Below are 130715 nucleotides of genomic sequence, written 5' to 3'. Positions count from 1 at the left end.
TTGATAGTGTTGATCAGCAACAGGAGAGTGAGTGTTTCTCAAAGAGTGCTGTCAGGAGGAGCGATGGGAAATGCGTCGGCTTGATGGATTGATTTCTAAGTGGCTTAATCACACTTTGTTCACATATTCCGATACCAGCGATCAGAGACTGAGCTCCTCCAGGCTGCATGAACCATCTCTGCAAAGCAAGTCAGAAAACTCTTACAAGGGAAATGGATATGATCTTCTCAGCCATCACATATCAGCAAACGCCATGTTCTAGTTTGTCCTGTATTGAGCAACATAGGCTGATTTTCCTGTTCGGTCACATCCTGAATTACTAATAAATGGAAGTTGGGCTAAGCAGGGGAACAGACTTCTAGATGAGATAAATATAGATTAACAGTCCTCCAAGGAAAACCTTCCATCTCCCACACTATCTCTCCAGCTAACATAAGTTCATATAAACCCTTACCCTATTTGCTAATGCTTGCTTAAAGTGAGAGCTTATGGTTGAATGCACGTGTGTGTTTTTAACCCTCTTGCTTAGATTACTTGTTGGGATATCTCACGACCATAAGAGGCATTAGCCTATCAACACAGTTTATCCACTCTGTTCCATACTCATAATGCACCGCCACGCTGACAGTTGTGAAAAAAACTGAGATGAACCCTAACTTGTAAACACTTCTTCAGATTAGTTAAGGTTGGCATTTTAATTAGAGGATGTAATGCATTCAGTCGCTGCTGTGTTTGCCAAAGAGTGCGACACAGGGGGAACAGAAATCAGTTTGTTCTGTTGTCCACTGAGCTTCCTGAGTATATTGTTCCATTGGTGATTTTACTTGCATTGCAGTTAATGCCATGTGTCCTCCAGGCATGCGATAGAGCTGTCACACAGGGGTAATATGGGGGGGGGGGGGGGGGGGGGCAGAGGACGCGTCTTTGAGTAACACACTGAATCCCTACCAGCTCCAGGGAGGCTGTTCTGTAGCTGAACCTGACCTTTGACCTCTGTGGAGTGTGTGTGTGTGTGTGTGTGTGTGTGGGGGGGGGGGGGGGGGGGGGGGTGAAAACACTCATTTTCTATGGGAATCACATTAAATTGTTATATGCACAGTAAGCCTTAATATGGGTTACAACTGGTTAAGACAACACACTTTGCATTTGGTCAGTTTTGTTTCTTTTTTTACACACTGCTTTTTTTTCCTGTCATGCAGCTGTTATATGAATATATCAGTGCAAACAGAAACCACTGGTCTCCAGTTGGTAATTCAACAGCTTTAAACTAAAATGATAAATAAATAAATAAAATTAAGTAAAAACCTGACAGGTAAAGGCCTTAGAAAAGCTGTCAGCCATGCTCTCTTGTCTGAATTCTGATATCACTGCAGGTGAAGGAAAAGGCCTGATTTTCAGATGATTGCATTGTGATTTTCAGCTGTACAGATGTGTGGGAGAAACAGAAAGTGGTGCAATGGTTATGGTTCTCTGACAACAACCAAGTGAAGGATCTCTTACTATTTATAGTGAGTCCAAATTCGAAAATGCTGGTTCCCACAGTCTCCCAGCTGTGTCCATGTCTAGACTCTGTTGTGTGTGTGTGTGTGTGTGTCTGTCTCTGCTCGTGCCCGCGTGGTCCCATCTGAACTCATAGTTTTCCAGAGGGTCAAGGACTTCCCACTGTGCTTCTTGTTTGACGAGACCCTTCCTAAAATAGACCCAAACTGCGCCTGCTGTCTGCTTCCCTCCTATGGAATTCAGAGCCGGCACACAAACACACAGCCACACTACCATCGAGCTGCAATAATGAATGTTTGAGGTGTTTCTATTCCTGGCCCATCTGAGTGAAGCTGTCTCTCCTGTCCTGCCCTGGCCCTCCTCTCTGGTCATGTCTTTTTTCCTCTGTTCGCCGTTCTACATATACTTATGTGTTGCCGTTCTCACTTGAAAACCTTCTAACTGTGTATTTTGTATTTTTCTTTCTTTTTTTCAAATTTCAGTTTTAAGTTTGCATGATGCTCCAATTCGTTGAGTACGTTTCCCATGGGCTGATGAAAGCCATTAAAAATCCCTTTCAGAATTTGAGCATAAGCCCTTTTTTATTCCTGAAAAGTGTGTTTTTTGGAAATAGACAAAATTTTGATCCGTCAAGAGTGATCTCTCTCTCCCTCTCTCTCTCTCTCTCTTTCTCTCTCTCACACTGTCTCTCTCTCACTCTGTCTCTCACTGTCTCTGTGTGTATCTCTCTCTCGCACTGTCTCTCTCTCTCTCTCTCCCTCTCTCTGTCTGTCTGTCTCTTTCACTCTCTCTCTCTCTCTCTGTCGTCCTTCTCTCATACCTGTAGGGCTCCATTAGGAAACATCATGAGAAGAACACAAAGTCCTGACAAACACCAAAAGTCTGCATGGATCCCATGTCAAAACTAACTAAATTAAAAATATAAATAAACAAATAAATGAACTGCATAAGCTTACTCTGGCGATGGTTCTCAGTGTTCGTTTGGTCAAGGAAAGGGGACAGCAGCTGGTACACAAGCTATTTTCTTATCACATGCCCTGTCATAGTCTGTGCCCAGTTCGTTCCTATACTCATCTATCTATCCCTTTCTCTCCCTCTCCCTCTCTCTCTCTCTCTTTCTCTCTCTCTCTCTCTTTCTTGCTTCTCTGCTCTTTCCGTCTCTCTGCTGGGGATGTTTGTTCAGCTTGTCACTGTGCCATCACTGGAGTGGGATGTCTGTTGCTGAGTGGTCTTCTGTACTATCCTCCCGCTCTGTTAATCCCCTTTTCAGATGCAGAGAGCAGAACAAAAAAAAATAAAAACATGCCATGGCCTTTTTCTATTTTCTTGCAAAGCGTTTAGGCTGGTCTGGTTTCTGCCCTCTCTGACCCCTCTATTCCTGACAGATCCCTTTCTAATCAATGCATTACAGGACACTTACAAGGTACAGTATTGTTATAACAAACTGTTATATCAACTACTTTGTATGAACCAAAAAAATGGCTATCCTCATACTCACATTCACAAATAAGAATACATTTAGCCTGTTTGACCTAGTTTTCAACTCTTATGTAAAGACAGAAGAGAGGTCAAAGCCTGCGCTTGAATAAGAATGTTAGACAGTACTAACTTTAACTCGTCGTTCCTCTGTTCCTCTCTGTACCACGTTGCAGTAAACACGCATGTAAGATGATTCATACAGCAAAGCGCCCACACCCCTAAGCATGTAATTTCTGCTTTATTTTTCTGTCCTTACCTTCCTGTGTCCCTTCACTCTCCTACGCTACTGTAAATGTAGAGACTTTGCCCCAGCGTTCATACCCACTGAACCCAATGTCCTCCTTTCTTTATCTGTATGGGCTCTCCATTACAATGTAGATTTTCAACCATATCTGAATGTATGTACTTGTTATTTCATAGTTAAGAGGCTTTATCAAAACTTCACATGAATTTGAAACTCAGTGGTAGATAACACCAGGATATATCTAACAATTTGAAAAAGGGGCTGAACAGTACATTTCCTCAGATAGCTTGACGCACAAGGTCATCAACTAACAATCCACTCATCCTCTCCACTGTTTACTAATGCGCTCAGGACAGCAGTCATGACCTATCTTCAGCCCAGGTGGGAGGGATGACAATCTGTTAGTCTCTCAGCCCGGCTCTGTGTCAGTTCCTGCTGCCGATGCGCCGGGCTTAAATAGATAAGGCACATCTGCTTTCCCCCACCGGCTAGCTGATTAGCATTAGCATGCTCACAATTCACCCATGGGGCATCCTACCAGCATTAGCATTAACATTAGCATCATTAGCATGATCGCCACTCAGAGCCGTCTCTGCCAGACAGCCCTTCTTCCCAGCTAAGCTGCGGAGCGGGGCTGGAGTGGACATCACACTGTTGAAAACCCTCTATTCATCAACCCAGCTCATTTACACCCGCTTTATTATTCATCATTCATTCATAGTATTCACCGATTTGGCTTAGTACTCATTTAACATGCTTCAGTGGTGTTTCTACCCCGCCTCAATGACAACCTTTGATAGGTCAGAGATGAGGCTGATTTGAGCAATTATTTGGCCAATACATCAAATCTGTCTTTATTTCCCTGGAGGCTGTGACTGGGCTGAATTTAGGGCAGACCCAGGTCAACTCATCTCCATCACTGGCTCCTTTCCAGTAGAGGTCACTTCATGGCAAAGCTATAGTATCCTACACTGCATCGGTGTATCATATTGTCTGATATTTAGTTCAGTAACTCAGAATATTTTGTAGTTTAAAAAGGAACCAATTATCATTCCTGACTTAAAAGACAGTACAGGTGTAATTGAGGTTTTTGTTCATCTCAAGTTATTCATTTCATGGGAACTTCTTCCGTTTATTGTAAGGGAAAGACCAGAAGAAGACAGAGAGCTCAAAAAATGAAAAAAAAACAAAAAACAAAACACACTGATGAAGGGGCAATGGCATGTGAATAAATAGATGGAGAGAGTGCAGTGAGATGTGAATGGGGTCGTGAGATGAGTGGATTAATGAGGATGTTTGCTTGACAGTTGCTCTGAACTTCTTGCAGGAAGGCCTGTTGCTGCTCCCTCTATGGGCCACAGGCTCTTCTCTCTCTCTCTCTCTCTCTCTCTCTTTTCTCTCTCTTTTTTCCTCCTCCTTACAAGTGGAAAAGAGCTGGAAATCAGGGGGTCCCCTTTTTATTTGGTCTGTTCTCTTTCTTCTCTCTTCCCCCATCTCCCCTCTGTGATTCTCCCTTTCCCCTCTTTCCCCTTGCGCCTTCCCAGCGGTGGGGTCGTAGGGCTTGTCCTCTCTACTGGAGCCAGTTGGAGTGACAAATGGCAACAGGGCACTGCCAGCAGCCCAAAGCACAAACAGTAAACAGAGGGAGGGTGGAGGAGGGGACCAGAGGGGTGTGATAAGAAAGAGAAATGAAGAGCAAGAGTAAATGAGAAAGAAGGATGGAGGGCTCGATGCAAAGGACAGACACCAAAGGTCAAGGGATGTGCGGGCGATCTCCAGGCTTATGTATCTATGTTTGCGGAGCTGGATGAAATAGCCAATTGCTGAGATCACATCTGTGTTCACATGAGTGTCATTTTTCAATTTATTCCACAATTTATACCACAGGAAGCCTATGTCGACCCTGAAGGAGAGCAGTTTCCCTCTAGCTGACTCTGCGTTGCTCCTGATGTGTGCCCATCCTGTTGATCCCTCCCTTTGCTATCAGCTGGAAATGGATATAGAGAGCCGGTTCACCTCATCAAGGAGACCAGACACAGATTAACAGAGCGGCAACATTTTTCAACATGCAAAGTGCATTCATGTCTGTCAGCATGCAAGTGTGTTGACGCACTTTGGCTGGAGTCAGCACCGCACTCACTCTCAATTATCCTTATCTTGGTGTCGTGTGAGGTATTAAAAATGCATTAGGCTCCAGCGCAATTATGATAGCTCTGCCAGTTGTGAATAATACATATTTAATGGAGAGTAATACAGATTATTGCAAACTCTTTAATTGCATTTTAATTCCCTGAGATCTCGCCTGAAGAGAGAGGGCGGCGAGGAAATCATTAACTACATTGAAGATCCACTTTACCATTCCATGTGTTTACCTGTCTATCACAAATTCCTCCATTTGTCTGACTACTAACTTCTAAATAACATGTGACCATAGAGTACTAATAGTATTATAGAGTTTTGGCACTAGTGCAAACCTCTGACTTTAGTGATACTTTTGTGATATTTACTGAGCTTCCTTTGCATCATTTTTTTTTTTCCATCATTGGATACTTATGCAAGACTCTCTCCCTTTCCCTCCCTCTCTCTCTCTCTCCTTCTCCCCGTCTCAGTAAATCGGCTCCCTAAGGCCAGTCATTAGCATCATCTGAAGTTGCCACGTCTAACATCACTTTTCTGATGTGCTGATCTGAAAAGACAGTATCGCTTTGAGAATCTCACAAGTTCTAGCGGAGAGGAGAGATAGCGCGGGGGAAACAATTTCTCTGTGTTTATAGTGTGTGGTTGACATTGCAGGGGTTCTGGGTTGGGTGCTGGAGCAGGTGATAGTGGTGCTGCGCCACACACACATACACACACACACACACACACACACACACACATATACACACCCTGCCTTGCCGCCACCTCAGCCATCACTCTGAATGATGTCAGTCAAATTAATTGCTGTTCCCTTCCTGTGGCACGCTTGAGGAGGTTTCGCGGAGGCAAGGACAGTCCGGAGCCCCGAGAAAATGGGCTTTAAAGGACAACTCTGTGTTTGTGTATGTGTGCGTGTATGTGTGTGTGTGTGTGTGTGTCAGAGAGCGAGCGAGAGAGGGAGAGTAAGAGTGTGATCATCTCAGTATTTCACATTTGTAATGAGCATGAATTTGATTTGATTAAGAGATCTGTCCTCTAAATGTTTTGAGACTTGCTGGTTAATGAGAGCCTCTCACGACTCTGTAATCATGCTTTTTAATGCTCATTTGATAAGACATCGGAACAATTTTAGACTAGAATTCATTTCATTCAGATTTTTATGAAAAGCTGGCAGACCATGCCCATCTACAGACGCTCATTGCCTTTCTTGATTTTAGCTTAATAAACGATCACTATCAATTATGATCTGCCTGCGCCTTTCCTACACACCTGTCACTGTAGGTGTGTAAAAGCTTTTCAAGCAAGTTTTGAGCTTAACAAATGAAAAATAAACCCCAAATCAACTTAGATTTTGAATTACTTTATTATCAGTTGAAACTGAGAAAATCGCTAGCATATTGAGGCAGTTTCCACAGATTGGGTGGTGTGAGAAGAGAAGTCAAAAAGCACCCCATGATACAAGTCAAGAGTCTGTGCCTTTGGTGACTCCGCCTTTTCAACATGGCAAGGAGAGATCTAGGAGGGAAGTTCAACTGATTCCCACTGCACAATCCATCACATGTCGCTGTGACTGCTTCACACTTCAAGTACCTCTGTTTCCCTTCACTCCCCATTCAAGTATCTGAATAGATCAGGACCTGCAGGTTCTCGTGACAGGTGCCTCCTCAATATACAAAGTCACTGAACGACTGAAAACCGAGACTGGCCATCAACTCAACCTCTTCTGATCGCAGTTGTGGCCCAAAACTCATGTTTAGCTGTCAAGTGTTGTCAGTTTTGTTTTAAGAGTACAGTCAGTCATTTGAGAATGAAAAATGTCTTCAGTGCAATGAATGAAAGAAACAAGACCAGTAGTGGGGTAAAAGTGGTGCTACAGTGGGCGCTGCACTTTACTTTATTCCAGGCTATACTCGACTCCAGATTGGGCCTTTCACTTTGCTAATGACGACAATACATCACCAGACTGAACACACACACGCACACGCACCGCACACACATGCTAGGGTGAAATTTTCGATGTGAGACACAGCTGGTCTAGTTGGCCTTAACCCTCTGTTGTTTGGTGTTAAAAGAGCTTCAGGGAGATTGAGTTTGATCTGTGGAGGTCAAAGCTGTACAGCCAATCACAAATATACCACACAGATGATTTCCTGAAGTGAACAAACACACTTTTTATTAAGCTGTGTATTGGGATATTTCCACATGAGTGAAGCAGACACTGCACAACTGTTTCAACTGGTGGGTCATACTGTTGGAAATGCAGTATAACAATATGTATTCATTGGTCGATCTGTATAACAGCTACATCTTCTAAAGAGATTGTGTTTAGCAAGGTACACACGCCTAAAGCTTTTGTTTGTATCATGACTGCTCACTGTAGCTAACTGATGAAGCAAGTTAGTGTAGGAATACGGTACAACAAATTTGAGGTAATCATAGATGATGATGATGATGATGATGATGATGATGATGATGATGAAAACACGTCCAATTCTTTATATTCTCTGCTACAATGGTACAAATATCATATTTGGAAGTTACACTTAAAAGAGCAATTTGAAACCGTGATTTACTCATACAACATAATTCCATCAATTACGTTAGTTATGTCCCATAACAATCACAACAGTCAAAAACATCACAAGTCAAGGAAAGCTTTTATGTAGGTCTCTCCCTTTTCCTTAGATGAGGCCATCTGCTGTTGTTTTGGAACAAACACAGGACACACAATGTAACATGAGACGCTCATTCATAAAACTACTTTTCAGTGTACTAATGAAGCAGATATTTCTCATGGAATTATTTATGAGGTGTCTGTTGAGTAAATTTGGTTTAAAAATCTGACGGTTTAACATTTGGAATGGATCAAAATGATTAATATGAACCAATATCTGCAGTAAAACACACTTTGAATCAGCCTGTAGTTTGACAGAGACGACAGTGTCAAAGCATTTTTTCTTGTACGTGACGTGTTCACCTTTACTTTCAAAAGAAATTCACATCACATTTTCACAAGTGTCCGCTTTTCAGCACATTCTTTTGAAATCACAACATTAATGCATTATGCCAGATGTAAAATCAAATCTATTTTCATTCTAGCTTTAAATTTAAGCCACTTGCGGATGTACATCACCTACGTGTTCATCTATGTAGAAATATGATTTGGTTTGACGCTTTAACGCTGGGTTCCTCGCAGAGCAGGGTATGTTGTACTTAATGAATGACAGTGTTTTTGTGTGCTGTCGTGTAATTTGTTGTCATGTGTGTATGTTGTGTGCTGCAGTTATATTTGGAGGATGCATGCTCTGACAGTGTTTGTGTTTGTGTGTGTGTGTGTGTGTTTGTGTGACGGTATTGAAGAGAGCGGTGTCTGACAGCATTAGAGTGTGTGCTGCCCAGTCATGGGATTATCTATCCCAGGGGCGTGTCAGCACCGCTGCTCTCCCAGTTCCCTGGCACAACAGAGGCGAGTCTTAATCTCAAACCCCAAATCCCCTCTCCTCTCTTTGGAGCTTCTTCCAGCTGATGACAGCATAGTGACCGGGTTTAGGATAGCGCGCTCGCTCTAACAGTCCGTACACAGGAAGACCACTAGCTCAATGCAAACACAGGTACATACAGGGTCACTGAATCCTGCAAGCACACGGAGGTTAACACACAGCAGTGTCCCCTTTCCAAGTCGATCAGACTGGCCTCTGCAGGAACGATGGACTCTTAGCACTGAGCGTGAGTCAGTGCTGTGAGAGCGTCATGAGTCAGTTCTTGTTTAGACTGACCGTCTCTATGCCGTGGCCTCCTGGATGCAGTCTGTGGCAGCCCAGCAGGATGGAGAAGGCCTTGCGGAAATCTGCGTTGAAGGCATAGATGATGGGGTTGAGCGAGGAGTTCGCCCAGCCGAACCACACAAACACATCAAAGGTGGTGGGGCTGATGCAGGGGAACGCTTCCCCTCCGCTCGACTGCTCACAGAAAGGCACCATGCAGTTGAGGATGAAGAATGGGAGCCAGCAGCACACGAACACCCCCATGATCACTGACAACGTCTTCAGGACCTTGGTCTCTCGCTTGAATGTCATTTTAAAGGAGCTCTCCGACTCGCCGATGCTGGAGCCGCCCCCCATGCTGTCATGTCTGTTCTTGGCACTTTCGGCCGCTCGCTCCAGGGCAGAGATCCTCCTGATCTGCCTGTGGGCAATGCGGTAGATCTGGGTGTAGGTGGCCACCATGATGACCACTGGGATGTAGAAACTTATGAGAGAGGTGGAGATGGCGTAGGTCCTGTTCAGGCTTGAGTCGCAGTTCTCTGGGCCGCGGTAAGCCCCGGCTGTGGTGTTGGATGCCAGAGAGCCGGAGGAGCCGGTGAGAGAGGATTTTATCTGGGCCTTGTGCCAGTTGAGCTGCACCGGGATGAAGGAAATGAGGACAGACAGGGTCCAGGCCACGCTGATCATCACATACGCCACTCTGGGTGTCATCTTCCTCTCATAGCGAAAGGGGCTGGAGATGGCCCAGTAGCGGTCCACGCTTATCACACACAGGTTCAAGATGGATGCGGTGGAGCACATGATGTCAAAGGCCACCCAGGTGTCGCAGAAGGAGCCGAACGGCCAGAAGCCGGCGATCTCTGTCACCGCCTTCCACGGCATCACCAGGATGGCAACCAAGAGGTCCGACACAGCCAGCGAGATCACAAAGAAGTTGGTGACTTTAGAGCGCAGATGGCGGAACTTGGTGACGGCAGCGCAAACTAGGGTGTTTCCCAGCAAGGTGGTGAGGATGAGCAGCGAGAGGAAGCAGCCGGTTAGGACGCGGCTCGATGGTGCCTCGTCCAATAACCCATTGTCGATGACAGTTGTAAAGTTCATCACATCCATCCCTGAACGTGTGTGGGTGGAGGGAGTGTTCAGTCAAGTCATATTGTAGGGTGATGCTACATCAAAGCCATAGGTAACTGGTAATCTATGAGGCTTCTGAACTCCATCCATGCATGCAATTCCCATGATGTGTCTTTGTGTCTTTTGATAAATGATGAAGCATGAGATGTTCGAGGCAAACCCTCTCTGGGCAGGGCTTTTCCCCCCTGACTTTGTGTATGAGATTTGACATCCTTTGAGATGCAGTGCACAGGTGATAGTGGTACTTATTCCCTCAGGGAAATGACTGGATATGAGATCTTCTCTACCCACTTTACAGGACCCAAATGTCCATTATTTCAGCAATCCACTGTCTGCTTACAGAAGTCATCAGCAGCACTGGGGATTAAAAAATGAAGTACATTACATTGACTATATGTGCATTAATTTAGGTGATAATTGTGAAATTTCTCTCATAAAAATTTAACCATGTTTCAAAGATTTTCATCTTTATTTTGACTTCTTCTCTTGTTTATGTTAGCTCTGATTACATCTATGCATTTATAGATCTATAGCCTATATTATTGTCTAGTGCCAGTAATCGGATTTGAAATAGTCTACTAGATCCACAAGTACAACTGTTAAAGCAGGTTTTTCCCGCTCACACCATTAAAGTGCGTCTTGTGTAACAGACTGTGTGGTTTCTGAATAATGTACAGTAGTCAAATTAAGAGTCACGCCTTTCGATCTACATACCCGAAAGGCTTTTAAAAATGATTTTAATCTTTCATCATACTCACCTCTTACTCACAGACATGCAGTCAGCAGCAGCCAGATTTTGGCTAAAGATTAAAAAAAAAAATGTCCCATCGCTTCCATAAGAACTTCGCAGCGCAAAGTCCATCCATTTGCCACCCAGACTGTCCATCACCGAGAAAAACAAAAATAATCCGATCGCTTCTTTTTTGGTACCTGCATCCTAGACTGTTGTTCACTGATAAAGAATACACACAACATGATGCAAATGTCACTCTGCCGTCACCGCTCTCGCTGCGTCCCCCTGCCGCCTCACTGCGCGTCTGCGCCCAAATCACAGCGACTGTGCGCTCCGGCAGCTCAGTTTCACACCAGAGCTGTGACGCTGTCCCATTCAAGAGAAAGTGAAGTAGGAATGAAACCATGTGACTGTGGCCTTTGGAAATCGACCCTGTAATAATAGTCGTCTACTTATGCAGATTCCTCTTGTAGTCCTGCTGTGCTGTAATTATATGATTAAACGTTTGACCAACCTCTTGTTCCAACACAGTACTTTCCTCCAAATGGACATCATTAAATCTGCAATGTAGTGTAGTTTGGTTAATTAAAGGGGGGGGGGGGTTATGAAACTGAATAATGACATGGGTCCCATCTCATGTCTTGTGCAGGGCAGCGGGCTGCTGAGGCCACCTAATGGAGGAAGAGAACAGTTGCTTCTAGAGGCATAAACCCTCTGTGAAGGATTTTATGCCTGTTAAGGATTTTAATGAATGAAATAGAGATTCTATGAAAGACAGGTTTATAACCAGACAGAAGATTAGATCAGAAACTCATATTCTTCATCTATCCTTGCCAGAGTTTCATGTCCGGACCAATGTCACCTTCAGTCGCAGCCATCATTTCTGCAATGTTCTGCTTTGGACGATAAATCGTGCACAATATCTGTCAGCATTCAGTTCAAGCTGCTATCTTGCATGCTGAGCATGGTGGCATGCAGAAACTCAGCTAGTGACATGCCAAGTGTCACCTTACAGTGACTTAACTCATTTTGACAGGAGGAAGAATAAACAGCTTTTAACCTTCTCACCCACAAACATCTACATCTATAAAGTAGTATAATAGATGGGTTAACGCCTTAAGACCCAAGGACAGATCCAAATGAGTGAAAAAATAAAATACTTGTTTGTGTTTGCTGTTTGCTGCTACCATTCTCTAAATTACATAGCAATAAGCAAGTCTAAGGTGAACGTAAAGACCCAATTTGTAAGGGTAATATTAGATATGAATTCATGGCAAATAATGCTTGAAAGGTTCTGATTTCATGGTATGGCTATAGTATTTATAAGTTAAATAACTACCTTGTTCCTTTATTTTCTTACATGGGTTGCAATGGAATGGATGATGCATTCATTTGTTGTTGAAAAAGTGACAAATCTCCCACTAAAAACCTGAGGGAATGTTTCAAATATCTATTCAGGAATGAGAGGGGCTCTCAAATAAAATTCTTTTTTTTTGTTCAAAACCTTATTGAATGCCAGCGCTGTCAGGCTTGTTTTGAGTACCTGTCTCAGACAGAAGAAAACTGAGGCTGCTTCCTCTTCTCCCCACAGCATCATAAATATGAACCCATCCAACATCACCAGGGAAGACTTTAATGTCCCGCTGTCCAAACTGATAATATTATAGATTCCTAATACAGCTACTAAAGAGGCCAGGGAGTATGCACTGAAAAATGTTCACTTCAAATCGACTCAATCATTCAATTTAATATTTAATATATCAACTAATCTTGTCTACTTGCCACACCCACCACCCCCCTTCCACTGTCCACTCGTCTAAAAATAGCAGAAGGGACTGTTACATCATATTCTGTGTATTGGGAAAATATCAGTGTGTTTTGTGTTTTTTCCACTGTGCATTTTTTTATTACGATTACCCTTGTTGCTATCAATCCCCGTGACATGCTGCAGGCTTTCATCATACTCAGGAAGGGATGGTATGCTCTTCACCCACCCCCCCACCCCGTCCACCCCCCCCCGTCCACCCCCCCCCACCCCGTCCCTCCCGGCCCTTTCTTGTGACTCAACCTCTGAGTGCTGCATGCTGTCAGGGCATCAAAGGCTCTGCGGCCGGTCCGGGTCAGGAGGTCAGAGGTCGTAGGTGAGGCCGTGGATAGACAGGCGAGCCGAAGCACACTGTGGGTCTGTCCTATACTTCAGAGCGTCTCTCTCTCCAGCTGCCTCCTGCCCAGAAACGGCTCTTGGTAGGCTTCCGTGTTCAAAGGTGCAGCTGCTGCTCCTCTAAACTCGTGGCCTTCGCAGTTCAAAGGCTCTTGTTGGTGCACAGTGGCTACTGCTGCTACACAGGACCGTGCCACTCCCAAACACATATGCTGATCGTCAAATGTTCCGAATCATACTTTGTTAACGGTGTGAAAGGGTCTCTGAGCAACTTGCTTTCTTTAGAAAGCGAGGTGTGATTCTATGTGGTGAAAAGGAAGTAACAAGAGGCGTATGAGAGATCGAGCCGACAGAGTGAGGCTGTAAGAGCAGATAAGGCAAACCTCATCTTGTGGACACTTGTGCACAAAGCCTGTCAGTCATCTTCTGCTCTTCTGGAGACTTGGGCCGATATGGTTTTAAATTTTCTAAGATCTCCTGTGCAACCATTCAAGTCATGACAAAACTCCTGAGTGCTTTTCGCCTGATGTGGGTTGACAGGTACCCAGCCACCCGCAAAACGCACGAGCGCTATGAGTAAGATCGCTGAAAGCAAAATGGGGCTGTTTTAGGAATCAAAATGTAAGTAAATCTCAGCTTTCTCTCTACACTTGCTGTGTGTGTGTGTGTGTGTGTGTGTGTGCGTGTGTGTGCATCTGGATACATAGCCCTGCATATTTATAAGTTATGCATATTTATGCAGGTTCAAGTGAGTGCATGAGTGTTTGTGTGCGCAGGCATGCAAACATGTCAACTCTCACTGCTCTCCAGATGGATAGAATAGATAAAAGAACCAGTGAATCACCACAGCTCTTTGTCTTCTCTCTCTCTCTCTCTCTCTCTCTCTCTCTCTCTGTCTGTCTGTCTGTCTCTCTCTCTCTCTCTCTCTCTCCATATTGCAAGTATTCTCGCTTGTAATGACACTGCTCTCTTGTCCTCGCCGTGTTCCTCAGTTTTGGGTCAAACAGAAGGTGGGGAACTTTGATGAATGCAGCCACACTGTCACATCTTATCTGACTGTTCTGTTTCATCCCACCTCTTCTAGCTGTGTCCTCTCCTCCTTCACCACTTCCTCCTCCTCCTCACCAGCCATGGCATAACTGAATATTCACTGACATAAAGAGAAACTGTTCTATTATTTGTATATACTGTGCACAGCATGAAGCATTTGAGTTAATGGTTAAGGCATAAGGGGTAAATTCTTAAGTGCTTTTTCATTTTGGTATCTGAACAGTGTACATTTCTGTTCAGCAGTTCAATAAAGTGTTTACAAACAAATATGAAAATAGTTGATTTATTTGAAGACAGCAGCACAATATTTCTGAACTGAAATAAACTCTTCCAATTTGGGGATATTATTTCTGTACAACATACAGTACATGCAACCCAATCAACTGGATAGATCATCTGCATGAGATGATAAATAAATAAATAAGGAGTCTTCCCCAAGAAGACTAGCTGTCCTTAATTTGGCAGCTAATGGGGATCCTAATAAAACAACAAGAAAACAATAAATAAAATAAATAAATAAATACACAGATAAATAGACTGATAAATAGACTAATAAATATATAAATTCCCTGATTGCAATTTTAAATTCTAAATAGAAAATATATGTATCGAATATATCATTTCATGACTTGGAGTAAAAACATTACATGAAAATAGTACTCTAACCATTAACAATATAAGCTGCCTGGCACAAAACTGAAAAAAGGGTATACTTCAAAATACTTTGGTGGGTAAGATGGAAACTAAAAGCTTGTTATAAAAATGTGTAAACATTGCCAAACTATACAATGTGTTCTATAAATGTGTACTTGTCATACTTGTCACAAGCCGTGAGATTCTGAGCAGCACATTCAAAGCAGGGCTTTCCTCTAGCAGTCGTTTTGGTTTAGCATCTGGAGGAAAAAGATGTACTGCTTAAGCCAGTGTGAAGATCTCCTTTCCGTTCTCATTGGGCAGGTTTTGTTGAGCTGGAAGAGAAACACAGCACACTTAGGATTATGTCTAGTCTGAATACCCAGAGCCGGTACAACGTTGTTCATACTGTCCAACATCTGTCAAAAAAACGCACTGAATCATAGTTTTGATCACTAACCTCTTGATATGTTGGCAGAAGTTCAGCATTTGCCTGAAGTTCTGTGAGAAGATCCTTGCCCTCTTGATTATTTGACGTCACAGATTTGAGAAACGTCTTCAGCTCCTCGGCAAAGACGCCTTTACAGTCACACTGCAATGGGACAAGTGACAGGGTCTGGTCAGGCGTTGTTATCAACTGAAACGAATAAATCTATCATCATAAGAACATAAGAAGAGCCTCAAAACAAGATGAGATGGAGAAACATGGGAGCATGGCCATTCAAAGTGCAAATGGTTAAAAGAAACAATACTTACTGCATTTTTACGCATTTGCTCTAATGGCACTGTCATGTTCAGTGGCTATAGGAACAGAAAATTTAATTAATGCACTGCAGGATTATTACAAGAGGCAGATGATTACATTTACATTCCTGGAGATTATATCTGTTTGACTAGCAGGAGGTCCTGAGAACAGCCTCAAGAGCCATCCAGAGAGTAGAGTATGATGCAGTCCATAACACAGAGTTTCAAGTGTTAGTGTAAATGAAGAGGGATAATCAATATTAATGCACTATACTTACAAATTTGAAGTTCTTTAGGTTGAGTTTCTTCAAGCCGACTATGAGCTCCTCCCTCAAGTTATCATCCTCAGCCTGACAGAGATGCAGCAGGACAACAAGGACAAACACGTTCTTCATCATATTAGAACAAATTCTTTCTCTCTCCTTACAGCTTCTCTTTGCAATCTTGAGTGTGTGTAGTGATGTGATTAGCATCTGCACATTCTTTTTATGGCCTAAATAAGAGGAAGTCATGATGTCATCAACATACGCCTACTTGGAAATGCTACGAATCATTTGAATTTCATGCAAAATCTGCATTAGAAAGAGGGGTGTCTCAATTAACAAAGTTGATGACATTTGTATAAAGTAGGCCCTTTGACTCTGTGGTCTTATTACTGTCTATCATCCACTGTAGAAGAAAAAAACAATGTGGGCTTTACATCTGATGCGTGGCGAGTGAAATCTGGTTTTACTGCATTCTGTAAGAAGGTGATTTTGATGAGATAACACTTTGTGTACAGTGGCATGCCTCCATTTGAAACCTCCCTTGCTTTGCCTGTCTGGATAAAAAGAAAATGCAAGATATAGAAATTGTGTCTATGAATACCAAACATCAGAGGCCCCAATCATTCTTCTAATATGAGATGTCATACATGCTTTGTACATGGTCGCACAAGGTCCAGATGCACCAAATCTTCATGAATATACAGTTGCAAGTTGCAACACACTTTCAGCAGTTCAAATTTCCATGAAACCTTAACAAATGAGTAGGCAAACAAAATTTCCTTTATGTTGTTAATATAGATTGTGGTTCTCAGCTGATGAGTGAGTCGTACTCTAAAAAAGCCAGTGAGCTCATTATATTTATGAAGTCACCATGCGTGTTTCTCACACCTCTGAAATGGACTGTAGTAAAAGCTTTTTACTACAGTCCAAGCCCCCAGTCCCATTCACTCCTTTCTGCTGTAGGTGCTCCCATTATTTCAGTGTTGTCAACTCTCACTGCATACGTTGAAGTGTGATCATTGCTTATCACGTATGCAATCATGGTGTAGCTGAAAGTACATCTGACCTAATTTAAAGTCTATACACAGCAGGAAAGGAAGTGTTTGCCATCACTACAGTTGTATAATGGGCCATTTAGTGATTCTCTTTGACCAGAGGAAGTATCAAAAACAAGATGTGACATGTTCATAGAGAGTAACAGGAACCATGAACTCTAAACTAATGCAATGTACCCTGCTTCTCCTTTTTTGGTCTCTCTTACACACATCTCAGCATAGTGACTGCTAATGATAGGCAACTATGGCTGATATCATAGTTTCAGTGGTACTATCAACCACTATATTAATACACAAAAGTGTCCATCAAAGTGATGAGCCATCAATGATGCCAGTGGTGCTGGTACTTTCACATGGTGATTTTCTGCCTTTTCAAAGGAGGGGGAGGAGGAAGGGATTTCCCCACACATAGTGTTGTTTAATTAATAGTGGTTGTTGTTGGCTTGCCACTGGAGAGCTGATGCCTAACAACAAGAATAAAAGGCCGAATGTCTCATCAGTGTTATTTACCTCAGTAAATTGAATATATTTAGATGCATGCATTGACACCTCCTGTACATATGTCTGGCCTTTTGTAGGCCTTTAATGTGAACGTTATCAGTGTTGGGGTCGTTAATGGAAAAAAAAGTAATAAATTACACATTACTCTTTCTTAAAAGTAATTAATTATTTTACTCCCCGAGAAAAGTAATTATTTACACTACTTGTTATATTACTTTTGTGTTACACCCTAAAACGAGCATCTCAGGCAAGCAAAATCATCTTTAAATCACTTCTTAAAACTCACTTTTATACGACGGCCTTCTCATAGTTTTATTGATTTATTGATTATTCTTTTATCTACTCCCTTTTACTTGTGTTTTATCTTTGTTTTTATGGTTTTATTGGTTTTAACTATTATCTTTTATTCTATTCTTCTTGTCTCTTATTTTTATGTAAGGTACTTTGACTAAAACTTTGTTTAGAAAAGCGCTATATAAATAAAGTTATTATTATTATTATTATTACTTGCATTCATTGGGCCAATAAATATTGTAGACCTAACCCCACATTACCAGCAGAAGTAGTCTAAATAATGAAAGACACAAAATCTTCAAGGTTTTTAATAAAGCCTCCAGCATTAAATTCCAACTTTCCGAGTTGTATTTACCACTTTCATGGCTCATTCATGTGCGTTTTACTCGTAATTCCTATATTTCCATCATGACTTGAAGGCAGACTAGAATCTTTCGATAGATATTACACCAAGAAAGAGGTTAAAGAGGCTGAGGAATGTAACACAAGTAACAATCTATCTGTTAGATCAGTAACTGTAATGTGATTACTGAAACTGGAGCAGTAATGCCTCACTTTACTATCATCGTTACAAGAAAAAGTAATGTGATTACAGTAACGCATTACTGTGTGATACATTACCCCCAACACTGAACATTATACACATTTACACATCTTGTACACATGCTGAAATACATACTGTTTTCTTCATATCCTCACATCCTTCTGTTATACATTGCATATACCTTACAGTTTGGTTTCTGCAATGCTGAGGAGGCCGTTTCAAGCCAGCAGGGTCAGCCGCCCCGTTCGTCTGTTGTTGTGGAGACCAATAGCAAGTTTAGAAACCACTAGAGAAAGAACTATGAAGGTGAAGGACCAGAAACACTTGGAGCTCCAAGTTAGTTTATATGTATGTGTGTGTGTGTATGTATATATATATGTGTATGTGTATGTATGTGTGTATATATGTATGTGTGTGTGTATGTATGTATGTATGTATGTATGTATGTATGTATGTATGTATGTATGTATATGTATATGTATGGGTATATGTCTGTATATATGTATATGTATATTTGTATTTTATTTTTGGTGTTTCTTGTTTTTGTATCTTTTGTTGCTTGGTTTGTGTTTTTTATTGGTTCTTTTTATGTCTGGACTCTTAAAGAAAAGGGCAGAAAACCATTGGGTTGTAGTTCTATTTTTCATAATGTCATTCCTAAATTTCCACTAAAAACTTTCTATTGTTGAACTCAGATGTTCCCTATATTCTAACTTGTATTATTTTTTCTTCTACTGTGCCCTTATTGTATTATTGGAAACTAGGCTAAGCAAGTTCTACCTTATACAGTAGGGATAGAAAACACAGAGGGAATTTAGTTGTTGACAGTTGTCTGTGATGTCCATTATAATTTAATGAAATGGCAACTTTCACTACAAAGGCCAGTAGATTTTGGGCGTCTAAGTCATGGAGAGACATTTTGAAAGGTGTGATATTTCATTTCTAGTATTCAAAACTGCTGTCAGTTGACTGCAGATTGGCCTTTGTAGTGTTAAACAAGCACTGCTGACTGAATACTCTCTAATCTCTGAAGTCAGCATTATAACATATCAGAGAAATGTTGCCGGCAGCTTTCTTATCACCCCACTTCCAAAATGTGCGATAAATCATCTGGTAACTGAATTTCCATGAAATGTTACTATTAATATTTTTTAGTTCATCGTGTAGTGGCAGGTTCATGACTCATAGGTGATGTGGGGATGAAGCTGTGGGGTTTAGCAGCTGTCATCATGGAGGTTGGTGTGCTTCCTTTGTCTTGACACCATCAGTAGAGGAGGAATCAGATGAGTATGCAGGTGTCAGCGTGAGGAAGATTGAGGGGAACATCGCTTCTCTTCTGTGCAAGGCAGGGGAATCTTTGCACTGAGGGAAAGTTCAACGGACCAGGCGGAAACAAATCTATAGGTGTATTAGGTGTGCATGTGGTCACTGAGCTATATCAGGGATTTACAGTCACACTCCCCAGACCAAGTCCAACATCTTGTACTATAATGTATTTGAGCAGGTCTCAAGCTCCTGGTACACAGCAAACTTCCCAGCGTTATTAAGTGTTCATTTTTCAGTGACAGTTATTTGGAGTTGACAAGTGTTGATTGGAGACTTGTTTGTCCAGTCATAGAGCTGATATGGCTCCTGGGCGGCTGGTCGAAACTAAGCGTTAAATTAACTCTGATGGGTGTGGACTTACAGTATCTACACACTGGCATAGTGTTGATTTTTACACTCTGATGATTTTGCTGTGCTGAGCTAAGACGGGTGTTAACACCAGGTTACAGCAAATATACATACACTGCCCGTCAAAAGTTTGGGGAAACATGATTGACTGTACTATCTTTTTCATTATCTTATAGCCATTTTGATCTAAAGGCTTATGCTTAAATGCTTGAAATGTGTTTCTTAGACAAATATAAATAGTGAAGTTGATGCCCATGTATGAATTTCTTTCCAAAGCCTTTGCCTTTCCATCAAGGCAAAGGGCGGCTACTTTAAAGAATCTAAAATATAAGATAGTTTTGATTTGTTTAACACTTTTTTGGTCACTGCATCATCCCATTTGTGTTACTTCATAATTTTGATGTCTTTACTATTATTCTAAAATGTGGAACATAGTAAAAATGAAGAAAAATGTGGCGTCCCCAAACTTTTGATGGGCAGTGTACATGCACAACCTGTACAGCTGTCCACCTCCATGGCTGGTGACCAGGGACAGGTTGATCCTTTCTGTTCATCAGGGAAACATTTTACTCATTTTCCCATGTGTGTGACAGTGAATCACATGGGAAAACCAGCATACCTTTGCAGTGGGTTTCTGTGGCCGTGAGCTGATGGAGACATAAATGTGCGCCTTTTATCTGTGAGAGAGGGAGCGTTGTGCGTGCATGTAGGTACTGTACTGCTAGCAAATGTGAGTGGGTGAGTGTGGGCAAGTGAGACTGCAGAGCATGTGCGGGGAAATCTTTGGTCAACTCATGAAAGATTGTGTGTTGATAAGACATGAATCGTGCATTTCCGTTGAGACAACTTCTAATCCTGAACCTATCACACTCTCAGATCTATTGCTCACTCACTTCATAGAGAAAACTTTAAGCTGTCACCATGATACAGCGCTTTGGGGGTATATAGGTGTAGACGATATTTTGACTCACATCATGAAAAACATGATTCCTGTACACTTCACCTCTTTTCTGTTTCCCACTGACAGTGCACTGACTGAACAGGCAGAGTGTGTGTCTGTGTGTGTGTGTGTGTGTGTGTGTGTGTGTGTGTGTGTGTGAACAAACTGAAATGAATTGAAATTGACAAAAGTTGACAAAAACCCAAAGACATTATATATATATACAGACATGTATACGTATACATACATACATATATACACAAAATAAATGGATAAATAAATAAGAGTAAATATGAAAGCTAAAGTAAAATCAAGCAGCAACATAAAACACTTTCAAGTTGACTGTCTATTCTCACCTTCAAGAAATTAAAGGATTCCATATTTCTGTAAATTCTTTTGCCTTTCCTCTGGCTTTATATGTCAGTCTCTCTAATAATAGGCATTAATATTCTCGATTTCAACTGTTGAATGTGGGTCCTTCCGGTCATAAAACGCCCAATACCATTAGTAAATGACTCGCCTCCACCCGCAACACCACTTAATCATTAAAAAGTATGTCATCATTACTAAGTATTCTTGGTAATAATAATAATAATAACAAACTCTATTTATATAGCAATTTCTTAAACAGAGTACACAGTGCTTTACAGAATAAAAAACTGAATACAATAGTAAAACAAACATACAATAGAATACAATACAAGAGTAAAAGTAGGGTGGTATTTCTTAAAGTTATACTGATAAAAGTTCAGATAAGGTATTTTGCATAATTTGCAACAGGTATTGTGTAATACAAACAATAAATTAAATTCTGTTAAATTTAGTTGCATTAATGTTTCAGTACACCTAACTGTGTCAAGTTGGGACCTCTTGTTTTCAAACTGCACAAATGAAAAGCACTAGCAGCCTTAACAGCAACCTGAATTCAGACCATTTAGGACAGAACAACAATCCACACAATGCAGACAAACAAATCTAAAAATCTGTGTGTGGAAGTGACACTAAGAGAGATAAGTGTGTGATTAGCGTTATATTTAGTCACCAGGTTCTCACACTCACTTGGTTACAATATAAGACAGGACGTTGGTTAAAATTAGACTTTACACAGGCCTTGTTTTTACTTGTCAAGTCAAGAAATCATGGTCAAATCCTTCACTTTTAAACTGAACACTACGGCAACAGCAACACAAATCTCCATCATAAGGTTTCATCTCAGGATGTGAAGTGTTCATGCCAGAATGGAGAGAGCTACAGAGAGCCGAGGCATGCTGATGAATTTGGGTGCTATACATTATAATAAAAATCAAGTACTTTGAAGGCCATTCTGTCATTTTCAAAAACTTTCAAGGACTTATTTTATTCTTCTGAAATCCACAAACTTTCAAGGATTTTTAAGGCCCATGGGAATCCTGTGAAACGTTTTGTTTTTTCCACAAACTCATTTTTATTTCATTTTTTTCAGTTTACGACACCTAGTTTTCATCTTAATTTTAGCTTTAGTTTCCGTTAATAACCTTGGTGGGCTGGATATAAATGGACACACCCCACCAGATTTCCTGTAAATGCATGTATGATTATGATTTATCTCTAATGATTATGCAGATAAGATAAAACCTGGTATTTCTAATATTGCGCAACAATGTGGGGGACCAACTTTTTGTACAAAGCTCTAAAACAAATGTGGTTAAACCTAGTCAATACTTTAAGAGAAGGTTCAAAGTGCATATAATAGAATAAGAACCATTAAGGAAGGTGAATAAAAGGTAAAAAATATGCAGGTAACCTATGCGGATATACAGCTGGTGACGTTCAGGGGTTTAAAGTCATGATTATGGTTGTAATATACAATGCAATAAAGCCTTGCTATTAGAAACAGCAACAAATGATTAATTTTATTCATAGCACATACCCTCATCTCATACCCAGAGCGTTAAATAATTACAGTTTCACATGCAAGATGTGCTATGTGCTAGGATAAACAATACATAGAATATACAATACACTTTTTATATTATTAGATCCATGTATCTGAATGAATCTATATGTAAGCTTGTGCAGAATACAGATTTTATTGACATGAATTCCAATTTTAAAAGATTCCAGTGACCCATGTTCCCCTAATCATTACCACCTCTCCTTAGGACACTGATCAGAAACATAATTCAGGAATATTGGTTTCACTGAGCAACAGCACGAACAGCACAGACTAAACAGGACTTGGTTGAATCTCTCTAGCTCCACCAAGTGTTTTGATTGTTGACTATCATCTAGCAGTAAGTTACCAAGCACTTCCAGTCCTATGATGTCTCTTGGTCAGTAGTAAATATGAGGTAGCAGGTTTCCAGATGCTCTGCTCCTACTCTGTGCTCAAACCGCGGCAGTAAGTCTTTTGGACCAAGACCTCTCTCAAATTGTCCTCTAATCTCCTCGAAGAGAGAAGGCCCAATGTCATCTGCAATGATAAACATACAGAATCACTCAATGACCTAGACGCCAGACCTATATATTGCTGTTCCAACTATTAAACTCCCTTTATTTCACACCACTATGCAGCGCAATGCAAGGTTCTTACCCACGATGCACTTTTCCCTCAACGCTTTCAGTGTGATGGTGACTCCTCCAGCATCGCACAGGTGAAACTCCTCCTCCAGTACATCGTCGTTTCTGTCAGCCGGCAGCTGAAGAGCAGCATGGGCAGTGTGGACAAAGGCTGCCACATCCCCATAATCTTCTTCCTCCTCATCTTCCTCAAAGTCATCTGGATACTCCCCTTGCTCTGAAACCTCAGCAGCCACTGCAGATAAAGGGCAAAGGTGTGCTGAGTGTTATGCCACTGAGGTAAAGGAAAAGTTCATGCTAGATTGCAGACTTTTGTTTTAGTGAAACCTGTATGAAAACATCCGCTCAGGCTATTCTTTGAGTGCTCCTATGTGTACCTACTAGAGTGCACAAAAAACTGTGCACGAAAGAAAGAAAGAAAAAATGAATACAAAAAATAAAACCGCTGACTTATCCTACGCCAATGGGCACCTGGGGGGAACTTAAACTACAACTTGGTACACCTGATTCCTTCTTGTCTGACAGCCACCAGAGTCAACAAAGGTTGTATTGAATGGGGTTCAGATTGGCCTGAATTCTAACCAATGAAAATTATACTGATGAACTGTCCAGAACTGTATCTGATTATACAAACTTCTGTATTGAGAATCTTGTATTGTAAAACCGCTACATGCTTCTCAAAAGACAAACTATGGATTAGTAAAGAAATTGAAAAAGCTATCAACACAATAAATAATAATATTAATTCTAAAGTGGCTAAATAGTCTAAGATCCAATGATTGTTTGCAATTGTCAATCCCCAAGGCCCGCACTGAGATAGGCAAGAAATCCTATATAGTGTCGGCCCCTACTACTCAATCGGACTTCTTGCTTTTTTTAGGTTGTTTCCTCACTGCTCCTTGTCTCTGTGACCGTCTCTCTGCTGGGTCAGAAGTGTTACGTGTTTTAACTCACTGTTTTATTATTTTTCAAAAGTATTTAACTGTTTTGTTTTGTTTTATTGTCTTTTATAATGTTTAATTGCTCTGTTACTCATTGTTATTTGCTGCTGTCTTGGCCAGGTCTCCCTTGCAAAAGAGATTATGTATCTCAAGCGGACTTCTTGGTTAAATACAGGTTAAATAAATAAAAAATGGTGGACGCAAGACCAAACATCTTTTTGGAATTGATTCAGAAGCAACAATTAATTCTGAAATTTGCTCTCAGGTTGCCAACATTTTCTTGAATTAAAAAAAATGCATTTGGTAGTGCAAATATGACAACCTCTGTTTTATTATAATTAATATGATCATATATCATCACTGGAGTACCTTTTGAGACATCAGACATTCAATGACTGATCTTTGAGAGTATCATGTACTACCTACAACAATTGGGTTTCACATGCATATAGAGCTGTTTATCAGCACAGTATTTACATGAAATATGCTGTCTATGAATTACACGGCCAGTAGAACATCAAGAGATCTATTCTACTGTCCAAAATTCATGTCAACCTGTTACACTTCAAACAAGATAAGGATAACCAATGAATGTTATATCAGTGGCACTGGCACCACTGAACAGCAGGGTTTAATCCAGGATCAGTCTGAAAAACACTCCTGTAGAAAATAAGCCATTACCGAAATGCTCAGTAGAAACCTCCCTTATTGGCGACCTCACAGGACTAGAGCGTCCTTGCTCACTGTCCTCCCCTACAGAGGACAAACTTTCATCGTCGTCAAAGTCCTCGGGGTAGTCGCTCTGTCCACCAACACTGAATGTGTCTTCCTCCTCTGCGTCACTGGAACAGGCCTCCATGCCGCGGTCTCCCTCCTCCCCTGAGTGGGACGGTCTGGTAAGATCTGGCCCGAGTGTTGTGCCAATGCCTGTGTTTTTATCTTCTGTAATCACATCACAGCTCACCCCTGCAGGTCGCATCACAGAAACACAGTCACCATCATGGTTTGAAATGCGTAGCTTTGTCTCTTCGTGCCGGACATATTCTCGAAGGTGATCTTGCACATAGGCAATGCCAAGTATACAGGCAGCGCTTGGCCTGTTTTCTGGGTTGAGGCAGAGCATTGTCTGGATCAGAGAGGAGATGTCGTCTGAGTATGTGTCGGGTACAGAACTGTATTCTCCTTTGGTGATCTTGTAGAAGAGACTCAGGAGGTTCGTGGCTGCGAATGGTGGCTGCAGGGAACAGATCTCATACAGCAGGCAGCCAAGAGCCCAGATATCAGACTTTGAGCTGTATGGGACATCCTGGCACAGCTCGGGACTAAGGTAGCTGGGTGTCCCAACACACGTGGAAGCCATGTCCACCGTGTTGGTCATGACTCTGGATATCCCAAAGTCCCCCAACTTCACCACACCTCTTTTTGTGAGGAGTACATTTGAGGTTTTGATGTCCCTGTGAAGTATTTTTGCCACGTGTATGTAATTCACTGCCGTAGTGACCTGTACAAACCACTCCATTACAGTATTCTCTGCAAAATACTCCTCTGTTTTCCTCTCTTTAACTTTGTCATCTAATGTTCCACCGTCACAGTAATTCATTACAATGTAAATGAATCCATTGTCACCGTTCACAAAGGCATCACTGCATTTTACTATGTGAGGGTGCTCCAATCTCCTTATGATTTCGGCCTCTTGAAGAATAGCCCTCTGTGTTTTTGTTTTACTGGAATCGTCTGCTTTTATCCTCTTCACTGCATGCAGGGTCTTGGTCTCCGCGTGCCTCATCAGGAACACCTCTGCTGCTCCTCCCCTGCCCAAACACAGAACCTTCTCGTACTTCTCCATAATCCAACGAATAAGATATTTTAATCAATGAATCAGCGTCGAGGTAACGAGCACTAAAAGACCAGCTGTCATCCAAAACAAATGATACGTCATCTCCCTCTTGTGTTTAGCCTCGTTGCCATAGTAACACTCTTGCTCAGACCCAGACTTCAAATAGTCAAGACCTAATAATAGTTAGCTATATATAGTTTTTAAACAGTCGCTAAAAATGGTTGCAAAGCGACACGCACCGGTATGAATGGTGATTTAATGTTTAAACAATATAATATAGTCTACCTATTCCTACCAGCTGAGGGCAGCAATGCTGGAGATGCGTGAAAAAAAAACTGTGGGGTCGTTGAAGAATATCTAAACTTAGCGGCTACTGGCTGCTGCGCAGTTTCCTCGGAGAAGGAAGCAGGAGAAGCGAAGCCCTCCTTGGGAAAGCCGCAGTCATTTCCGTATGTACTAGGTCAATGATGCAAACCACACCAGATGTTTCGGAGTGTCAATAGGCTCGTTTGACATGAGGAAGTCCTGCGCAGTTTTGACCAGCGACTTGCTTGGTCCGCCGACCCGACTGCGGGAGCCACGGCAATCTCGCGGGACCCAGGCGACTGCAGTTTTTGGAGCGAGGCGCTGCAGCTGCTCTCCACCGACTGCACAGCTCCGAGGATGATGGGAAACGCCTGGAGTTGAGCGTTGATTGGTTCATCACAGGTGTATCACACACCCACAGTGAAATGAAGAGACTTACGTTTTTATATCTATTCCAAGATGTTTCCATGAGCAGTCCATATACCATTTTATTAGAACGCTACAGACATGTAATATTTCCGTTAATGCCACCTGTAATGCCTACATCAAAATAAAAATAAGTAACGTGAAGGTCTGGGTCGTGTGAGAAGTGTGTGTGGGTGGCGGTAATGCACCTTTTAAGTTGTTTATCAATCGCCGTTAAGCAAAACTGAAGAAGAAGAAAAGGAGCAGCGAATGTGTGTGTGTGTGTTGGGCTTGTTGACTCCTCGCCTGACTGTACTTTCTAATGCTAACTCATTCTAGCACTGGGAACTAGAAATGTCTCCCTGTGTGAAAAAACAACTTTGTTTTATAGATGCTCCCATTTCTCGCACAAAGTGACAATGTCTGATACTGTTCACTGTTCAATTACTTAAAGACTTTAAAACGAACAGAGAGACGCCTAAAATACACTTGATATCCATTGTGATATAGGCCTATATGTTTTTATCATACAGAAAGGAGGCGATCTGTCTGTACCAGAGTCTGTACCACTGTGGTCCGTGTCGTGCGCACGCGCGAGCTCTTCCTGTTTGGCTGGAAGTTGTAGTTCACTGGCGCTCTCTGCGCAGGTTACCGCATGTTTATCACAACATAGCATGGACGCATACTACTGCAGTTTTGCCTTTTTCAGTATTGCTTGAAATTCACTATACGTTCCTCTATAATGCCACCAAAAGGGAAAGGTGGCAAGGGTGGAAAAGGTTAGTGTTTTTAATATTAGTGTGTTCATGTGTTCTGCTAATCTGCCTGTCTAGATTATCGTTAGCTAACGTTAGCTAAAAGACAGCCACATTACTAGATTAGTAGCATACAGCTACAATACATGCTTTCATACGACATGTAGGTGCCTGGTAACCTTATCTAACGTTGAGTATTGGTTTAACGGCGGTTGTAGTAGTCTAAATGTATTGTCATGGTATTGAATTTCACAAACCTTGTTATTGTGCAGCAGCTGCCTCAGGAGGTGGAGACACTGACAAGAAAGAAAAGGCACAAAAAGGAGGCACTTCTGTGAAGGTAACACAACCTGGGTGTATACATTTTGGCAGAATTTTAATGCAAAGTCCAAAGGTGAAATTACTGATGAATTTTGAACAAACCTCTTGGATTGTGCCTCCCAAAGCTCTTCAGTACCACCACTCCTTTCCTCTCCTCCATCACCACAGTCTCCTACCACAACATGACTTGGAGGAGTTAAGAGGAGAGAGGGAGGTGAAGAAAGTAGATATTTAAATTCAAGTTAATTAATCTGGAGGGTTTTATTCTCTATCACTATATATCATTAAAGAAGTTGCCTTTTTCTTTTAATTGATGGTCCAGTCCTGTCACATCTGAGAAGCAGGGTATTTCATTTGGCAATGATGGACACAAGTCAAACATGATGTAATTTCATTCCTAGTGAGGATTAGAGCTGCAACGATTAATCAATTAATCGATTAGTTGTCAACTATTAAATTAATCGCCAACTATTTTGATAATCGATTTATCGGTTTGAGTAATTTTTTAAGAAAGTTAAGTCAAAATTCTCTGATTCCAGCTTCTTAAATGTGAATATTTTCTGGTTTCTTTACTCCTCTATGACAGTCAACTGAATATCTTTGGGTTGTGGACAAAACAAGACATTTGAGGATGTCATCTTGGGCTTTGGGAAACACTGATTGATTCACCATTGACTGACTTTTCACCATTTTCTGACATTTTATAGACCAAACAACTAATCGATTAATCGAGAAAATAATCAACAGATTAATCAACAATGAAAATAATCGTTAATTGCAGCCCTAGTGAGAATACACCAGTGTATCTTGTACCTAAGGAGACCTCAGGAGATGTTTCAAGCAGCTTGTCTTATCTTCATTACTGGGAAAATACGTGTCACAGCTGCATAAACATTGGTTTTTGGGTCACAGCCTGGTATACAGAGGATGTATTGTGGGAAAGCAGGAGTGGATTTTGGAGCTTTGGCATGTATACTGGTATACATGATCTAGGATGTTTTATGTACATTAACTAAGCATAAACTCTAGAATGATTTGAAACAGTTATTCTACATCTCAACTACAGCCTTTCCCCGAGATGTCTGACCCACATATGTTGTTCACAAGTCATGAGTCATGCTTTTGTGACTTTTGTGATTTTTCCCCAGGTTCGGCATATCCTGTGTGAAAAACATGGCAAATGTATGGAGGCAATGGAGAAGTTGAAGGCCGGAGTCCGTTTCAGCGAAGTAGCGTCACAGTATAGCGAAGACAAAGCCAGACAAGGAGTAAGAACATGCAGTCATGATCACAACTACTTCACACAATAAAATCTCCACTTTTTCTTTTAGTTCCATTATCGCTGCTGTTGCTTCTTGATTCAAGCTACCCTCTGTGCTTCACCTCTGACAGTGTAATATAGCAACTGAAAACCTCTGTTACTAGGTAATTATTTGCTTGGTCACCCTTTATGATATGGCAAGCCATGTCCAGCCTAGCTGGCTCACCGACCTTGTGTCAAGCTTGGGTGGTGTGGTCATTGGTACAACCTAAATTGAATTCAGAAAGTCAAGTCAGCACAATAAAACTTGTATCTTAAATAGCTGGATATTGTAAAAATGTATTCAAATTTACAATTCCAATTTAGCCGTTCAGCAGACACCCCTATCCAGAGTGACTTGCAATGAATAAATATTTAGGGGTGAAATGTGTCACTCCAGGAGACTTTCACAGGACACATGGCTGTTAATGGACACAGCATTGGCTGTTGTAGGGATCAATCATGGGACCCTTTTATGTTGTTTGTTTTTTTGTCCTCCTTGTACCTTGCTGCAAAAACAAGTTCTCAATTTTGGGACAAATACATTTTACCCTTGAATCTTGTACCTTCAGGATGGTCTTTGTAACCACCTGGCCACCATGCTGCCTGTGGTAGTATGTGATATTTGTCCAGACACAATAACTTTTTTACGTTGCAAGACTTTGGCAGCACAACGCAAGCTTTTCCTCGTATTGAGGAGTTGTTGACAAATTTGGCAGCAGGGTGAAGTGTCTATGAGCAAGACACTGAATAACTCTGATTTGTTTCTGATTTGTTTCCTGCTAAACAAGCATATTAGATGCACATTATGAGCTTTGTTTTGAGATCTGTTTGCATCATGACTGTTTTGTTTTGGTCATGACAGGGTGATCTGGGTTGGATGACACGGGGATCGATGGTTGGACCCTTTCAGGATGCAGCATTTGCCTTGGCTGTCAGTTCCATGGATAAACCTGTTTACACAGACCCTCCTGTCAAGACCAAGTTTGGGTACCACATCATTATGGTGGAGGGAAAGAAGTGACCAGAGGGGCCTCATTGCTTGGAAATTAGGACATGCAAATTGATATTGTGGAACTGATTATTTCTTGATCTCATCCATTTTGTGTCATTGCATTGTTTGCTTAATATTTTGCATTATGTTTCTCTTTCTCATGAGAAGTTGATAGAGCAAGAAAATTAAAAGATGAAGGTGTGGGAATAGTGTCAACTTTGTTTTTTATGTACGCTACCACACTGACAGAAAGGTTGAAACTGGGTGAATATTTTTTTTTACCAACTTTTTCATTTTAGACATTCACATAAATCACTAGAATTTCCTTTTTAATCTGAGAAGATTCATGGAACTCAGACCAAAAATGTCTAAATAAATGCATTTTCACTTAACAAGTACAAAATGTGTAAATGGTCACTGTGAGTTTGTGTGTGAGAGTTATGTTATTCTAGTTTAATAGTTTTAAATGTGTTAAATGTGTGCTACCCTAAGGAAAGAAGCTAAGGGAGGTCGAATAACTAATTTGTTAATCCCGAAAGCACACAAAGGCGTTACTGCTTGAAAGTATTTAGGAAAGGGAGGCATAGCCAGTTTGATACATGTAAGTATTATATTATCGGTTTGATACTCACTGCTATGATGTAATGAGATGATACATTATGAGTAAATCCGTAAATCCCCAAATACACACACAAACACACTACAATCCCTGGTTACAGTTAGTAGTCACTAGTCACTCATGTGTAGCATCTTCCGAGCACTGATCCTCCTGGTCACATCCTGGAAGATAGGCGGCAGTAGCCAGCAGTGGTCTTGACAACAGAGGCAGCACCAGGAAAGAAAGTTGACGTCGGTAACGTTACGCCTTGCTAGATGATTGGCGAGGTAAGATGGCGGCGCCAGAGGAGCAAGAATTATCTCAGGCGCAGACCGAAAAACTCCTCCAATTTCAGGTAGACAGCCTAAATTCAACACTAACATGTTTCTGATTTAAACATCATGTGTTAATAAATTATCGCGTATACTAAATTATTGTATACAATTAAAGCCATGTCTTTTAAAACGCTTTTTTTCACAGTCAACTTCGATACCCCAGCCCCCTAACGATACCCGTCAACTTGAACCACAGCTCTGCTAACGCTAGCAGAGCTAGCTAGTAGCTAATCCAGCTAACGAGTTAGCGGGCCAGAATAACACATATACTTTTTACTGTTAGAGAGAAAATGATCGAACTTTGTGAACCACTATTAACCAGACTGCGTATTTAACGTCGACATTAACTTTACCCCTGACGCTAACGTTAGCTATCAAACACTTGCTAAGTTAACATTAGCTTGGAAATCATGAACTGACAGTTGAGTTTGTCAGCGACACACAACTGTTGTGCTGTTATCAGCTATAACACTAAATTGTCAAAGTTTTCCAAGTAGATTTTTGTAACGTTATATGTGCTACCTATAACTTTTCTTCCCCTTCCGTCTTTCGCTTGCTAACTATCCTAGTGGACAGTTGGCTAACCATTAAAATCGCTCGATTACTCAGAAAGCCATCGTCACCTATGCTACTTGGGGTTAACGAATTTTGTTTCTACAAAATGACGTTAGCTGCCAGGTTAGCTAGCTATATGGCTAAATAGTTAAACAACTCAATTCCCTTGTGTGTTTAATTTTGTTAACCGAGCTAGATTTATACTATTCTTGCTGATCATAGGGAGAACTTGACAGCAAACCAGTTGCTAGTAAGCCATCAAATATCTGACTCCATATCAGATTCAATCACTTTCAAGCGTAAAGGCCTGCAGTCTGATTTTCTTTTCTTATCCGACAGGACCTGACTGGTTTGGAATCAATGGACCAATGTCGTCGTACATTAGAACAGCATAATTGGAATATAGAGGTAAGATCACATATGACAGGTTAAAGCATGGTGTTAAAATCACTGAGAATATACAAATACATTGTCATGGGTCTGTTTGTCATGTAGCCTATACAGACAGTGTGAAGTGTGTTGCCTTGCTTGGCTTCATTCTCATTTTTTTTCTGGTTTGTTGAAGTAGTTAATGTAGGCCTGATGGGCTAACACAGTGATCCTTTGTGTTTCAGGCTGCAGTACAAGACAGACTCAATGAACAGGAAGGAGTTCCCAGTGTGTTTAACCCTCCACCATCCAGACCCTTACAGGTCAATACAGCAGACCATAGAGTATATAGTTACATCGTCTCGAGGCCACAACCCAGGGTAGGTCTACAGGCTTTCATGTATGTGCATTAGAATGAAATTGACTGTTGTCATATGGGGGTGTAACAATATTTTTACTCCACAATAGAAGATATGGGATTCTTGATACAATATTGTGTAAAAATATTCTTCCGGCTTGCCACAAAACCACATTGTAAAGGAGATACTTGATCTTGATCAATCCATATTTTTCTGGACAATGTTGTCACTCAGACATTATTTTGACATAATAAATAGGCTACAGTGACTAGATGCTACGTTAAAGCCAGGGTTGTTCAGCTTTGGACCATAGTTTAAGAAATCAATCTTTAAAAGAAATTTCAGTCCAAGTGATGTCGTGGCTTCATTTTTAATTGCATTTTGTTGTTTCTCCCCAATGTTTTTTCAGGGATTACTAGGATGGAGTTACTACTTGATAATGCTACCTTTCAGATTTACATATTACACACTTCTGGACATATTCAGGTAATTCATGCACTTTGAATGACACTTAGAACCTCTGGATAGATGAGGATAATTGATTACACAATGTCTTTTTTTTCCCCGAAGGTTTGCCCTGCGGTTCATCAGGCCAGATCCTCGTGGTCGTGTCACAGACCCTGTCGGAGATGTTGTGTCCTTTATTCATAGCTTTGAGGAGAAGTATGGTCGGTCACATCCTGTATTTTACCAGGGAACATACAGCCAGGTGAGTTCACAAGCTTGTGAAGTGTTGTCATCATTTCCCATGGAAAAAATTCATGGGATTTTTAGATCCCGTTTGCCAGTCGTTCTGTTCTTAAAACGGGTGAATTAATGTGAGCAGAAATGACATGACGAAGTTATTACCTATCTCAACACGTTACAGAATTAAAAAAATATATATTTTGCTAACAACCATGATATGGATGTTGCGTTATCCTTGCTTCACAAACCACAAAATGCTGAGCAAGGTGAAATTCCAATATGTTGCATTGCTTTTGTTTACCCTTAAACACGTAGGCACTGAATGATGCCAAACGCGAGCTCCGCTACTTGTTAGTGTACCTTCATGGGGAGGATCACCAAGACACTGACGAATTCTGCCGGTATGTTATTTGTTTTGATGCCCGAACATCAGACATTGTGATTTGTTACGTAGCACCAGGCTATCAGAACAGTCTCTGTGCCGCATGTTGGGAAGGCACATAAGCTTCAGTTTAATATGAAAGCATAATATTTTTTTATTTATCTAACCATGTGCACATAAAAACATTGTGCTCTGTTGAATAATTTATTTTGTTCTACTGATTTCTCACTTTCTAGCTCGACGTTATGTACAGAAGAGGTCATAGCCTTCCTCAATACGCGAATGCTCTTTTGGGCATGCTCCACCAGCAAGCCAGAGGGATACAGAGGTAGATACATTTACTACTGTGTACCAATCTTTTGTTTCCTGGCAGCTATAATTATAACATGTCCTATGATTATAAAGGCAGGAGTCAAAATGCATAATGGATTAAATTTACCCAACTCCTTACCAGCAGCTGTATGGGGAAGGGATGTTCTGATCAATATGAATATCAATAATGTCAGTGTATACTAATCAGTTTAGTCTCAGCTTCCTTTTTTCCAAATTAAAAAAAAAAAAAATTCTGATCAAACGTGATTCGGATTGTTGTTGAGGCTTGAAGCAAGCAACCTTTGGGTATTTATGTTTTATAGACTTAACAAAGTAATTTTGTGGTTCAGCAAAATTGCTGAAAACCCATACTGTATGTAGGGCTGCTGGTGTAGCACCTGGGTACAATTGTTTATGTGGGCCTAAGCAGACATGAAACTTAAGTGAAGCGAAAGTGAAACAAGCTCACCTCCTAATTTCCAACCAAGTGTATGCCAACAGAACAATGAAGACATTGTCTATAAAAGGGGGGCGTCTTTAATGACGTGGCCATAATTTGGTTATAAAAAGTCAGACTTTGAGCAGGAAATTATCATCAAATGTTGTACGAATATTGTAAGCTTCTTTTGTTTCAGTTTTACCCAAAAGTGTTCCAAATACAAAAGGCAGAATACTTAATTAATACCTTACCTTAAATTAACAAAAAGTTAAAGTAACTGCGCTGTTGAACCCTCAGCAAAATACAGGCATTCCCTCAGGGTATAAATTACCAGGAAAAAAAACTATACTGTGATATATACGGTTACAAATATTGCCCACAGTGATAATAATAATAATACATTTTATTTGATCAGAGGAGGACCATGTTTGATTAAGAAGTTATGTAATGGGTCCTGTTTGTTGGGTATGTTTCAGTGTCCCAGGCATTGCGGGAGAACACTTACCCGTTCCTGGCCATGATCATGCTGAAGGACCGTAAGATGACAGTGGTCGGCAGACTTGAGGGCCTCATCCAGCCAGAGGACCTAATCAACCAGCTCACCTTCATCATGGATGCCAACCAAACATATCTGATGTCGGAGCGCCTTGAACGGTAGGGAGGCTCATTAAACTCAATGGATTGCTTGATTGCAGACACCTGACCACCCATTTACATAGGGGAATCATAGGGGAAGTTACACATCATGATTGTTTTGGGGTTGGCAACTGAAGCTCTCAATGTGACACCCTAGGATTGGCAACTGAGTTCAGTCCATCCTTCCTTGAGGCAGAAGTGGGTTCTTCAGAGAGCTCAGGTGTGCTGAGAGATTTTTCAAAGATATTATATCAGCGTACATAAATTTGACATAAATGCCACTGCAATTTAATTTGATAAACTGTTAACCTTAACTTCGAACTTTACATGACGCGGGCCCATTCCAGTTGTTCACTGTGTTCATTAGCTCTCCTGTGGTTATCATGATCTGCGTTGTGACATTTGCAAGGTTTGAGAAATTTGGTGTATCAGAAATGGTCTCACCAAAGTATGTCTTTGCAACAAAAAGGTTGACTTTTTTTTGTTGATGTTTTTTTAGACTGTTTTTAAAGGTCCAGTGCAAGGAGAATTGCATTTCTGATTTTCATTTAACAAAGGACCTGTTAAAGTTACCCAATAGGGTAATTTTACAAACTGTCAGCATTGTGGAAATTTGATTAACACCTTTTGGATAAACCCTCCTTCTGGTTTCAATAGAATCAAACAGATGATGTCACCTACACCCACACACCTACAATCAACATCAAATGTTTCTTGACTGAGTTGAAATCATTGCACTGGATCTTTAAAATGTACTTTAAGATAACCTGGGGCATTGGTAGTATTGGTAGTTTATTGTTCATGATCCTGTCTGGACATGTGTGCTAGTCAAGTTTATATACTGTAGCCCTTCATCACAAAGCATTTTACACAGGACTTTACAGAGAATGAGCCTACCTACATATCACAAAGTGATACAGGATGCAAACAAAAGCCAGTCCATCGCTGGGCTAACAGATATAGAGCAATTTAGTCTTCAATTCACCTGACTTGCATGTCTTTGGACTGTGGGAGGAAGCCTACACAAACACAGGGAGAACATGCAAACTCCACACACAAAGGACCAGGGCCGAAATTCGAACCCAGGACCTTCTAGCTGTGAGGCAGCAGTGCTAACAGACTAAACCTTCAACCAAAGTGAAATAATGCTGAGGCAAGAAATAAACAACTTTATTGGGTCAACATTATTTAAGGATTCTAATGCCTCAGTTAATCCAGAGCCATCATCCACAAGGGCTAGTGGATGCTCAAATTCTATCAGCCACTCATTTTTTGTTTTGCCAGGGACATTTAAAAAAAATAGTTACATTTAGAAAATTAGTGTGTTGTAATATTGAAACTGGTTGTTTTTCATGTGTTCAATTTTGATAGTGAAGAATGCAGTACTATAATATTCTGGCTATATTCTGAGTTACAAACATTACAAACATATTTAGCCCTAAATGTAAAAGTTTCAAAAGCGTTCACCATACTGCAGTTACAGTTTGGGCTTGATTAATCACATTACTTTATATCTGTATAGGGAAAAGGTAAGCTACCTTTAAGCAAAAGTTAAATTCACTGGAACTGAAGCAAAACAACACTAAATCATCCTTAGTTTGATGCCCGAGATTGTTTGTGTACCAGCATAGGTTGTTGGTGTACAAGTACAGATTCATGTGTTTGTTTCAGGGAGGAGAGGAACCAGACCCAAGTGCTGAGGCAGCAGCAGGACGAAGCCTATCTGGCCTCCCTCCGTGCCGACCAGGAGAAGGACCGAAAGAAGAGGGAGGAAGAGGAGCAGCTGAGGCAAGAGGAGGAGAAGGTCCGACAGAGCGCTCTGGCTGAGGAGAGGAGACGACGGGTGAGACATTTTACCTTTTGTGTTCTATTTACCCACCTGCACACCGAGATTTAAACTAATCAGTGTTCTTTTTGGGACTGACGACTCAATGTAGTGATGTACTTTTTTTTTTTTTTTTTACCAATTTCATTCATGTTGTGACGATTTCTGTTGTATGGCTGTAGACGCTGGAGGAGGAGAAGGAGAGGAAGTCAGAGTGTCTTCCTCCAGAGCCGCCTGCAGATGATCCAGACAGTGTCAAAATAGTGTTTAAGTTGCCCAATGACACACGAGTAGAGAGACGATTCCTCTTCGGGCAGTCTCTGACGGTGAGGACCAAAGTCATCAAGGCCATGCATACAGTGCCATGGATGGATAATTAAAATTAATTTTAATAAGCTTCTAATCAAACCGTTAAGCGTTTTTAGCCAAATCCAGTAGTTTGTTAAAGTAATCTGTTATTTGAGATGCATATCATCACATCATTATGGACAAATGTTACATTTTCTTATGTCATTGAACACCATATCAGAGTGCTCACTTACATATTTCTTTCCTTCCCAGGTAATATATGACTTCCTCTTCTCTTTGAAAGAAACCCCAGAGAAGTTTCAGATAGTCACAAACTTCCCCCGCCGAGTCTTGCCCTGCCTTCCGACCGAGGAGCAGCCGAACCCTCCCACACTGAAAGAGGCGGGACTTAGCCGCTCCGAGGTCCTTTTTGTTCAGGACCTTACGGACGATTAACAGATTGCATACCTCCTCTACGTGGAAAACGCATTTTTCTCCACCCCCACCCATCCCCCCTTTTTTTCCCCCTTTTTCTTCTTTTGTTAAATGGCCATTATGCACAAGGGATCATTGAGATAAAATCCTAACCTGGAAAAATTTAAACCACCCTGCATCCAGTCCTTATTTGGTTGTGTTTACAGGGTTCCCAATAGCCTGGAAAGTCTTGAATTTTATCGAATAAATATTGCTTCTTGAAGTCTTTCCTTGAACTCATCATCTTTGTATTTGTGAAGGCGAAGGAGTTTGTTTTCCATTATCTGTATCTAGCTACCTGTTTACTCTTCTCAAAGCCAGTTGTCCTTCCTTTCCCGTAACTGTTGCACCAAAGGATTACTTATGTGCTGAAATGTACTGAAACAGTAGCTTAGCTTATGTGCAAAACCGGAATCGGATTCCAAATTAATTCATGTCTGGGCAACTGAGGGAAGCTGCTTGTACAGTAAGTGATACATGTAGGATTCAGCATGGATATTGGATATGTATGGATTCTTGCGATGGTGTGAATTCCAAGGCTATTTCTTTGTGCTATCGTTAAAGCCAGACAAACTAAAGACATGATGTTTGATCCATTTGTCCCAATTCAACACCCTTTTTGCCTTAAGTTTGCACGTGTGCTTTCTCCACAGTGACTGAGAAGCATAGAACTGGTGTAACTTGGGTTTGGCACTGCTGTGATTATTAATCCATGTTCTGTGGAGAGCAAATGTAATACTTCAGGGAGCAGGTTGGTGGATTTGGACATAAAGGAAATGTGGGAACCCTGTTTCAAATGAGCCATGCCCTGTATATAGGTTAGATATTTAAGAACAAACCTGAGATTCACCGTACTTAACATTTGTTTTTGTTCTTTTTTTATGCAAACAAGTTGACTCTTCTGTGTCATAAAATGACCAAATGCAGGTTGGTTGCTATGTAAGAGGCGGACTGCCTCAAGCTCATAACGAAGTTTAAAAATACAATATTGAAAGGAAGCCACAGCTTTTACATGTGGCTGTATCTAGTATAGTACGAGTCCGCCCATAGTGTGCCTGTGGTTATTCATAGATGCCTATTTTGCCTGTCTAACATCTGAATGGGCTCGTCATGTAAAGATGTAATTTTCCAACTATAAATTAAAACATTTTAAAAATGTGGATTCATTGAGAATGTACAGCACTTGCACTCAAGCTTGTGGTAATGAGGCGTACCAGCACCTTTTCTCTCCTCACCTGCGTGTAAATGTTAATGACTGATTTGATAGCTGCCTATGAATGGAAGAAATGCTGAGCCTAAGCTATAATTTTGATAGGAGTGACATGAGTAGAGGTGGTAATTTTGAGAATGACTTAAGCGTTTCATTTTTGTTTAACCTTTGAATATCTTAAGTCAAATAAGATACTGACACAAGTGTGATATTGGTATACATCATACATTTATTAGTGAACAACCCTCTCAAATCAGCCACAACAATTAAAAAAAAAAATATGATTGCACTACTTGGTAAAGCATAACTAGCAACTTTCATTTAAAAAAAGTACAAATCTTAAAAATTTCAAACAGTATACAGATGTATATATAATACACTATAACTAGTTATGTTAAATGCTACAAACAATATGATTCCAATGGAATGAAAAATTATAACATTAAGAACCATTTCCTATATATAATATATATTAGTTGTTTTCTCACCCCACCCCCCCCAATACAAACATGGAAAAAATGAGGTAACTGTAAATGTGCAAGTACCAAAGCAAAATATCTGCCTAACACAGAACACATGCCCCTGGCTCTGTTGGCGGGTGGGTAGTCTGGTGTTCAGGCAAGGACCCCTAGAGCCCAGGGGGAGTAAGAACAGTAAACCACTATCCCACCACAGCAAAAATCATTGGTAAACAATAAATGGCATCTACGGAGCAATCAATCACAAATCCTAAATAAATTTTAGCTGCTTATTGGAACACATTTTTGCACCACACAAGCTGTGAGATTATTCAATAATTCTTTTTAACAGAAAGACTACAAGACTCTATTCTCAGTTGTCTTCTTAAAAGTTTGTGATTACTTAGGCCTTAATGGGAGGTTCTCTTTTCATTTTATGTAATAGGGTAGCTGGATATTGTCAATTAAATACTTACTCCCAAAAATAATAGTGCTAAAATTTAAGTGAATTAAGGTATCTAGATGTGAACAATACATTTTAAGATATTGATACACTGAGAGCAAGAGCCCGATAGGCAGATACAGTACTACACTGAAATAAGTATGACAACATTTTATTTTTTTATTCCTTAAACTATATTGATTTTCACTGACATTGTTTAGGGGTATTAGTATAACATGCTTTAAGAATACATGGGATCCATGACAAACTATTGCATTCACGCAAGTGAGAGTTATCATACCTAAAGCAGAACATCTAGCACCTTTTCACTATGGCTTTTGATAAACTACAGTAGTTTCAGAGCATGTAATTTTCAGTCATTAGGGCAATAACATTAACACAATGTATTCAAGAATTTTCAAATCCTGGGTTCAAGACCAGTTTTTTTTTTTCTTTCAGTGTTTTTTTTTCTCCTATAAAATGAAGTTAGCGCAATAAAATCTTGTAGTCATTCAGTTCTATTACAAATGTGTGCAGTACAATGCATGGCAGTTATCAGCTGAGCATTAAGATCCAAACCCCCAGAACCCAAAGCCAACTAGAGCTAAAAATCAGTTGGGATCTGGTCGACAAGCATGCATATTGTGCACCATTAAATAGGTCCCCACCAGATTTCTAGATATCCTCCACTTATAACACGCTTGTTTAACGTTTTTTTTTTTTTTTGTTAAGTCATGCAAACACCTTTGAAGTAGTTTTGGAAGTGACTTAGGTAGGATAGTGTGCACCATGGCACATTTAGAAATGGGATCACAACCGCTATGTTTGACCATGTGGTTCGAGTACAAGAACAAAAGTTAAACAGGTTTGAATAATACACTTGTAATGAGTTGCAGTGTATACATTGCCTCTTTTCTGTGAATATTCATAACATCTTTACTGATCTTTTTTCTTGCATGCCTGTCTTTAAATGATGTTTCTACTACTCCTGACAAAACAGAATATTAGAATTGATTACATTAAATTATTCATGGTCTGAGGAAAACGACCAACTAAATTCAAATATACCCCTTTCATGGCATCCTTTCCATTTGAAATGGACTGTTTTCCTTTATTTTTATATACCGAGAGGCCCTGAGTGATTTTTTTTAAACTTACAATATATGCCAGCGAATAGATATGTACACATAGGTTAATTCTCAAAGCTGTGGGTTTAACTCATTAAATGGCTTTTTTTTTTTTTTTTTCTTGAAGGTGGCACACACGTCAAAGACTCACATTCGCTTTAAAAAAAAAACAAAAAAAAAGTAAAGAAAAGGCAAGATCCCTTTACACATGAAAGCAAGGGTTACAACTGCCTATTAGTGCTTACTGGGGCAGTTATAGACAGGAGTGAATCCAGAGCAAAAATTCATTTGTTTCTCTTTACCCCCTGCCCTAAATATATCCTGTTTTTTTTTTGTGTGAACACAAGCAGGGAACTAGAAGTCTAACAGTGTATCTACACTACTGAACACTCCGGCTCTGAGCGTGTCATTTGAATCCCTTCCTGATCACCGTGGGATACAGACAGCCGGCACACGGTGGAGTGTCACCAGTGACTTCTACAAGGGTTTTCAACATTCTTCTGTCTTCAAACGTTTATCTAAAAGCATTCACACTGAAGCTATACATACAATTTCTCACCATTACCATGGCCTAAGACAATGACCTGACCAAGTTGCCAGAATATATCACATACCATACACAAACAATGTTAGTGCTCCGACTGTTTCCTTCAATGTATTTTCTCTAGAGGATAAAACCAATAAATAAACACCTTTTAAAAACAGCATACTTTTAAAACAAGTGGAAATGACAAAGGATTTTTTTTTTTTAAGATTAGTAATAGGTTTGTGCTTGTCAAGGTCATAAGAAGGCAGATCTGAAATCTTGAACAGTAAGCTATATCTGTATATTGGATATTTGGCTCACAAACAAAGAAATAAAAAGCCCAGTCTTCCTAAAAGGGGAAGAAAATGTTCATTTAAAACTCGCCACTCACTGCACATATTGCTTTCTGCACAGGCCTCCAGAACTCTCCGGCATCAGCGTAGCCGTCAGATGAGGACTCCCATCCTTAACTGCTGTCAAGGTGGAACCACATGCTAGCCTTCCCTCATGGCGCTCTCTGAATAAGCAAGCAGTTCTTTTAGTATGCTTCTTTGTCTTTTCTTTTTCTTGAATTTGATAAATTTGGTGGCAATGCTTGATTAAAATATTGCTAGTCTGAATCAACAGTCCATGCAAATCCTAGCATGCTGCCCTGTATCCAGTGGTTACACAATGCATCGGCTCTGTGAACAGGACACACATACACACAAAATATGCACACGCGCGTACACACTTGCCAGAGGGACAATGCTGACGTGGAGGATGGGTGTAGCACTTGTGCAGTTATGCCAGATGACCTCGAAAAGAAGCAGTCCTCTGTGCCCTCCGCTCACTTTGCTGAGCAAGTGAGCGCCCTCCTCAAAGAAACCTCTACCTCACCGCCTCGTCGTCTCCTTTCCGTCCATTAATCCATGACTGCTCTCGTCCAGATCTGTGTTTCAGAGTGGATTATCTGGGGTAGGAGATACCCCACAGGTGCATGTCCCATCATTTGCAGTCCATAACCTCAGGCTTAACAGAATCGGTATTTAACCACAGCAAGTCACACTTTCACAATAGCATTGGCAAATCTAAAACGAAAAAGGGGTAAAACTATTGAAATGATCAATACATTATTGCAGAACATACATTATTAACAAGTCACTTTGCCCAACACCTACACAAACATGCATCTATGATGGTCAGGCGTTGCCTCCAAACACAGATACCCATGTTGAAGTATTCCTATTATTTTTCTGCTAATTGCACAAGGTGTCCAGCCTATCATCCTCCAGGCCCCCGAATCACCTCTATCCTCTCCCAATGCATGACTCCTGCTATCCATGAATACCACAACCAAAACCGCTAGATAAAAATGAAACCCTGTAAACAAAAGCAGCAAACAATGCATTGTAGGGAAAATCTTTGGAATCTGCAACAAGGGGGCAGAGAAAGAAGTGGCTGGCGATCCCAGAACTCTGGCTATAGGCTGCAGTAGGCAGTGGGTTTCATGAGACTCAGACAATGAAGCACAGCAGAGGTACGACAGGCTCCAGAAACAATCCTGGATTGCTTATTATTTAGGTAGGGGCGGGAGTAGTGGGTTGGTAAGCTATATTTACTGGAGGACGTAGGTTAGGTGGCAGGTGTCCCCAGCTTTGGGACAGACTCTGATGTGCGCAGCTTTCCAGTCAAGCACTCACAGACAGTTCTCACTCCGCCTCCCGGTGTACATCTGACGCATCGGCTCGGCAGATAGGACAAGTGCGATTGGTCTGGAAGTCAAGTGCAACCAAGTTGAAGTATAAACACATGAAGTATTGAATATTGACTTATTAATGCAAAGTACTGAGAATAATGGGGCGTGGTTTAAACGATAACACTGGCATCAACTTACCTTTAACCATTTGTCCACACACTTGGCGTGGAATTCGTGGTTACAAGGTAATACCCGAAGTAGCTGCCTACACTCAAAGTCACTAAAACACACAACACACCTGAGGGGAGGAGAGAAAAGAGAGGATGTAGAAGAGCATGAATGATTCAAATTAAACATAAACTGAATGCAAACAGGTTTTGCGAAGGCTTGAGGGAAAGCTTACAGCGTTTGTTCGGATAGATGATTCTCTGAGTTGAATCTGTAGGACGGAAGTTGCTCTATATCTGCCTTAGTGAGTCCACGTGGTTTTGCTTCGCCCAACCTCTCTGCCAGATTTAGCAATGCCTGAGAGAGAAGACAATGCAAATGATGTTTTGGCTCAATATGCTTAATACTTTGGATGTGAAATAACACAGTGACACTGAGGTGTGCTCCATGCAGCCTCCAAATAATTTTGAGCAAAGTGTCACACATTAAACCTTAACGGATACAATGAAGTGCAAAAAGGCTGGAAAAAAGAACCTTGCCTTAAAATAGAGTCTGACGATATTTACGGACTGCAGACTTTTACAAATCATTGATAAATAAGAATATCTGACCACATAGAAACATGACTACTTTATTATTTATGCTTTATTTATTAATCTGTACAAATACTGTCAGTACCCTGAAAGAGCAGAACCCACATACAATGAGAGTTGTAGTTCTTAAGCTTTGACCTCATATTCACTGTGTCATTTCATATATTAAGTAATGACTTATAACATGAAACTTATGGGGCTCACAGTACGTGACAAGATTAACGACACATCATAACCATTATTCAGACACTGTTCTGTTTTCAGTTGTGGACTGGCACCACACTAACCTCATAGTTCTCCATCTCCACGTCATCCACATCTAAGTCTAGACTGATGGCTGGGCCCACGGCTGTTGGAGGCACAGGAAGCATTGACCTAAGCACAGAGAGAGAGAGAGAGAGAGAGAGAGAGAGAGAGAGAGAGAGAGAGAGAGAGAACAGGTTGAGCAAGCATTAACACAATCATTGCAGCCACACTGTGATTGCCAGCAGCAACTATACTGTGATTGCCAGCAATATGTGTTAACTAGAGTTGATTATCCATTCTGTCCTGCTCCTTCATTCCATTAATTTTTGAGAAGTAGAGAGGCAAAAGCCAGAAGGCAGCATAACACAAGCCTGGTTTTAAACCCCACCCACAGTGTTTTCTGGCAAGCATACTGGAACACTCAACGACTGTGTGACTTAGTAGTATTATTAATTTTACATCCAAGCAATCAATGGCACCATAAAGACTGCTAAAAGTGCAAAGCCATGTTTAGGACTAATGTGTGTGTTCATACAGGAGGTACTCACAGGAAATAAGGGAGGAAGCCTGGGTAGTAGGATGGAGGGGGTGGGGGAGGGGGTAGAGGTTGCTGTAACCGGTATCTCTGTCCACTTACTCGCCGGGGCAGCATGTGGGGATATGGCTGAGAAGAACCACACACAAGTTAATGGAATTATATCAAACAGAAGTCTGTCATGCAGGCGAATTATTTTATTTCACTGAACTGTATAATGCTGGCAAGCAGCGGAAAACTTGACAGTAAATAAGTGACCAGAAGGTTGTTGGTTTGAAAACCAGGACCAGCTGGGAAAATCTAGGTGGGGAGAGTGAATGAGAAACACTCCCCCCCCAACAACTACTGCCAAGGTGCCTTTGAGCAAGGCAGTTAGCCCCCAACTGCTCCAGTGAAGCTGCTCAGTGGCCAACAGTAGAAGACTGTGGTTGTAGTGGTGTGAATGTGTGAAGCTGTATTAAGGTGAAGCAGGCCATTGCTGAAAAAGATTGCATATGCGCTGTAAATTTCCCAGGGAAAATAAAGGTTTGAAAAATATCTTAGAGGTTGCCTTACCACTCCAAAGGGCAGCTCCTGATGCAGAGGCTCTTGAGGAAGATACTGTAGGGGCAGAGAAGGAGGCATCGCTGGTGGGTGATGAGAGGGAGGGTAAGAGAAGGTCCCTAATGGGTGCTGGTCCCCTCTAAGGTCCACTTCATTCTCTACCCTCTGTAGAGGCTGGGGGGGGAGGAGATGCACCAAGGAAAACACTGCCATGAGACTGAACATTTGTATGGAACCTGGCAAACTAAAAGTGATTACACTGCATCCACTGGGACTGCGATTCTATTGATGAACCTGTGTGTAGTGTGGACTACTCACCATGCGTGGGTGCTGAGGCTGTAAAGGGACAAACTGGCTCAGTGGAGTAAGGTGCGGCGGCTGGTGAGGGGGCACAGAGGGGGTTGGGTGCAATATAAAATGCTCGCTGGAGATCAGGGGTGGAAAGGCTTGGTAAGACACTGGCATATGCTGCATGGTACATGCCTGGATGAGCTGAAGAGAGAGAGCAAGGAAGACACAAGAACAGACGTTAGTTTATGTAACTTAAGGAAAATATTTAAAGCAAACACACCTGTTTATCAATCATTAAATCAACACTTCATAGCATCATCATCAACACTTTGTAGCAGCCTGTGCCTAACCAAAGAAAGGTTGATCTCTGGCTCTTAATATTCACATTGAGGCAGTTATAATGAAAGCATGTTTTAAGCATGTGTACAAGCAATGCATTAAATAAAAACTATAGCACAGACAATGCTATCCCAATCCCAGGCACAGACAATATCACTAAAACACTAGACTACTCAATAACACAATCGTCAGATCATTCTGACATCTATTTTTCCCCCAATAAAAATGAACCGAACTTATTACAAAATTATGTTTTATGGAGCTGAATAATTCTGTTGTGCTAAAATCAAGTAGGAACCACAAATCATGTACAGTAGCAGCAGCAGCTTATTGGTTAGTCATGAACGGTGACAGATTGCATGGCTGGTATGGTGTGCTACATGGATGCCACTGACATTCGGGCTCTTCCTTTTCAAACTCACAGGAGGAGGAAGGCAGCAGAGCAGAGAGAGCTGTCCGCTGAACATTACCGAGCATGCTGGGAGCTGCTGAGTGTTGCACCCTGGTAGGGGCTGCCCGGTGTGGATGGGAAATCCATGGGTCGTCACCGTCGTAACTGTGTATGATATTGGAACGGATCCCTGGTGCATCTTTAAAAAAAAGGAAAAAAAAGGGGAAGATGGGGTGACTTCAGAATCTGCCTAAAAGAAGTTATTTTGCCAAATGTACTCATCACACACTGTTAAACAACAACTCACATATATTTGAATTTTGTGTGTTACTGAATAACATTTGGTCAGACATGGCAGCAAATCATATTTAATAGATACATGACTAACACAAAGTTAAAGCCAGTTTTTCTTCTGTTACCTGGTCATGTAGATCCACCATAATGGGGCTCTGCTGAGGCAGGTGAGCAGCAGCAGGGTGAAGCATGCGTGGCGGTGTGCTGGTGTGGCTGTATTGTCTGGACTCATCTAAAGGAACCTGTTGCTGATGCTGGAAGAAAAGCAGATGATGGAAGTTCTCATCCTGGACTAGGGAAGTGTGCAGTACAGGTCTGTCTCGTCTGCCCCACTGGCGTCTCACTGGTGGGCTGCGAGATCAAATAGAAAAAACAATGATTAACACAGACGGTTCAAGACGTTCCATTTAGCATTTATAATGGATCTTTATTAAGGGGATGCACAGTGTCACATAATCTAAATGTGTTTTAATACAATTGTTGTATCTATTTAAAAGTGAATGGGTATGAAAGGATAGATAACCCCACATAAAACTTTGTATAAAAAGGCTATGTTTAGTCAATTTCCACTGCAAACTAGCTAGAAGCACCATAGTAGGATCAATAGTGTCAGCTAAAAACACACTGAAAATGTGAGAATATCAATCAAAATATATGTCAAAGATGGTTGTAATTTGTGACAAAAGTATCTTGGATATAACAGTACATGCATCAAACACAAAGGAGGTTGTATATGTGTTATTTGCATAATAACAACAACAACAACAATAATCATACTAATAATAATAATAATGCACTAGCATGTTAGTTACATACTGTATCAGTCACTGATTACTAGTGTTTTGATAGCCAGCTTGCGTCAGTTCCTACTTGATGGTTTTTATTGACCGCAAAAGCAGCAAATAGGGCTAACATTTTTGTCTATAATCCAAACAGAGCTGTGATCATAATGCGAGTCTTCACACAGGGGAGTCTGATACCAATATGAAGCACAGTATCTGGTCTCTGGTTTTTATAAAAGAATCACTGGTGTGTGTGTTTAAGTGTGTTGGGGTGGGAGTGTATGGTGCTAGAAAATCTCCCTTATTTTCAGGAGTCAATGTTGGCAGGTGTTGCCACAGTGCAGGTGTTGCACTGTGGCAACATGTCAGATTCTACTGAAAAAGACTCTACTGGAAAGCCTTAAACATGCCATTATAGATGGAAACTTGAGGCTGTCATAGAGCCAAAGCTGTAAAGTTAGAGCCAACATAAATTTGTCAGCATTTATGAAACAGTCTTTGCTATTGTTTAATACATTGCCCTGTCAATAGTCTAGATAAATCAATCTAGGTAAATCTACAATAAACGTGTGGTGTTCTATTAGGCTGCGTTCACACAGCGTTTTTTGACGTGGAAAAGGCGCTGCCTGGAGCGCTTTTTGTGAGGAGAAATAAAAAGCGGATCACGGCAACATCACCTGACGTCAGCTGAGCAGCTGCTAGCTCACTAACCAGCTGGTTAGCTCTTCTAGCAGACAAAACAGTGTTGTGCAACAAGCAAAGGCTTACCAGATATTCCCAATACATGTCCACTATAATCCATACTGCCTTTAAGATCGCTGTTGCGGTAACGGAAATTCACTTATTGCATTAAGTCCAATTTCTCCACCGGCACTCCACATTTGTTGTTGCTATGGGAAACGGTCAGCGTCTCTGTGATCGCGATTGGTCGACTGGAAAAAAAGCGGTTCACGTCCACCGGCGCTTTTCTGAAAAGTTGAACATTTCTCAACTTTTGAAAGCGCTCCGCTCCGACGAAAAAAAAACGGCCGCCTTTTGTGCGCTTCCCATTGCTTTTAATGAGAAAAGGGCGAAGGAGGTTGGGGAAAAAACGCTGTGTGAACGCAGCCTTTCTGTCAAATTATTAAAATGACATATGCTGCATTTACATAGCCTATTTGTTTATGAGTAGCAGAGGTAAGCAGGAAAACTTCTGTTGTGAATACATTGGACGGCTAAACAACAGATTGTTTTTGTCTTGGGCTCTAAAAACTGTTTCCAATTTTAGTTTTAGCATTTAAAAAAAGATGCCTCTGCTTTTTTTCTTTGTGTATGGGTAATGCAACTTGAGCCGCACCCCAAGAGAAAGTTTGGTTGGTGTCAAGATTCAAGAACAATTCCACCTCTCATTTTTACACTTCTACATTGGATACTGCAATATAAAGATCAACATCTAAAGTAAAAGGTATTAAGGAAAGATGGGGAGAGTTTTTACCTTCTCCTGAGATGCACTGGGGTGTTACAGGGCTCTCCAAGGAACCTCCTCGGGTTTAAGGGGGCTGTTGGTGGCAGCCTATTTACTGCTATTTCCCATGGTCGCATTGGTGACGTCGTGCAGACGAGTCACGCTCTGGGAAAGGAAACCGTATAGTGGAGGCACTTGTATGTTGCCTCTGATTGTCTTAACCCTGTAAAAAAACACCAATACACAAATCAACAACACTGCCTCTTGTGCTACGGAACCGCTTGCTAACCATACATCCATCAAACAAGGCACGGTCTAGGTGTTACAGAATGAAGTGAGGTAAAAAATAATAATAATAATAACAGTAATGTTACAGTACTGATTTTAATCACTCAATGCGATTATGGATATAAAAACCATCAAGGGTGAAACATAAAGCTTTAACTAATGAGGTAGAATCGGGGTGACAGAATGACATTTTTACCTAATAGGGGTCGCTGTAGCCTGCATGAACAAAAACATGGAAAGCCATGTGCTCAAGAGACAAAGCAACAACAAAAGATGTGGTGGTAGGCTAACAAGACCGCTTGCAACAATGCAACTTAGCGGCCACGGTTACACAGTTTTAAGACACAAGCACGAGGCTTGTACACATAATTACAAAACATTTAGAAACATTAACGTCATCGCGACCGTTAGTTCGCTATCATAAGGATAAATTCGACGTCCCTTCTTGAAGAAGAGCTAACTTTAGCCAGGCTAGGCTAGCTAATGCTTTGTCCAACAGCTGCAGTTACTGTTAGCAAGATATTTAGCTAGCCAGCTAGCACAGGGTTAGGACAATTTGTTCAAGCATCATTGCATATTCGATCCACGTATTTAGGTTACATCACAGCCAGACACACACATTGAATATGTGACTTAGCTAACAGCACACAGCCCAAAGCTTACTTTATTGGCTAGTTTGCTTGTTCGGTGAGAAGGGGAGATGGCAGGTGTTTCAGCTTCGGAAATGTCGTGTCCCATCAAGTTATCCTTGCATGCAGCTGCTTCTAGCTGACTAACGTCATCGGTTAGAAAGTAACGTTAACGGTTTGGTTAACTGTTGACTCTTATTCGGCTGCTGTTTCCTCTTACAGGATTTCAACGACTTTCTGAAACGCTGAGCTGGTAGTAGCTTGCTAACGTTAGCTTGACGTTGGCTATTTTGTACTTAGCCAGCTAAAAATTGTTCTCAACGGCATGGGGAATCCGCTCTCTACAAAAAAAACGCAAAATCGACAGCTGATTGGCGTCAATGCTAGAGTTAACCTCAGCAGGTTATACCGTTAAACCTCGACGACACTAACGATAGCTAGCCAGCAAGATTCAAAGTTTATGTTTAATTGAAAACATTCCTTGGCGCGTGTATGTTGCTTGAACTGCATTGTTATGACGAAGCCACGCCTTCTTTCCTTTCGGACCAATAAACACGCACCAATCACATACAGCAGACATCCAGACAGTCTTTGATACAATGTATCAAAATAAGCAGCTCATGTTGTTATTGTGGCTTTTTCATAACAGGGTCCCAGAGAGGATTCCTGGGGTCTCCAGCAAAATGAGTAACTGATTAATTTCACTATTATTGCAGTGCTAGAAGTTAGCCTACTGAGTGAACGATTAAGAATGACCACTCTGACCTTAGGTTTGTCTGTCTCCACTGTGGATATCACACCACCTACAGTATAGTTATTCAATTCTATTCTAAATAATAACTAAGTACAAAATCATCTCAGATGAGATTTCCATAGGATACAACCTTATCAAATGAGGGCCGCGGTCTAATATTTATCCATTTGGGGATCACTGACATGAAAAGTTTGGGAACCCCTCAACTTAAGCATCTTTGTTATGGTAAATCGGCGCACTCCCCCCTTAACAAAACATCAGCTCTCCGATTTTCAGCCTTAGTCCAAAGCATAGAGGCTTAATTTTTGCTTTTATAGCGAGGGTTACGAGTTTTAAGACTTAAGTGTCTCAGTTAAGTCAGCAGTGTCTACAACATCTCAAACTTAGCAAGTAGTAGGCTAGACATACAGACACCTGCCTGTGAAACTTAACTCATTTACAATAATAAGACACACACACACACACACACACACACACTGCAAACAGGTTTATGAAAACATATAAGCGGGGTTTGGGAGGACATGACTTCGACTAACTTGGTTTCAGTTCATTAAACACAATTAGTAAATTCCTACAACACAATGGCCATGTGTCACACTCCACTGTAGCCCATAGTCTGTTTTGACTCGCACTGGAGGCCACAATGTCCTACTATAGACTACCCAGCCGGTTATGTAATATTGCACTTGCATGATCAAGTGAGCAAAACCTCCTCCATCAGTTATTATACGAAAACGCTTCAGTTATGTTTTTCATATGTTTCTGCAGGGCCAGCGATTGCCGCTGCAAACATTTTTTTTTTTTTTTTTGTGTGATAAACGTTACACTACAGGATCATCAGACATAGGCCTATACCTATCAGGCCCAAATGTGTCCAGTAAGAGTTAATAAATAATTTCTTCGCCTGTTCCGATTACCTCACTACAATGCGTTACAGTAGCTCTAGTCTTAGCATTGCACCCTAAACTGTGGGCCTAATGAAAAGCTGACTAAGGACAGGAGCAGTGGTTTGCAGCCATAGACTAAATGTAAACATTACAACATCGCACTCGGTAGCAACAAAACAAGGAGGGGCTGGAGGTTGAGCTGGATGACAGCCCTAATAACCCGTCTAACCATCTGCCATAAACACGCACCGTAAATCTTCAAAATTCTGCCGAGACAAAGCAAAAACAAGAGCACGACTATAGTTACCTGATTGTTAATATGCAAGTATCTGATCACTGATATATTTCCTTGTAATTCTCACATCTCGTTAGGCTAAGTGCGGCATCCTATGGTCAGCTGTTCCCGTATGGAACATTCCGTGGATTTCACCACTGTTGTAAAAAAAGGTGTTAAACGTTAGATCCTCTTGTTATAAAAGCACAACCTACTGGTAGATTACGTGGTGTTATGGCTTTGCTATCCCCCAAATTATTCCTGCAATCTCCACTTTTTCGTTTCATAAATGGCAATCCAGCCCCATGGTTGTTTAGGGTTTCTGCAGTTCCCTGTTACACCCCCATTTCTGCGTATTTCCAGAGCACACGCCAGCCTGCCATTTTTACCGTAATGGACAGATAAAGTGTGACAATCTGCCTCAAAAGTCAAGAGTCGGTTATCAAGAGCATTCATTTGTATTCTGTGAATATTTGCGAGCAGGCCTCCTGGACAGGAACAAGTCATGGCAGGAAGATCCATACTGAGTAATATCTAGACTATGTTAGGGTTAGAGATTAGGGATTTATAGGAGCAGAATATTTGTAGTTTCCCCTAGGAAAAACTACTACAGTAATCCTAAAATACATTTTAGAAGGATGCTATACAAATATCACTAAACTATATATACTATCCTAGGAATATTATACTAATATGAAATAACCCTAGTGATACCAAAAAATACCATAAAGTAGGATAAGATCACTATAAACTAATGAGGTCCACAGACACACTGTAAGTCCCTGTTGACATATTATAGGGACCATATGATTATTTATCCATTTAATTATTTATTTATTTGCACCATATACCACTGAGGATGGTTTTGGAACAGGACTTGGCTTGTGCCTTTATTTTCCACACATGGAGTCAGCAGAGTTGGCAGTCAGACAAACCGGCCTGTAGTATTATTTTAACTTTCTTTGTGTGCTTTTGTCTTCCTCTAGCTGTGTGATTGCATATTGAATAATAAAAGTCCATATAAGAAATTAGCCTACAGACTTATAATATGTCATAAGTCAGTTATGTAGTGTACAGTTGATGTACAGTTGATAGCTAATATCACTGACATAATAACAACTGTCAACGTTTATGTGAGACTACAATATTTTACCACTACAATAGACAGTATTTTCAACAAGCTGATATTATGTTGAGTAATGGGCACAAGTCATAGCCCAACTATAGGGTTGATTTATTCAGTTTTAAATCACATTCTTATCTCATTCTCATTACATGCAGGGGTGGGTAAGTAATGCGTTACAAGTAACGCACATGAGTAAAAAAAAAAATTTTTTTTTAAGGAACGAGTACTTTTAGTTCCTTTTTTTAAACTGTACTTCTACTCTTTACTCGAGTATATTTTTGAGCCAGTAATCTACTTTTTACTTCACTACATTTGCCATTTATACCTTCGTTACAACTAGTCTGCTCTAAATGCGGGGGGGAGAGCGCGCGAGGAGCACCTCTACTGCAGATGCCAAGTTGCCAGATGCGTGGAAGAAAAATAAGCACCACCTGTCTTTTGACCATGATGCGATGATGACGGAGCAAAAACCCAGAACAAGAGGCAGCTTCCAACAAATGGGTATCCCCAAATGAAAAATGTGAATGGAGAGAAGTTTTCATTCTCTAGTTGATTGACTGAGGTCTTGGTACAGGGAGTAATACTACAGAACAGAAAATCTGAGTTTTAATTAATTGTATTCGGTATCTACTGCATTTTGGGGCTGTAATAGGTTTGGTTACTTTGATAATGTCTGTAAATAGTTAAACAGACTTATATTCTGTTTTATAAAGGGCTAAGAAAGTTTTATCAACAAGTGCTGTTTTTTCATTATTTTGCACTGGCCCGCACACCCTAAAAAACATTAAAATGGAAAGTAAATTATACTTTGCGTAATTTATTAACCAGGTACTTTTTTACTTTTACTTGAGTAGGTTTCTCAAATGCTAATTTTCACTTTTACTTGAGTCATTTTTTATGGGAGTAATTGTACTTTTACTTGAGTATAGATTATCAGTACTCTACCCACCACTGATTACATGATTATATTCCATGATGCACGATCCACCCAGGGTGTGTCATTAATTATCAGGATTTGTTTTATTATGCAGGGGATCTTTGACCTGTGAAATGGCTTTTCTGCTGTCACTGCTATCACCACAACAAGCACTGTCTCCTATGAAGGTGCTTTTGTTTCTGGGTCATTTAGTTTAATTTTTGTTGTTGATCTCACTCTCAGTCAAATTTTTGTCATTATGTAACAGTTATTCAGCTCACATTTTATGATCAAAACCTGAAGCATTTGTTTCTGTTTACTGGAATTGCTTTGGTAGTGTTTTATTACCATGTTCCCACCCATTTCTGCATTTCCCTTCCTGCGTCAGTTGTGTTCGATAAGTCATAAACCAAAGTCTACAGGATAAGATTAGAAGAGCAGATTCCTGGCAGGTCCTGGCCATTGATGTGTCCTCATTTTATTTAAGTGAACAAGCTTGCCAGTGTGAGAGGTCGATATTAATATGTGGTAGTTGGTTGTTTTTTATTCCTGATCATGCCTATTAGTAAGAGCCATGTCACAGAAAGGTTATCTCTCCTTGTGAACGCAGGAATAAACAAAAGGCCACTGTATGAGCTTCATCCTCTGAGGTGAACAAAGCCTCCCCTTTACCCAACTGGCCCACTTATGACAGAATTATCTTACTGATGACTGACATTAAAACAAGTTTTCAGAAGTTTGACATATAAATCAAGCCATCAAAGTGGCATCATAATGGCTTTCATGCTGTTTTTTTTTTTTTTGTCTTTTTAGGCATAAAAGAGATACTGCTATTTGGTTGTTTTTAGGTGTTTTTTTTTCTTTTCCAGTATTATTGGTTCTGTGAACAATTACAGTTTTAAAAGATTTAAAAGATTTAAAAGCATTTAAATCCCTAAATAGTTCTTACCTGCTGTTTGAAGAACCATTAGTGGGTCTGTAGGCTTGCATCATTTGCAGGTTACAGAACCAAATTAATTACTCAGCAGTTTTTAAACTCCAAAAGACCTTCCCAGGATCTCACTGAGCGGTGGTCTAGTGGTCTCCTGTGGAATCTTGGTGGCTCAGTGGGCCAGGATGTGTGTCTTGTGCTAGAGACGTCACAAGTTTTGGCCCCGATTGTGGCCTGTACTGCATGTTATCTGCTTCTCTCTTTTCCATCTCTTCTGTCCCTCTCAACTCTATTCTCTCTATTGAACCAAAAATTCCATAAAAAAATAATCTTTAAAATACAAAAAACGACTTCCGTCAGCCCTGGGCTTGTATCCCTCATGAATTTTCACTTCTCTCTCTTCAATACAGTTTGTGAATAACAGCTGTATGATGATCTGTATAATGATTATGTGTAAGACTCCATTCCAAAGCATGGGAATGGAAACATGTATTGTTGTACGTTTTCTGTCAGAGTAAAGAGGTGTAATGCCGTGCTTTTGTTTTGAGGCAAATGTCTGATTATGAATGAAGCCAGTGGATACTAGAGGAGATAATCCTTTGTGTGGTGCCCTTTAATTATGAGGAGAGGCCAAAGGGGGAGGGGGGCTTATTGGGAAGAGCTCATTAGGGAGGTGGATGGATCTGTGCTTGCTGAGAAAGGCATCGGTCCACTGCTTGGTTCTGATGAGACGTGTATTAGAATCAGGTCACGTCACGTTTTCCCAGTGGAAGCACAGTGACTGCTGTTAATGCCGTGACAACAGAAGCACCCCTTCAAACAAAAGATGCTCCTGGGGCGCTGGTATGTGTCTTCCCCTTCCCCAGGCGGGACACTGGTCACCCCAGTGTGGCACACTGCCATGCGGTGCTGGTGAAGGGGCCGGACAGCCAATGATGGGGTGAGAAAGTTTGCTGGGGCCTGCCTTTCATTACTCACCAGGCGGACACAGCCATAACTTCCTCCATGTACAGGGAACTGGTGGTGCGCGTGTGGTATGAGAGCAAATCAGAACAGTTGGATGATATTTGTAGATTTTATTGATTTGACTTATGTCCCTAGCTGTGTCATGCACCAGGACATTTTGTTAGATAGCATAACTGTCATCCACCTGGCTTTAGGAGCACAGATCCCGTGCCGTAATCAGTAAGCAGCTTTGGTGTGGCTTTTTGCTAACACACATACACAGGGAGGAGGTTTTAGTGCTGTGTTATTGGCTGTGCGTTTCTTGTGCTTGTTAATCATTCATATTTACAGCTGGGAAACGACAATCACCAGGCAGAAGGAAGAGGCAAAGGTCTCATCCAGACATCACTTAGGGAGAGGGCACCTGTCTGAATGTCGTCTGGTAAGTCTAACTGTGCTGCATTTTATATCAGATTTACCTACTTCACAAGTTTACTCAGAGTTTTGCTGACCTTTTTAGTGTGTGTGTTAGTGTGAATCAGACGTAAAGTTTGATGTTTCAGTTACCATATAGCCTATGGACTATCATGTAAAAGGCAACTGCAGTTCCTCTAAATATATGTACTAACAACAATATAGAATAGATTCATATATGAAATATAGAAATTGTGCTACTGTCTTGGATGTAACAAGGGGAAGCATTGTGTATTGTATAACTGGTGGCTACAGTTTTATTTGTCTTGTGATAATCACAGATCAAAGTTGATCTGCTTTTTGCGGAAGTAGGGAAATACCAAGTTGTATAAGAGAAATGCTCCACACGATGTTCAGTCATTTCATATAAGTTTCATTCAAGTAATCACTGAAAAAAAATGATTTACCTAGATTTTTGACAGTGGCAATATGTAAAAAAATCAATACTTGTTAAATATCGGTTCACATAATGCAGGTTCAACTGCCTTTACTTATGTAATATTGGCTAAACTACTAAAAAACTAAATATCATCAAGTACTTGATTGATAATACTTCTGTTTTACACAGTGGAATTATTTTATAGGCTACATGTTGCATTGGATATCAGTGTCTGTATCTGTAGCCAATAATTGTCTAGAAAGGTGTGACAGATGAAAAATTAAATGTTACAATTTTCTTGGAAATGTCATAGCCAATTTAATTGATTTTTTTTTTCCATTGTTATGTTTTAGTGTCAGTGGCAGACATGGGGAGGATTGCAGGAAGCATACTACTGTTGTGCCTTATTAGCTTCACTAATGGTGAGTATAGTCAGTTAATTTTGTCATTGTGTCTCCATGTCTTTACCACACTATGTAAGATTTAAACTCTGGTTTTTCTACAGCCTTTACCATGCCCGAGATCCACAATACTGTTGAACGTTTGCGCGAAGACATCCCCAAAGGTATGTATGTATTATTTGTGGTTGCTGGTTGGTTTGAAAGACTGGACACAGTCCAAGTAATTATTTCACAGCTTTTATTTCACCTATGTGATATCGTGCATCAGTATATATGTTTTGCATTGACTGCTGACATTTTTTGTCCCCCTGCTATTGCTGTCATAGGTGGTTATGCATTTACTATAGAAGCAAGTGATGCAGATAACAACCCATTGACTTATGCACTCAGCGGGACGACTGCCAGCTTCTTTAGAGTTGACCCAGCCACTGGGATTGTAACAGTTCACATGACGCTAGATAGAGAGGTATGGTTGTTTTTGCTTTGAATTTTCCCAGACTATGCTGTCAATAGTTTAAATAGGCCACAGCAGTCGAAAACTTTAAATTGTCATCGACTTCATTTTGTTTTGTTTTTTTAGGTTCAGACTGTATTGACACTCACAGTTACTGTCTCCGATCTTCAATATGCAGTAAGTGAAATGTAAGTGAGTGTTCATCAACAATTTCAATTTCATTTTGTTCTGTTGTATTCATAGAAGTTTTGGTCTTCATGCATTTTCTTTCAGGCTTCAAAAGACTTAACACTAATATTACTCGATGCCAACGACAACAGGCCCATATTTGAGCCGTCCACATATGAGGATGAGGTCCCAGAAGTAAGTTGAACATCTTACTACTGAACACTTTCCTTATCCATCTGCACATCAGCTTTGTTACGCTGGTCTTTGTTATTTTATTGTTATTCTGCAGCTTAACAATTCAATAACAAAGAATGATCCCCTTTTAGCTTTGATAATGTCTGTAGTGAGTAGCAATTTCCTGTGATGAATCACATGTGATGAACATTATGTTATGAATGAAGTGGCATTTCACAGAATATGAGATCATTTTAGTGCAGGGCTTTTCAATAAAACAGAGTACAATGTGACTGTTCCTAAGTATCTTTACATTTCTGTAAAAATGTGCTGTTTTAGTGTAGGTAGTGTTCAGGAGGAGGTTAATGTGAGCAGCAAATCCTATGTATGCATGATCTGCGTTTCATCTTGTGCTCTACATTTCTGTAAGAGAAAAGCACCCCTCATGAAGTCAGAATTTGCTAGTTATTGGCAACAATGAGAGGCATTATTGTTTTTGATTTTGTGCTTCTACTTCTTCTTTTTTTCCCCTTCCAATTCATCAGAATGCCACCATAGGTACGTCTCTGTTCAAGGTCCATGCCACGGATGCTGACACTGGAGTTGCTTCTCTCGTAAAATACAACATTGATGAAGTAAGTGTTCTTAATAAACCCTGTATCTCATTAGTATTTTATTGTGATATTCCATGAAATTTATTTAAGGCTCATTTACACTGTCATTTCTAGGTTCTTCCGAGCGATGGGTTCAGTCTATTTAGCATCATGGAGAGTACCGGTGAAGTCAAACTAAATGGAAGACTAAATTTTACTTCTCTGAGCACTTTCTATCGGCTAAAGATAAATGCGTCTGTAAGTATGTTTCTTATACAATGATGATACTATATATTTTCCCTTTACTGACTGTCTACAATAATACGTGATTTGTGTTTGCCAACTAACTGGCTACCAAATATATGGCAAAACCACTGTGGGTTAGCCATATATTTATATATATACATATACATACATAGCCATGTCACAGTACTGGTGATCTCTGCAAAGTGCAAAAACCCCACAGCAATGACCACTTATCACCAAACATGTTGCCAAATTAAACAAATCAAAACATCTTGGAGATTACCACTTTGATTTAACTATGATTTTAATTGTTTTATGTAGACTTTTATCAATTGGGTCAAAACGCAGATTTATGAATCACTTCATAAATTGTATTTTAATTGATCTATTATTTAATCAATAGTGATGAATCACTTAACCAGTCTATGGCGCATTAAAAACATCCATAGCATGTTACATAACACTTTTGAATTGCAATGACATTGTGTGTCCCATGACAGGATGGTGGAGGTGAGTACATGGGTGTAACCTTGAACCAGTCAAGCATTGCTTTTGCCTTCATTACTGTGTTGGACGTCCCGGACCTTGATCCACAGTTCATCAGTCTTCCTTACATAGTCAGAGTTCAAGAAGGCTCTCCTCCGGTAAGTGCTGCTAACTCGATGCAAAGGAGAGGATAATACAAAAAAAGATAATAAACTGGATTGATGTTTATTTTCAAATGGTGATTGAAAAGGAAGTGAAAGGGATTAACTGTTAATATATGATGTAATATGTTCCACCATGCATTGAAATGTTTAGAAAATAACAGTTCTAGGTCTAACAGTGATGTTCAAATCTGCAATGAGATGCGAATGAGATGATGACTTTGAAAAGTGGAGAACTGCTGTGTATGGCATATTATAGTAAAGCATATGTCCAGACATCACACAAGCCCACTGTTGTTGTTTTTTTTTGGATCTTCACATTCATTTTGTGTGTCAAAGTAGCTGTTAACTCTGACCTGACACATTACATTGTATGAGCCCAGTTTTTAAAAACATTTTCACACCCATTATGTGTGACCAAGCTGCTGCAAATTCTGGTGTGATGTGACATTGCCGAATCTAGGTGCAGTAAGCCTGCCCTGCATTTAGTAGCCATATGCGTGTAAATTAATAGAGTTTCAGTTGGTTCTAGTTTCAGAAATCTAATATACATATTTTTTTTCTTCTTTCCCAGGGCCTGTCTGTGTTTAAAGTGACTGCCATAGACCAAGACAGAGGAATCAATGATGATATGATCTATAGCATTGAAAGTGAGCCTCAACAATTTGAAGAACACAACTAGAACAATTTGAAGTTGTTTGCAGTGAGTGAGTGAGTGAGTGAGTGAGTGAGTGAGTGAGTTAGTTTCTTATATGGAAATGGAAATTTTGCTATTGACAGTGTTTCCCTGACAGATTCCACAGCAGATGGCCTGTTCAACATCTCACAAAATGGTGTCATATCCGTAAATTCAGACATTGACCGAGAAGCCATTGGTGATAGTGTTACCCTGACTGTCAAGGTAGAGTTTTCTCAAGTAATACTACAACCAATAAGAATAAGGAGGAGAATAAGGAAGAAACAAGTTTATACAAGAATACATAGAATCAGTGTTGACGGTGGGAGTGGGGTTGGGAGTGCTGTGCCTATTGATGTCAATAGGTACAGTTTGTAACTTATGAATGCGTAACAGTTTTTGCTGTCCTTATAATTTTTTTCAAAGCTTTTAAAGCTGTAGTGAACATGGCCTATTGCATAATTCAAGTATAGAGTGTTTAAAGGTTTGGAACACTGAGCTATTCTATTCTATTCTATTCTATTCTATTTCTAGGCCACTGAGGCCCATCCAAACATCCACGGGGCTGAAGCCAGCACCACTGCAGATGTAGAGATCACCATCATCGACATAAATGACAACAAGCCCGAGTTTTACATGTGTGCAGATACGGAAGAGTGTGTAAGGCAGAGTAACTTCGTTGGAGAGACCTTTGAGAACTCTTTGGCCAGTATTGACATCAACATGACGGTCAAAGATCTGGATAAGGTCAGATAAACCACACAAACGGGACACTCCTCAACTTAGGTTTTCGTAGAGTGTGTGTGCCAAGAATAAGATAAATGACGAGATGATTGATGCTAATGACCAAGCATGAATCATCTTCTTTTGGCTTGTATAGAGTGCAAGAATCCAACTAACCCTGGAGGGAGCTGACAAGGAGGTGTTTTCTGTGGATCCTCAATCTGCCACTTCAGAAAGCCAAGTTCGTCTTGTGGTCATGAAGCCCCAGCAACTGGATTTTGAAAAAAACAACAGATGGATGTGTGGGTAAGAAGAGGCAGAAAAGGCACAAGTGCTGTATCAAGCCAGTGCAAAGGCCAATACCACAATTATCCCAGCTTATGTGAGCCAGGTTTTACAGCGATAAGACGGGGAAAAGCTTTTAAGATCTGTTACACCAAGGGTGATTACGGGCGTTAAGAAGGAAACATTGGCACGCATCACAAAGGTGGTGGGATCGTGTGTAGACTGTGTGTAGACTGTTTCTACCCAGATAATGTGGGACATCAGTTATGGTCAGATAACGTTCAGCAGTGTGTGTAATAAATTGCCAGTTACATGAATAACATTATGAATTAATGAATGAATCTGCTTGAAATTGATATTATTATATTGGCGATGTGTAAAATGCTTGACAAATCTGATGTATTTTGTTTGCTTGTTTTATGGTGCAGGTGATTGCCACTGATGAAGAGAACACCAGCTTCCACTCTACTGCCACAGTTACTATTAACATCAAGGACACCAACGACAACAGCCCCAAATTCCCCAACGACACCTATGCGCTGCAGCTGCCTGAGCACTCTCCTGATGGCACAATAATTGCCAACATTTCTGTAAGTCCTTTACACACTTGATTCACACGTGAACAATTTGAACTTACGTGTAACTAACCCTTTGATTGTATTGCACTAACTAATTTGACATTACTGAGGGCTACTTGGTACTCACAGGAACATCCTTTGCCTGTTTTCCCAGGCAGAGGATCCTGACACAATGGATCAAGGCAAAATCACCTACAGACTTCTTCCAGAGAGCATGTATGTTTCCCTTGAGTAAAATCATGGTAATTGTAAATGCAGCCAGTCCATACTTGGAACAATCTTTTATCCTTGCTTTGTCTTTGCAACTGACACATACTACTGCACAGTTGATCATTTGTGTTTCTGTTTTCATATAAATGGGTTTCAGACTAAGGTATTTTGATGTGGAGCCAAATTCGGGCACAATTTATGTGAAAGACAGCTCTTTGATTGACCGGGAGGTCAGATCTCTGTATTCAGCGACACTGCAAGCCATGGACACAAGCAGCATCCCCGGCACAGCAGTACTGGAGATCACACTGACTGACATCAACGACAAGACACCAGTCATCAACAGAGACTCTTACCTGGGGTTTGTTGACGAGGGTGAAAAACTTCATCTTCAAATACAGGTAATTATCCATGTCCACAGATGGATTTCAAGTAATAGCACAATTCAGTAAAATGTAAATATTTTGGTAATGCTTTATTTGGATAGTCCATTGTTGATACTCAACTATCAGGTGACAAAAAGTAGATATTCAACAAAGTGCCACTTGCCTATTTGGTGCATCTCCACAGACTGTAACCCTAAAACTGACCTTAGCCTAACCCTGACCCCATTTTTAAACCTAAACCCAGTCCTTCACCTGACCCTATTTTTCACATTAACTCCAACCCTAACATTAACCCTAGCCCAGACATTGAATATCTATAGACTACTTTCCACACAATTATGAGTATCACTTGAAACTCAGTAGACTTTAGACTTTTTAGTGACACATCATAGTCGCTTGATAGGAAGTCAAGTATCGACATTGTACTATCCAAACAAAGTGTGACCAATATTTCTGTCTCATAGGTATTTTCAAGTTTTTATGCTATGTTAAGTCAGCATGCAATTTCTGATTTCCTGATTCCCCAGCAATTTCACTATAAAGCCATGAACCCAAATTGACCCAGAGGTTTCATGTCAAAGGAATAGGCTAACCACAAGAAAATTACTTCATCAATGCATTTATCTTCGTGTAAGGTTATGAAGACCATACTAGCTGGTCCTCATAATCTGCTATGCAAATTATACAATTGTTTTCGTTGTTATTTTATGGATGGAATAAACCCTGTAATTGAAATAAGAAGGAAGAACTTCGTTTTTTGTTTTTTTTACTGTTTCTTCAAATGCCCCCTCATTTTGGCAGGCTACTGATGCAGATGACCCAGATACGGAAAACAACCAAATTGTGTATGGAATTGTGCCAAGCAGGTACAGTGATAACTTTACCATTGACCCTAACACCGGTGTATTGACAAACAACGGCGAGCTGGACTGCGAGGCCTTGGACCCTGACCTGAACGGGAAGATTGAGCTGAACGTAACCGCTACTGACAAGGGCACCCCGGCCTTGTCCAGCATGGTCAAAGTTATCATCGATGTAAAGGTGAGTCTTGAGCAATTTCCACCAGATTACAGGTACTATGCTGCTACCAATGCTGATAATTGCCTTGTTTCTTGTTGATTCATCCCAGGATGTCAATGACAATACTCCAGAGTTTAAAGCAGCGTCTTACAAATTCTCTGTTAAAGAAGGGGTGAAAGGTAAGTGTTTCATGTGGCAAAGGATTTTCAATTGTACACAACTGTGTGTCATGCACTGTGTGTACACAGCTGGATTCAAAAATGTGTTTTTGTTTTTTCTTCAACCCAACAGGTGCATATGTTGGCTCTGTCTATGCTGAGGATTTGGACCAAACCATAGACTTTAACCGCATTTCTTTCACTATCATCAACGGAAGCATTGGCAGTTTCATCATCCGCACCTTCGCAGAGAAACGGGGTTACAGGGGCAACATCACCGTGGACCCGGACGTCGAACTGGACTACGAGAGCGCACGCAAGAGCTTCACGCTGTGGGTGGAGGCGGAGGATCTGGGACAGAAGACAGCTGTTGTGACGGTGGAGGTGGAGGTGCTGGATGTGAACGACGAGAGGCCCGAGTTCAAGCCTGCAGAGACCCTGACAGTGAAAGAGAACACCACCATCACCGGAGCTGTTGGGAAATTTACGGCCCTGGACAGGGACGGAAACCACTCGCTGATCTACGAGTTGGAGTCCACTACATGCCGATGCAAAGGCACAGAGGAACCCTGCGACTGGTTTCTACTGGAGCCCACGGGGGAAATCATAGTCAACCCAGAGAACACCATGGATTATGAACTGTGCGACCAGGTGATAATGGAGGCTCAGGTGGTGGACAAGTACACAGAGAAAGGAGAGAACAACAGCATCAAATCAGGTCAGTGCTGGATCTATGATAGATCAAATACACACACACACACACACACACACATAAACATGCACACACACAAGTATAGTCCCACTGTATCCTTCTTGCAGAATCAGAGTCCAACTTGGCTGCTGAGGGATTTTATTTATTTATTTATTTTTACTGAATTTCAATGTATTTGTGAATATTCCCCCCCCAAAATAATCTTTAAATAATTTCAGGCATAATGGTGATCAATATTGAGGACATCAATGACAATGTTCCAGAATTCATTGCCTCAAATTCTGTATTTGGTGAGTGTATTTGTGAAGTCATTTAATCAAGTGCTGAGTCTTACAACCTTATATTTCTTAAAACAAGTGGAAACATCTGACAATTGAGTGAGATAATTTCACAGTTTTCCAATGCAAATGAACTGATTTTAAGTAATTTTGTTGAATCAAGTGTAATTTCCTTGGTACTGGTGGAGTATTCTGGCTGAAGATACTCACACTGGAAACAAGTGGAATTATTTCCAGCCATTGGAAAATACGATTTTAAAACAGAATATGAGACTACTTGTTAAGATGGATGTGTTTTGCAGTGTATGTGTAAACTTAACCTTCACTTTTGTCTTTTCTGTGGAAAAAATGCCACAGTATTATAATCATCTACTGGTGTAACTGTGCAGATAGTAGGTCATACTAGTTCAGCAGTGCAACTTCAATACCGATTTCCTTCTTTGGTCTTTAGTTGTGGTGCCAGAAACTGCAAGTAAGGATACATCAGTTGCAGCGGTCACTGTGAGTATGAATGAAAAATAAACCAACAACATTATTTTGATGTGTTAGTGAGATATGTGATATGTTATCTTGGTATTCTCTAAATGTGTTTTATGTATCACTCGCTACATTTAGGCTACGGACCGCGATTCTGGAAAAAATAAGGAAATTGATTTTGAAGTAACAGCAGTGCATTTCCGTCACGACGACAATCGCACGAGTCCCGAGAGGACACTCTTCCGGGTTGTCGCCACACAGCAACAGGACCTTTATGTAGGAATGATTCAGTGAGTAGACAATGTCATCCATCAGCATCAGATTGGAACATGCAGTATCACTCCACCCTACACGTTTGCAGTTGGTTTTCTCAAGTGCATCTTTAAATCATAGCTTTGATGTTTATTGTTTGTCTCGAGTAATTTCTCCAACTTTCAACAGATCGATTGAAGAGCTTAATGCCAAACTGAGAGGAAAATATTTGGTAACAGTATCCGCAACTGACAAAGGTGGCCTCTCCGCAAGCACTGTAGTGGAAGTGAGTGACTGAAATCATGCAACTGGATGTTCATTCATTACCAAGCAGTCTCCCATCTGAGTGTGTAGACAGACATATGACTGCACTCTGTTGTTGTTCTTTTTATGTTGCAGATTTTCACGGTTGACGAATCATTTAAAATGGAACTTCGATTTGCATCTCCATTTCTACAAGTTACAGCAAAACTCGATGACATCAAAGTGTATGTTTTTTTGGACATGATATACTGTAATTTAATTTAATTTACTGTAACTAATTAGTTACTGTAGTGTCGTGTTTATGTGAGAGGATGGGTATATACTGAGTCTGATGGCAGAGGATTATTTAAGAATCACTTTTTCATTTGAGAAACACTTGACCTGACACATTTGTCACTGGGTCTGATGTTTGCTATGTCATTTATCTGGTCTTTCCATTCCCAGAGCGCTTACTGCTGCTACCAACGCTGCTGTTGAAGTTGTTGATATCAGGTCTATCAATGCAGAATCCAGGTGAGTAAATGATCAAACATCTTCATGTTCGTATCAAACTAACACCAAATCATCCAACATCAAACTAAATTCCCTGGCTTTAGTTTTACAGTTTGTGAATATAACTACTGGTCTAGCGTTTTTGGCTGGTGTGATATTTTATGGCCTAATGCCAATGAAAGTCAAGATGTTGTTGAATAGAAATGTAAAATATTGACACTGCAGCCTAAAACATGTAGTTAATTTTATGTTCACTGATTTTAATTGTGGTGATGCGGTTGCAACTGTAAACTCTAAAACTGACATACTGCTTTGAAAAAAGATGTCCGTTTTTCATTTCATTTGATTTTTAGACATCAGTATCATCATTTTTAATGGTATGTAATAAAAATAACAAAAACAGTATTAAACTTTGAATATGTATTTGCTGTTTTGCAAAGTAAAGCAGAGTTTTGTTGTTTGTGTCAGTTGTTCCTAAAATCTGCACTGTTGTTTCTACAAATGCATTTGAACAATTAAGAGAAACTGGAACAGGAAAATCTTCAGCTTTTCACTTGCATATATTAAGTTTTTCCACTAGGTGGTGCCAACCTCCCTGTAACAATGAGACTATAATGTCCACACTGTATTTACTTTCTGATGGTAGATGATAACTGTAATGGTTCTCTGTCTTGGAACTTGCCACAGCTCACATTATCTCCTTAGGTCTGCACTTTCTCTCTTTCACCTGGCATTGATTGGATTGAGTTGTATCATTCTCTCAGGGATTCAGGTGAAACTATATTGGAGGTGTATTTCATCTACTCCAATGGGAGTGCCATTACTTATGATGCTGTGGAAAAGATGCTCTCAGATCCTGCACATTTTCTCACACTGAGCCAGTTTGGCCTCTCATTAATTGTAAGTATGGCAGTTTTAGATCTTATTTTCTTCTCTTATTTTCTGATAGCATGTGTCTTTTTCTCTGTCATGATATACTTACAGGTAACCCTAGCAGCACTTTCTCTATATCTATCTTTAACAAATTAATGGTAAAAATGCAGCATTGCATGACCTTTGTGAATTGCTTTCTTTTATCATTTCCATGATTTCTTCTCCTGCTGTGTTTGATGCATAATTTTTAAGTCTGCTGGAAGAGATTTTTTACGGGACAGCGCGTCTGAGAACTCCAAAGTTTGACTTAATTAAAGCAAGAAGCAGATCAGTGAGGCTACTGTTGACAGCAACAGTCACTGTGTTTTGTTTGTTTTTGTCTTTTTTTCTAGTATCAGAATTTGTCGTCACACCTAATTTAACAGCAAATCATTGAGGAGAAAACCCTGTGTGTAGTGAGCGCTGATCCAAATGAGTAAAAAAAACCAAAACTGAAACACCCATTAGAAATATTTGCTTTAGTGCACTAATGAGGAAAATCTGTTTCTTTGAAAGCTTTCTGCAAATGTGCAACATATTGAGCAAAACTGCAACATATTGAGCCATTGGTAGCAGAAAATGAAAAACATATAATTCCATAAATTGATTAAATATTCCTTCAAAACAATTCTGATTCAAACATTTATAATACATGTAATACATACATTTGTTGTGCCTGAGAACACTTAAATGAAGACCTATTTTGTTAATTATCACAACACTGATTATACGTTATTTTGCTTCCAAGGCACAGATCTTTTCTGTTGAGTCCAATCTTCACTTAACGATTGTCCTAAACTGAAGTATTTCTGTGCCCTTTCATACATTACATAGAGAGAAATGGTCCTAAATACACATACAACTCCTAGACAAATAGGTTTCCATGGCATGCCTTGACAACAAATAACATACCTTTCAAATCAGTGTGATTTTATTTGTCATGAGGGGAGTCAAAACTTACTCCTGGAGCCTTTGGTTGTTTGTTTTTGTGTAGTTTGGAAGGAATACGGCTCATTTAACTGGCTACCAAAGTCTGACTGCAATACAATAGTTCAGATTAGCAATGTTTGATTTTGGCAACATTCACAAAACTGTCGAAAATTTGGTCTGTAAAAATTATTTAACATTACAAAAGACATGAAATGAAATGTCCTCCACACATTTCCATTACACAACTGTACATTTTATTTCAATAATCTGATTTTCATAATTTCTTCACTGAAGGATTTAGTGGAGAATAGCAAAGTGTCAAATTAGCAGTTTCTTCATGTTTGAAATACGATCGATTGATCATACACAAATGATGCCAAAATCTATTTGTTTGTATTATTAGACACAAATATGTTTTTGTTTTACTTTGAGCGTTTTGTTGTGAGGAATGCTTCCAAATTTGTCACTATTACAACAGGGACAACACAACTAACCATTTCATAAAAAGACAAATATGATGGTGTAAAATGTAAATGAAAGAAGTTCTACAGACACCAGTGTGATGAGGAGAGGCGTATGGTCTTTTATTCGGAGATCCGTCTTCTTCTCTGTTTGTGTTTCAGGGAGCTGTCACTGTGGAGGATCCAGAACAAGACCCTGTTATATACGGCCTGCTGGGTGTGGTGGCGGGCCTCATCATCGTCTTGGCTGTCCTCACCACTTCCCTGTTGTGCACCCGGAGAACGTAAGACAGGACTTGAGGAGGAAGTGGAGGGATTTGGATTCTCAAAATAGAAAGATGGACAGGACACGACAGGGCAAGACATCACAGGGCAAGACATCACAGGACAGGGCATCACAGGACGTGATGGGACGGGACGGGATGAGACATCACAGGACAGGACGGGACATGATGGGACATTATGGGACAGGGCAGGAAAGGATGGGACATGATGGGGCATGATGGGACAGGATAGGACAGGACATGATGGGACATGATGGGACAGGACAGGACAGGACAGGACATGATGGGACATGATGGGACAGGGCAGGACAGGATGGGACGGGACATGATGGGACATTATGGGACAGGACAGGACATGACATAACAGGACGGGAGAGGACGGGACACTGTTAACCATATTTCCCATCTCCGTTATGTCAAAAAGTGTCCCAACTGTCATCAATCTAATCAAAAGACTGCGATAGGCACTGTGTCCGTTTCACTAATGCACTCCCTTGACCCTGCAGCTACAGGACGAAGCTGAAGGCAGCCAAAGCCATGAACACTGCAGCCACGGTGGCGTCTGAGAACCAGAAAAGTGGCCCTGTGGTCCCTGGAACCAACAAGTACACCATGGAGGGGTGAGGGCAACCACATCATCTGCATTAATAAGGAATCAGTCAACCTTTTCCAGGACACCGACAGGAAAATCGTCATCACAGCATGTTCAACATACTGATGTGGAATGTGATTTGTTTTTGACTCTGTGTGTGTTTGTGTGTGTGTGTGTCACTGTTTGCTGACAGAGCTAATCCTGTGCTCAACCTCAACATCGACACAGCCACGGACCTGGGCTTTGACGAGGAAAGCTCGAATGCAGACAGAATCAGGTATAAAACCCCCCCCCCCAAAAAAACTCTTGTCTTGACTGTTTCCACTGTCTATAGATAGCTCTCTCTCCACAGTGGCTTGCAGTGACATGGAAACCTTGCTCTCCACTACGCAGCAATAAACTGGGATTGATTCCAGTTGAACATTTTGTCACAGTGTGCTCACTACAGCATGAGTCCCGTGTTGTGATGGAGAACTGGCTTGTAATTCCCCGCATGACACGTGGCCTCCATGCTAATCAGAAATCTAAACACTAATTTGAGGTAGATCAGAGGAAAACCTCCTGCATGTTCTCTTCTCTCTTTCTCAAGTGATGTAAGAGTTTCGCAGAACTTGCATCATGGTTATCTGTCTATATTGACACTGCTCTTCATTGCGCATATGGAGGTCACATTAAAAACTCTTTGTTCTTTTCCACCCAAGCCTCAATTCTCTGGACTACAACGTTGACATGACCATGTCTGACAAGGATACAAGGCCTATGATGGTGAGGTTACATTATAAAATCCATCTTCGTCATTGTTGCACATGCATATTAGAATCGGTCCTATTTTGAATGATTATTACAGTCTTTTTTTGTGCATTGAATTGGCTGAACAATGCTTTGCTGAATATAATTGGTGGTTTACGAGTGCGTCTGCTCCTCCTCACCAGATGATCCAAGAGGAGGACGAGGACAACGGGGAACCGGTGTACATCGAGCCTCTGGGGGCTGCACTCGCCCAGCGGGGCAGGAAGAAAGGCCCTGACAGCGCTAATCTAGCGTTTGATAACCCCGCGCTCAGCACCACAGACCTGTGAGGGCCGAGGTGGAGGGAGAGACGCCGACCAGAGGCCTCAGGTGGACAAAAGTGCTGCTGGATGAAGACCTTGTGTCGTCAAATAGCCTTATTTTCAGATTGAATGCATTTTTGAAATTCTGGTATGGATTATGCATGGGATTTATGGGACCTAAGGCCATGAAAGTTGCTTAGCCTATAGGACCACATCAGCTTTCAATTCAGGTAAAAAAAAATCTCAATCAAAATGGGAGTTTTTCCTACAACAGCAGCAGTATTTATTTTCATCTGTTTTTTAGTGTATAGTGTGAATCATGGCCTGTTTGTTTTGGCCAGAAATTTCTAGCATACTGTTGTTTTCATATAACCCAACATCTAGACACTGAAAAATGAATAAAAGCTTGAACATCTGTGGGAAAACAAACAGAACAAATCTTTGTTGTTGCACATGTTGAATCACTTTATTTTTCTTAATATAGTATGCAATGGTTTAAAAAATGTTTGGTTTGCTTTGAAATAGATTTGAATTTCCTGTTTATGCCTTGCATTTTGTCAACACACAATAGGGGGGTTGTTGCAATTGATACACTTCTTAAAAAGACAAATATGGAATATCATCATTGGAGAAAAAAGAATATTGCATACTGTCAATGTGTGAATGAAATCACTCATTTTATCGACCAAAAAGTTGAACTTTCTGCATGATTCATTGATCTCTCTTTGCTTTGCGCTTGAGATATTAGTTGCTGAAATAAAACTTGACGCAATGTGACTTATAGCTTTCATACAGTTGTGTGGAGGCAGATTGAAAGTTCAATTGAGTGTTTCAGTGTATTGGTGTATAAATGAATGTAACACAAGTGCAATCTTTGAATAAAACAAATTTCTGCCTAATTTATGAGGTTAATGTATAAACACCAACATCAATGACACTGTAACTACTGGCTAAAAGACCTCTGAATTGAAATACATTTAAAATCATTTTCACCACACAATTTACAACAGGATCACTAATCATGATAATGAACTTAAGTAGTAATGATTGAATACCCTCATATTGGGAATTATTACTTTTCTCAGTGGTTATGATTGTACAATTGTCATAAGCACATCTTTATAATTTTCACAATACAAAGTACACATATCTTAAGTCAAAATATTGCGCCAAAATTATATGCAGAATAAAAGACATCCAAAAGACTGCACTAATGGTAGAGATTCCTCTCATACACAGATCAAGGTGATTGACACTTAGATCAATTTAGATTGCTATTTCATCCTAAACAAGACGACCTCCAGCTATCAGTCCTTAAAGAGAAAGATTGTACTGTATAACTATAGGGCCATAAATCAAACTATTAAACCTGTCACTCTACCATTATCTATATCAGTCAAAGCTATGCTAAGCATGTTAGCAACCAGAAAAAGGATTGTTGGTTGCCATGGCTTTATATTGTCTGAGGTGCATAAAACAAAAAAGCATTCACAGTTCAAAATGATTCAGCGGACAGTTAGATGGTTCGTTTGAAACACATTAAAGGAGAAGAGATAAAGATGACACTGACTTATCACCCCCATTTTTCTAAATATGGAAGCCATTTATCTGTCTCTCTCATTGTCTGTGCAGTGATCACATTTGAAAAGTCACAGGAAATTTGTGAAAAAGAGTTATCCAAAAAAACAACAAAAAGAAATCCATCTAGTATGGCTCATTTTCTCTGATTACTGTTGTTCTATGTTACAAAGTTGTATATGAAATGCTCTTGTGCTTTTTTTTTTGTCTGAGAAGGCAATTTGTTTCTCACCCTTTACAAAGACACATTGAAATAAATCAGAGTAAATGCACTGTATCGCTGTCATGTAGATCAGATGTAGATGTCATGTGATTTTACAGTACATCAAATTTTTTTTTTCCAAGACTGTGGTACAGCCAATTGTTGCCTGTGGAGAGTGAAGTGACTGCTCGCCTTGAGACTCCTCTGCTACTCAGTGGTGTGGGCTCTGGAGCAGCAATGTGGCTGCTGCATGTTCTGCAACAGCAAGCGGAAGGGGTTTCGTCTGCGTCGGCTCACCTTCCCGTCCCGCTCTCCTCTCTTGCCCGCCCGGCTCTTGCCTGAACACCCTTGGGCCGAGGCGGAGGCGAGGGGCATGGCCGAGGGGTTGAGCGGAGGAGGGGGAGGCAAGGAGGCCTGCTTCCTGTGCTTCTTCACCTGCTTCTCCAGGTGTTTCTGGATGGCTGAGCCCAGCACGGCCACCTCCACCACTGCCCCGTACACCTCCCATGTCATCCCTTTCTCATCCCAGCTCACCTCCTGCACTGGCTCCTCGCTTTTCTCCTCGCATTCCTCCTCAGATGTCTCCTTGCTAATTTCTTTTTCTTCCTTTTTTTCCGTCGCAGCCTCATCAGCCTTTTCCTCTTTGATTAATTTCTCTTGCTCTATTAATACCTCCTCTTTGTCTTCAGGTCTCTCTGTAGTCACCGACTCCTTTTTGTCTTTATCTTCTTCCTCCTCCTCCTCCACTGTCTTCTCCTCTATGCTCTCTTCCTTCCTGATCTCTGGAAAAGCTGTGATGGTGGGCGTTTTGGGGGTCATGGGTGCTGTAGCAACGGAGCGGAACTCGACCTGCTGACCCACCTGCAGCTCAGCGTCTTTGGTCTCTGCCCCCACGGCTCCAGACCTCCCGAGGGAGTTTGGGAAGTAGAAGGCATGGTCCCCCTCAGGAGGGGTCATGGGGCTGGTGGCCACCGAGTGACACTGGACCACCTCCAGGCTCACCTGGGTGCGGATGTGGTGGCAGCCGGAGGGAGCTGGGGAACTTGGGACCAGAGGCTTTGTCAGGGAGCATTCTGTTTGGGAGACTTCTTTCAGCTCCTCACTAAAACATGCATCTTCTTTATTTTCTTTGCCCCCTGAATTTTGAGATGTCTTACTTTGGTCCAAAGGGTCATTATCTGTTTGAGAGGGCTCTTCAATTTTGATTTTGTTCTGTGGAGGGTTTGCGCTTGTTAATGGGGCATCCTGTACTTGACCAGGGTCGACATTAGTCCCATTGTTGCTGATTTCTGTGGAGATCTTTTTCATGGTTTCTTCCTTTATGTCGATGGTTTTCTCCTCAGCCTCACTGCTGTTTGCGCTGAGGTCGACATATTCATCTATCTTCACCAACTCCACCCCAATGGGATAAATGGACGACTCGATCTTCACTCCTCCATCATCATCCTCTGCCTCTGTGCTGTCATGATGGGTCACCAGGATTGTGATGTCTTGATCCATACTTCCCATCCTCTGTGCTTGCTGCTTACACTGTTGATTACTATCCTCCAGTGTTACTGTTAACCCAACAGCAGGGCAGCTGATGGAGCTCTGTGGAGAGGCAGTGGAGTTGGAGCCTGTCCCTTCAGTCAGCTGCTTTGGTGTGGTAAATTTCAAAGCTGGGATTAACTCTGACTCAGCGTCAGCTGGACTCTTCGTCACAGGGAAACTCTGTTTTTGCACATGGTCAGTTTGGCCCTGCTCCACACTCTTCATCATTTTCTCCTCCATCTGCCCCGTCTCTCTCCCGCTGAGCTCTGGAAAAGCTGTGGTGGAGGGTGTTTTTGGGGTCATGGGTGATGTGGCAACAGAGCAAAACTCGACCTGCTGACCCACCTGCAGCTCAGCGTCTTTGGTCTCTGTCCCCACGGCCCCGGACCTCCCGAAGGAGTTTGGGAAGTAGAAGGCATGGTCCCCGTCAGGAGGGGTCATGGGGCTGGTGGCCACTGAGTGACACTGGACCACCTCCAGGCTCACCTGGGTGCGCATGTGGTGCTGGCCGAAAGGAGCTGGGGTGAGTGGGACAGAGGGGTCTGGAGCAGATGACACAGGCAGCCTTTCATTCTTGTTCTCTGCTTCTTTCTCTATGCTCTGATCCGTGTTTTTGTCCACAGACCTTTCCCCCTGAAGTTCAGCGCCTCCATCAGTCGGTGAAAGATCACTGGCGAACTTGTTAGGAGTCGATTGGGTCGAGATTGTCTCTTCATTCTGTACAGCTGATGGGCTCGCTGTTGATGTTTGATCAGCTTCAGGTTGTTGTGTCAGAGGGACGGCGTCAGTCTGGGTACAGTCCTTTACATGTGTAGAGTCTGGATGATTAGCGCAAACCCCTGCTGAGACAGCCGGGTCTTTGGATGTTGGTTCCCTGTCGCTCTTCTCAACACAGCTGGTATTCATATGGAGCTTTGGCTGATCGTCCTCTTGAGCTGTTGACTCTGGACTGGTGTTTATCTGGGGGGTAGAGCTGCTGTCTGAGCTGCCTCTGTCCTCTGTCATCTCACAAGGCTGGCGGTCCTGTGTGAGACCTCTCATCTCATCCTTAAGACTTCCCATTCTCTCACTGCATTAAAGTTGTGCAGGTACCTGCAGGGCATATAGCACAACACTGACACTCTGTTTATCTCTGTTTATTCAGTGTTTAATGACTAACTATCAAAACAGCCCCAGCATGAATAGAGGTTAAACATCTGCTTGTTTTCATAATAATAATAATAACAAAAACATGCAATCCTATCTATCATAAGATATCATGATGTCAGTGTCAAGTATCAATCAAGTATCAGTTTCTTTAGCTGCTTCATACACTGACATGTACTCAAGTTACGTCACTGCTACCCCGTAATAGACATTATTCACATGGTTATTTTTATAGTTATTATAGTGCGTATTGTACATTGCAAACTGAGATATTTACAATGGTTATACACTTGATCAAATTGCCTTTGAAATGTAAATTCAGAGATTCTTAGAATAGCTTAGTGTTTGATTGTATCTCAGATGGCAATTATCTCATTTCGCTCTTTACCCTAAAAATATTCCCACGTAGTCCACATTCAAGTGCTGCTGTGGTCCATAATCATGTGAAACCATAAGCATGCATAGGAATTCAGAGTAGTACTCAAATCTTAACTGTGCAAACAAACACACACACAAAACAGATTGTAGGATATTAAGAATCACAGACATACCTCAACAGTCCAAGTCAGACTGAAGTCTCTCCATTAGCCACTCTCTGATTTAGGTCAAACATTGTAAATCTCACTGTTCATCAAGACACACAGCTGTCCGTATATCTCCCCTGTTGATTGATAGTGATTGCAGTGGCTACAGGTTTGTCTCTAGAAGAATCTATCTTAGGCAATCCTCGCTCTTTAGCTGTGGCTGTGTCTATTGAAAAGCTTCAGATTTCCAGTTTCCCTGGAAACCACGGTGGGGTTCTGGCAGTGAGTGGTAATGTAATGACAAAATCTCTGTTCAGCTCTCTAATCATCGGTAAATCATAGTAATTAAGTCCAGGTTCTCATAGCAACACAATGGCAACTGTATGCAGAGAGATAAACCTGTGAATTCATGTGCTGGTCTTACAGAAATAATTTAAGAAGAGGCATAAATCATGGTGATGAAAGCCTTCATGTCACTACAGGTGCTTGGTGTGAGAGTTTCCCAGGGGGGAGGAAAGTATGCAGAGGAGAGATTTCTCCCATTAATAGTCAATCACTGTCTTTCAGTCAGACATACAGTGTCTTTGTGAAGGCCACATTCTTTTGACCAATAAGTACAAAGAAAACCAATGACAAATGTAAGACAGATTACTAATAAGAATATAAAAGGCACTCCCACCACACCAAATTTGGTTTAATTTTTGCGGAGGCAGAACACTGATGCAGACTCGTGTCTTGGGGAGGAAATTTGTTAAATATTACTGCATTTTTTTATTTATTTTTTTTATTGTGTTATATACTCTGCGTTCTGCTGAAAATGTGAAAGCACATGAAAGACCAGAGATCACATAAGAGGACCACTGACGTAGCCTGGAGGAAGCAGATATGTTACTCCCACACAAACAAACACTTGTAAACCTCCATATCTTCCATACTCTTTCCTCCCATCCCCTCTCTGTGCATTAAGATACATACCGTTTTTTTTTTTTTGAGAGCCTCACTAATTCCACTAGCCTGGAGTAATTGTGTGGGACTGAGGCGTTTATTCCTCTTTTTTTTTTTTTGAATCTTCTCTTTCTTTCTATAGTAGTGTAGCAGTGGGCTGCAGCTTGGCCAGAACACTGTGTACTGACAGCAGAATTCTCACCATTAATTCAAAGGCTTCCACCAATCCCTGGCCGCCACAGAGTTCTGTTGCCTAGCAACCCGTAGTGTGATGTAGGGAGGTGTGCTGGTGAGGGCCAAGGTAAACAGCTCTGATCACATTCTCATCAGGAGCCAGCAGGCTGCCAAAGGTCCTCTTCTCGGCAATGTGTTAATAATAATGACCGTGGTGATTCATTGATAAGCGCTCTCCGGAGCACAAAACAGGATGCGATGCTGTAATCACGCTTTTTCAGCCAGCAATATGCAGTGATAATAGATATGGTCTTCAGTAACAGTCATGTACACATGCTTCTACATCTATATATACAGTATATATATGTGGAATATATATTTCTCTATGTTGCATGACGTAATTTCATACACTTGAGAAACAAGTTAATATCTGTCTTTATTTCCCAAAATAGTCACATATAATGAAATCTTTCATAATTCAACAACTGAAAAATAAAGCAAGTAACACAAGTGGGAAATGGTGGGGGGGGGAAGGAAAAAAGACCATTTATAAAGTTTTCCCTGTGGAATGTTTGCTTCGTGTATGTGTGGGAATATTTCTCTCTCTTTTTTTTACTTTCTTTCAGGTCTTCGGATGCCAACATATTTCCCCTCCAACATTGTTACTAGACTATAATACATATGGGTGATCAGACTAGTTGGCTCCAGTTTCAACTAGGATTGTTCAGATTATAGGGATCATTTGGTCTCCATTTTCTGCCCAAAGTCCTTGATGGTGTCTGTGGTCTTGTCCGCGGCTTTTCCTATGGCTGCTTGAGTCTGTCTGTTGGCTTCTTGAGCAGCTTCAAAGAGTCAGAGTGAAGCAAAAGAGAAATATTCAGGTAGATAAGAACTACTACTATATAATAACTATAATAACTACTGGGCTGAAAGGCCTAGACGGTTTGATAAAGGCTATCAAACTGATGTTATCAACTCAATTACACCTCTGGATATGAACAGCTCATTTCCAAAACACTATATATTAATTTTGGAGAAAAAAAATAGCTGAGGTTCATCATTCTATATCTGTAAAATATAGAGGATTGAATCTCTAAAACTACTTTCAACTAAAAGTCTTGTCAACCAAGGCTTCAAGCCCTATTTCTCTTTTTAAAAAATTTGTAATTTCTGCAAGTTTTTACTAGCATTTTTTAAGTGTGTATCTTTTTCAAACATCTAATTTTGGAACAAAGCTCTCTACATCTTTCTCTGACTGCCCCGTGTCTGCAATCCAGTACTTTGTCTACTTAAAATACTGTATTAGTTCACTAAATCGATAAACCCTGAGAAGCTTCAAAGACAGAGTGTGCACTGTACCTATGTTGGCTGTTTCTTTGGAGGACTCTGCCACCTGCTGCACAGCTTCCTGAGCTGCCTGGACTGAAAACACATCACAGGGACTTGTAGTCACTTACCTCAGCAGCCAAAAACCTCTAACCAAACTACTGCACTTCACCCTTTTTGCTTCTGAAGATTATACCTCTCATAACGTTACATACTTAGCAATGCCTTTAACTACTGTGAAAAGATTGACCATTTGAAATCTTGAAGAATCAATCTCCAGAGATAAAGTAAAGAAAAATTACAATGGTATAAATTGTTTAATATATCATTTTTTCTTTACCACCAACAAACTGAAAGCTTGTTCTCTGTTCAGTAGATCTTAGTTTTAGTCCTGTTAGATTCTACCACTCAGTGTAATCCTACAGCGTACCTGCAGTATCTGTGACTCCTTTAGCTGCGGAGTGGCTCGTGCCTTTCAGGCTCTCAAAGGACTTCTTGAATGAGGCCATGGCTCCTATCTTTGTCCCCGTCCCCTGGAGTGTCCACACATCGGTCTGAGCAGACAGCGGCGGGAGTGGCTGTTTAATACCCCGTTTGGGCCCGACACCACCGAGCCGGCACGTTCCAGCCGGATTACCCGAACAAAACCCGGCCAAAGTGGCCTGATCAGACTGGCATCCCAACTATGGCAGCATCCTGCCAAGGGCCGGACCCGCTCAGACCACCTCAGCAGTTTCTACACATCCTGTCATCCTCACCAAGGCACAAACCCCCAGACAGGGCGACTGAAAAGAGAAACAGGCAAGCAGGATGGATAATAGACACTCATGTAGAGGAATAGGCAGAAAAAAACAGAATGAAGTAGAGCAGGTTCTTTGAAAATCTAAGTATCATCTGTATATTGTGGGTCACACCCTCATTTAGTCAATGCCTCCTGCTAAAGGTGATTGTTATCGAAGAAAACTAACAAGAGGTTTCTTTTTTCTCACTTTTTTTTTATTTACAGAGGATTTGTTTGTCTGGCTTGACACATAAACCTTTATATTGACAAGTCCTGCAATTTAAAGCACATATTGATATGACAACCATTATGATTTCAAGACATAGTATATTGACTTTAACTTGTTAAAATCTTCAGTACACACAAACACACACGCACACACAAACATGTATACTTTGTCCATTTCTAACAGATAATTTTACTGGAATGATTTCACAAGCAACTATAAAGATACAATGTATAAAACTCTTACTTCAAAAACGTTAAATAAATAACTTGCTTTCAAAATAAATGCAAAAGAGAAACCCACAAACAGGCATTGTAGACACTTAGAGGATATTATTGTAGTCATATCTGTTTGCAACCGGACTTACGTATTTTTTCCACTCCCAATGTCTCATTGGAAGATGATGAACATCTATCGCACATTTCTAAATACAGATACACACAAGTACAAAGTCACGAGTCCTGGCTCTGGTCTCATTTCGTTGGGAGGGATTCAAAGAAATGAGACCGAGAGGACGGTCCTACATCTCAATAAATACCTACACCCAACACATTACATTAATAACATGACATTTACAATATATAATAATAAAAGATTTGTCTTGAAGGAAGAACATTTTTCAGTGGGAATGCTTTGTCTTTTTTTTTGTAGTTTTTTGCAACGGGGGTAATAATTGTGATAGTTTCAGCATTTGTCCTTCTTATTGTTAGAAATATTATTGTGCTGCTGGTTGGATGGTGGCTCGGACTGATGCTTTTATGCTTCCGGTTCGTAGTCCTGGCTCCCCTGGGGAAAAGAACAACAAGATCTAAGAGATGGGAAGCTCACATCTGCAGCAGAGAGAAGGCTCAGGAGTCAAAGTCAGGGATTCAGCGGTAGACTCTGAAATGTAATCCACACGTAATTCAGCATAATTCATCTTAAGTAAGACTATACTGGCAGAGGGCTTATGATAACACACAATAGCCCTCTGCTGTAGGTGATGATGTCACTGTGTTATCTGTGCTCCTCTGCTGGGTCAGTGTCTCTCTCCCTCCTGCAGAGGGCAGCACAAGCTTTCGGCAGCCTCAAGGACGTGTCGTGAGCACATTCCCAGCATCCTTGTAACCCTGCACAAGCCTCCTCCACACACATGATCATAAAAAACACAGCCTCTGGTAATCGTGTGTGGAATGCACTTAGGTCATCTGCTACAGTCACAAAAATAAATGTGATACTGGATGGGATTGTTTTTTTTTTTATCTCCACTCCCTTCCAGTCAGAAGGCTTAGTGTTACAGAAAGAGAGTGTTCACCCTGCAGGTTGAGAACAGCAGTGAGACTCCATATTTACAGCAATGCAGGGAGACCCTGACATTACCCACAATGCACGGTGTCTGCGAGCGTCATCGCCACACCCATTCAGACGGAGCGCGCACATTGCTGGTGGACGGGATGGGGGAGGGGGAGAGATGCGGAGGAGGAAGGGAGAGAGATGGAGGAGGAAGGACATGGACGGAACAAGCTACTGACTCTGAGAAATTCACTTTTAATTTGCATCTCAAGGCACAGCTCCAATTATTATTATTATTATTTTTTGCCTTAACTGATAAAAACATTAATCCATTAATGGAGGCTGTAACAGGGAATGAAAAGAAATCCCACCTAATGCACTGAATAAAATGAAAATTATTACAGGTCATGAAAAATCTTCACTAAGCTTTTCCAACTGGAGCTGATTGTGGACATTTTAATATGCAACTATCAGCAAAATATACCATTGAAGAGAATAAAATGGCGTTTCGGCCAACAACCAGTTCAGTAGCTAAATCATTTTACATCCTAGCAAAACCATTCATTCAACATTATGAGATATGTGTGTATGAGTGTGATTTTTGATCTACTACCACTACATTATTTGGCTGTTTAAGATCTGTTTTGGAAGCAATGGGCTCGGTACAGTTTGTCTCAACCCTGAGAGCCAAATTCCAAAAATAACCATCTGTCTCAGATTCACATCCTTACACAACACACACCAACACACACCCAATGCTAAATGCAGGCGGTGCTATATTCAATGTACTCTATGTGGCAACTGGCTTGTTAACTCGAGACGACTTTTTTCACTTCAAGAGAAAAGAAGTATTTCAGTGTATGACATAGACGTGCGGGGGTGAATGTCCCTGCCCTTTTGTCCTAGCTGCCCTTTTCAGATTGCAACACCAAGATAGAGTTTCTGAACAGGCATTACTAACACTGATCACCTGAGCAGCCGCAAGCTAAGATAACCAGTCTGAAGGCCGTTTATACTGCAGTATGTATGTAGGCTATTCAACCCTGGCACAAATGCCTTGCCTCTCCTCAACAGCTTACACTGGTCAGCAGTGAGCATTTAAGGCCTCGTGAATGTTTTCATCCTCTCCATAAAATAGCATGAATGTTTTCATCCTCTCCATAAAATAGCATGAATGTTTTCATCCTCTCCATAAAATAGCATGCCAAACTATCTATCAGGTGATTCTCAAAATGCACGTTCACTTTCAGCAAGTCAGTGCAGTTTCACCTGGAAATCTCAGGGGCCTCTGAATCCCAAAAAGAGTTGAGCATTGACTCTTATTGACGGAAAAGTGCAACTTGTGGATGACAGTGGAAATTTCAATTACTGAATACCAACACTAGATAGAGAGGAAGCTATTTTACTAAACAATGAAACTACTTCGGTAGGGTCCTAGTTGTTCAATTTCATACTGTAAATAATTTTAAACCTGTAATTTTTAGATTCGATTACATATTAATCTTAGTGAGAATGCAGAAATGCAAGCGTATTGCATTTTCTCCCATGAAAGGGTATGTATGTTTTTAAAACCAGATTATGATTCCCCAGAAACCCCTTGCATTTCTGGGGTAGTGCCCATTTAAAGATTATTTTTATGGCATTTCTGCTTTATTAGACAGTTCACAGTGAAAGGAGACAGTACAGAGGCGAGAGAGGGGGATGTAACAAAGCAACAAAGGCCAATTTCAATCCATAGACGTTGGATTTACATGATATGTGCTTCAGCCAAGAGAGTTTTGCCCCTCTCAGAGTCTGTGCACACTGCTGCTGTATGCTGTAGTGTTTGTGTGGGACAGAAGCAGAGGGCAAGTGTGGAATGCTATTGAAATGCAATACAGCTAAAATGTGTAACCATGCAGAGCTGGTGAATATTAATGAGCCTCGCTGTGTTTCTAAGTGAATGGACTCATCCCTCCCTCCGATCCAAAGCATTACAGTTAGAGTGTTTAGCTCTTTCAATTGACTAGTAATGTGAGTAGCAATTTATAATAACCGTATAAAGCATATAATATAAAACACCAAAATGTAATGTAGAGCTGGTGCTAACACTGGAGAGATACAAACACTTTGTGAGAGTGATGTGTAGGCTGCTTACCTGCTGGGTCTCATCATATGTCTCCCCTTCTGGCTCCAGCATCGCCTCTCCCTGGCCCTCCATGGCCTCCTGTCCATATTCCTCAGGCTGTGGAGAGAGAGAGAGAGAGAGAGAGAGAGAGAGAGTGAGAGAGAGAGAGAGAAGGAGGACGTGTAAACAACAGAACAGAGACATAATATAAAGAACCCTCAGACATTTTCAGTCTTGTACCTGATACTTGAGGTAACACTGAAAATCTAATAAGTGGATGGCGCATGATTGATGTGAGCCTTAATCATGGTAGGTATTAACGTATCTCTGACTAAGAGGTTTATGAATTAGAAAGTGCCGATCATTACTGTACCTACTACTACGAGCCTTGAAAATAAAGCTAGTGGGTCGCCACGTTTATTTTTAAACACTGCACTAATCAAGTCAATTAGGTCAGAGAAGAACAGGCCATAATCCTGTGTGCTGTTATCAAGCTGGTGTTATTCCTGTAAACCCACCAACACGATTAGCATGGCCATAACTCTTTACAATGCAAAACCGCCACAAAGACACGGCTAATCAGATGGACCACTGCCTGAGAGAAGCTGTACATGAGAAAAAGTGTTTAAAATTATGTTGAATAATAGGTCACACAGTGAAGGCTCAGGCCCGAGGGAAGCCTCCCTCTTAGAGAGTATAGTGTCTATCTAAAACAATGGTAATCGGGTATTAATAGTATGAAGGGCTGTGGATGTATATGTACAGTTTTGTTGACTAGAAAAATAAAGCAGTGCATTTACTTCTTTAAAAATCATGTGCTAGATTTGGTTAAAAAGAGTGGATCTACAATCAAACAGAAGCTACAACTGAATAAAAAGTACTGATGCCCGTACAATTATGATGATTTCAGCAGTTTAGCAGCATTTTATCAGGGTGTAGACCTGAGAAGTACTTTTATCTCAGAGACAGGCCCGTCAAGAAGCCTCTTAGAGCAGCCTGTCAGATTTACTAGATTAGTGAGTGAGGGTCCTAGTCTGAGGATGAAGGCTTAGGACAGGAGGACCTTCCTGCTTCACTGACACCCACACAGAGAACCAGGCTGCTTTCTTGTTTCTGTTAGAGAGATAGCACTACAATGGCAATGTAGCAGCCGCTTAGAAGCACTGGTAAAAAACTTACGGTAACACTTTAACTATTATGGGTTTTCCCTCAATAGCTTAATAATTTCTCTCAATATTATGTGATAGTAGCACCTTATAAGCCACATACTGAGCAAAGCATATTAAAAGCCCAATTCATGTGCAACAATTTCCTTCCAACTTCCTGACTACTGTAAGCACTAATTAAGAGGGAAAACTCCATAATTGTAGAATACAATAGTGCAGAATAAGGTGTTAATAAGTAGTATGTCATGACTACTACTAATATGCATATTAATAAGCAACTTATTAATAGTTAATATGTATTCCCTAATCTTAAGTGTTACCAAACTTCCAATTCCAATAAAAGGGATCACAATTAGAGATAGTTGGCTTTTTTGAACTCAGAATAATAGTGACTCTAATTTCCATGTTACATGTTGATTTTCCGTGTTCTATCTGTGTGGAAAACAGCCAAAGCCTCATCCTCCTCTGCTCTCCTCAAACCTCAGAAGATCCCAGTGTGTATTAATTGAAAGGGAGCGGGGACAGAGAGTGGTGACATTAGCTAAGGTCACCAGGGGCGCAGGGTGTAATAATGGAAGTGTTGTGGGTGGAAGAGAGCTGATAGTCCCACAGAGACATGGGTTAGGTCATTACAAGGCACCTGGACACCGATACTGGCTGAACAAACGGGCTCTGGACTGGAGGAACAGCTGCCTTGACTCTCTAGGAGGACAGCAACCTTGTTTTGCCTTAGGGCTCCTCCAGCTTACCACAATATAATCTGCATTGTGGTTGATGTAAAACAAAGTCTTAGTGCAATTTCCCTCAAGGGGAAAAGCAGATTTTTTCTCCGCATCCTGACTATCAATCAGCAGTTTACACAATCTACATCCATTTTTAGTCAAAGTTGAGGGGAGTAGAACCATGATTGGTGGATTGTTTGAGGGTAAATAAGCTCTCTGCTCTCCTTTTTTTGGCAGTGCAGACCAATTTATTTGTTGCTTAAATATATAAATACAATTTAGTAAAATCTTGCTGTCCAAGATAGACATGCAAAAATAAAAAAAAAAGTCAGTACGCCCAATCCGGAATAAGAGCAAACTGTTGCACTGTTGTCACCCTTATACTGGTCTCTTTAATGTATAGTCATTTCACTGTATGGAGGTAATTGAAAAAAATAATGTTTTATTATCAAATTGAAGCATAAAACAAGTTTTTAAAACCATTTAAGTTGTAATTAAGTGGTTTGCACCTCTATTATCCCTGAACATTGAATAAAAATGGATCTGGGTTTGAAGTTATGCTAGGGTATGACAGTTGTAAAACCATTATTCTACACTGGCAAGTCCTACCCTCTGACAAATGTTGTATATATTCAAATATATTCAAATATATTCAAATATATCATCAAAGAAACGCTACAATGAGCATTGATTTATGCTACAGTCCCTGTGAGCTGCTTTCTGAGTGGAGACTTTATTTTCTCCCCTTTCTGTTGTCTACTGGTCTAACAGAGATTAAGACTTGAAAAGTTCAACTTTAAACTACGCAAGTGAAAACAACAAAGTGAAAACAACAAGCAGACGATTGGGATTAATGGTTGTAATTAATACAGCGTTTAAATAGGCACTGCAATTTTTTCAGTCTGTGTGTATTTCAGGACAACGCCACAGCTACAGCTAGAACGAATCTAAAGTGGATTTCACTTCATTCATTAGGGGTGACTCAACTCCTTTAAGTCTATGTAAAGATTTTGCACCAGCTAGTCTATGGACAATGAGGACTTACAGGAACACACTTTAGAAAATGGAGTGGTGTGTATCAGCACAGTGTGTGTGTGAACTAGAGGAAAGCTGGCGGTGGCTGTAATGATGTACGTACGTTCATGTCAGTAGGGAACTCGTCCTTCTTCACCAGGCCAGTGGCAGCAGCAATGTTCCCCATGGCTCCAGTGGTCTTCTCAGCCACTACAGGAACACACACACACACACACACACACACACATTTACCATCGTCTTATCACATTTTGCAGACTCTTATTAAAAGCATGCAAAATAGGTTAGTCCTTTTCAATTGATTATTGTATATAATGACCACTAGCACATGCTCCCCTCTCCACACACACACAAATAGTCTCGTAGTGTCCTAATAATAATAACAAAACTTTATTTGTATAGCACCTTTCATACATAAAATGCAGCTCAAGTGCTTTACATTCGAAGCACTAAAACAAAAACGAATAAATATGGCAAGAACAAATGAATACAACAGCATAAATGAAAATAAATTGAATCCAATTAGTAGAAATAAAATTAATAAAATAAAAACTTGTGTAGGGGATAAAGCACAAGATAAAAATGAGTTAGCTAAAAGCCTTCCAGTAATGATAAGTTTTAAGCTCTTTTTTTTAAAAATGTCCACAGAGCTTGCCTGTTTGATATACTTGGGAATACTTAATTTTGGTGCATAATACATAAAAGCAGCTTCCCCGCTTTGTTTGTGGAGCACTTTGGGCACGATTAAAAGACCAGCATTGGAGGATCTAAGGGCTTTTTGTGGTTGAAAGGATATTAAAAAGTCAGAGATGTATGAAGGTGCTATGCCATTAAGAGCTTTGTAGGTAATTAAAGTCTCATAGTCTCGTCCTGTTGTCCTTAAAACCATTAAACAAACGTCTGATCTCATGTCACATGGCTTCACACCAAACTCATTTTCCAATCAGGAGTAAGTGTCTTGTCACTGTAAAGAAACTAAGCCTCTTACTCCTCTAACAGTAATGGTGTCATGGTCTGGTCAGCAGAGGGAAAACTCACCTGTGCCGACGCTGTCTTTGGCCTTGGTGCCTGAGTTAAGAAAAAAAGAAATGAGTTAGAACAGATTTCCTGCAACCAAAACAAACAAACAAAAAAAAAAAAAAATCAAAATTTTTTTCAAGATTGAAATCATAAAGCCTGCTTTCAAAGGTGTAGGTTCTGTCGTTTAGCTGTGGTTTGTAAAACTGAAACCTGCTTTCCTACTGACTTGAGAATTTACAGGTCAAATGTCATCTACCTGGGAGCACGATAGATGACACACTGAGGCTATGCCATCATGATGTAGGGCCTTATTAAATCCCAGATACAGCATCCCAGCCTCCTGCTCCTATCTGCTCTCATGATTAACTGTGAGCTGTCATTACCAACCAGAAATGCATTATTTTTCATACAAGTAATAAAAGAGTAGTGTCCAACAGAATGAGCTGAACAAGTACATGTAGGAGTGAAAGTCTTGACAACTCCCCCCCCGGTGGGGTTCTGTAATCTCATTGTAAGCTGCCACTGCAGTCTTGGTAAAGGACGTTTCCCCATTCATTTATTGATTGATCCTTGGTTTACCGTGCCGACAATTCTGTGGATTGTTCTCAGCTTGCTAAAGCTACTGAGGCACAAGAGACTGGGGTTGTATAGTACCTTTATAGTGAGGAGTTATTAAACTTTCTGGTTAGCTGAAACCACAACCGCTACATTGTTCACATCTCTGACCTTTGACAGATCTCATTTATCTACACTGTACTCCAGCCAGCTATTTGGCCAATCTGCTATGTGCCCACTGGTCCTGATCACTCAAGCCTTGCCATCCTCTCTACTGTGCGGCAGTCACATCCCTTATTGGTCCCTTGGGGCCTCTAAAAGCCAACCGTGAGGGAGAGGAAAAGATGATGAAGTGCAGAATTGTCTCTACAGAAGACGAGCCTCAAAGCAAAACATACATCTAAGAGATGCATCCATTTAAGCGCCGGCTTTGGTGAAGTGTGGCAAACACACCGCATCTACAGCAATGCTTTCCAAGAGGCAAAGGGACGATGGATGTGGAACTACAACGGTCACAATATAGGCTCTCTACATCTAAATTGTATATAAAAAGAAATGGGTAGCATAAATATCACCACAATTTGGCGATATATGACTATATATACTATGAGATTATATAATTCAGTGTTAAAAGGGAATTTCTTCAGAACCTTTCCCTAGAGAAAGAAAATTTAGCCTGAGAAAGAAAATTTTACAGACAGCTCCATTCTTGTACACAAGTTAAACAAATAGAACTATGAAAAAGAAAATGCAGATGTTTGATATAGTATGGAAACATTACTGTCCTTTTTTTTATCTTGAGAATTAGCTCAAAGCTCAAAAAGTCTTGGGAAATTTTCAGAAAGTTTATGCTTTTGTAGAAAAAAAAGAAGCTAAAAGTCACTTTCAGTAACATCCCCTTTTAAATGGGGAAGAAAAGGCTCAAAATGAAGTTACTTTTACATTGAATTATTCCTAAGAGAATTAATAATAATCAACTACACATTGATAATATATATTAGCATAATAGTAACAATATCATTAACATAGCTTACTAACAATGTTATTGATTAGTTATTAGTTAATGTGATTTCAGGCTGTAATTATTGTTTTGCAAATGTTAGTAACAGCGCTTATTCCAGTTGTGTAAACTAAACTGCAGAATGGAGCTGCTTATTGCTGAGGGTGACATGGAGCGACTACAAGGTTTTACTATAGCAACACCTAATAAGAGTGGCATTGCATTAATATTGAAGAGCAAGTGAAATAAACAATAACATGCTCTATGAGACTATTGTGTGACATTAAATGGTGTCTTGTACAGCGGGGTTTTCTCATTTCCCTTTCCCCTCGCCCTCCTCAGGCTGACTGCTCAGCTCAGCTGGGTGGGCGGTCTGCAGCAGCAGCAGCTGTCAAAAGGTGGGCCACAGACCTATCAGATCACTCTCGCCCCTCCTCCACGAGGGGCCTTCAAGCGAATCATACGCAGCTTTCTAGGGCACCACCATGCTCAACAAGCAGGACGCAGAAGCACAGAGATGCTACAGATACGCTGCTTTCCTTCCCCGGGTACCACAGGCAGAAGCCAAGATGAGACGCGGCATGGAGAAGACAAAAAAAAAAGAGTCTGCACATGTTTAGACTGCAGCCTGACATGTTGTGGTGGGTTGTGGTGATGAGTGAAAGGGACACGGTGCTAAATATCTAGGGTAATTGGATCCCATCTCACTCCAGAGACATCTGTGCCTGGAATAGTCCACACCTCTCAATTCACTGAAAAAACCCCCAAAACACCAAACAAATGACAGAACAGAAAATAATAAAAATGAAACAGGATATTAAAGGGCAGATGTAAGCTGTGATTGGGTCTACATCACCGAGGGAGCTACTTAACTATGTAGAACGTGCTGTACTCCTTTCTGTACAGACTGTGCTTGAGCATAATTTATTTTGTCATAAATTTTTCGGTGGTGGTAGTGGTAGTAGTGGTGTTGTGTGTGCGTGTGTGTGTGTGTGTGTGTGTGTGTGTGTGTGTGTGTGTGTGTGCGTGTGTGTTAGTGATGGGGTGGAGGGTAGGGAGTGGTTAAATGCGATCGGCCTCGAACATTACTCGTTGTTAGGCCGACCAGACCAACTGTATGGTAGCAAGAATACTTAAATTATGCATAGCCTTGCCTTTATAAGTGAAGCACATTACAAAGTGAATTGGGTGATGAACACTGTGAATGTTGGGCTCTTTTAATGTCGTAAGCACACAATTAGTAAAGATATTGTGAGTGTGTCTATCAGTTTCCATTGTACCTTTGCCCAACTATAGCACACCTTGTCAACCTTTTTTAGGCGTCATCTACCTTAGTTTTCCTTAATACTTACTGAGAAGCTTTATCAAATGTGTTTTTTCACAATGTTGTAAAGAAAGTGAAACATAATACCACATAATTCAGCTGCTAATTTTTAAGTTTCATATGTATTTGTAAGGTAAGCTAGTATCTGTAGTGGCGGCTGTTGCCAATCAGACTGCACTGAAGAAGACAAATGCAAAAGCCTGTGGCCTTTTTATCTCCAGGAGATGAGAACGCACTGAGACTCCGCTTTGCAATCTGCTGCCGTCCAATTCACAGACATGTGGCAAGAACTGCTACCTCCCACAAGCTCCCTCCATCCCACTGCCCTGCCCCCATCCCTGCTCCCATCTCCTGCCAGTAGCCCAGCCAAGTCAAGCGAGAGGGGCATAAGGACATCCAGGGCCTTACAGCACATCAGCTAACTCAGAATAACCGCCTGCACCAATGTCTTCTTTTTAAAACTACTGATAATTATAGTTATAATTGGTGTGTCTGTTATTGTTGAGACTGTGGGGGAGCTGCTGATTAATAAAATAGTGCATTGACCTAAGTAAAACAAAGATATTGATCAACTGACTTGCTGACTGACTGGCTGATTAATTGGATTACCCGCTGCTGTCATAAAGCACATAGCATTTACCGAAGGAGAGCATTCAGTCACATTTTATGAGGCTCTATATTGTGAAATATCAGTTATTTTAACTCACACCTTACAGATGGTCTAATAAAATAACTGTTATACTAAGCAAACCATGCAGTCATAATTATATGTCACCTAATTGCATGATACTAAATTAAACGTCATTATGATAGTGAACAAAGAGGTTTTAGAACTAATGGAAGCAACACATTTAGCCTGCTGGTTGCCTTCATGTATAAAGGGATCAAAACCACACCCCTTATCCAGCCAATCAACAAAATGTACAATTGCCTCAGGACATACGAGTGCTGGGTAAGCTAGAGCATAGAATATTCTCACTGCTGATTTGTCGCCTCCTACATGAAGCAGACAGAGATTGGCAATGTGCATGTGTATGCTGTGCATGGACATAACCTGCAAATGAGATTTTTAACCATCTTACCTACGAACATTACTCCTTCTTTAGTCTTTTCAGCCGCAACAGCAACGCCTTCCTTGGTCTTCTCTGCGGCCACAGCCATCCCCTCTTTCGCTTTAGACAAACCCTTCATAAACACATCCATCTTGGCCGAGCTTCTGTGGAGAGATGGACCATATGTGCAGTCAGTCATCACCATTGTCACTGTATCCATGTGTAGTTTTGGCCTAGATTGCATGACATAGCTTTTATTATTCATAAGTAGCTGTCACTCTTTAATTTCCACCCATTTCTACAAACCTCTATGGCTCTCTGTCATAAGGCCATAGGTTAGAGATGAAGGAAGGAAGCAACGCCTCCTTTGGTAGATCCTATGGCTGCAGTCCAGCCATCAGACTATAGTAAAAACCCGCTATTCACTCACGCGTTAAACCCTCTTTTCACATCTTCGTCAATGCATGAAATATTCAAAGGCAAAAAGATTTCAATGAAATGGTTAATTGTGGGCGCGCTCATTAATTATTGCTCGCTTGTAATGCTACTCTCAATGGCAGCGAGATGACAGGTCTGTGCCTGGGAAATAGCGCAGGCCTTTTTCAGGGACTAGATGCCACATACTATAAGGTGGATTTTATTGCAAGAGCTCGACAGCATTACTGGGGGAAGGGAAACATGATCTACACTATACTATCCGCCACGCATCACGGTTTCAGCGTGGAATAAACCAACTTGTATTAATATGAGATGTTGATGTAATCAGAGGTCATACTTCCAGCACAAGCAGGAAAACGTTTTATTAAAAAATAGCCTGATTTCATGTCTTTGATAGCTAGAAAGGTGTTTGTGAATTAGATATCGAGACTTGAGAGTCCCATCCTGGATATAGTAGGTCTAGCCTTCAATTACTAAATGCAACAATTTACGATGTCGACCGTGTGTCTCACGGTTGCACCTGTCGCCACTGAATAATGCCTTTGCATTATCTTTAAGTCACTATTTGATAATAAACTGGAACAAAACGCGGGAGTATTTTTGATATGTATTTAGGTTAACAGCTTGAAGTTAGGCTATTTTAGGCACGGTCCAAACCAGTTCCTTCCCACGACGACGCTTACATGTATCAAATGGTGATGACCATATATGCTTCACAAAATATTAAAATAAACGAATGCAAGAAAAATAGAGTTCTTACCTATTTACAAATAGCCTTCGACTTGTCCCCTTATGGTTCAATCGCGCAGTCGATTCAAAATATCGTCTAAATGAGAGATATCTCCAAACGATCACTAGGTGGGCCTTCCTCTGCCTGATCTCCACCAATAGGGACGGCCCCCTTCACAGTGCGGCTGAGACAATCACGTAGCCCCCCACCATTCATCACCCCAACATGTCAGCTGGTGTATGGAGGAAAACCACGTCATCTTGTCTTTCTTTCTTTTCTACTACAGCAACTGGACCCAGAATCCATAACGAAAAATCACTATAACGTCGGTGTAATATTACTATAGGGATATTATAGGAGATATTATAGGAGATTATACCATAGGGGATAAAATAAAAGCCATTAGGTAGGCTACAATACTATTGACTGAGTAACACAGAGACAGTGGAAGTCCCTATAGGAATATTATAAGAATATTTTAGTGAATTTTGTCATGGTCTGAGCCTACTCTTTCTCTCGTACAGGGATATAAGAATGGACAAAGGGAAAGAGAAAGGGAAGAGCCACAATTAGGCCACACTGTGTATTCTGATATTTGTGAACTTCTAGTAAATGAAATAATACTAGAATAAACCTTTTCTTTACTTGACCGAGGGACCTCTGGGAGCCCGGAGGGGTTCCTGGACCCCATTTTGAAAACAATTTGGCAAAATGGCCATACATTGGCCAAAACTGGTGTCACTTAGAGACTATCATTAAGAAATAGCCTAGTGATGTATTATCCACCGTTACATCTTTAATCTTAACTGTCCCTCTCAGCCAGTAGCTCCTAAACACTGCAGTCATTATGACTTGATGCTCCCATGAAATGGAAGACATTCAAAGCCAGTCATCTATTCCGTGTGTAATATAGTAGTGTGCCAGTACTGACATGCTAAAACCTGCACTGACCAAATAAGGGGGGAATCCAAGGGTGATACCATTATGAGAGAGAGGGGGGGGGGGGGCTGATTTAAGTAATAGCCTAAACCACGAGAGGCCGTTTTTTCCATTGATTTTTGACCAGCTGATTTTTGACCAACAAGGGGCGTTGATGCTTTTTATAAAGCACGCAAATGATAAATTATTATTTTATTTTTTAATCTTTCAAAAAACATAATAACAAGAATTAAATGTTATTCTTCCGACAAGCAATATAGTTCTTGAACAGTATGTCTTGCTACAGGTGATTTTTTTTCGGTTTGTAAGTTTAATATTTAAATTAACGGTTATGCTGTCACGAGTGTGAGTTTATCGGTTATTTTACAACGGTTTCGAATGTGACTCAGCCAATCAGAACTGAGGATAAAGATGGAACCATGGTTTCCCCTTGAGTACTGAACACTCGTCCGCGTCGTGATTCCGGGGGACGGATTGCTTTTATTCGTGTTAAATTACGTTTCCACTATTATCGCTGGGATGCACGCTTTCCCACGTTTGCTTCAGATGATTTACAGAATCGGGGGAGAGTTGAATGAACAGCACCCACTCCCCCCCCCCGCCGCCCCGTGTGACGTGCGTGAAGTGACGCCATGCTTGATGTGGTAGTGGGCGAGTGAGTGCGAAACCCCCCTTCTTCCCCCAACTCCCTCCTCCAGATTGAAGGAAATCCCAGATACCGAGCTCTCCTTGAATTACTTCGTCCTTTCTCATCTCTTCTTCGCTGGGATGAGACGGTAGGCCAATACCCCCCAACTCCCACCCACCTGCAAGCTTTGGCCAAGGTTAGCATCCAACACGCTGTGCCGTGCTAAATCATACATTGACCTGTTTATTTTCTTTCTAATAATCAGGTAAAACCTACTTTGATATAAATCCTTGTGCCGTGATATGACATCTATTAATCCCATGCCATAGTTAATTGCCTTATTGATTTTTGTTGCCTTTGTGTACCATTGAAGACACTCCATTTGTGTCCCCCTGTGTTCCTGTACAAGGTTAGACTATTCAAATCCATCATATAGGATGAATCTTCTACTGACCACAAACCAATACTCCAGGCTCCCTATAAAAAGAATGGAAAGATGACAGTAAAACTTAAAACCTCAGACTGAAACTACTGTATCAAAACCCTCTGACCATGCGTTAACTTGTCAAGACCAGCGATATAGTGCTGAATAAAAAGGTGGGTCAAGTATGACCTAGTCAAGTGCAAACCACCACCAATGTAAACAAAAATCAACCGAGACGCTATCCTCATATAACTTTAATCAGTTTGATACCACTTAGTATGATTTAGGGGTTTATGTCAGCCTAGTAACTGACTGGTGTCCCGGTCGGAGCTGTCCGGGGTGCTGAACAGCAGAGGACTAGCTGCTGTCCCACTGCCTCTATCCATGGTGCTGATCTGCCTCAACTTCTCATTACACTTCCCCGAAGGCTCCCTAGGGTGCCAGATGAAGGGGCCATTTGGGTCTTTTTAACTTTAGACACAGCTGAGCCGTGTTTCCTTTAAAAACTACTATCAGCTCAAAGCTAGGAGATGAACTTCACATTCCCTTGGTTGGGCTCCTGCTTGAAATACCTGCGACTTGTAAGGTACAACTGCCCTCTTGTGGTCTTTTATAAGAATGGCATAATTACTATTGGCTATATTTAGCCTTTACTGAGATTGTATGCTAAAGAATATTGAATGTAAAAACAGTCTAGTAATGGATACCATCTTAGATAAATTGCAGAGAAAAATATAGTCCTAGTGCTTGCATCTGAACATCTTGTGTTAAAATGAAGCATAATCCTGCTGCATTATGAACAAATTTGTCTCATTAAAAAAATGCAGGCAACATGAATTTCAATTTTACTCCATCCAGTAAGATCTCTTGGTCAAAATTAGACTTTTCCATTACCAGCTCAGCTTAGACCTAAGGCAAATATTTCACCAAACTGTACCACTACTGTCATGCATCAGACTTTACGAATACACAGCACTTTTTTCTTTCTTTATTAATCCCTGAAGTAGCCTACTACTGCATTAGCCACAGGTATACGATATGCTCCCATGTAGTAAACCCTACATTCACTCTATCCTGTGCCCTAACAATGTCTGGCCAGATTAGGATGTATGGTCAACTTTTTAACGCAATTTAGATTGAAAATATCTATTACAGTTGGTTATAAGTTTTGGAAAACTGTCATTAAGATTGCCCAAATGTGTTACCCATCATTTGTCTTCATTTTCAATAATTATAATCAAAACCAATATTTTAGTTTCTTCTCTGGATTCTATACTAAGTTCCTTTAGTAAAAATACTGGAACAAAATTAAGGCTAAAATTACAATACTGATATTATATTGGTAATGGTAAAGTGTTTTCCCACATTGCCTATTACTATGTCAATCCTATCCCATTTTTCCTAGTTTTCGACTATTCCCTTACTTACCCTTGTTGGGCGGTGGTAGCCTGAGAGGAGGGCTGGCTTGAATCCCCAGACTGGCTGGGAAAGTCTAGAGGAGGGAAGTGAATGAGTCACGCTGTCCCCTCCCTCAACAACAACAAGCTCACTGAGGTGCCCTTGAGCAAGGGCCTTGAGGGTGTCTGATTAAAGCTATTTGCGGAAGACACTGCATTTTGAAAACAATCCATCCGTTTACACAGGCAGTTTCAGACTAACTCCAGTAAACACATCACAACTGGATTTGGATCTTGATTGTCTCCCTTCACAAAGGAATTACTGAAATCCTTCCCATTCAAGCAAGTGTGCAGCATTTGAACTGACACCCCCTCGTAAAGCCTCCTCTCAGCAGGTTTATCTTATTAGAATTAGAGAAATTGCTGTTGTCTGCCAATCGGGGGCCAGTGTTCTGCCTGTGAGGCCTTAGTCTTCCAATTCATTCGTCAATAGATTCTTATTTTGAGCTACTGAAAACAAATCATGAAAACTGAATGATATGGGATTTTTAACCCCCAAGTGCTGCTCAGCGGCTCACAGCAGAAGATAGTGGTTGTGCAGGATAGAGCCCAGGTGTGAATATATGAATGAGTAGCAGGGCATAACTGAAATAGAGCAAGCGTGCTCCACAAAACCTTCACAGGAAAAATAAAGGTTATCCACCGTGTGTTATATTCTGTGAAATGAACATTATGGTAGAGCAGCAATGGCTGTTTTATTATTTTTATCCATCTTCTCTGTGTTCCCTGTGTGCAATTCCAATATCGCCAACACAGACAGAATCCTCACCCTCAATCTGCAGCCATCATTTCAGCCCCCAGTAAGCCCACCTTTATCTATCATGGGGTGGTTTACGATCTCAGCTCCTGGAAGATGCTTTTTCTTTTTACAGATCCATTGAGTGGAGTCAGTCAGTCACGGCGGGCATTATATAATTCCAATCAATCTGAGTTATAAAATCTTGACATAGGCTGAGGCTGCGCTACAGCTGAAATTTACAGCTGTTTAGATTGCGAGTCGTTTCCCAGTGGCATGTGCATACACATCGCCTCTGCCTTCTCCTGGAGCTATAATACGATCTCGCCTATGATTGCTTTCAAATCTGAATTTTAGCCCCTTTTTGAAGCAATCACTCCCATGAATGATTGGGCTACATTTACTGTGTTGAATTGCATTAAAATGTGCAAAGTACTGAATATTCTTTAGTCTTCCATAACTTCAAGAAAAGGAGAGGGGTAGATAATTGCAAGTCTTTCAGTAGGATTATAAACATACTCCTAAAACAGTGATGAGTGACCCAGTGAAGTACCTCTCAACACCACTAGGTGGAAGCAGAGACTGTTCATCCTCTCAAAGGGTGTGATTACTAGTCTCAGCAATGTCCAGGGAACATATCAAAACAAGATATACATGTATTGATTCAGTTTAATGCATATCCACGCTTGCACAGCATGAAATATATACCCGTATATGACATTTCTCCGGAGTGTGTGTGTGTGTGTGTTTGTGTGGTCGTTTTAGACTGAGCAGAATGCTGTTGAGAACGCTCCACGTCCTGCAATGATGTCATAGCGTCGAAGACAAAAAGGACAAGTTGCTATGTTTTTCACGTTTGTTCTCTGTGTCTATTTGCATATGTATTACCTACACCTTTAGTGTCTAAACCCATATCCAAAATGACCCAGATGAGCTCTGACATAAAATCAGAATGCTGATGGTAATGTAAACTTTAAAGGGCTATGGATTCTTTTACAGGAAAAGCTCGGGTTCATCACATATAAAAAGATCTCGCTGTGACTGTCACTTGCCTGGATGGGCCTTTTTAACAGCTCTGGCAAATGATTTGTGCCTGGTGTTTTCCCATGTGTCAGCACTGTCATTATTCATAAAAAAAATGTAGTTATGACCATGAAGTTGTATAGTGCTCCTGTGTAGGAACCTTTCCATACCAGTCCTATGAATTCACCCACACATTTGATAATATGTGCAAATTTATGTAACATTTGTTAACATATTTGTTTAAGAGATCTTATATCCACTGTATGCATTATACATATTGTGGGCATGTCTATAGTCTGCTGTATCCTTTGGGTATAATAAAGGATGTACTAAAATTAAAGGCATTATGCAGATTGTACATACAAAGTGCTTAAAGCTATTCTCCATCTTCTTTATGCATGCAGGCTTAATTCATTGAATCTATGTGAGAGCACTCTCACCAGTGATTGAACTCAATATACAGCACCTGAATGGAAGCCAAGCCGTACCAATGAACGACGTGATATACTGGAAGCAATATTACAATTATGTCATAGCAATTTGTTAAACTCTGTCTCGAGACTTACCACATGAACAGAATGATAACTTACAATCTTTGTGTGTGTGTGTCTGTGTGCATGTGTGTGTGTGTGTGTGTGTGTGTAGGTGTGTGTGTGTGTGTGTGTGTATTTCCTCCTTAGAGGAAAGGTTGCCTTTTTTATTTCTGTCGAATTTTGGCAGTTATATAAACTCATTCCAGCTGGCTGGTTGCCTGCACAATTGCCTGCTATTAATGTTGATGCATAATTGCATTACATAATGTGTTCTGCTGTCTTTTAGAGAAGTCAAACAGCTGTGGCTATTGGCTGTCTCTGCTGTGCAGAGTCAAGTACTCTCCACTAGTGCACTGGCAGACAGCAGCCTAATCATAAAGGGAAGCTGTCACAGTTCAAAGCCAATTTTAAACCATATCAATGGTGCTTTTGTAACTGCTACAGCACTTCAACATATTGTGTCAATGAATTCTAAGATTTTGAGTCCAGAGGGATTTGATTCATTTATATTCTTTTATCGGAGTGCCGCTGATTAAACAGAAGTCATACAATGTCATCGATGACAGAGAGAAATCAATCTTTGTTAAAGAGAGAGGCGGAGAAAGAGAGTTTAACATTTGATATGACTGACTATGTGTGTTGGTTCCCCAGCAGATGGTAGTGCAGCATCGCAGAGGAGCATCTCTCGGAACACCATGATAATGGTGCAAGAGACAAGCTGTCTGAAAATGAACGCTGCGGATTCTGAGGTACAAACCTTAATGGGATGATAGGCTAATATCTTACGTACACCATCATTGCAGAAGGCAGCACATTTCAAAAAGTGACTTACAAATGACGGCACTACATCTTTCAATATCTCCCATATGGTGTACCCAGGGGGACGATTAAAAGTGGAACACATTGATAGCTGGGGTGCAATGGATGTATGTATGGATGGCTGCAGCGGTGAATCTAATCACTTAGGTGAATGAATGCAAGATTGAGTGTAATAATAATTTTCTACCTACAGATTAAACACCCGGTATGGCAGGAATAAATATATCAAGTTGGGTTTACAAAATCAGACAGGGAGGAGAGTAAAGAACAAATGTGTTTCAATGTGATAAGTCAAAACTGAATTTGCTTACAAGGGTTTCATTTGCATAACAAAGAACATATTTTGTTGGAGGATTTGTGGAATTCAGGTAATCACACTTTGCTTTGTTGTGCATTGTCCTAGCATGTCGTGTTATAGGCATTCTGTTGTCAAAAGTGAAGCGCTCTTTACTTCTTACCAGGCTGAAAAGCTTTGCCTTTTCAGATTTGGCCTTTTTAAATTTGGCACACAGTAAGTGCATATTGAAGTGAGATTAAACTGCCTGATTCATCCAAGCTTCCAATTGCCTCTGCCCCTAAACACAAAGTCAAGTATTGTTTCTGCGGCAATATCACATGCCATTTGGGAAATATCTTGGCTGTCTTTTAGCTCTATATTGGATGGCCACAGATAGATTCACACTCTCAAAAGAGTTTGGAGGAAGTGTGGTGAAGGAACTTTGTCACACAATAGCACAAAATAGCCTGCAAACAGCAGAAGTGGCTATACATATTAATGCATCGTTTTGTGTGCTTACCAAAATAGAAATAGCAGGCAGAATGCCATGCGCTGGTGATGGAAGTTTGGGGCAAATTCATTAACTGGAACAGAAGATTTTTTTAAGGTACAAAAAAAATATCTTGCCATATATGTTCTGACAAAATATATCCGTCCTGGCAACATCAGCTGCAAGTTCTAAGGCAGAACTGAATCCTTTGAAGTCGTGCAAAATGGCTCTCATCAGATGAGAGCTGTGCAGACTGAGACATCCAGCATATAAAAAATGCTCTGATTGGAAACCTGGTAAGCTAATGAGTTTGCACTTCTATCTTCTGCAATTTGTAGAGGCTTTTGTGCCAAGGCCTTTGAGGGTTTTCTGTGCCAAGTCTTGTAATGGTGTTCTCATTGTTCGCCTGTGAATCTTACACTTTTTCATGGAACTTGGGGAATCCGTCTCCAAAATTTTTCACATGGGAAAGACAATGAGGCCAGGAAAATCACTGTGAATTAGGGATATTGCTGCAGTGAAATTAAGATGACAAAGAAATGGCAGGGAGAAAAAAAATCCTGTCTTAAGGGGCTCCAAAGGGTGGTAATTTCAAAACTGCAACTGAGCTGCAATGCGGTGTAACAAGTCATAAGTAGTTCTTGTAAAGGACTTTCAAAACCATATTGCTCATTCCTCCTTCCCTCTCTCCTTGACTGTCTTATTGGTATGTGTCAGCCTGAAAAACTGGGTCCCGGCAGTCTTTTGGGCCATAACCATCTGTAACTATTAGCTATTGACTCCCAGAATAATGTGTGTATTAGAATCTCCTTTTTCTTCTCACAGTTGTTGCTGCACCATCTAAAAGTGAGATTATTTAAGGCTGGATGTGGTTTAGTCATATCTCTCTCTCTCTCTCTCTCACTCTCCCTCTCTCTCCCGGTTTCTTTCTGTCTTGGCAAGCTGCATAACTATCTGATAAATGTGCTACAAATGAGATAGGGTCTTACACTTGGGAGTTATTTAAATTATTGGGAGGGCAGTGAGCACAGTGCTTATTTGAGCTTAAGATGCAGACTGTTGAGATTTGCTAGGAGCGAATCTAGAGGCTGGTTGAGTCTCCAGGCTTGTCCAATCCTATTCATTCAACCATTAATGCCTGGGAGTAGACCGCGGGAAACATTACAACCCTCAGATCAACTCTGAGGCAGGGAGACCAGTGTCCCTTTCCTTCTAGAATGCACCGCTTCCCTTGCCCAGCCTTGGTACAAATCCAACAATTTTTACACATGACAAGACATTACAGAGCACTCTCCATATCCCCCTCACTATTTTAAACTACTGTACATTCAGCAGTTCAGCTTACCGTTATAGCTCCTTGTGACCCAATAAACAAATCAACTCTAGGCAGTTTGGGGTACACTTTCAACACTGAACTTTCAGTGATGCAAAGCGCACATTATGCACTGTGTCATGTATGTAAATAGCTGTTTATTCACAAATATTTTGTAGGTCAAGTGACGACATACAACCTGAAAACGAGTAAATGAGATACTTAAGAGAAAATTAAAATAAATGCTTACAGTATAAAAGCATGAATCCCTCCGGTAATGTTCTGTACAGTACAGGAGTACAGTACAAGCACCCACCCACCTCTCGCTCTAATTCTCTCTCTCTCACACACACACACATTCAAACACACACACACACAGTAATTCCGCGGGGCTCAAGGTTGTCGTGCTTATTGAATATATCAACTTAACCACTGATGTCATTGATCAAAAAGCCAATTCCAGTTCTATTATTGTGTTAGAGGGGAAAACAATTGCCAAATGACTTTGTAAGGTGCACTCACTTGGTAAACAGATCTGAGATCCATTAAAGCTTGGAGATTATCAAGCCTCAGTCCAACAATTTGTGGAGATTGCTCTAAACACCTTGCTGGTGACCTTCCTCGCCCAGTTGAAAGTCAATGGGAAACGTGGCAAGGAGCCCGCTAGCGGCACTAGCACCCGCTGCACTTTAATTACACTGCACCTCAATGGCCGCCTATTTCCCTCTGCCCCCTCGTCTCCCTTATATAACCATGTATCCCTATCAATACTGTGGATCCATTTACACAGTCCAGATGTGCTGTAAGCTTAATAGCCCCCACGGTACTTCTGGCCACACTTAATCAGGGTATCTTTGGTCCATGATAGATATGTCATAGCATGAACTCCAACTCATCAATATTAATGCCAGGAATCTGCTCCACGCTGTTCTTTGTGGTTTACTGTAGCTGCCTCACTCTGACCTCTGAGTGGGCACCCGTGGATGTTTTCCATGTGCTTAATCATAATGCACAGTGCCTGCTGCATTGATAGGTTAATGTACCCCAGAGGATCAATGGAGTCTTGAGGACGTCTAGTACAGCAGGCATTTAGAGGTTCGGGGAAGGCTTTAACAATGAATGCAGTCTGTCTACGCTAAGATCTCAATCTAGCTTAATTAAATGGGGTTATGCGAGGTCTGGTGACTGGTGTGATGAGTTACTGTAGATAATTGGCTAAAGCAACTGTTCTGAAGAATGCAAATTTAACCAAGAGCTCATTAAGGGCACATAAACAATATTTTCTACTGATTTTTGAACCGTGAGTACTAAAGATCAGTCCCAATTCAATTGTTTCTGAAAAACATTCAATATTATGAATGTTTGCCAACCTACGGGGTGCGAAATCTGAAGGAATTCAAAACAGTCTTGATGTGGTATCCATTACAGTTATATAATACTTTAGTGATATTCTGGATATTTGAAGATATCTGAGCCCACTCCCTGACAATAACAGTGATTGGCAAGGGATCAACAGTCAAAGCACTTTTGTACTGGTAATCTCCATAAAACTTTATGCAAATCTGTGGGAAAAAGGGTAGGCTTTCTGCCTCACTTACAAAACTCAGCAATAATTGAAAAACAAGTCCAAACTATTTTTACCCCTCTATGTCAAGATAATGTTTTAAATCTGGTGCGTGTAGGGAGGGTATCCCGAGTATCAACATGAAGAAGCAATTCTTTATGCCTATTTCTTTTTTAATAATAACACCTCGGTTGCTGTATCTTTGTCCTCTGAACTAGCTTGGGAGGGGAACAAACCTCTGCATGAAAACAGAGAAAAAACATTTGCTCCCAATGAATAAATAATGAAAGGAAAAGAGGTGTTTGCATTAATTTGCAAAGCATAAAATGCAGGAAATTTCACAGAGTTTCGAGCCAAGTTTTTTTGGGGATCATTTACCTCGCGGCAGGGTGTTACAATATGCAGCCAAATATAGCAGCACTTTGGTGAGGAAACTTTAAAAATGCAGTGTACTTGTCACTAAAGGCCTTGGAAAACTATCTACTATCTTTTTACCCTTGGTTAAAGGCCTAGTCCTGAATACCAGTGTGAACTAAAAGGAACAGCTGAACATAAGCTGATAATAATTGAAGCTGAAGGATACAAGCTTTAAAAGAGTGAAAGAAAGACATATATCTTGACAAATTATAGAAACTTCATTCTCCATCTACAGATCTTGTGCCTCAAGAATCCATGTGTATATGCCCATATCAAAATATGTATCTTGTTAAAATAATATACGTATTTGTAATTGTAAAAACATATTCTTTTACATATGAACACATATATACTGTATGTATCCTATGTATCGTATTTATATATGATTATATATTATGATAATTATGCTAAAACTCCAACACTGCACTACACTATAGCAGCACTGTAGTTCCTTTGCTGCTGCAGAGCTGATGAAGAGAGAACTGACTCAATTTACAGTAGACCGCTGAGCGTCTGTACACCAATTGTCTCTTTTATTTCCCAGTGTCTGGCAAGCCATAGCAGAGCTTTACGGTCCAAGAACTGGAAAGCTGCTGTCTTTTCTTGTAGGAGACCTGAAAGCAAACATAATTGTGTGCCAGTGACTGGTGAGACATGGTCATTTATCTCTAGAGGACAAGCTATATTGTAAATAGGACTATGAAGACGTTGAACTAGATCCCACACTAAACGACCATGCAGAATAATAATTAATATATACTGTAGTTGTCTCGGCAGGAGCCCCCACCTATGGTGCTACCGCAGAAATGCCCCCAGCGGGCCTGAGCTCATATCCCACTTCATTTACCCCTCGCACTGCATTATCTTGCTCTCAGCAACCAACTCCACTACCTCCAAGTTGAAGAATATCTTTCTTAGCACTGTGCAGGATCCGTAGAGGAAATTCTGATAATGTAGGTAAACATTTGAACATCCTCTTCTTGGCAAGGATCTCAGTTAGCAGAATAAATAATGAGAGCAATGATGTGTCCCACATGGAAAATTATTTGTGACTATGAAGTATTACATCACTTAACGGTAAGACCTAGAAAAAAAACTTAATTAGCGCCTCCAGAGAGCAGAGGCAGATCCAAGTTTTCAAGGGTAACACTCAGCCAAAATCTCAGCCAATATATTATCTCTCACATTATTGGTACCCTGCTGGAAGAAAGCGCCTTTTCATTTAGAGATATACAATATGGCAGGTGTTGATGAATAAATGTAAGCCCTTGTCGTAAACCAAAATATTCCCTGTGTTTAATTAACAGCATTGCAATCAAGCCACTCATACTCTACTTTAACCTTAGTCTAAGATTGTATTGCAGACCTGTCATACTGCTGCATTTAATATCAGAGCTAGGCCAGAAACCAGTGGAAGAAAGCAAACAAACATTTTTTCAATTGTTATTTTCATGTGCCATTATTTTCAAAGAGAAGAAATGGTGCGGTACATGTTAGCCTCTCAGAGAGGGAAAGCTCTGACGCATTCAAGCGTTTAGATGTGTTACGAACACGTGAAACATGATTGAGCCATACGGTCCTGGTTGGAGCCCAATGTCTTAATTGGCATGTGATTGCCTGTCATGAGTCATCACAGGAATGCTGGATGTTTTTCAATGTCACCCACTGTGTACAAACACATGGATCCAACAGATGGCAACATTGTTCCTTGTTCACCAGAAACAGGTTACTTGGCTATCTGCCAATCAGGTATGGGTGCATCGACAAACCCTCCAAAATAAAAACAGTCATCAAACACAAGTGTGGGCGATGACGATGTGACTAATTGTTGCCATGGTGATCCTGTCTTTGAGATAACGTCTAACGGTGAGGAAAAGAAGAGAACTGAATAGAAGAGACAAGAGGAGAGGAGAGGAGAGGAGGGGAGAAAAGAAGATAGGCAAGAAGAGGAGAGGAGAGGAGAGGAAACAAGTGCAAATTTTTCTTGTGAGAAAAGAGAAAGGGGGAGAGAAGTGACCCTATAATGTAGGGTCAATTCAATGTCCTCCAGTCAATACAATGCTGTAAATACCTTTTGATTAATTTATTTAAAAATCTACCTTCATCCTCTGAGCCTATCAGTTCTCATTCCACAGTTATTGGTGTTGTGGAATGGATTTTAACCTAACCAGGTCACCAGCACCAAGGTTAATGCTAGTCAGGGTTTCGCCTTTGTCTCTCTGTGTCCCTTAGGGACTCTTTGTCTTTGCGTATTGAAGGTGTCACAAAATGTTCGTATAAAGAAGCCTGGGGGTTCTCCTACCCAAGTATCTTCAATTTCATTAAGTTTATAAAATGCCTGTCACAGTAAGGCAAAATGTATCCAAAATGATTATATTTTTGGGGCGAAAAGCCCTCTGGCACAAGTCTTCCAAAAGTCAAAAATTACATGCTCAGGTCTTTCTGTCTGAGGAAAATGGATTTCACCTGCCATGAGCTGCAGTTTGCAGGATATACTTATCCTTTCAATCTTTTCCAGGATCCTTTGATCAGGCTTTGTCTCTGACCAAGGTTGCATGGCAGATGTGTGTCTGTGTGTGTGTGCGTGTTGTTAGCTCGAGCAGCGCACACAGCCAGTGCCGAGTCAATTTAGTCTGTGTTTGTGTTGTGCCAAAGAGACTCCTGGCCACAGACTGTTGCATCAGCCCTTCCTTTTGTTTTGCAGGACAATGCGCTGGATGGACACTGTATACTAGTAACGGCAAGATAACGAAAGACAGACAGAGAAAAAGAGTGAGACAGAGAATGAGAGAGAAAAAGAGAGTGAGAAAAGGAGCAAGAGGCTCTTCATTTCAACAACATAACATCATCCCTCCTCTTTGTTAAAAATCACAGACTAATCCCATTTTCCCCATGGTCAAGGTCAGCTCTTTAATAAGGCAGATATAAATCACCACTGGGTTTATATTTCCCCTCGGTGCTATCTGAGACTCTGCAGCACTGTTGTGTCATGCATTATCACATGGGAATTGCCAGTGGTGTGGCAAACTATGCTGAGCCGCGGCGTGTCACTGCGCTGTGTGTCATATGACAACCTGCTACCTGGCAATAGTTTCCACTGGGGCTGAGCGATAAGAGGGGTGCTGCAGATAAGATGTCTCCTATACTGGATGTGCCAGAAGCCCATGCCATTTACAAGGGAGGAACTGAAATTTTTTTAAGCAATGCTGTGACTGCCGTGACTCTGTCTGTTTCACTGATCCACACGACACAAGCTGGAATTTCTTCACAGAACAGAAAAAAACAATATTTGTGGCATGAACCGAAAATGTCATGACCAGCAGACTTTTAGACTTGCTATCACTAGCATCTTTTTTAGTTATGACTGGTGAATAGCACTAACTACTGTACGTGACTAATTATTACTCATGCCACCGACTGCAGTGTGCCCGATAATAATGCAGCAAAGTGGAGTTTTCTGCACTCCCACACAGGCTGTTGGTAAATGACAGTGAAGTGACAAGTCTTGACGATTCTGACATGATACATGTAGTCTTTCACTGAGCAAAACCCGTCAGTAACGATCGTCACCATGACACTTGTCACACCCACGGTCATGCCAAATATTACCTCCTCATGTTCTATATAGTAAAATAAATGTCAAATTTTGCACATTTTGTACACGGTGAATCAGGGGTGATTCACCTCCAGAATCATCACACGTTCCTAGTTCGTATGTTTGACAGATAAAACTGTTTCTGGGTTGTCTGTCTATCTGATATCTTTTTAGACAGAGGGATAGTTGGAATATTTTCCAGCTGTGAATGTGTGTTTGTCATGTAAAGCACCACTGAGTGTCCTCTCTGCTCTGGATGAGTTCCTGTGTTTACAGGACTGTTTGTTGCTGCAACAACCTCTCAGCAGGAGTGTGTTAAATTAGTATGGTGTGTGTGTGTGTGTGTGTGTGCGCGTGCGGCCTGTGTGCGCATGTGTATCAGGTTGTTTGTCTGCGTGTGTATATATGCCTGCTTGTGTGTTTCACGTAAGCTTAAACCAGGCAGCTGTGAGAAACTCCACGTAATAGCAATCAGCTAAGACTTCATTAAAATGTAAATTCTAACCAAGCCTCTTGTGAGTCTTTACAGTGCTTCCAAAATAACCAAGCGAAGGCCTTCTGGGGACTTAACGTATGATCTAATCTGTGTGTCTTATTTGAAACCTCCCTCTCTCACTGCAAGCAGAACTGGAGCGCCCCGTCTGATTTGGGGGGAACAGAACACTTAGAACGGATGCCTGGCCGGCTTTCAGACCGTCCCGCTTTCACTGTTTGTTTGCTTTTCAAGACCAGCACAAAGCTAATTAGACAGCTGGTGTTGAGCCAATTTGTGTCCCTCAGTCTGTTGTTTACCCACTTTTTGCATAATGCAGACGTGATTGTTGACATTGTATGATGCCGCTACATGGTCACAAGTGGCCATTTGGTTTATTTTCCTTGGCCTAGCCTGAGTGGCAGAAAACGGGGCTGTTTTGGTTCTGGGAGGCGTGTGTCAGGGGTGTGTTGTTTGTGTCTTTGTGCCCTAAGCTCTCATCAGTTTGCAATTAAGACCAGTATACAATTAACTACCATCCAAAGAGATTACGCTGTCATTCTAGATCAAGTAGCCAGAGGAAACCTGCTGACCAGCCAGCCATTGCACACAGCTCCAATATTTCAAATTAGCCGAGTGTACAATCAGGCAGGAACTCACTCAAACTTTTGGAGCCACATTTCAGTTTGTTTGTTTTTTAGAGAAGGCTGTGTATTATAATAAAACAACAACATTACTCATACCGGCAGCTTTCACTCCAAATGTTTTATTCTCTATTTTTATTTGCTGCCTTGGGGACATCTTATATGCACTCACAATATCAGTTTCCACTTTTATGCAGATGATTCATAGATATATTTTAGTTATGATCCTAATAATAGTTTTAAGGAAATTGGTTTTCTCCAAAACTGTCTCCAGGACATTCATAATTGGATGTTTCAAACCTTCTTGCAGTTGAATGCCAAGAAGACCTCATAATTCCTCATAATTGGTCCGGATAGCTAGAAATTCCAGATTGTAGACCGACTTGGCCCACTATCCCAAATTACCCAACATTTTGGTTTTGAATCTTGTTGTTTTTGATAACCTCACTCTCAATAAGCATTTTAAATCAGTTGTGCACTTACTTCTTTCAACTCAAGAAAATCTTAAAGATTAAAGTATTCCTTTAGATTTCTGTAAACCTCTGTACTTTAGTAAGTCTCTCACCTGCCTACAGCTTGTCCAAAATGCAGCAGCCAGGGTTTTAACTGGCACTAAAAAACAAGTTTTAGAATTGATTTTATGATTCTTTTGATTACTTTTAAAGAACAGATGGGTCTGGCTCCTGGTTACATCTCTGACCTTGTAACCCCATACTGTATGTGCCGATCGCCTCCCTGAGACTCAGATGCTGCTTTTCTGGTTGTTCTAAAGTCCAAGCTGAAGATTGGAATGACCTACCTGAGATTAGGTTAGCAGAGTCAGTCTCTTTTAAAAACATACTTTTTTATACTTGTGATTCTTGTACTATGTTATTTTATCTATATGTTTAATTAATCTGTTGTTGCCTTTGCTTCTCTTTTATTTCTTACTCTTGTATCGTATTCTATTGTATGTTTTACTATTGTATTTTCTTTTTTAATCTGTAAAGCACCTTGTAAACTATGTTTAAGAAAGGTGCAATATAAATACAGTTTATTATTATTATTATAAATTAATGTAAGACATTTTTTGTGTCATTGATACATTTTATTATTGACCATTAGCCTGACAAGTACATTTCACCTGAATTATTTGAATCTGTACTGACTTTAGAATAAATCAGAAGAACCTATTTACCCAAATGGAATTAATCTTGCACATATACTGTACTTTGGCAATACATATAAAATACAACAGGCAAGAAAAATTGCTTTCTGCATATACAGTATGCATATAGTAAACAACCTATGAATCCGTGTAATAAGCCTCTGGAATAAATCTCCTAAACATACTATATCATTCAGTAGGAAAATGTTTGGAAGGATGAATAATTTGGTTGACCTTTATTGTCTTAAGGAAGAAGGCATTCAGTGTAGTTAGTATACAGAGGATACACTGGCTTGGCACTGATCTCCAGACTGCATTGTATTTGTGTGCGTGTGTGTGTGTCTGTGTGCATCAGTGTGTGTTTCTGTGAGTTTTTGTTTAAAATTTACATTGGCTCAACCATGCCTGATAAAATCTGACGCATTTCATATGCAAGCTTTACTTACTGTTAACCTTCTATTTCATACTTTTACTCTACTTGCTATTTCCCTTCTATTTATATTATAGAATTTATTTTTAAAATGTATATATTGAAGCTTATTTATTCGTGATAAAAAAACAAGTTATGACCTTTTCAAATAACCTTTGTAAGCTTTCACAAAACTCATTCCTCACCTCAGTGAGCATCACAACATATCTGTTCTGTATCGATGCAACTCATCATATCTGTCTGACTTTCATTCTGTACTATTACTTTGTGCCGTTGATATTGTCACTCTCTTTAACATCAAATACTATACCTTTGTTTCACTCTTGAGAATAATGCGTCTGACTAATGTGGCTGTGAACTGAGAACATGAGAAAGCCCCAACTTCTCTAGCAGCTTATTGATACAAATCAAATGAATGCACATTGACGTGCAAGAACAGTCACAGGGAAAATAAATTGTTCTCTTCGCAAGGGATATTTCTCCTTGATGCAGTGTTGCAGACTAAGTTGTAGACTATATTAAATGCACATTCAGCCTTCAAGTGATTTGATATTGCCGAGTGACACTGAGGGAAACTAACATAGGTAATAGTCTTTGAATACTATGTTGGAATATTGTAATTCCATAACCATTCTGTACTTCAGGTGAAGATCTTTGAAGAGGACTTGTGCATTCATGCTTTTTTGTATTTGACATGATCAAGAATGCATCAATTCATACATCCTGCATTAATAAATAATCCCTGCTAGACTACTGTCTGACGGAAGATTGGATTTTATTATGGGTGTGTGTGTTTGTGTGCCTCCGGTGGCATCGGTGGTACCAGAAGTTAATGCTAAATTAATGTGCTAGCATTTCTATATTCATCTCAGCTACACAGTAAGATATAATCGATGACTTGAATAAATGCCATTTTGTTGCCTTCAAAATGCCCATAGCGATTAAGACTCATGAAAACAAACAAAAAACATTATTTAGCCATAATGTTACAATATAGAAACAGCTCACTGGGCTTAAAATGCCGTAACAGAGCCAGGATGGAATTAATCCTGATCAGTTTCCACAAGATTCTTCATCCACCTTTTACCTGGTCTGATCATCTTTACGCTGTGGGAGGGCCACTGGATCTCATGCTACAATAACAATTTGTTTGTATATCTGTAACTTTCTTTGTACCTTGTGGATGATTGTTATTATGTGATATTGTTTTAAAACTAGGCCATTTATACGTCTGGGGGATTCAACATGTTTCCCTTCATATTTCTGGTTTTGATAGCTAAACTGCTTGCATCAAAATCAAGTCTCTATTAACCTAGCTTTGATTTTTTCCGGTTCTCCGTCACCTCAAGTCGACGGCAATTGACTGCTTGCCACACTTTCCCACTGATAGCTCAACTTCCACTCGCGTCTTCCACACAGGTGATGAAACTCTGGTTGTGGCGCCAGATGGTTACCATGGTTACTATGGCATTTGTTAAGGCATTTCTCTGGCTTTGCTTTACACAGAACAAATACCGGGTCAGGTCTGGCTTTTCTCCTGATTTTCTGCTAGGTATTGAGGTGGGTCAGAACTGGGTTATTTTAACCTTCCTTTTCCCCAGCTTGACACCTTCACACAGAAATCAGATCCACCAAAAACCTGATATGAATGCTCTGTGTCGAGACAGCCTATTACTACAAAACATCAGCCTCCCACTCACACATTGAGAGGTTGTCCTGCCAGACACCTCGTTGTTAGCTAGTTTAAATTTGTGACTGCCATATCTAAATATGCATATAGAAAAATGTTTTTTTTTCCCCCAGTGAATAGCTTAGTTGCAAAAAGACAGAGCAAGCAGATTCTTTGCCTCAAATCGTTTAATGCTGGAGCTTATGAGAAGCACTTTATCCCTTACTTTATGCCTTACTTCATTACTGATATGTGGTTCTATATTTGCTGCAGCATACTATATTGTAGTTTTTTTTAATGCAAATCGTTTGCCTTTTACAGGACAAACTCTTTTCTTTTCATAAAGAAGGACTTTCTGACTCTCATGTATATTGTATGTGATGCATAGTTGTTTATGCCCCTGCATCAGTGTCCTAAACACAAATTCCTGCACATTTATTGTGCTTCGTAAATGTTTCGTGTTTCTCCCTCTAATGGTCCATTATTTCCATAAATTCAGAGGTGCTTGGAAGGATATATCTTGTCAGCACAAAAGTTGATGTAAGAGTAACAAAACTTTTTTTTTCTTATTTATGAAACAACAGATGTGTAAGATAAAAGACAGAAATATGGAATAAATGATATTGCCCCGGACCAAAGCGTGCTTGGATAAAAGTTGGCATATCAAGCTGTGGAAAGGCTTCAGACAAGGGAGTAATTGGTTTCTTTGGGACATCTGGCAGCAGGGGTTCAATTGGGAGGTTACTAGAGGCCATCAGACAGCTCCCCTGATCAGGACACCAATGACACCTCCTTAGGAGTCGCTCATTTAAACTCTGCCATTCACATCACGCCTGTCATTCAGCCAGTGACCGTAGAGGCAGCTTGGAGAAATTCATATTAAGGTCTATAGATACATATGAAAAGTCCTCCCTTTCGACTGTAAATTCCTTTCACTTTCAGTTTTTACATTTCATATATTTGCACGTAGCATGAAACAACAGCAATATGATCAAAAGGAAATGGGGAAAAAAAAAAAAAAAGTTCTGCGCAGCAGGGGGTCACAGGCCGGGAAAGTAAAGGGGAAAAAAGCAATAACCTAAAAGTAATAAAGGATGCACAACTCTAAAAGTGTGAGTTTGCTGATTTGTTTGTGTGCGTTTCTTCGTGTGTGTGTGTGTGTGTGTGTGTGTGTGTGGGGCGGGGGGGGGGGGGGCATATTTCCTTTGCCTTTCCTTTCATGCTTCTCATAGTCAGACTCAATGAGATGAAAGCAGTGTTTGGATGGCGAGCTCTTTGTTCAGATGTGCCTCTTTATTCCTTTGTCGGGGAAGTCAGATCACGACCCTGTTCTTCTGTCAGTCATCCCTTCAGCCCCGAGGGGAACCGTCTGTCTTCATCACGCAGGCCTTCCATCCACTGCTGTCCTTTTGTTTTAGTCTATTCATAGATAATGAAATGAGTGTCGTCTTTCACATTTCTCTTGCGCTCTTTAATCCTATTTTTGTCCTCATGGGTTGATTAAGTTGTCATGTGCGGAGCTGTATCTTCTCGCAGCCTGTTCATCCTTGCAGCGTGATAATTATCAGAATGGATGCATCTCTCTCACACACACGCACACACACACGCCCACACTCATCACCCTGGGGGAGGATGCAGGTGGGGAGCCCAAGTCTCTTACACCAACGGATGAAATCAATCAACTGTCACGTTCACAGCAAATGTTCTCTCGTCAAACTGGGGCAAAATTGGGTTTCATGTGTTTAGATAGCATGATCAAAAAATGTGTGCATGCGTTTGCATGTGTGTGCTCATGTCTGTGTGTGTGTGTGCTTGCATGGGTGCACTTTATGCATGTGCACTTGACTGTGTGTGTGAGTGTGTGTGTGTCCATGTCTGTGTGAGCCATGTACAGTATCTACTCCCAGAGTACTTAGCCAGAGGAGCTGTCTGCTGTTTGAATAAGGGCAGTCAGTCACCGGCACTAAAGAGAACATTCATCAAGCACTTTCACAGCTTACACCTGTTTCTGCTGGCTAAGACAGACAAGCTGGGATGGCTATGGTGCCACATCACTCTCCGCGGTCTCTGAAGTGTTCCTGAGGGGGCTACAGGCGCATATTGTGCCTGATGCTTTTCACATTAGCTCCCCGCAATGCCCATCACCATTTATAGGTAAATAAACCCAACCTGCCATGGCATCGCAGGAACAAGTAAACGAGGACACCCTTGTTATTGAAGGTCTTAAATCACAAATTCACCTGCATCTCAGTGGTAGCGGCGCATTTCGAACAGGGCTACAGCGTTGTCTTCCCTTATGGTTGACTTCTGTTTGAGTTGGCTAGGGGGGGATCTGACCCCACGCATCACCATGGGGTTGATGCAGGTGCCAGTAGCAGCAGGCAGGGATGCTCAGCCCTGTTAAACCGGGGGGGCTATAGCGCTGCTTAATTTGCTACTAATATGACAGCTGTGTTCTAATCATGATAAAGGGCTGCCTGTGATGCATGGGGACCCAGCAGGCTCACCTTCGTGCTCTAAGCGTTGCTCTCTTTTAGTGCTCTGCGCTGCATCAGACATAATTGCCTAACTCCATTCTGACATGGCCACTCAGTGGAATTGGGCCTTACCAGCTGCAGATATCACACTCCCCTTTGGTGCGGTCTATGTGTGTGTGAGAATGTGCGTGTGTGTTCCCGTCTGTCTGCCAGTCTGTGTTGGTATTGCTTACATCAGTGTGTATTTTCGTATATGGAATATGGGTGTTATTAGTGTGATCCATCAGGGGGATATGCGTCACCACTTTGTATTTTCTTTCCTACTGCCGCGGGTTTTGTTATTAAACACTCTTATCTTCAGTCCCACGGTGTCGGCTGTAGGGCAGGAAAAGCTTCTCCACTCCTCTCGCATGCAGTACACATTCACGGCTTTATCGATTTCCTTCAAAATTGTATTTGCAGAAAACAGGAACAACGTGGGCTTTAATATTTCCTACCCTCTGCAACACCTGGTCTGAGGTTGCTAGGTAACACATTGCACGGCAGTGTTTGATGTGTGTGTGCTCTTTGCAAATGGCTTTGATCCTTAGCACACTGACAGACTCTCCACAGAGTTGCCTTCCCCTGGTAGTTTTGGCACCTCATCACACCATGGAGACTAAAACGTATCTGAAAGCTCCCAAGTGGAATGGAATAACTACCTTGTTAGGCAAAGTAGAAAAGGGAAGCTGTCCAGAAAAGTTTAAGCATTAAGCTCTTTTCATTACGAACGCTACAGGACAAAGCAGGTTTCTGCCAACAGTTCTTCCAAGTTATAATCATTCTATCATTTGACGAAAAAGATGTTAATACTCTGAATTCCAATATCAGTTAGGTCACTCGACAAGAATGAATAAGATATTGCTCAATATAACCTGCATCTACAGGAAACATTATTTTGAAATGTTTAAGCTGAAATGGAATACAAAGGTCACTTATCTTAATGACAGCATCCATTAAATTCAGTTTATAGTGGGACCTTGGAACGGAGACCTCCCAAAAGCACTGTTGCACGAAGATCATCATTACATGAATGCTTCCCAAAACACTCGTTGCATGACATTTTATTCTGCCATAAAGTGGACACTCGTTTCGGTCCTAACACAGTAAAGTGCTTTGTTAGGAAATTCTTCCTTTTTGTCACAGAGAAATTTGACAGAGAAATCAGTAAAATGAATTGCTGGGAAAACACAGATTATAGACCTTGTTTTGAAGATAAAGGGAACATTTGGTCACACTTTATTTGGATAGTCCAATGTTGATAATCAACTTCCTATGAAATGGCTATAATGTGTCACTAAAAAGTCTACAGAGTTCCAAAGGATACTCATAATTGGGTGAAAAGTAGTCTATAGATATTTAATGTCTGTTAGTCTTAGGGTTCATGTTAGATATAGGGGTCAGGCTTAGGGTTGGGTTTAAATTTAAAAATGGGGTCAGGTTTAGGGTTACATAATTTGAGGAGATGCACCAAATAGACAAGTGACAAATTATTGAACATCTACTTTTTGTTTTTGTCAACTGGTAGTTAGTTGAGTATCAACATCCAAATAGAGTGTTATCCAAATTTTCACAGGAAACCACTTTGAAGATTTCCACATGATACTCAAAGTATAATGTTTTTGATGTATGTTTTAAGAAGCAAAATACTATTAATAGAAGTTTACATGTGTAAAACCAGCATTTAAAATAACCCCCATCTCTCCCTGGTATAGTACCTAGTGAGCAAAGTCAAGTCTAGAGGATCCTAGTCAATGTTACAATTTCAAATGTAAAATCATTTTATTTTTTTATTATGCACCGAAGTGAGCAAGCTGCAGGGTATCCCTAGCCTGCAACAAGATAACATTTTAAAATACAGCATGCCTGGAAGTTATTATAAAATAATATCATCGCTCATGTCTGCCCTCCGTTTTTTTTTTTTGTGCTCACTTAACTGCAAGAAATGGAAACACACACTTAACCGCAAAGCCAAGCCATGTGAAGGGACTTGGAAAACAGTTTCAGGTGGATATATGCTGGAGTCAATTAACTGAGGAGGGAATTAATCATACTTGGTTTGCCGTGTACACACACATGCACTACACTAAGATTCGGGCGAGAGAGAGAGGGAGAGAGGGAGGGAGAGAGAGAGAGAGAGAGAGAAAGAAAGAGACTGAGAGAGAGAGAGAGACACACAGACAGACAGACAGACAGACAGATAGACAGATAGACAGATAGACAGATAGATAGATATTGGATGTGCAGTAGCCAGCCATGCACACAGGTGCATTTGAGGTTGGTGTGAGGTTATTACAGGTTTGATTATTGAGTTCCACAGGGCAATTGGCTCAAATGAGGGCTGACAGCTTTGGAGGGCAGCAAACAGCTGGAGAGCTCATCTCTGCCAGCAGCCATATTAAGACCATTTCACTCCCAGGTGGATCAGCTGCTATGATCTGTGATTAAGGCATAACTAATGGAAAGTTGATGAAAGTAATCAGGAGCCACTGCATCTGCAGACACATTCAAGATGCTGAAACTGTATCTTCATATAGCTTTAGTGAAAGATAAACATGAATCATGGAGAGAATGTAAATATTATTTAAGCCTTATTTAAGCTGGAAATCTAGCCCATAACAAAATCCACACAGGCTATTCACAAGGTCTTAGTCAGTTTAATTGGTAATTGTGAACTTGAAGAACTCCATAAACTACAAAGCAATCATAAAAATAACACATGGATTCTGACTGGGGTTGGATTTGGTTGAAATCCAAGTTCATCAATTTGCGAATATGCTGCACTTAAAGGATGTCAAAACCTGGTGGTAATGAATTGACATAATCTCTTCTTACTGCAGTATGTGGAAGCAACCACTCACCCTGGCAAAAAAAGAAAATTTGGCACTATGTACTGCAGAATCGTACTATAGTGGGTGTTAGGACCCCAGAGGAACTACTTGTAATTGCATTCTGTAATGGTTATTTCTCACTCCTTACCCTTTTCTGTTGCAATATGGGAGATAATAGCGCCCTGCACAGTAAGGAAATGATAAGGTGTTTAAATAATTCTGTTTACCAGGTTCAACAGAATTATCCAATTTCACCTGAAACTACCTCATGTACTCTCCTTGGGCTTTGATGTAACAGAGTGTACAGAGGCAACGCATCTAAAGGTGAATAGAAACATCCGATCATTTGTTGGGTGGAGAAGCTAGGACGCATGCTGATTGTACCAGTAGGTTTAATTTATCATTCAATTCTTTTGAAATGCCCCTCTTCACCCTATCACCTGTTGTGTTGGCAGTAAACAGGAATGAATGATGAATTACAGAATTCAATTAGGTGACAGCAGCTGTCACCATGGCTAGTTAAACCATTTGCGGCAGTAATCCTGTGAAAGACTAGGATGAGTCTCGAGGCTTTTTGATTCCTGCTTGTGGTCTAGCAATGTCCTGATGACAAACACTACATCATTGTGGAGGATAGGAAGCCGAATTGCATCTCAAGGCTGTTTCCATGTAATATTCATTGTCATCTGAGAACACAGCGGCCTGAAGTTTTAGATCAAAAGCATTTCTATTCAGCAACAAGGGAAAGCACTTGAGCGTGGGGGAGGAATTCACTGAACGCCTCTGTCAGTCTTTGATATTTCGTTTTCTATCGGACCTTTGCCATTAAAAGAGTACCGTTCACAGACTGTGAAGCATATACCGAGGAATTATATGTTTTGGGAATTACTGTATCTGGTGGCAAGTAAGACTGATATGATTCACCCATCAAAGTGAGACAATAACACATATAGTGCATAGTATCACTTAAAGAAGGATGTCTTGCCTTCTGTACTGCTCAATGTAAAATGTACAGAATGTGTACAATGTGTATAATGTGTGTATAAAGCAGAGGCGTCTATGTTCTCTCCTGGCATGGCGTTCTTTGATGTTTCTCCCTGCTGTTAACATTCCTAATGCTGTTATCCATTCAACTCAGCTCAGCATTGTATAGCTGTGTTGCGGCAAAATCCTCCCATAAACAATTCATGTGTTATTATTGTGATTGTAGACAAGTGATCAGCGTTTATGAACATGAGAAACTTAATCCCAAAGATAGTGACTAAAAACACAAGGTGCTAATCTGTAATTCACTAACAGTGAACTGGAGATAGAGATGTCTAAAATTAAATGCAGAACGTCTGACTTCGGTTTTATGATGGATTTTTCCTTTTACAAATTGACACTCATGCCTGTATCACACATACAAGACATTCAATAGGAGTTGTAAAATCCTATCTTTGTTCTAACTGAGCTCCTTGAATCTTAAAATCATTGCATACATACCACCATCCATAGTAATGCTAGATAACATATAAGATGTGAAGCGCTTTGCTTTTAAAGCTTGGCATTCCTCGATAGGAGCTGAGATTATAGAATCAGTGGCCTAATGTGAAACCCCAATGATGAGATAAAGCATATTCTTTTCTTCACCAACAGGATATGTCTTCCACAGTTTCATTTCTTCCTCACACACATGTGCACACACTGAAGTGATATATTGAAGTCCAACCAGTTCATTAAATATCCATTCGTAATTTCCTGAGAGTGTAGAGATAGCCGGCCTATTACACATTTAGTTGACTCCACCGCTGCACAGCACAGAAATCAATGTGGAGGGAGATACACAGTGCAGCAGCCTATGGAAGGATTCCCTTACCACACTTTGCCATGTTTTATTAAATTCTTCTCACAATTGATCAGGAGCTCTTCTGATGGGCACTGAAAGGACGCTTTTTTAACAACTCCAAAAGACATCTGAAACCACTTGCACCAAAGATGAATAGGTTTTGAAGTGTCATTGTACAAAGAGATAACTGAGGGGAGTACCAGCTCAAAGCCTAGTCATAAGATCGAAAGTCTGATAAAACTATGTGGGGGGTCCATCACTCTGGACAGTGTACATCCTTTTATACAACTATAAACATTTCTACTTAAGTAGTTGTGTAATTCACATTAATATATTCATTAGTAACTCTTGAAGAAGCAATAATGTTGCTTGTGTGGCGGGCTTCAGGAAATACTATAGAATCATGAGATGCACTTATAGATAAAATGGCTCTCTATCTCCCGGGAGCAAACAGACTGACAATAGAGTAAATGACAGCATCTACACAAACCTATGTTTAAGCTTAGCAAACACACTGAACTACATGCTCTACTCAGCAATATGTTTGTAGCAGAGAATACCCCTTTACACATTTTTTTTTTTCGTCTTTTGTGCATCCCATGATTTGCATTTCAAAGGAAATATTTATTTTGAGATCCAACAGTAAACAGATTCTACAGCAGCAAACAGACAAATATTTATCTTTTCTGAGCGCCGGCATAGCAGAAGTCACGTATCACAAATTAAAACCTTCAGCTATATATGGCCTAGCTGTAAAATTACTTAAATTAAGAGCTCTTCAACACGGGTTCTCTTGAGATGAGAGAACACATGACAAAGCAGCAAATTATAGGGGAGGTGTGCGATACATGTGCTAAAATATAATTAGCTGATTGGGAACTAATGGAAAAAAATAATAGAATCATTATTATGTTTTAGCTTGAGGAAAGGACAGTCATTTCTTTTCAGGTCCCAAGCCCGCCAAGGTCTAAAGTACTGATGACACTCTAAAGTGTTAGATTGATAGGATACTTGGCTCCCGAGTGAAACACACCATTTATAACAGCCTGAGTACAGCAAGGCCCTGAGAGCACAAATTCACCTAATAATCCTTGAAACCTGGGACAAACTGACTACTGTGCTTTGGCACTATCAAATAAATGGCATGGAATGGTTCAGAAAGTAAGTATCTTGTGGTTTCATTTATTTAATTGGTGTTACTTTTACAACATTGTTTTTTTACAGGGTGTAGGATATACTAAGGATAGACTAAGGATTTACTATGTTTTTTTTCTTTTGCGAGCAACTGTGAGAATACCAAAGATGAGGCATTAGGTTATTTACCGTATACAACAGCAGTTTCCTGAAGGAGAGGGCAAGGTGCAACTTAAATCATCTGGGATTTTATTTTGCCTTCACAGACGCTTCAGTCTCTAAAATGACATCCATAGCACTGATAAGCACGTGTACTGTGTGTCAGGGGAAGGCCATATCCTTTTGCAGAGCCTATTTACAGCATTTGATGTAACATGCTTATTCCCTTAGTTCAATTCTGCACTTCACAAAGCCCTCAGGGATGCTGGAGAGGCCAACTATTGTTGCACCTCACTTCATCCTTTCTTGGAACTGGAGTTATGCAGATAAGCTAACGTTCCCTTTTAGTCGGATGATCTGGTGTAACGCGAATTGTATGGAGGATAAAAAGTCATGCCCTGACAGGTCCCAACAGTTTAGCTAACAGAAAAGTGGCTACACACCCCACGCACAGGACCAAATGTGCGACACTGGGGGCCTTCGCTTTCAGATGGTAGAATGTTATGAATGTGTTTGGTGAAACACAGTTATCATCACTGACATCTTTCACTGAAATTCCTTTAAATAATTCCAAGATGCCCTCCTAGCAGTGTAGGCTCTGGTAATAGTATGCACCATCCAATGGGACAAACACGGTTTCCACAGTGCTTGCCCTGAGCTGCGTTCGCAAAGCAAACAAACAGCTGATTGCATGAGTGGAAAGCCTGGGTATGTGCCTTGTAGATGTGTAACGTATGCACAGGGCATTCAGCCTCCTCTCCTCCTTAAAGGCAAAGGAAGAGGAAAGGAAAATGCATCTAAGTAAAAAGCCGAAGATTTGGAAGACGGGCAAGGAGTCTTATGAATGCACACAAAATTAGGGTGTAAAGGAAGTTTTACCCCATCTGGAGTGAAGGTGTGAGCTGATGTCAAATTCACATATTCTCTTCAAGAGCAGGGCTCTCTGGATAGCATAACCAGGCCTGTTGAATCCAGTGGTTCAAAAAGGGCCTAAAGTGTATATATCACTTTGGACAAATCCCATGAGAGCATGATAACACTGCACTTGTGTCAACCAATATGTGGCTTTAATTCATGCGCCCTGGGTGACTTCCCATCAATACCCATGAAGTAAACAGGAACTGCTGCCAAATTAACTGTGATGGTAGATAAGGAAAGGCTTGTAACCCTTAATTTTACAGATAAATCATTTCCTAATAACAAGCTGCTAAGACGATGGAAATTTCTTGCCAAATTTCCCAGAAAAGATCACAAAATGTTCTATGGAATGTATTAAGGAAGAGGTTAGAGCTACTAGTCAGGCATGACTTAATTAGGAGTTAGTAATTAAAAAGTAAAGATAAGTTACCGTATCAGTAGTATATTATGAAATGCAAAGTTATTCAGATTACAAATATTGCAACAGTAGACCACAACACATGAGATCATTTCTGCCTTGTTTGGGACTGATAAACCTTTCCGATAAATGGCTTCTTATGAATGTCTTGCCAGTTTTCAAATCATTACTGCATAATGTGATACTAATTTCTATTAAATATGTGTTTTGATTTTCCATGGATTAGACCTGCAAAATTAATTAATTTCCAAATATATTTGTATATTCAATACTATATAGTATATTCTCTTACGATATAATTGAATGTATTTTAATAATTTATTGCCAGACAATTATCAAATAGTAACTATGTCTGTCAATAATTTCTCATGTTGTGCTGTCCCCACCATGTCCTTGCCCCAAAGACGTCATACCAGGTGTGAATGTGGTCATATAGTCCAGTTCTGTCAACATCTATCCTGGTAGGCCTGTGGCTGCGCTCAGGGCTGCAAGCAATGAGCATGGTAGGTCTTGTCCAGCTGTGATGGTAAGAGGTGACAGTGCCAATGTGTCCAACTCCATAAACTGGGCCAACAGAGGCAGCAGCATCCTGGGAGAGCTACAGCCAGCCTCAGCTCATCAGTAAAGTCGTTGAACTCTTGCAGAGTTCTGAATAGCCTTTTCGTGAGGGGGCGGGAAGTGCGCACCCACTAGCCATGCTTTCTGCTGCATTGGGAGGAGCAGCAGGTCAAGCTACCGGCAATTCACAACTTTACAGCACAATGAGAAGATGGAGGCCGAGCTGGCAGCAGCTTCCGACTAGGAATCCGAGGCTTCAGTGACTTGCGTGGGTTAAAGCTCATCGTCAAAAGGATCAGAACCTGATGCAAGCAAGCCAATGTTGTCAGCTGAATTGGGATGGGACTCATCTGTCACAGTGACAGCAGGCTTAGGGCTATGCGGAGGAGTGTGCAGATTGTACTGTGGTCCAAAGAGGTGAGTCTAACTTGTCCATCATTTTACCACAAGAGGGGCTAGCTCTTTGTGCATCACCATGCACATGCCTTTCATCCAGAGAAAGCCAGCTGTGGCCTTCAGTGCTTTAGCGAAATCAAAGCAGTGCCGTAGCTATTTCTTTCCCATGTGGATGCAGTGGCAGTACGAGGAGGGGTTATCCACACCTTGTTGGACATTCGCCAAGCTGACACAGACTGAGCAGACGGAGAGTATGTCCACTGAGGAGAGATTGAAGCAACAACCTTAACACACGCTGGCTAAACTTACTAGTGCTGCTTGTTTTACTCATACAAAATGACATGCTATATTGTAGGTAACAACTAAGCACAGCGGAGCACTGTGAAGCAACAAAATAAGGCTCCAACAGAAACCAAATTCACTTTGTAACAATATCCCTGCAATAGAGACATGACAATGGAAAAGAGTTGCATAAAGTGTTGCATAAAATTTTTGATCAGTCAAGGTGCTGCAGGTTTCCTAAGTGAGCTGAAGTAGTCATTCATATTCGTGTTTGTCATTTAAGTAGGCAGGGAAGGGAATTTCATTCCCCTGATGTACAAGCAATGTAACTCTAACCCTGATCGTAGAGTCTTTGGTAAAAGTAAAAAAAGTTCCCCATATAATTTTAATTTTACCCAGTTAATTGACTGAAAGAGAATTCTATCATTGGCTATCATTGGTTTATCTGGTGCATACAGGACATGCACATGCATGCATGTATGATGTTTGTATGTGAGGTTAGGAAGCATTATAGATGACCTGGATTGTGAGCATATACATTTTTGCCTGAAAACATAGGTTCTGCTTCATTTGAGTGGTTTGGCCTTTGGTAGTTGTCAACTGAGCTTCTAATAAGCTTAATAGACATTTATGACAACCTTCTCCTTTTATATACTCCGCAGGCTGTGTATTGGAGTGAGAGACACAGATTTTGACAGATGGAGGAGAAAAAAATCTGAAGAACTTCCCTTGGGGACATCTTAAGGGGATTCATTTCATTCTTTGACTGCATTTCTAAATAGAGAGAAATGCAATGAGCTGACACATCAAGTGTTATTATGGCAAGTTAAAAGTACAGTTATGCTCTTTATGTCTACCTCTTCGATTTGAAATATTGTTGAAACCCTTCCAGTGAACTCATTCATGGCACATTTTAATGTGACTGTTCTCCAGCAAATTAACACTGTCTTGCTTCCTTAAATCTCACGTTTCACTATAACGAACTCGGAGTTCATTAAGCTGCCATTACTGCAGATCTACAAAAGCTTTCTACTTAAGAGACATATTTCCTTCTGAAGATGCCTTTGTTTATCAGCCTGGTAACCTTGAATTATAACAGGGAGCAAGGAGTTGCATTTTAGGGCCTCTATATAGGATATCAATCAGCCAAACTCAACTAATAATTCCTGCGGCATTTATCTCCTTGTCAGAAAGGTGAGGAGAGGGAAATGATGAAGGGAGACAACCTCTACTGCTGTTCACATTACAGCATGGATTTTCACAGCCCTCAGGCTAAGGCAGAATGTCATGGGGTAAATTTGAAAGGAGTGGAGAGTGAAGGGAATCAAGGCAGGGTCTTGAGATGCTATGCCAAACAGTGAGTAGAGTTGAGACCTTTTGAAAAGTCGAACAGTTAACTTCTGACTGATTCACTCCATCTCCATCGGCATTGTTTATTTATGTGGCAGATGGGTTGCATAAATTTCATTGTGGACCTCACCATTATAAACCTAACTCAATTAGCCAGCCGGGGTGTTAGCAGACACTTAGCCGGATCCATCGCAGCAAATCACAATGGGCAGATGGGTGATATTTTTCATTTTTGGTGGCTAAGGCTCAAACCCATTATTTTTCCTTGTTTGTGTGAGTGCCTGACTCATTGAATAATCAGTTTGATTAATAAAACCAGTCTCGCTAGGCATAATGTTTTTGGCACGCATTGTGGTATAGAACCTGGTGTCTCAATAGAGAGAGCGAGTCTCTGTATGTATTCATGTGCTGGGAGATAGGGTGGTAAGTTGTTAGTGTGCCTTATCCTCTGTAATAGTAACAGATGATGTGACAAATTTATCATGAATGCACTGAGCTTTAATTCAAGGTAACTTGGCTCACCACATCATGTTCCCTCTCCCTGTCGCCTTTCGTCTTCCACCTCTCCCCTTTCATCACTCTTTCTTTTACCCTTTCCTCCTCCCTGCTTCCTCATTTCCCTTCCATTGTCCACTTACCTGTCTCCTTTTTAATCAATCTCTCTTTTATTCTCCATCATCTTTCTTATTTTAAATATTTCTCACGTCCCCTCTTCATCTACATACCAGCCTCCTCTCCCCGCCTCCTCCTCATCCATCGTTCACTTCATATCTCTCTCTTTCTCTCCCCACCAGTGAGCCCACCCTGGCAGCCTTGGCCCTCTTAAATGCATCATTTCTTCCAAGAGATATCCTTCTGCACTGACCTCTGTGCTAGCTGGCTGCCTGCCATCTCCACTCAATGGACTCATCAATCCATCTTGGTTCTTGGATGGCCTTGATTTTATTGTCTCACACAGCCCTCTGTCATCCTGTTCATCTCTCATCCTTAATGTCATCCTTTCAGATTTTAACATGTCTGCATTTTCTGAGCACACAGCGTTTGATTACATTGAGCTGGAATGGCAAAGTCCAGGTGGGCTATTGTTGTCAAGTCCTTGCAGGGGCAATGGATGCACGGAAATGGATGTGCCATTTTTGCAGAGTTAATCATTGGGGTGTCCAGTTATGAAGCAGCAGCTCTGAAACATGTTTTTTTTCCCTTTATTCATTAATGTTGACGATTGATTGGACATTTTTAATGCATAGACATTTATACATTAGACAATGCCGGTGCATACGGTATTTATAAATCATGTTAACCTGCCAAACTCACAGGCATTGTAGAAATGAAATAACACTGTTAGTGCATTCAATTCATCTCTTCAATAATAAGCTGTATGATGAAAATTCTTTGAGCCCTGAACCTCTGGCTGAGGAGAAATATGATTCAACAAAAATGAGCGTGAGTCATTGGCTGATAAAGTACGCTACAGTGTGTCCAATGTTCAAGCATTACAAACAAAAAGCAAGACTCACTCAAGATCAACACCCGAGAGCTATATGCATAACCATTTTCCATCTAACTCAATTCTGATAGCTTGGTCAAATGTCCTCCTTCCTCCCCTCTCTGGGTGAGTGGGGTCATGCGGAGTATGAATAAATGCATGACCATTTAAGCCTCATTCCTTATTTGCAGAGAAATGCCTTTTACGAGGCAATTGCAGATCAATAAATAGTCTGCTGTGCTGCCAAAGACTTTATTACAGGACAAATACAAGTTCTAGGCACGTCTGGGAGTTTCCTGTTATATATGGACATGCTAAATGTCAGTCATGCTTCCCCAGCTCTCCAAGGCCATTATGAGCATTTGCTCGGCACTATTTATAGAGTGCCTCAGCATGTTTAGTCATGAAACACCTGACCCTTCAAATCAGAGCCCACTGAGTTGAGCATTGGAAACTTGCTTATATCATAATTTCTGACCTCAGCAGCGGCACGAGGTTAGTAATTGAAGACCACTCATTCCAAGGACTCGGCACCCAGCAACCGTTCATCCGCCCAGATTAAAGTAAGCACCCAATATTCCTTTCTCTTTCCACTCCCTGTATCTCACTTCCCCAAACACCCACATTATACACCTGCATTAATACGCCTGAGCAGATAAAATGTAGGTACCCTGCTCCTCCCACTCATGCAAATATTCTTCCCTGGCATAGAATAATAAAATATAAAAAGGCAAACGTGTCACAGTAACCTTCACCTTTATGTCTCATCGGCCTTTCATCACATTCTTCTCTTCTCCTGTTCTCTTTCCTTCTTCAAATACGCCTATTTCCCCGAAGGTCCTGGCAGCGCTCCTCCACAGTAAGTTGAGACTGCAGCACACAGAGGCTTGTGTTTGTGTTTCTGCACCCCACTGAACCCCGGGCTTCAGACCCCACTATCTACACATTCAATTTTTCCAGCGACCCCACTGTGCTGAGCCAACTCCGCACACAAGGAACAGAGAGGGAGCATACTTTTTTTGCATGCACACTCAAAAGAGAAGCTTCCTTTTGCTTTTAGCTCGGTTCAAATGCTGTTCAGTCATGAAATAATTTAAAATGTGCTCTTAGCATTTTAACACTCACTTGCAAATCGGAATTTGACTACACATTTGGTGAACGCGAGTGCCGATGATAAAACTTGCATATTGTCAGTGTTTTTGAGGGCTGCATGAAAATGCTATGAAAAGCTAAGTTGCCTACAATGAAATGACTATTTGCTGCAGATGCACTGCAATGGTTTTGTAATCACCCTGTCCCTGTTTTTATTCAGCCCACAAAGGCAAAATGACATTTAATTGCTATTGCAAATGTACATCTGTGTGACTGTGAATATAAATTAGATTCCTAGGCCTCTCGTTCTCATGGTAACACAAGCAGGATGTGATGCGATGATTGACCTTGGGGGTGTGGAGTTTCCTTTTTCACATGCATCCAGTAGCTAGGTAATTCATTGGATGTCTGCAGTACAGAGACTTTGCTATTTAGGATGGCAAATTGTCAAATGTTGAACCTCATTTTTGTTTACCTCATTTTCTCTGATTGGATGTACATTTCAAGAGGTCTCCATAGTTTACGTAATGAGAAAACAATTCCATCAAAAAAAGAAATGACATCCATTTTCAAGGCTGTTACCTCTTTAAGAAATGACTGCAACCGTTCAGGTGATCACTGTGTAATGTTTCAATTTACAGAGGCAATGCATTATAATGATCCATGGATCAGTGTGCGGTGCTGTGGTGGTGTGTCTGCAGGCCTTCGGGGGGCACTCTAGCACTTTCCCCATCCTCCGTCTCTCTCTTCCTCAATCCCTACTTTTTCTCAGCTCTCCCTCCCCATTTTCTCTCTCCCTTTTGTTCTGTGACTCTATCACTCTTCACTCTCTTTCTCCCTCTTTCTCGTACTAATGCGCTCTCTCATCACTGCTTCTTTCTCTTTGCTCCATCTCCCCCTCTCTTTCTCTCTCTCTCTCACACACACACCCTCTCTCTCTCTCAAGTTCTTCCTTCCTCTCCCTCTTGACTATTTCACTTTTGGTGGGCACCCATTTTCGCTCCTTCACTTTCTCTCTCCCTCTTTCTTCTCCCTCCCTCGCGTTCATCTCTCTTGTCTGTCTGCCAGTTTTTGTTCTAAGTTTCTACAAAATTGTATTCCTTCTTCCCTCTCCCCTCCCATCCGTACGCAATGAAATGTATAGACATTAAAAGACAAGGCATAAGTGGCTTGACCTTTTTCTGTTGCTCCTATTTCTCATTCACTGCATTTCCATAATGCAGCGGGGTATAATTAGTATGGCTATCCATACAAGCACATTATCAGGTTGCTTTGAGATAGAAAAAATAATAATGGGAGTCTGATGACACAGGACATTATTTTTTTTTCCTGTGATTTCCAAGCGAGCCATTGTGAGTTGGATGTCAGCTCATCAGTCATTCTACAGCTTCAGTATTCAGTCAGTATGTTGTTTCATCCTTGGGTAGCTTAGAGCAGATAACTGATAGTCAAATTAAAGGAATGTGTTTATGTTCAGTTGTCAGAAATGTGACATATATGTTTGGAGAAATAATAACATGTTAAAGAAAAGCTCTGTGAACTGATTACAGAGGAGAGCAGTCTTTTCCTGGATGAATCTGCCTCTCTCGCTGTTCGAAAGGACAGAAAAGGACGGAAATACCTTTTTGTTTTTATTTTAAATCTTTTGCAGATTCACAAACAATAGCCTAGCTAGTTAATCTTGTGGGAGCTCTGGGCTTAAAAGTGTCTCCTCAAGTAGACAGATATTTATCTAAAAAATGTCACTGTGCCAAGTGTATTCATTCATGCCAGGAGTTGTAATCGAGTTGACAACATCTCCAGTCCAGGGATTAAGTGAAAGAACAGCAAAAATGCTGGAATAGATTGAGCAAATCATATTCAATCACCCTGCCAGTGGATAAATAGAGCCACTTAAAAGTTTGATGTGACTTTCCTTTTGTGCAAACGTACCGTCAGCTATACCTACCACATATAATTTATTTCAGTAAAACATTATTGATTTCTCCTTTGTCACAAATTATAATAAAAAGCAGGCCAAGTCAAGAGATGGTAATTAATGATTAGCCCCTATATGTATTACTTTGTCAGGAAATGACTGATGGCTGCTTGATGGCTGACGGCCGTGACCTTGACTGGGGAAATGATCACCGAGGGGCCAGGCCAAGGAGATAGGTTGCATGAAGCAGCCATTTCTTAATGACTGAATTATATCATATCTATTTCATAGCTTATGGCTTCATGCCTCAAGAACACAATAATAATTCATTTCAAACCACTCTCAAACTTTTATCCCACCAAGTCCACTGACATCTCCACAAATACATTAATTTATTATACATTTGTATATTAATTTCTATGTTGCTCTGAAATAATCATTGAAAGAAACTGTTGACAGGTAGATTTGTTCTCAGGAGTGGATGATAATTTAATCCAAATATCTCGCCCGGTTTCACCACTCTGGAGACAGTTCTGTAATATCAGCAGTTTGAGGGCTAGACATAAGGATAATTTATAATGTATACAATTGTTCAAGTAATTAAGAACAAGACAGGAGAAGTAATTTGGAGACTTTACTCCTCTGCTAATTTAGACAAACTCACGATGGGCTTGTCATTTAATTAATGAGATACTTATTCAAATCTTAAACTAATGATTTAACACTCAGAGATCTATCAATCAGCAAACAATTTCCAGTTTCACAGGAAAACCCAGGGATAAGGGAAGGAATATTCATCATGATATATAAAAGATCATTAACCATGTGCAATGCTCAATTTGCAGCGAAACAAAAACCAGAAAATTGAGAGAGAGGCAATCCTGCACGGTGGCTGAGGTGGAAGAGTCCCAGAACCCGCATCAACTGGTGAAAACAATAGAGCATCAGAGGTGGATAATGTCCACCATGCAGAGAGGGATTATTTTGTCAAAGCATGGGTCGGCTGCCAATACACAGGCCTATGCCCACATGGTGTCGGGCTTAGACAAAAGCATTTTGATATTATTTTCAAGGTATCACTGTGCTTAATTCTGGGCAGAGAGGAGGGAGTGTCAGCCAAATTGCAGGATCACAAGCACATTTGAAACAGCCTACAGCTCAAGATGCTGGATGAGAGAGTTTTCTTACTATACCTAGCTTTATATTCTGTTTGATTTTCTACAACGTTTAATCATGAGAAATAACTTGACAGACTGTTAGCTTCAAATACTGTGTGAACTTCACATCACCCATTGTGCACAAGACACTTTCTCCAGATAGAGGTAAATAGATGTTTAGCCTTGATGTTGGTAAATTCAATCAAGTCCAAGCCTGCTGCAAAACTGTTATATAAGAACAGTCAATAACACACACTACACTACACTAAATACAGGTAGGCAATGTGAACAATGTGGAATATGAGGGAGACAGACACTGAAATGTCAAATGTATCAATATAGTTTTATTATATTCTAGTTGGTAATATAGTTATTTCCTTTGCTTCTTGAGGTGCTATAACCTTGCAAGGTGTTGAAACATAACTGAGTAGTGCAGAACTTATTGTGGCGTAACCATACATTTAGTCTTCGCTTTACTCAGACACACACATACAGTGCATGCACCTGCAAGTACACCTTATATGAATACATCTCACACACACACACACACACACACACACACACACACACACACACACAGAGGGAATAGAGGAAATGGGTGAAAGGTGGTAGGTACTCTCCAGCAGACAAGTATAATCTGTCCTATAAATCTGTAGCAGACATCCTCTGCTCCTAGCTGCTGCTCTAGAGTCCAGGCTTATGAGTAGGAGGACCTTGTACAACAAAATGCCACAGACCAAACATTACATTTACCAAAATGCAGCTTTCCTCGTCTGTAGCATTTGGTGTAATTATATGTGATTAAAGTGAAATTACAGGGGCGACTGCGGTCAACAGAACCTCCTATTAAATGAATGTCAGTCCTGGGAATATGAATGCATGGGGACCCCCAGGCCTGTGAGGCCATTTGTTAAACAAAGCTCTTGGGGCTTTTTGGAGCATTTTTATTATAAATCAAACCAAATACAGAGCGATGGAACGGATTACAAGAAATAGTGACAATTTTGTTTCAATGACTTTGATAGCTTGTATAATTTTTTAAAGTTAAAGTTTTTAAAGTTAAGGTAAAACTTTAACTATACATTTTGATTTTACATTCACTGGATCTTTCCCTTCCTCCGCTGAGATCATTAAAGTACCAAAGAGGAATAATTTACAGATTTAAGAGTAGCAGCTCCTCCTAGGCCATCCATGTGAATTATGTTCCTGTAAAAATTGTAATAGGACAACCTTTCACCAATTTCCTTCTTGTTCAACATTCCCAGTTTCATCTATTGGTATTGGGATTTTTTTCTCATATGCTCAGTTAAAATTAAATCAATTATCTGCGATTAAAACAATCCAGCAGCCCCAGGTCCCTAAAGCAGGAGGTGATTTAGAATTATCTGTCAGCCATGTTTGAGATGAGATGGCAGAACGCCATCCTTTGCCTGTGGTGATGAATCTTATATCTTGGTGGAATACCAATGGATAAGAACAGAGGAGGCAACGGCTCTCATCTCTAGACATAGACTAGGGATATTTCTATTGCACTGCAGCGCATGCCTTTGAATTGTCTGTGCCGCAGTCCTAAAGCCATGCAGGGAAGATCCAAAGATTCAAGTTCATCATACTTATTCTGTGTTTTCTCTACCCCTGTTTTCTCTATCCTCAGTGTGGAATGAACCTTTTTGAGGTCACCCCACTTTTGTCACAAGGCTATTCCCTCTTCTCCCATAAAAGGTTGACCAGGCTCTCCCAATCCTCCGTCTCTTGACGAGATTTTCAGCAACTACATGTTGTCTTTTGTAGCTTCTGCATAGAGACAAAAAAGCCTTCTGGGGAACATTGTTTGAATGTGCCCAACTCAAACAGACTCCCAGAACCAACAGAACTGTTCGCACAAATCTCACAGTCAGACCTCATTATTGTGCAGTGCTGAGCCGCTCCAAATAGTCTCTTCTCTGCAGACCCCTGTAGCATCGTGAATCAATGAGCCAAAAGTATATGAAAATTGTGACAACTTCTTACCACAAGACACAACTTTTTGGTTTAATGTCAACAAATGTTCTGATGTGAACTGGTTGTGGAGCTTACAGCAACTTTTATCTGTTTTGACAAAGTTAGTCATTTAGCTTTTTTTCTCTGTAAACTCTTCATAATTTGACATACAACTGATAAAACTGCAACGATGCTGGCATGCAAATACTATCCGATGCTAATCATTCAAAACACTTAGTAAGTGCTAAACAAATCAAAGTCCCCAGAAATATCTAGTCATGTTTGTTTTGTCATCTACAAAACAAAACTGTGGTTATCCATGATTTAACAATTAAATCAGAATCCTTTGGAGCCAAGGCATTTTAAACAGTGAGGAGAAGTGGAAGGGAGTTAGGGCTTCTTCAAAGTCTAATTGAAAGAAATGCATTTCAGCAGGGCTCTTAACTGTCCTGCCTTTTTGTTGAAAGTCTGGGCTCTGGAGCCAGCAGGTAGGCTATACACTTCTCATGGTTAGCTCATTAGCTAAGCTGCATCTGCCAGATAGAGCCAAGAGTCTGAAAACATGCCAGAAACCAAAAGGCAGGGCCAGCCAAGGTGACTTTACTGGCAACTGGTTGTACAGTATGTGCGTTCTAATCATGATAGTTGGCTTAGATATGGATACTGTGTATCTGCTTCACACCTAGTTGTAATAGCTTTGGGCTATATTGGCAGGCTCTGTTGGGTGGCTAAGCCTAAGATTTACTCTAGATGTAGTGGATATGTTCTCTGTATATGGGCATTTTCCAAACTCCACAGTGATTTCTTATAACCCACCAGCCAAGCTTCCAGGCTCAGTTATCATTTGAAAATGTACAGGGTCTATATAATGGTCACGTCTCAGAGTGAAAATATGGAGGCTTTTTGACCATCCTTGTGACCTGTGGGTCAGCCCTTCTGGAGTTTTCTCAACATTGTGAAGCTTGTTTCTCTATATACACTAACTATTCCTCTCCTCTCACAGAGCTAGGAAGAATGTTTTGTTGAGAGACAAGATTTTCTCAGTGATGACAAAACTCATTCTGCAGATATTGTGTCCACTGTAAAGTTATGTAAACAGAAAATAGTGCTGGCAAAAGGGTTTCTCAATTAAGTGGAAAAACAGGATGAATGACTGTTTATTGGATATGTCTGTCCTATCTTGTTTTCCCTCTGCACAAAGAGATTTGTTACACGGAATCTAATTTATTTCAAATGTGAACCTTGCAATTAATAAACGGCAGCAGAGCAATCAGAATCCACACTACTGACTGCCTTTTTTTAATGGTTGGCTATAATGAATATCCAATGTCAACAGCTTAATTTGCTTTGACCCACAAAGTGCTAACCATACGAATGGCAGATTAGCTTTGCACACAAATAGAATAGTATACACAATATGTTTTATTCAATTGTGAAAAAGAAATTCCATAAGTGACAACATAAACTGTCAGACAAGAAAGTTAAGCAGAGAGTGTTGTGGTTTGATATTAACAAGATATAGTAATTTTTCCAGCAGCTGGAAGTCTTGTAATATACTCACTGTCTTAATTAAGTTAATTTATCATGCAATTTGACAAAATATGGTGAGTTTTCTGTCTGTGGATTTTGATGTGTGTTGTCG

At 40.7% G+C, this 130715-nt stretch overlaps 9 protein-coding genes across 10 annotated transcripts; 3 read left to right on the top strand and 6 right to left on the bottom strand.

Annotated features, from left to right (window-relative positions):
* Window positions 1-9117: 9117 nt before the first annotated feature.
* LOC139654440 (D(1) dopamine receptor-like) lies at window positions 9118-10236 on the bottom strand. Its single transcript, XM_071531502.1, has one exon. The coding sequence runs from the start codon at window positions 10234-10236 to the stop codon at window positions 9118-9120; it is 1119 nt and encodes a 372-aa protein (XP_071387603.1).
* A 10949-nt stretch (window positions 10237-21185) lies between these two features.
* nek12 (NIMA-related kinase 12) lies at window positions 21186-26923 on the bottom strand. Its single transcript, XM_071531503.1, has 3 exons — window positions 25034-26923; window positions 23425-23646; window positions 21186-23304 (listed from the first exon to the last, which is right to left on the bottom strand). Exons 1-3 carry the CDS (start codon window positions 26196-26198, stop codon window positions 23150-23152), a joined length of 1542 nt encoding a protein of 513 aa, XP_071387604.1. The 5' UTR covers window positions 26199-26923; the 3' UTR covers window positions 21186-23149.
* A 600-nt stretch (window positions 26924-27523) lies between these two features.
* Window positions 27524-30661, top strand: pin4 (protein (peptidylprolyl cis/trans isomerase) NIMA-interacting, 4 (parvulin)). 2 transcript variants are annotated; one of them, XM_071531506.1, is made up of 4 exons: window positions 27524-27679; window positions 27928-27995; window positions 29125-29244; window positions 30142-30661. In XM_071531506.1, exons 1-4 carry the CDS (start codon window positions 27643-27645, stop codon window positions 30298-30300), a joined length of 384 nt encoding a protein of 127 aa, XP_071387607.1. In that variant the 5' UTR covers window positions 27524-27642; the 3' UTR covers window positions 30301-30661. The 2 variants fall into 2 exon arrangements, with proteins under 2 accessions (XP_071387607.1, XP_071387608.1); XM_071531507.1 differs by having other exon boundaries at window positions 27528-27679; window positions 27931-27995.
* Window positions 30662-31150: 489 nt separating this feature from the next.
* Window positions 31151-38669, top strand: faf2 (Fas associated factor family member 2). The gene is made up of 11 exons (XM_071531501.1): window positions 31151-31223; window positions 32098-32166; window positions 32373-32507; window positions 32896-32972; window positions 33057-33195; window positions 33489-33574; window positions 33792-33883; window positions 34783-34960; window positions 36614-36785; window positions 36950-37093; window positions 37329-38669. Exons 1-11 carry the CDS (start codon window positions 31161-31163, stop codon window positions 37509-37511), a joined length of 1338 nt encoding a protein of 445 aa, XP_071387602.1. The 5' UTR covers window positions 31151-31160; the 3' UTR covers window positions 37512-38669.
* Window positions 38670-38987: 318 nt separating this feature from the next.
* Window positions 38988-49999, bottom strand: rnf44 (ring finger protein 44). Its single transcript, XM_071531500.1, has 11 exons — window positions 49548-49999; window positions 48627-48819; window positions 46496-46721; window positions 46156-46275; window positions 45374-45547; window positions 45068-45229; window positions 44526-44641; window positions 44019-44106; window positions 43374-43495; window positions 43169-43268; window positions 38988-43046 (listed from the first exon to the last, which is right to left on the bottom strand). The coding sequence occupies exons 2-11, from the start codon at window positions 48731-48733 to the stop codon at window positions 42984-42986; spliced, it is 1278 nt and encodes a 425-aa protein (XP_071387601.1). The 5' UTR covers window positions 48734-48819; window positions 49548-49999; the 3' UTR covers window positions 38988-42983.
* Window positions 50000-56712: 6713 nt separating this feature from the next.
* Window positions 56713-69751, top strand: cdhr2 (cadherin related family member 2). The gene is made up of 29 exons (XM_071531497.1): window positions 56713-56764; window positions 56927-57066; window positions 57181-57231; window positions 57328-57417; window positions 57942-58031; window positions 58125-58247; window positions 58736-58879; window positions 59457-59532; window positions 59677-59783; window positions 60093-60305; window positions 60439-60568; window positions 60975-61156; window positions 61299-61360; window positions 61512-61755; window positions 62542-62781; window positions 62870-62939; window positions 63052-63636; window positions 63849-63920; window positions 64360-64409; window positions 64524-64675; window positions 64827-64923; window positions 65037-65125; window positions 65346-65414; window positions 66158-66293; window positions 67859-67980; window positions 68487-68600; window positions 68766-68849; window positions 69274-69337; window positions 69505-69751. Exons 1-29 carry the CDS (start codon window positions 56713-56715, stop codon window positions 69649-69651), a joined length of 3795 nt encoding a protein of 1264 aa, XP_071387598.1. The 3' UTR covers window positions 69652-69751.
* Window positions 69752-71611: 1860 nt separating this feature from the next.
* Window positions 71612-73996, bottom strand: LOC139654434 (GRIN2-like protein). The gene has a single exon (XM_071531495.1). It carries the CDS (start codon window positions 73994-73996, stop codon window positions 71612-71614), a length of 2385 nt encoding a protein of 794 aa, XP_071387596.1.
* Window positions 73997-76461: 2465 nt separating this feature from the next.
* Window positions 76462-77558, bottom strand: adirf (adipogenesis regulatory factor). Its single transcript, XM_071531494.1, has 3 exons — window positions 77480-77558; window positions 77083-77145; window positions 76462-76565 (listed from the first exon to the last, which is right to left on the bottom strand). The coding sequence occupies exons 1-3, from the start codon at window positions 77556-77558 to the stop codon at window positions 76462-76464; spliced, it is 246 nt and encodes an 81-aa protein (XP_071387595.1).
* Window positions 77559-78155: 597 nt separating this feature from the next.
* sncb (synuclein, beta) lies at window positions 78156-90640 on the bottom strand. Its single transcript, XM_071531508.1, has 6 exons — window positions 90505-90640; window positions 89337-89470; window positions 85394-85423; window positions 84462-84547; window positions 81466-81552; window positions 78156-78842 (listed from the first exon to the last, which is right to left on the bottom strand). Exons 2-6 carry the CDS (start codon window positions 89455-89457, stop codon window positions 78813-78815), a joined length of 354 nt encoding a protein of 117 aa, XP_071387609.1. The 5' UTR covers window positions 89458-89470; window positions 90505-90640; the 3' UTR covers window positions 78156-78812.
* Between the last annotated feature and the right edge of the window lie 40075 nt (window positions 90641-130715).

The sequence above is a fragment of the Centroberyx affinis genome, unplaced genomic scaffold (genome assembly GCF_046629955.1).
Source record: "Centroberyx affinis isolate AG114_WGS23_722 - 3 ecotype Tasmania unplaced genomic scaffold, CSIRO-AGI_Caff_v1 ptg002087l_1, whole genome shotgun sequence".
NCBI lineage: Eukaryota > Metazoa > Chordata > Actinopteri > Beryciformes > Berycidae > Centroberyx > Centroberyx affinis.
This window is presented reverse-complemented; position numbering and strand designations above follow the sequence as displayed.

Coding starts and splice junctions, on each gene's coding strand:
- faf2 (XM_071531501.1), top strand. CDS start 31,161: ATGGCGGCGCCAGAGGAGCAAGAATTATCTCAGGCGCAGACCGAAAAA. Junction 32,167..32,372: donor AGCATAATTGGAATATAGAG/GTAAGATCACAT, acceptor TTTGTGTTTCAG/GCTGCAGTACAAGACAGACT. Junction 36,786..36,949: donor CTGAGGAGAGGAGACGACGG/GTGAGACATTTT, acceptor GTATGGCTGTAG/ACGCTGGAGGAGGAGAAGGA.
- LOC139654434 (XM_071531495.1), bottom strand. CDS start 73,996: ATGGGAAGTCTTAAGGATGAGATGAGAGGTCTCACACAGGACCGCCAG.
- adirf (XM_071531494.1), bottom strand. CDS start 77,558: ATGGCCTCATTCAAGAAGTCCTTTGAGAGCCTGAAAGGCACGAGCCAC. Junction 77,146..77,479: donor AGGAGTCACAGATACTGCAG/GTACGCTGTAGG, acceptor ATGTGTTTTCAG/TCCAGGCAGCTCAGGAAGCT. Junction 76,566..77,082: donor CAAAGAAACAGCCAACATAG/GTACAGTGCACA, acceptor GACTCTTTGAAG/CTGCTCAAGAAGCCAACAGA.
- cdhr2 (XM_071531497.1), top strand. CDS start 56,713: ATGCCCGAGATCCACAATACTGTTGAACGTTTGCGCGAAGACATCCCC. Junction 60,306..60,438: donor CGGTCAAAGATCTGGATAAG/GTCAGATAAACC, acceptor TGGCTTGTATAG/AGTGCAAGAATCCAACTAAC. Junction 67,981..68,486: donor CTGTTGTGCACCCGGAGAAC/GTAAGACAGGAC, acceptor TTGACCCTGCAG/CTACAGGACGAAGCTGAAGG.
- nek12 (XM_071531503.1), bottom strand. CDS start 26,198: ATGGAGAAGTACGAGAAGGTTCTGTGTTTGGGCAGGGGAGGAGCAGCA. Junction 23,647..25,033: donor GGTTTCTACTGAGCATTTCG/GTAATGGCTTAT, acceptor CTTTATCTGCAG/TGGCTGCTGAGGTTTCAGAG. Junction 23,305..23,424: donor GAGGGAAAAGTGCATCGTGG/GTAAGAACCTTG, acceptor TTATCATTGCAG/ATGACATTGGGCCTTCTCTC.
- pin4 (XM_071531506.1), top strand. CDS start 27,643: ATGCCACCAAAAGGGAAAGGTGGCAAGGGTGGAAAAG. Junction 27,680..27,927: donor AGGTGGCAAGGGTGGAAAAG/GTTAGTGTTTTT, acceptor GTTATTGTGCAG/CAGCTGCCTCAGGAGGTGGA. Junction 29,245..30,141: donor AAGACAAAGCCAGACAAGGA/GTAAGAACATGC, acceptor TGGTCATGACAG/GGTGATCTGGGTTGGATGAC.
- rnf44 (XM_071531500.1), bottom strand. CDS start 48,733: ATGCGACCATGGGAAATAGCAGTAAATAGGCTGCCACCAACAGCCCCC. Junction 46,276..46,495: donor TGGTGGATCTACATGACCAG/GTAACAGAAGAA, acceptor TTTTTTTTAAAG/ATGCACCAGGGATCCGTTCC. Junction 44,642..45,067: donor AGGAGCTGCCCTTTGGAGTG/GTAAGGCAACCT, acceptor GGTTCTTCTCAG/CCATATCCCCACATGCTGCC.
- sncb (XM_071531508.1), bottom strand. CDS start 89,457: ATGGATGTGTTTATGAAGGGTTTGTCTAAAGCGAAAGAGGGGATGGCT. Junction 84,548..85,393: donor CAAAGACAGCGTCGGCACAG/GTGAGTTTTCCC, acceptor GTGTTCCTGTAG/TGGCTGAGAAGACCACTGGA. Junction 81,553..84,461: donor AGTTCCCTACTGACATGAAC/GTACGTACATCA, acceptor CTCTCTCCACAG/CCTGAGGAATATGGACAGGA.
- LOC139654440 (XM_071531502.1), bottom strand. CDS start 10,236: ATGGATGTGATGAACTTTACAACTGTCATCGACAATGGGTTATTGGAC.